We start from the raw sequence: 121,896 nt of genomic DNA on the forward strand, positions 1-121,896 counted from the left end.
AGAAGACAAATAGCATGTTCACTTTTAGTTAAGTGCTGAAGAATGAAAGGAATGACTTTTTAGTATTGGAAGATTATATATATATATATATAATCTTTTATATATATATATATAATCTTATATATATATATACATACATACATATATATATATATACACTTTCATCCTTCCCATGCATTTTTATTCTAGCTCCAGCAAAATGTATCTATCTGTATATACATATATGTATTTTTTTTCCCTACAGGAATAAGCCTTCCTATTTATGTCATAGTTGAGAGGTGTTGTTTTCTCCTGTACTTTACTGATACACAAATCCCTGCCTGCAGATCACAGAGCCCAGCAGACTAAGGAGTGACAGAGGCCATTGTGTACCAATGGCACCATAAGGAGGAGCTGCACTGTGTGGAAAAGATACCCACTCCTTTCCGTTCCCTTCCCTGATTTTGGGGCCTTGTTTCTAGAGAGTCCATTGGAAGGATTCACATAGTGGCAGAGATGTAAAATTCTACCTACATTCTTGGATATGGTGTTTTACTAAGCAGCCACCCTTACCTCCCAAAAAGTTAGAATAAAGGAGCCTGACAGGCTGAATTCTTATTGTGCCATGTTTTAAACCCTTATAAGGAGAAGAAACCATGGCATAGTTAATACATGGGATAGCTGAAGACATTACTGAATTATTGAACTGGAGTATTAACTGCAGTTAAAATATTTTTAGTCCCTAGGTTTTTATCATTGTATAGTCATGATCAGCTGTTTTGGATAAACTATTGAGAAAGGAACATAAATCTTCCCAAAATTTACAATGAGGAATATAATTCAGAATATAGCTTTTCCCTGTTCATGGAAGTGATTCAATTAATACTGTATTATGCTATTGCTGGAGTGCATAGTGACATTCAATGTTTGCCAGTAAAGATATTTTGCAGAATAGTGAAGTTTATCTGTGTAATTCCTTTTAAACCTTTGGGTTCCCTGTGGCAGTCCTTTGGGAGGATTGCAAGAAACATTGTACTATATGTTTTCTCTTTGCTGAAAATTCAAACATATTCATCAGGAGGAAAAAATAGAGAGAGAAAAAAGAGAAAGAATAACAAAGTTTTGCTACTAAGAATGGCACCCTCACTCAGGCAGATATGTTTTCCTGTAGATAGTGGAAGGAACACATACATCATCGAACAGCTATCATTATTGGCTTAGGCAGTGAAACTATGCTCATGTTCTTTTTGTAGAAGGAGATGAACTAGTCGTCATCCATAATTGAAAGCAGTGGGAATATTTGCAAATGTCTTCACAAAAGATGGCTGATAACAACAGGCCAGTAATATGCAGTACAAATCACTTTCTTTCCTTGATGACTTCCGCGGCTTCATGTTAGTTCCTTTAAGTTAAAATGGACTGACTACTCTGCTGTGTTTTTCAGCTGGCAAATGTTTGCATGTTGCACTGTGCTTAACCTTGTGTGCAAATTGTCTTACTAAACTGATCATCTGCCCAATAGGCTTGATGTGTTTGATATGCACTGTACTTAATGAGAATGAACATTTTGTTTCCACCGCACAAGCCTTGGTAGCACAAGAAAAATGTAGAGCTGTTGGGACCCACTTTTGCCCACGAAATCACAGGTGGATTTCTGGTGGATCTGGTCGTCCTTCCTGAAACAAATGGAATGTTTCCTGAAACAGAATTCAGAGCAATTCTGAGGCCACGTCTTTCAAATTCAGTATTGTAGTACCACTATTAAGGAACTTCCTTGTTTCAGGCCAGGCTGGATGGCTTGTGTAGTCACTGAAGTGAGAATAGAGCAAAGCTGTCCTTCAAGAAACTGAAGCAAGGATTTTGGTTGGGTCAATATTTTTCTAAATGCATGCAGGAAGATGTATACCTCCAATCTGTATTTAGCAGAACGGATCAAGTTAGTGTAAATAGCTAAACACCATCTTGGTCTGTTTTATTAACATGGATGGTAATTAAATTTAAGAGATTCCATCATTTTAGGTGTTTTATCCAAAACAGGTGAAAAGAGATTTCAAGTAATAATTACTGTAATTAGAAAAAAAGGGGACAGGACAGACTATTCTTTATACTATGTATGATAAGAAAACAGAGACAGCATTCAAGGAATGACTTGTTATTGAGTAGGAGACACTTGAAATTTTCAAGAAGAGATGTTTGAAAAAAAATGAAGAAAGGCAGATAAAATCATCTATTATTAACTACTGTAAGCATATGAATTTCAACGTGGAGCATGCATGCTACGGATAGTCATGGTTTATTGTTACAGAGAATTAATAACATTGTCATAATGGATAAAATCACATATCCTGGCTACCCAAGTAATAGAAAAAAACATTAGGGTTTAACAATAACATAGCAGCTTTAAAAGTAAAATTATAATAACCAAACAAACAAACAAACAAACTCACAACCATTAAGTTAAATTCTTGAGTGGTGAGCAGTGCAATTTTGGCCTGCTGCAGCAGATGAAAGAACATTCAGTTCATTGCTTATTTGTAGTAGATACATGCTTTGCATACACATCTTACTCAATTTTAGTCTTGCTGATTGAATTTATGATAGATACTAAAAAGATAACTCACCAGTTTTTGTGCACTTGATATTTTCAAGTAAACCATTTGTAAGCTGCACCAGAAATATAGCTTTCTTGGATTCCTTACCTATATGGCATAAAAGCAGAATTTTTCACTTTCTTTTAGAACAAAAAATGGAGGGGAAATGAGCATTTTCTGGTAAATTGTTTATTCAAATTAAAGTTTAATTTAATGAAAAACCTGAGAAACCCACTCTAACTTTGAAGACAGCCATGCTTGGAGTAAGGGGGTGGACTAGATGATCATCAGAGTTCCCTTTCAGATTCATTTTTCTATTATTCACTGCGCAGCTAACACAATACAATATTAAGAAACAATAATAAATTTACTAACTTCAGTATATTAATCTATAATATAGAACAATTAAAATTCTGCTGGTTTTAAAATACAATGCCTCTCTTTGCAATATTTAGAAATTATATAAGTAATCAATTGGTTGAATTGGAGAAGTAATATCATTTTACATATTTCTAAAGATGAACTCACTGTTCTCATTGACAAAATGTTTTATATCAAACCATCTAAACCTCATCCTTCAGTTTTCTGCTTTTTCTTTAGCAGACTTCAGTAGGGTTTTTTTTTTGTTGTTTGTTTGTTTGTTTACAGTTTCAGTTGCTTTCTTTCCTGAACCTTATACCTCTAATTCACACCAATTTTTAATCATTGAATTTGAAAAAAAAAAAAAATCAAATTTGATTTAATATTACAAAGGCTACTTTTCAGTATACATTATTTTTTACTACTACAAGTAAATAAATTGTGTACCTTTTCTTGTGGAACACATGAATTATACATTTCCAATTGTTTTGTTTCTTTGCGGAAAACTTTATAAAAAAAAAATTAATTCCTATATGAATATCTTGACTTCACTGCATTAAAAAGCACTGTTGGTTTAGGTAATGGAATCTGCAGCACTGAATTAAGTGTATTCCCCATAGAAATCATTTGCTTTCATTGTACTAAAGAAAATACAAAATCATCAAGCCCTTCACTGCCAAGGGTGCTTACAATCTCCAAGGACACTTTTTTATTAATAATTTTCAAAGTATGACAGATTGCAACTTCCCTTTGGCGTTCTTTAGTAAATTATACTTTTTTGTTTGTTTTTTTCAGAATATTTTCTTTGATGTTTAAACTATTTTATATCCACATTCAATTATATAACAAAGACATTCAAAGAATGTAAACACATTGGGTAAATGAATCACATGTAATCCCCATTGATGGGTGAAAAAACATATACATATTTTAATCTTTTTTTTTTTTTTTTCCTGTGCACAGCATGTGAGAACCCACGGATATATCCACAAATTAAGTATATGTATTATAGCTGACTGCTTACACAAAAATTGATGAAAAAATCAAACTCTATATCCCTTTCCATCAACTTACTTGTTAATGTATTTTAAGATATTTTTCTTTTTAATGCAAGTTTATCAGTCTGTCTATAACCTCTGCTGGATACTGAGCAACACTCAAGTGTATTTTTCCAAAATATGATATAACCTTCATAATATTGATGATGACGACTACTGCTACTACTACTATTATTATTAATATTATTATTTATTATTATGTCCAGAAAGACTGTTTTGTTTTTTTTTGGTAGCAAACAATTTGTTCTGTAGCCTTTTAATTTGAATATTCACAGAGAACAAATAATAACCATCCTAATGAGGCCAAGTAAACCTAACACAAATAAAAAGATGTAAACAGCTGAAGTCTTTCTTTTGCCTTTTGGTGAATCTGTAACTGCTATCAAGCATGTAGTGCTTCTGTTTAATTGTTTGGCTGAGAAGAAAACCGAACATCTACATGGCCTTTGAGATATGATGGTGTCTAATGTGAAGGCAAGGCCACAGCAGAAAGAAATCTCCCATTGCAGGAGTAATTTGAAAGCAATAGATGCTGTTTCAGGATACCCATATTATCTATGATTAACTCCATTAATGTTACAGTTAATTAATTCACTTTGTGGCATGCCTGTAAATATTTTAATGACTACCTGTGTGAAGTGTCCAATTTAGACATCGGTTTCTGCTGATGAAACCTAATGCACATGCTCAAACTAGACAGCAGCCAGCAGAGGAGGCTGGATATTGTGGGAGAGAAAAGCTATTACAATAGCTGATTCCCAACGTACTGGAAAACATGTGTCTATAATTTGATAGGGAGTGGAGGCCTAATGGTTAGCAGCTGTGCTCAGCAATGCCTGTTACATTTTTGAGCCTCAAGATTCTTCTCCTGATTTTAAGGCCCTCTCAAGTGCTGAACCATCCATAGAGACTCAAGTTTGGAGTGATTACTCTGTGTTGACTGTACAGAACATTAGGATATCTCTAGGATATCTGGCAGCATCTACATGGCAAGAAATACTGGCTGGTCTTGGGATATCACCTACTCCTTAAACCTTTGGTGCCCATCCTAACGAGGGCTGTCTAGAAGTCACAGTATTCCTCCAGTGTCCGCAATGTGCAGACATTAGGACCCACAACCTACTGAATTCATATTGTTCACCCTCTTCTAAAACAAGATGTCACCAGCAAGGTAGGGAAAGAAAGTTAAAAGAACCGGAGGAATCCTGATGGGCAAAGAGAACCAAGTCATATTCTAGACCATGCTACTTTGATACCAGAAAGTGAGCCAGAAATCTTATGTAAAGTTGCTGACAACCCCTGTTTCACCAAGTCATGGTAGTCATGGTTTTGCATAATGAGCAAGAAGTCAAAGGATGGCAACTACAGAACAGCTAATTTTAAGGTGTGTTTTTGTGGCATGGAAGGAAGGAGGGAAGGAGGGAAGGAAAGAGGGAGGGAGGGAGGGAGGGAGGGAAGAAGGAAGGAAGGAAGGAAGGAAGGAAGGAAGGAAGGAAGGAAGGAAGGAAGGAAGGAAGGAAGGAAGGAAGGAAGGAAGGAAGGAAGGAAGGAAGGAAGGAAGGAAGGAAGGAAGGAAGGAATGTTGATTCCCCAAGACTTGTTAAAGTCTAGCTGTCAGATTCAACTGCAGGAAACACTAGGCATCTTGCATTCTCTTAAAATTCCTAACTGATGGATGGATTTATTTATTTATTTTAAATAGCAACAAAGTGACTGAGTACATTTGAGACAGGAAAGCAAAAGCTAATGTGGCTCTGCCATTTTGCTGGTTGACATGAGAACTGAGACCCCAGAGACTTTTCTTGTGTCTGCTTCAGTGAATAAGATTTAGAAAAAAAGAAATGTAGCAAAGATGGAATCATAAATTAGACTAGGGGAAAAACTAAAAGGGAAAACAGATAAGAAATTGAGATAGAGGGAAAGGAGCAGAGATGGCAAATAATAATGTGATATCAAGTTGTTATAATAAAAAACAAAACACAAACTTATCGTGTAAAGCATATGCATAAAGGTCCTGAATTAAGTTTTCCAGTCCTATGTACTTTTTTCTTTTTCTAAATATTGATTGCTGAATTTTAAAACCCCAATGCTTGGTTTTTAATCTTTCCTTCAAATCTTTGTAGGAAGTTTACTATATATACTCAGTGTTAGCCAGCAAGTCTTAGCCAGATCCTGAATTGAATACTTCTGCAGGACTGAATGGTTGCCTGGTTTGGGTAGACTCTAGTTAAAGATTTTGATCTTTATAACTTATGTTAAGGTAATTATACAAGGAGGTGGAACAGGATAATTATAAAGATATCTGGGGAGCTGAAACACAGACTAAGCTCTCACTGACTTGTTCCATCTTTTGGCTAAGAAGAATGAAGATTTTCAATTGAATACAATGAAGTATGAATGCAAATTTCTTCTTTCGGCTTGTCATGGAAAGAAGAAATGTATTCCCTTGCACAAATGATAACATCTCAGTTTGTACAATAGTAATACCAGTAATAGAACCAAACTTTTATCATTAAAAAAATAGTTTCTTTCTCTGAAAATATCTCTCTTCTCTTTTGCATTTTGCTTTCAGCACCTGTCTATTATCCAGCCACAACGCTCAATTTCATTGACATTATCTCCTAAACTGAATCATAAATGTGGGAGAGATCTGTAACATAATAGGCAGATTGAGTGTAACTTTGAGTGATTTGAAGTGGAATTTCAGTTCCTGTCTTTGCTGACTGTTTAGTTCATTAAAAAGGAAATGCAGCTCATGTATATATGTAGATCACTCTTCTTGTGAGAGGTAGGGAGCACCAGATGTTTCCATGGCCACCTGAATACTTTCTATTTAGGACATCTCAGTCCCACACTCTCGTGAACCTGACTGTTGAGCAGGCTTAATCTGTCCCCACTATGAACTCAGATCAGTTCATATCAAATTTACTGTTTTGGTGGTAAAAAATATCTACAGCCCAATTTCACAGTATACTGGAGAGTTTATCTTTGGTTTATCCCTTGTTCATACTTAGTCCAATGATTTGTCAGGAGTGCACTCTGGAAATTTTGTAACTCAGACATCACCAAGAAAAATGACAGTTGTCTGGTTTTTGATACTCGGATACTTAAAAAAAGGAACACTATAACCCATAAACTTGTGAATACATGTTACAGAATGATTTACAGTTCTTCATGGTGTTCCTAAATGTTATGCAAAACTCTGTATGGTATTAGAAATATCTTCAAAACAAAGTTTTTCTTTATTACTTGCCATATTTAATCCAACAAACAAAAAGATGTTCTTGGAGTCATACAACATTAATCCTCCTTTAGGTTCCTTGATATATTGTCATTTGATTAGAAGATTTTTGTGAGTGAATTGTAGCTATTGAATTTTTGGCAGATGATGACTCATGTCATCAGTTTTGGGTATGGCTGGTATTTTTCCTCTCATCACTATTTCTAGCTGAAGACTACATACCTCAGTCTACATTGCTGTTGAGTTGGTGTGAGTTTCTTCAGAACATATCACAAATTCAAAACTTGCCTTGTTCATTCTGCTTTTTAGCTTTTGCTTATTGAATGTTAAAAGAACACATAAGAATTAAGTGACAGTAGAGGAAACTGGGAGGAATCAAGTTCCAATTAAGGCACAGGAGGTGTTCCGCTCAACACAGAAGATCTATATAACCTGTATCCAAAGGATGTTATGAATGCTAAATATGTAAAAGGAAGGTGAAAATGGACAAGTTCATGAAGTAGAGCTCTATTGAGGTTTATCAAATACAAAGAAACTCCAGACGGCTAAGGACATCTCAACTGAAAATGTTTGGTAGATGAGAGAGCAATCAAGGAGAACAACATATATGCTTGCTCTCTTCTTATCTTTTGTACACAACTGTTCATGGGCACTGTTGGAAAGAGGGCAATGAACTACCTGACCCTTTGGTTTACACAGTGTGGCTATTGATAGTTCCCTAGGTATCTCTAGATAATGATCAACTGTCACTTTTAATAAACAAAATTGTATGAAATTCCTAGCTGTACTTTTTGTCTTCAGGCTGATATATAAAGGAAAATATGCGTGCACAGCTTTTACCTGCTTTTAAGAAAGATGGAAGAAGCAAGGAAACCAAAACTTACTTGGACATAAAGAACAAGTGTATGACAAGATGACCAGAGAGAAACAATACCACAAAAAATGTTAGCTTTGAGTTAGATTAGGAAACTGTTGTGAAGAAATACTGCCTAATTTGTATGTACAGTTGTTTTGCCAAAGAAGGCTGCTTTGGTTAAGGAGTCAGTCCAGCTGGAGAAACAAATCTGCAGAAAAATGGCTGTGATATGGCTTGTTCTCATTGCCAGCTTGCTTTTGCCACTGTTGTCCCACTGTTCACACTAGCATACATCAGTGTTGGAGTCGAAGCTTTGACGATTCCTTAGCTGTAGGCATCTATCTTTTGACAAGTGGGTTTTAGAAAGCCATTATTTTAAATTTTACATAAGTGTACATTAACTCTCTGGCTAGTCTGACCTCTCTGTGCTTGATGAAGGCATCATTTCAACCCCTATTTATTTTTTCAGAGATAAAATGGCATGTTTCTGAATTCATATCCCCTTAATGTAGGAAGGGGAAGAGAGGGAGGAAGAGAGAGTACAATGGGATGCCCATGGCCTGTTACATGTTACAACGTACAGGTCTTCACAAAGACAAGTAACAAAATTTAAATATGCTCCAAGGCATCTCTTAACCTCCATTTGAAATACAACCTTCCTTCTCCTTTGCCTTGGGGACTACTGAGGGAAATCCAGGAGGTGGAAGGCATGTGAAAATCAAGCACGTATTTTATTTCCCCTCCCCGGCTGTGAAAGAAGACAGAAGCTTCATGCAGTTTTTATTGTTCCTCTGTGCTCAATTACAGCTCCTGTTTTCTCACACCCCAGGGACTGCCTTAGAGTCCTCTGTGATAAAGAGCCTTTAGAGCAAGTATCACCCCCTCCAGCCAAGCACTGTAAAGGAATACCCACCTCCAGAGGCTGATAGGCTGATGCTGCTTGCTCTGATGAATGGGTTTGTTGTCATGGTTAAGAAGATGAGATGGGTGAAGGACAAACACTAGGAAAATAGTTTGGCTTTTTATGTCATACTCAGATGAGAGCCCTCTCTGGGGTCAATGCCATTACATTTCAGCTATTTTTCAAAATACCCCCTTGCCTTTCTTTAAAATGGAGCATATCAAGTTTGGAATCAGACTGGCATGTGAGGAAATGCTGTTACAGTTTTTATTGCAATATTTTTACTGTTTTATATTATCTTCAAGTCCAGTGAAGACCCAGAGCTCTGCTGGCCCTTAACCCTTATATCCACAGGGGAGAATGAAGAAACTTGTTTTGAGTTGAGGAGTTGGAGCTACACCTTTATACCACTGTATGACCATTTAGCAAAGAGAACAGTCCAAATGTGCTTCACGAGCTCTGAAAAACAGCAGCTGACACTGTAATATTAAAGCAGTACCTCACAATTAAAGGAGCTTTGCTCTTACTTAGCTGGTCTGCACAAAATCTGGCTTAATGCTGACGTGTTTTGAAGCTGAGCAAGGTCTCATATATGGAGATGGAATTCTTCCTACTCAAAGCTCATAGTAGGCTTGTGGCTTCTGTTGTTACATTTGTAGACATATTGGCTCCAGGCCTGTTCACAAGGGTGGTAAAATACCCAAGGGTTTCAGCAGGATCAGACCAACTGTAAGAGCTAGAGAGCTAAAAGCAAAACAATCCACCCTCTCTCTCCCACAGAAAGAGCTTAAGCTATACCATGCAAAGTGTCAATAAAAAAGACAAAACAATGATTTGTTTTCCACATAAACATTTCATCACATCCTTTCTGAACACCAGTCATTGTGACAGTCCATGACAATATAAATGATGACATGACTGAGGTGTTCTAATACACCATTTTGCATTTCTGTAGTTGTCAAATAAATAAATAAATAAATAGATCTCCCCACAAAACCTTTAACCAAAACAAAACTCCATTATCCCACATATGCAACCAATGCTTTCTAAAAATGGCCATTCAACAAGCTAGGCTCCATACCATGACTTCAAATTAAACCATATGTTCATTTATAAAATGAAAAACTTCTGGGATGAACGAGCATTGAAAATGAGGATTATGACTTCCAAGATGATTTTCCCTAAAGGAAACCTTGGGGTAATCAGTATGCCCATCATACAACTCACTGGACACCTATGATACTGTACTGTGAATTCTGGCTTCCTCATAAAGGTCCTCTGTTTTGCAAAGAAGGGCTTAGTATGTGGACTGACAGCTTGATTTTTTACATTTTGACATTTGTTAAAAACAAGCTATGATATAATCAGTCACAGAAACTTTGTGGGCATTGTGGGGAAAATCTCTATCATTCCCAGCCTGCAGCTCACGCATTTCAGCAGAGTCCAGGCTTACCCTTCCTGTGAGATGAGACGGTGGCAAGAGGTGCTTCATGGTAAAGGAAACAAACAAAACTTCTTTCAGCTTAAAGACAACACTTTCATTATTTTTTGGCTCTTTTATAAATAGAAATAATAAAACCCATACAGAATTACAAGGAGGGTAAATCAATAAACAGGAGTTTAAACAGTACATTACTTCAAGATCCACCAAAGTTAGGGGAGGAGTATTTCTCCTTCTGTCACCTTGGTTTTAGTGGGATTCAGGGCAGGGCCAGATCCATGAAGACACCAGGGTGGTCTTGCCCTGTTTCACTGGTGAAATTACCAAATAAATATTTGGGCAGTCCTGCTTCAGTGGGGTCACTGGGTCTGCATGGTGGTAAGCCAAGCTACTCTTCTGGTTGGTGTTGCCATGGAGGCAAGCATGATGTTTGGCCAGTCTCAGGGAAGAGATTCTCTCAGACAAGGTGAACCAACAGCAAGCCCAAAGCCACAAACCAGGGACAGTTTCCTCAGTTCAGAGAAGGTCAAAGTGGACCTTCTGGGCACTGATGAGGTTTTTCTTCAATCATATTTTATCTGCATGAGTTAATCTGATTGTGCAGGTAAAAGGTGAGATGTCACTGGAAGATTGCCATGCAATGGTGGGAGTATGCATTATACGGATGTCCTGTAGAAGTGGATCCCTTTATGCTACCTTTCTCCTAGACCATCCTCTAGCCCTCTACCTAGTCCTCTTGCCCATCATATCTCCATCTTGGACCTGTTTCCTATTCCCCCTATGCGCCCCACCCCAGCAACTTGCAAAACAGAGCAAGCTCTGAGAATTAAAACTCAGCTGCCAGAGAACAAGGTAGAAGAACATTGAGGAGAGTAGCATGGAGCAAACCTGGGACGGACTTCACAGGCTGGCTGGAAGCATGGCACTGAAGCAGTGGTGTCACAGATAATGATAGCACTGCTATTTAAATTTGCCCTTACTTGATATTGCCTGCAGTTAGATTCATGACACTGCAGTGGTTTGAAGATAATGCACACCCATGATGAAGGATAGACAGAAAGCGCTCTACAGCATGAGGGAAAAGACAAACATGCTCACTTTCTGATCCACCTTGCAGTTTACAACTGTTATTCTAGGCAGTTTGAGGCCAAATTTAGCAGTGATAATAAATTCCCTTTTCATGATAACCCCTCCCCACTTCCTATCATGCTGTGATGTCCTTACAGAATATTATCCATAATGTCTTCACAAAAATAAATTGCATATATCATTGCTATATGCTACAGAAATGGAAAGGTGGTGCAAACTATACTAACCTTAATACTTTTCACTTCTAACAAGGTGCTCACTGAGATGACAAATGCTGTAGGATGTGATCAGGCTTGTAGCTCACTCTCTGTGTTTCATATGATAATGGCTGGCAGTGCTTGACTTTTTCTTGCTTAGCTGATTCTTTCTACTGTGCCGGAATTTCCCTAGCCTCAGGGGCTGCTCTGGTTTCCAACTGGCTTCTCATGACCTTGAAGGCCCATTTGTGTTGGGTTTTGTTGGAGACAGCACATCCATACCCAGTACTTCAGTGTGAGTGCTTGGGTGGCTGAAGAATTAAGACAAGAGCCTTGTAATGTATATAGATTCTTCAGCCTTCATAAAATAAATAAATAAATAAATAATAAAAAAATGGGTAAGCATGCTTCTGTACTATGAGGATAAACTTCTGAGCATTTGTGAAAAGCAGACGCTCTGCTGCTACATCCCTCAGACTACGAAGTGGAGCAGAGAACAGCAGAGGCACAGCAAGCACTTGAATGCAATCCTCCACAGGTTGTTTACTTGCTGATTGGCACTATAGAGTGGTGGTAGGAAACAGGTTTGTTTTTTCAAAAGCAGAACGTGCTGCTGCGGCAGGCCCGCCTGACCCCTCCACAGGGTGAAGTTTCCTCACCCCACATCACGTGGCTGCACAGGTTCACCCAGGACTGCAGCTGACTCACCGTCTGGGAATTTAGAGTAGGCATGGCCTTTGTAAAAAGCCGTGCTAAAAAACTCGCTGTGCAAGATAAACAGGGAAAACATGCTACTTGGCACACGTAGAGTTCAGATGTTGACCATTGTGTTCCCTGGCAGTTAATCATCACAGGCCAGCCGTGCCTTTGCAGTGGGAGGTGTGCTCCACGGCTCACTCAATGCTAAGGAAGCAGGTGCAGCAACAGCTCATTGTTATAAATGTTTTGCAAATTGGGAAAGTTGATTTATTATTATTATTATTTTTATTTTTATTTTTTTACCTCAGGTTAGCAGGGGCCGTGCTGGACAACGGGTGCAGGTGGCATGGTCAGAGGTGGGGCGGTGGGGCAAGGATGAGCATACGTGACCACCTCACCTAGTCACCTGATGTTTTTCCTTGCACCACCCACATCACCCCGGAGGCTGACCTTCCCCTTGGAGGGTAAGGCCCTCTTCTGCCTAGCATGGTCACCTGGGTCTGCCAGCTTGGGGCCACCACCATGGTGATTAGCCCTTCCTCCAATTACAGACTCACCAGCTGGGCAATGTCCTAAAAATTACCTTTAGGAGATATTCAGACAGGATATCTCACAGACAGACTTCTTGTTTCATTTCTCCTTCTCCCCTTCTACTCCTCAGTCCTTTCACATACTGAAGTTTCCCAGCCCAATAGCTAATTACAGTCAGTTTATAAGGCCCAAGCTTCTTGGTGGCTTTTCCCTTGAAGCACTGGTTGAGCGAAGGGGCTTGTCATCAGATTTTTTACCCCTTTTGGTCTTGGTTTGCAGAGGCTGAAGGTGACAATAATCTAATAACTGTTCTTTGGCCTACCTGAAATGTGCATGTTTACTTTTCATCCTAATTTCTAAGGGATAGATGGGTGTGTTATGGCTGTGTTATGTTAATTCCACCACTACTTTAGCTAATCTAGCTGGCAGAATGTTAGGGAAGTCATAGGATACTGAACTCATCACAAAAGGATAAAAGGGGATGACTGATATGTTGATTACCTACCTGCTCTGCTCCTGTTCTATGGTTGTAGGAAAGGCTTTGTTTCCCAAAGCTGCTGTTCTTGTACATCTCTACAATGGTAACATTTCAAGGAGGGGAAAAGAATGCAACAGAAGATAGCTTTTCTGCCTTTTATGGATTTTTTTTTTCTTTTATCAAAATAATTTGTTATTAAGTTTACTTTGTCCTTGCTTCCTTGCCAAGACAGTAAAATGTGTGTATGTATATATGCACACATACATATTTGTGTTAGAGGAATTTCTGGAAAATTTAATATGTGTAACTAGAGCAAAAAATCTGTATTAACTTCAAAAGCTTTGGGGGTTGGGATTGTAATAACTATATTCAGAGGGTAATTCCTTCAGCAGCTCTCCTCACAGTAAGTCAAGAAAAGTCCTTTATATAAGGCTTTAATGTCTATGGCTAATGTCACTGCCTTAGTAAATAAAAGAATAAATGGCAGAGGTGAAAGTGGTATTAAGATTAATATACAACTATGAGCTGAATATCATTGCTCAGGAATGGCTGGTAATATAACACTACATTCTCCAAAAATAAAATAAAATAAAATCATGGACAATCCTGTGGGATTTTTCTGTTATCTTTCATGGAAGATGTAGAACATTTTCTGCTGAGTTACTTGCTGTACTGAGCCAGCTACCTGTACTACCAGCTCTTTTCTGAGTACCCATCTAACTGCAGTTTCTTCAGAAACTTTTAGGTGATCCTCAGAATGAATAAGGATGACTTTTACATACCTACTTTTCTTTCAGGTCTCCTATCTGTTGAGCTAGTTCAGACAGCCTTATAAAGGACATCAAAATTAAGGCAAAAGCTCGTCACACAAAACACTAAACCTTGTTGGGAGTAACAGCTTTAGAGGTTGCAAAGTTTGTGTTAAAACCAAAGTTTCAGCACTAAAGTAAGCAAGGTGGAGGAACGAAGATTCTTAGTTCAGTTAAAATAAAGGTTTTTTTTTCTGTTTGCTTGTTTTGTTTTGTTTTGAATTAAGAAGTTTCAGGGATATAATTTCTGTAGATACAAAAAATGCTAGATGCTATAGAAAACGCAAATGCTCTCTAGGTTCATCTGTCCATTTTGAATATGGAGCCATCTAGAAAATCTGGACTTAGGCTAAGTTCCTCACTGTAAGAGGGACAGCAAAACCAGTAAGCACAGAAGCATGGAATATGGCAATACCTTTTATGGCTAAATGAGAAGCAGTAAATTTTCTGTTAGATCCAAATTCTCAGAGCTGCAAAGTGCCAGCATCTTCAGCACATTTAGCAACACTGTGGATGCTCAGGATGTGGCCCTTTGCAATCAATTCCACTTGTACCTTTTTGTGCAGACTGAAGATCATTTGCTTTGTTTTCCAGTAGTGGATTTTCCTTTTTCCAGCCTACGGAGATTGAGGTGTCTAAGTTTAGACAAACTCAAAAGTCTCAAATGGGGCTTGTTCACCGAAATGAGCTACACTAACCTTTTGTTTTCAATGCATGGCCATTTAAGCAATTGGAATTTTACTGCAAAGTGTTCCAAATTCAATTGAAAAGATGTTAGCTGGTTAGGATCACTAAAGAGGCTTTTTAAAGTAAAATTTGTTTAAAAGCAGAGAAGGCTGAAGAATCTTATCCTTCAGATTTGTCTGTAGGTGCAAATCAAAGCTTGAGGTTGGTAAGGCAGAAGCTGTGTTTATAAATGCTTATTAACCTTAAACAAGATTTCACCTGCTTCCCTGTTTATTCATTTGAGGTTCTGCAGTTTGGACTGAGGGAAGCCTGTTTTTGTAATAGAGTTCTGAAGTTCTTTCATTCTTCTTTGATAAAAATTGCACAGCCTTCTGAAGGACATTTTAATCTAATATTTTGATTAAAAAAAAAATCTGAAGAAGCTGAGCTTGTCACAGAGAAAGAAGTAGGGTGTAAATATAGATCTCATAAAGACATGGCAAATTTGGCAGATGTATATCTGTGAAAACTGGCAGAGAAAACACGTATCCAAATGTGAAAATGAAGAGATTCTTTCTCCCTAAGATTCAGGGAGGTTCAGATACAAGTTTTTAGTCTCAGTTCTTCTCTAGTTAAAATTTAATAACAAAAAGCTTATCTGGTATGCCCTATACTCTGAAAAAAAAAGAAATAAAGTCTAGATATTTTCAACTCTGTATATGCAGCATTCTGCTACTTTCACCATGAAAATAAGAAATCAGAGCTATAAATAAATAAATTAATTAAATAATTAAATAATGGACCAAGACACAACACAACCTGAAGCTATCCATAAACATTTAGGAGAGAGAATGGATCTTTAGCTGTCCTAAGCTTTTCTTTGTCTGGGGCAGTGCCCTGAGTAGAAACATGTGTCTCCACTGTGATTAGAAAGGTCCATCAGCTGGTCAGGCAATTAAAGGGAGAAGTTGTGATTGAGATGATTGATTAATGGGTCACCTTCAGTAGATCCTCCAGCAGTGGTTATTGCAGCCTGTTCCAGCAGTGTTTCTCACCCTGAGTGGGAAGGGACCCCTGACTGCCTAAGCTCTCTACTCTTCTCCTAGGAGAGAAGGTCTGTTCAAGCTATATACGTGACAGTTAGTTTAACCTTGTGCACTTGAGAGATACTCAGTTAAAATATCTAATTTCATAGCAGACCAATCTCATCTTATTCTTGGTAAACTTACCAGGATAGTCCTTGATATTCTGACTTTGGTATTCAAAATGTAAAAATCTTCTCAAATAACATCCTTAAAGCTAACTCTTCTGTAACTTGCTCTAGATAGTTTCCATCATTAAAAATATATACATACATGAAAACACACAAAAGAGTATCCCATTTTAATTTTATGAATGAATATCCTTTAAATATGGTGGCTGTGACTTGCATATGAAGTTTTTTTAAAAAACAGTCTACCCTTTAGACTGTTGTCTAAAGGGTTTACCCTTGTTCCTGCTTGTACTGCTCACTACAAAGACCGTCATTTTCAAACTACCTTCAACTGTCGTATTAGTGCTGTTACTTTGTAGATTATTTTTTTTCTATTGTGTGTGTGTGTGTGTTGGTTTGGAGTATATTAACCAAAGGCTCAAAAGAGCTATTAGTAGGAATATTTCACAGCAGCCTTCCAAAGCACAGAGCTGACAACAGGAAAAAAAAAAAATAAACAATACAAACTGACAAACCATCTACAGTTTCATTTATAAACCTCAGCAAGGAAAACAAATCTGTAAACTCAAATCAACTCCTGAGACAAAGACAGGATGTAAATTCCTGCTTGGCACATGTTTCTGATGAGCTCAATCAGATTGCTGCTAACGGAATTTCCTTCAGAAAAGATATAGGGAAGTGTGCAATTACTTAGGACACTTCAGTTTAAAGAGGTACTGACCACAAGTGTTACTGTCTACATTATGAAATATTTGCCTGGGTGCAATTCAGCATAAGTCAAAAGCTAAATTCTTAGTCAGTACTTGTTCTTCACCAGTTTTCTGACAGCCAGGTGCTCAACAAATGTAGAGTAGTCCTTTAACTTTGAAAGCATATTCAGAGACATATATTTTCTAACATCCTCCCATAAGCAGTCCAAGTTATTTGAACTGGACTATTTCCAGGTAATTCACCTCAAATGCTCCTTGAAGACTTGGAAATCTGTCCCCCAGTGAACTTAGCTGAAAAATGAGAATGGTTTGGTTCAGAAATGTCAAAATGTTTTGTCTTCATGCTTCTGACATTTTTTTCTGCTTTTTCAAATTTGGCTACAGCCATTTACCAAAGTCAGGCCAAAATATTCACTATTTTTATAACTCATTGATTTCATATGCCCTTTCCCCCTCCAAAAAGAGCATCTGCCAAAACAAAAAATAAATGCCTACTTCTAGTAATGAATAATATATTTGCAGTGGATCATGTTCTGTCTCATTATTTCTCAAAATGGGTGTGAGTCCTGAAGTAGACACTGAAGAATAGCAAAGGAGAAAGCACACATCTGTGTTGCAGAAAGTATAGTGCGACATCCATTCTGTCTGTATTACAGTCTCCTGAACATATAACGTTTGGGCTGAGAACTAATCTAGAGCTGTCTTCTGGTAGTCTTGGGCTTGGTTAGCAAGTGATTCTATTACTCCCACATTTTTAATTGTCTCTATTACAAAGCCTTCTTACCATTACCGAGATGTTTCTTTGGCTGTATGACGAAACATGATAGAGATATCCTACTAGAGGGTTGCTTCTGGAGCTCCAGGTCTCATTTATTTTCATCATGCTTTTTGCTACTCCATCTCCACAGTGCTTTGCATGGAACACTCAGCTTTTTAAAAAGTATAATACAACTACAGCTGTAGCAAAGGAAAGTGCTAAGAGCAGAGACATAAATTAAATGTTAATCACACAAAAATGATTACAATTTGATAATATACAAAATGAATCCATCTCCCTTGAAATTAAATCAAAATTATTTAAAATCTCAATGTGCAATCACAATCAAAACAACTTATAAAATGATATTTTAATTTAAATTGCTTAAATGGAATGCTTTAGTGTGTTCAACTGGCAGATATGCATAGTCCCAGTACTTGTATAATAAGCTACTTCAGTTAGATAGCAATTAACTTTTTAAATTTAGTAAGTATTACAAATTGCCAATTGCTTCTAAGAAGAAGTGTCTAGAGAGGAGATCAGGTACTTTTGGCTGAGAAAAAGAAAAATGTAATAGTTTTAACTAATACTGAAAGGTTTTCTGTATTAAAAATGTGATAAAGCTAATGGTTATAAATAGTAGTGATGGACAATTGCTCCCTATTATTTTTTATAATAGTATATAAATTCAATGTTGATTTGTGGCTAAATTTTTAGGTTTAGGCTGAGTCTGTTTTCTGCAAGGTGCTATATGAATAGAAAATCAAGTCTTTTTGATTCATAGCCCAAAAGGGAAACAAAAGCAAGTATATATAACTAAAATAATAAAAAAAAAAAAAACAAAACACCACCAACAGGAAAAAAAAAAAAAACTTAGAGAGCAGTTAGCAGTTGAACAGAGAATTTGAGAAGTAGTTTGAAAGCATTAAGAAAGTGCCATCAACTTTCAGGTGCATTTATGTTCCTAAATCCCTTTGTATCCTTTGCAGGTTGTGGCTTTGGTACTCTTTTGGACTAGGAGGTGTTGCTAATGGGAGAACAGAGAGAGACTTATGGTGGAAGATCTCACAGGCGTGATGTGAAGGGCTTTTAGAAATAACAAAGAGATTCCTGCAAACTTGAGTGAGCTCTTTCCTGACATAAAAAAAAATAAATAAAATAAATAAAAACCTACTCTTCTGTTTCTGCACTCATAGTGCCTGCAAATACATTATATGATGTGGATTTAAAACTATGTTATCCCCACTTTGAAGGACTGTCAACCTGAGTCCTGGCTGATAGCTGATAGCATGTGAAAAGGGATAATCCATCATTAAAAACCAACGCCAAGGTAACGGTTAAATGTTTATGAGTAGAAACAGAGAGTGTGTGACTGTGTAGGCTTTGTTTCTTTGCAGGTAATTACTTTCTTACGTGCTGTGACTTGTGGGCCCCCAGCAGCACTGAGATGTGAAGGCAGTTGGCTCAAATGGGTAGGCTTCCGTCTTCAGTACCTGCTCGGTTGCTGTGAGTACTGAGTTGTTATCTCCCCACCTTGTGATTAGCATTCCTGAACACACTGAAGCTGGCCTCCTGGAGAAAGTTTTATTTATCTAAATGCTCATTAATCTGATAAGCAATGGAATAGGTATTCTCACTGCATAAGAAGCAGGCATGTTCTCAGGCATAACACTGCTGAGCTGGCAAGTTGAAAGATTTTTACATATATTACCCTTTCATATATAAGGACTGGGAAAGAGTAGTTAGTTGGGGAGTTGCAATAAGCAGGCCAATATTAGAAAAGAACTAGTGTACAGAGTAAGGGGAGCAGGTAGATGCTGGAGACAGGCTGGGGGATGGCAAATGAGCAGTGAGAAAAAGGAACCAGAAGGAAAGCGGGCTGGCACACAGTCAGCAGTGCAAGCTATGCTGACAGGCAGAGCACTGTATAGGTAGGTGGCACGCAATAAGGGAAATCCATATAATGAAGGAGGGCAGATGAAAGGAGAAAAGATTCAGCCTCCAGGATTCACGTGGCTTGCCAGTAGTGGTCTGTAAAACCGTGTGAAACAACCACGGCTAAGAGTTTGTTTCAGTCCTGCAAGGAATCCCAGTAACGTAAAGTAGAATATCAGGCATGTTGTTCCCTTCTTTCTCTGTATATCTTGAATATTTATGCAAGCTCCTGAATAGAGTGCAAACAAAATACTAGATGGTTAGCATATTTTTGGAGCAAACATTTATTTTAGAAGCAGGGGACAGAGGTCATGGCTGCCCATAGAAGTCGAATAAAAGCAATGGGAAAACCTTTTTTTTTTTTTTTTTAATATATATATATATATATTTATAAATAAAGGATTATAAACAATGGGTCACAAGTCAGGTAAAGATGGGCTAAACTCACAGTTTCTTTTTTCAACGTCATCAAAGTTTCAGATGGAAAACATTAACCTGATAGAATAATGAGGAAGAAGAGATGGAAAAAAGCAAAAAGAAATAATTATCTGAGTCTATGCCATTTCAATTACGTTTATTTATTTACGTGTTTGCAAGAGAAACATGTTTCTGTTTCATTGGAAGGACAATTGGGTGATTTGTCCTATGAAAGCATAATTTAAATATTTTCAGGAAGACAGGAAATGTGTATGCCAAAAAGATGCAAATGGTTTTAATGTCTAGTGTAAGTAATTTTCTGAAAACAGTATCTGTTCTTTCTGATTTTAATACCATCTGAACATACATATAATTTCAATTACATATAAAGTCATGATCCATCTGAGTACATCATCCAAAGGGAGGCATAAAGGACGAAATTATTTACATTCAAAAAACTGTAAAGGTGGTATTCTCTGCAGTGTTGCTTCCTGAAAATTAGAAATGGATAACAGCTAACTTCACACTGACCTGAGCAAAGTGTGTGTTCAAATATCCTTTTGGTGCCCAATTTTATGGTCCAGTTGGGCTACATCCTTTAGAGAAGACAATGGAAAAACAGGTCATGCACATTAATTTTTGGTCATTCCAGAAAAAAATACTTTCTGTTTGGATCCTGATGCGACATGTTTTTTAATGAAACAGTTTTACATTATACCTGCTTTCTAGGTGTCACACTGCTTACAGTGTGTCTGAATTATTGCTAAGTACTATTCAAAGTGGTAGTGCTTCAGAAATCAAAATAGAGATGTCTTTTGTGCACTTCAAGGGCTCAGAAATGGACTTCCATTAGAAAGGATTTGGCTGCTGTGTCTTTTGGAGATACCCATTCTAATTCATACCTTCAATTCCCCCACAAAAGACAACTATTTTCAGGATGGTTTTTCTTGTGGGCTTCTTTAAGAATTTCTTTATCTGTTTTTCCTGTTTTTGTTTGTTTGTTTGTTGTTTTGTTTTTCTGTTTGTTTGTTTTGAAGTATTCTTGTAAAAAGTGATAGAAGAAAAACTGTCCAGGTAAGATAAATCTTCCCATAATGGCAGATCTACCCTGTTTTTCAAACTTTCATTGTGTGCTGCATTATATCGTGCCATCATTGATCTCACTGACAGTAGCATGGCTTCATTCTTCGTGATGACTGTAATTCAATTTCTTGGTGACAGTGTTCCTTGACAACACTTATCTTCATAGTAAGTCAAGATGGAAAGCATTTCCCATTCAACAGATCTTGTGATACTACTCTTTATCTTTACCTACAGAAAAGCTGCTGCTGGTACTGAACAGATGGAGATTTCACATTGTTTAGTGATCACTACTCCCCTAAGTGAGTCCTCAGTACCCTTTTAGCTGGTAATGGGAAGACCACAATAATAAGTGGGGAATTGCAGTAGTTTTATAAACACCCTGTGTAAACAACTGAGATGATAGGAAATGTATCCCTACTGAGGCCCTGCCTAGTGAAAGGAAACTCTCTTGCTCACACACACTCTTGCCTTCATTTTTTCGTGGTATGGAGATTCAATCAGATGATCTGTTCAGTTAAAGGTCAAAATGGAATTCCTTCCCACCCTTTCTCATTTTTCCAAGCCAAAGATTTTATTGGCTATAGTACAGTAAAAAGAGAGGAAAAAAAAAAAAAAGGCAATATATCCTGACTAGACTAGGGGTTATCCCTTTTATTTTTAAATAACTTATTTTTAAATAACCTTTCCAGCATGTTTTTCATGCTGGAAATAACTGGAAATAACTGGAAATAACCTTTCCAGTTGTTTTTAAAAAGCAGTCAAATTAATTCAGATATTTTAATTGTATCTGAATTTACACTGATTTTTGGACAAATACCGCCAGGACTGACTTAACGTTGGATAACGGTAAGGCAAATTTTGCACTGACTTACACACTTAGAATTCCACTGAAACCAATATATGTACATATCTGCAGAACACAGTTGAGTGAATCACTGCTTGCTTTGAACAAATGCACACATTTTTAATCCTTTGAAGGCTTTTCTTTCAAGGCCTCACTTAATTTCAATTTACAGCAAATCTATCCTATTTCAGTAAATTTATCATTCCACCCCAGCCTGAACGAAATGTATGGGGTCAATAGCACCAGCAGATTTAGTCTGCCTAGGTGCCAGAGGTGAAAGAGCATTAACAAAAAGTTATTCCTGATAAATCAAGCCTGCTGCTGCTCCTTCCATTTTTCTGTGAAAGGCTGAGTCTTTCAGAACTGTGTGTGCAGACTGGTAGAATCACACCTGCTATGTAAGTCACAGAATCATAGAATATCCAAGTTGGAAGGGACCCACAAGGATCATTGAGTCCAACTCCTGAGACCCCAGAGGACCATCCAAATAAATAAATAAAAATAAAAAATCAGATCACATATCTGTCCAAATGATTCTTGAATTCCAACAGGCTTGCTGCTGCGACCACTTCCCTGGGGAACTTGTTCCATCAGCCAATTGTTCACCCATCTTATTATGCTTTTATCTAACTGTATTCTGGTCATTTTTTCCAGAAGGATACTGTGAGAGACAGTATCAAAAGCTTTATTGAAATCCAGAAAGGTTACAACAGCAGCAGCAGCAGATAAGGAGAAATGAATTAATTTAATACCATCATCTTATTAATCCATTACCTGGTGGCCACTGCATTGAGGTTGATCACAATTTGCAAAAACTCACATATGGTTGCCTGAAGTCTTATTAGTAATATCTGTGCAATATATGAATGAATCCAATCTAAAGTCATATATAATAATCATAATGGGATTTGCTGGCAGGTATTATCTCCCTCTGATAAGCCAAAGAAAGATTATTTTTTCATTATTCTTTCCAACATGTAAACCATTATGAAATATAATGTGTGGCAGAAAAATAATACCTTTTTCTTGTTCTAACAATTGAAACATATAATACAATTGGTCAATCCCTTGATATTTATGAATTACACTTAACTGCAAGCAGTAGAACTAGTGTGGGGAGGTAAGTTTTTGTTTCTTTGTTTGTTTTTGTATTGTTAACTACAAGAAGTTTTATAGATAGATAAAATTTGTCTATAGGCATCAGTTATTTTACATACGCTTCTCAACAAAACTCTTTCAGATGAATCCTAAAGCATTTACTTAATGCATGGGACTGCACACTTAAGTCATAAGAACAAAGAATACATATTACTCAGCCTGAGGAAGGGTGCAAGATTCAGATCCTTGATTTTGACCAAATCATTACATACAGAATGTTCGCAAAGATGACAGATGATGAGAGCAGACTTGATGGTAGAACCAGGATGCTTTGTTGGTACTCCCAGCTGGTGGTCACAGTCCATGTTTGACCTCGAAGCCATGCAGAAGTTAGTGCATGGCTAATAAACCTCATCCAGGATGTGCTCATTTCGGCACAGTGATGCTGATGTTAATCATCAGACAGGAATGGTCAACCTGTGACTTCAGCTGCCTGTGAATCTTGAGCCCCTTGAAAGGTAGCTCCCATGACAGTGCTACATACATTTCAGGCTGGATAGCAGGAAGAGGTTCTTCCCTGAGAGGGCTGTCATGCACTAGAACAGGCTCCCCAGGGACGTAGTCACGGCACCAAGCCTGTCAGAATTTAAAAAGCACTTGGACTATGCCCTTAGTTATGTGGTCTGAATTTTTGGCTAGACCTGTGTGGTGCCAGGAATTGGACTCAATGATCCTTATGAGTGCCTTCCAACTCAGAATATTCTATGATTCTATGATTCTATACACCATTTCACCAGCAAAGGGGCTGTGCTAACACAAGGCCTCCTGGCAAATTCCAATCTCTAGGTATTAGGCATGCTCAGGACCTCTACAGGGCCTCCTTGTCACACTGCCCTGGGATCCAATTTTGGTAGAGCAGAGCAACACCTGGACGCCAATGTCACCTTTTGCCTTCCTGGTGGCAGATGCGTAGTTCATTTCTAGGGGTGCCTAGCTCTACAGGCCTCTGCTAGAGCCAGAAAGGATGCCTATTCCTGTTGACTGCATGCTTGTTTTTTTGATTCAGAAGTGCCTGGCTCTCTCCACCCTTTCTACAGGAGTTCCAGGTACAGAGCACAGATTTTTAGATGTCATATAAGGAATCACTTGGCAAAAACTCTGAGAAGCTGAGTCAGAGCCATCTACTTCATTCTGAGGTATCACTTTCATTATAGAGTCCTGGTTATCCTGATGTGGAACTGCCAGTATATTTATTTCAAACATTTTTCCATGTTATATTGTTTAATTGTATTGAGGATGACTGAACACTAGCACAGGTTTCCTAGAGAGGTGGTGGAGTTTGCCTCCCTGGAGGTACTCAGAAACTGTCCTGGGCAACCAGCTCTAGGTAACCCTGCCTGGGCAGGGGGGTTGGACCGGATGACCTCCTGAGGTCCTTTCCAATCTAAGTTATTTTGTGTTTCTCTGAATCACGTCCTTCCACAGACCCATAATTATATATGTCTTACAAAGAAAGGTAGAAAGATAGGTGACAAATAAAGGAACTAAATAAGTTTGTTTTGGGAACTGTATAATGAAAACACACCTTTTGTATAAATACTTTAAAAACATTCTAACTTCAGTATAATTCGTGAAAACAAGAGCCTTTTTGGGTACAAAGTGGGTGCAAATAAAGAGTTTTTGTTGTTGTTGTTGTTCTTTTGCTTAGGCTTGAGGTTGTTTTTTTCTTTTCTTTTTTTTTTCCCTCGCTCCATACCTGAACAATCTAAAATGTTGTTCTAATTGAAACTGTGAGTCACAAAGTTTTCCTATCACTACAAAAACAGTCAAGAACAGGTCAGATTGACCCAGTGCAATTCAGTGTTGTGAGGGGTTTTAAAAGAAAAATGTACAATTACCAGATGCCTGGAGCTTATTTTGCATTGCTAAGTCATTTTGTCTCTTTCTGTTGCTTACCGCCTGCTGCATGAGAATAACAGTATTGTTTCATGAGTACTTACATGCAAAGTGCCTTTAAAACCCCTTTAACTCTTCCTCTCAGTGACAAACCTGATATGAACATTTACCTTTTTACAAATCATAGAAGTAAGGTACCAGCCCCCCGCCTCTATTCCCACCATGTAACACTAGGATTGAGAGGGCACAGAGCTCCAGCAAAGGTTAGGAAAATAGTCGTATAATGGCCCAAGGAATCTTGCAACCTCTATTTTTCTTTGGTTACCTACCAGCAGTTGGCACCTGCCTTATGTGGCTGGCAAGGGGGTTTGGTACCATGGGGGCAGCAAGCAGGGAAATAAAAGCTTGTAGTGTGTTGCCAATAACTGCTCAAGACACTGTAGTCCAGCACCAGTAAAACTGTCCCTTGAAAGTGACTTCTACTCAGGTCTGCTTTGCTCTTATCCTTTCCTAAGACTGTGTGCTAATTGGCAGAATACAAAAACCAGGAACAAGGGGAAAAAGCAAAATATGTTTTTCCTTCCATCTCATTGCATGGAAGAATGACCCAGGTTGCACATAAGGAAAAGCCCAAGGAGGGCAGGGAAAAGTGCATGTTGGACAGCCAAGGAATGTTAAACTGCCAAGGGACAGCCTCCTCTGTGAGACATTCCTCTTTCAAACTTCCTAGTTAATAATTAACTGTTCCCTTCTGGCTGTGGCACTCTTTTTTTACCTAAGTTGGTCTGTCTTTCCTCAGGAGCAGTCATATTAATAGATGATGGAACTAGGAATGTAATATTCAGTAATTTTATGGAATATATAATTTCTCCTCCTGGCCATAGGCTGAGGTAGGACAGCTTCCAGAGGCAAATGACATGTAAAATGTCATTGATGGATTTTGTGATGAAGAGAGTAAGTGAGAATAAGCAGTCTCAGAGTAGGACCTCGCTGTGGCCCCCTTATGAACTGTGCACCAGACATGGTTTCCTGGTAGGAGGTCTTTTAATCCCCACAACGGACATTTTAAAACCTGCTATCTTAGTACTTAACTCCAGCTAGAAGGCATGAGCATATGATTTTCATTTGAAAATATTCCTTGAGACAATTGAGGGGGGAATAAATTAAAACAATATTAACTTACAGGGGCACCTCACTGAAGTCATTTTTTTAATACTGTAATATTCACGTCAATCAGTGTATCTTCTTTTCAGATTCACATAGTCCCATTAGGTAATGTGTTGTCAACAAAAAGAATATAATTTCAGCACTAAGGGCTTTTGCTGTGATTATCCAAATCCTATTAATAATGCCTAAGGAACAAGTTCATTATTTGGTTTTACTGTTGTAATATATGTGAAGGCTTGGGGCATACATTTGAAATTCCTTCATCTGTATTACCTTTTATATTACTCAAGGTACAACTAGATGAAGTAGGTAAGGCTTGATAGCAGTTTAACAATCAAGAGTCTAAATATCTACAGCATCTCCCCATTTAATTTGTCAATGTAGTATTGAATAACTGGGCATTAACAGACTAACCTTCCAATATCACTCTTTGATACTGTCCAAACAGTCACAAATTAAAACTTCAAGGAGCTGAAGTATGGTTATAACCATACAGCATACAACTATAGTTTAAAAGCATAGCACCAGCCTAAACTGCATAATTAAGGAAGAAATTCTTTGCTCAGAGGATGGTGAAGCACTGGAACAGGTTGTCCAGAGAAGTTGTGGATGCCAAGTTGGATGGGGCTCTGAGGTATCCATGCCCACAGCAGAGAGGTTGGAATTTGACATCTTTAAGGTTGCTTCCAACCCAAACATATCTATGATTCTACGAGTCTATTTCTTCTAACAAAATGAGGCTCAGAAATAACGAATGTCTACCTTATCTGTTTGTTTTGTTTTGTTTTGTTTTGTTTGTTTTTCGGTTTTTTGTCCTTCCAGTTCTGCCCATTCCTGTTTATCCCTGACTCTGATATCCTCTGTTGCACTGATGATCTCAGACAGTCACTCTCTAAGGATACCTCTGAGGAGCTGCAACAATCTCCTTCTTGTTAATTACTTTTCTGTTGATTTTTCTCTACTTTTGTTTCATTGCCATTCATAGAAAAGCTGAAGCAGAGAGGGTAAAAGGTCAAGAAAAAGGAAGCACTGCTGGGAGAGAAGATGTTACAATAGCCTGAGTGTATGGAAAAAGAAATAGAGGCAGTAGCTCATAACAGGGTCTCTGTTTCTGTGAAGTGTATATAGAGAGCTGCAGTTCAGTACTGCTATATGCACCTGGACTAATGCATACACTGTGTCTGTGTATACGTATGTATGTACATTATATATATATGTTTTCTAGCATCATTTACATTCTGACTTTTTCATTGTTTGATAGCAAAGCGCCTGATGGAGGCTAGAGGAAGAATGAAGAATTTATATTTCTTCGCATTCTGAGTCCTTGACTTGCAGCTGTTTCTGTGGAAGCTCTGTGGGAATAATGGAAGGTATTGTAGATGCAGTCGAAGAGCTCATTTTAGTTTGGTTTCCTTAAGCTGCTGTGTATGCACTGCAGAAATGTTGGGTACTTGATCTGAAGCATTAATCATAGAAAAGCTTTTTTTTTTTTTTTTTTCCTAAAATGAGAAGTATCACCTCTAGCTCAGTGAATAGTATGAAGGGGTACAGTGGGCACTGGTACATATGCCATAATTAACACCCAGCTAAGTATTTGAAATTGCTGTTACATAGCTCAGTATTGCCAATGATATAGCTGTTCAGACACAAAGCTGGAGGTTGTCAATGTTGTTCCACATCCCAGCAGCAATTCCAGGTATTAGGATCCCATTTTCAGAATGGTGTGTATAAAAATCAAAGTGCTGTGTGTCATTTATTGTGTTGTAAAAAAGAATCCATATAGAATCCATATAGAATCCTGTGCTTGAGGTAAAAGTGACATTTTAAAATTTGACATTCATAAAAATGTTTCCATCAATTAGGCTCAGAAGCTATGCCTGACATTTCTAAAAATTATTGTTAAATTCACATTGAGATCAAAGCCTTAGTCTGCACTGACTCCAGTGAAGCCAGGATTTCATTCCTTGACTTAAGCATCTTTGGCTATCTGCATCTCAAACTCAGTTGGTTGAGTTACCCTGGTAGTCACAGAACATTCTCAAGTGTTGAATCTGAAGGTTGCTCTGCCGATATAACAGTCCTGAGGTAAGTATGTATTTCTACCATCCCTAGAAAAATAGTGAGAGCCTCTGAAACCTTTGAGTGTCAATGTGGAAGTGTACTGTGTTGTCACACTAATGCTTATCCTTGCTTTGAGAATAACAGCAGGTAGGTGAAATGACTAAATATAGGGAAGTGGAAATGAACATACACATCCCTTGCACAACCTCTGAAACACTGAAAGCATTTGTTGTGGATGATGGTTATGTTGTTTCATCTAACCCTTAACCTGTCTGTATCAGTACATCTCATTTTTGCACTTTTAGTTTAACCTAGTTGCTTTAGATCTTTTCCCAATTTTTCTAACTAAAAGGACATTGCCAAGGAGCCCACAGCCCACAGCATAAGCATAATTAGAGTATTTTGATTCCTGTATTACAGTTACCAGACAGAACCCGGTAGAGTTGGATGCTGTTGACTGGATATGCTAACCAGCTTTGAAACATCCTCACTCCAGTCCTGAATAGAAAAATTGCTTTAGATGTACTGGACAATTTTCAGCTTCAAACTGTCCACTGTAGACCAGAAATCAGTTAGTTCTCATTTGCCCCTTTTGTAATATTTTCTATGGATATTTCTGGCACATAAGACGCATGTGTATGCGTCATATATATATATATATAACTGTATTACAGGGTACTTTCTCCTTGGAAACAATATTACAATACATTTTTCCCATTGAAATCTGGAATCAGCTGGAATCAATGCCGTGGTTTTAGAGGTTTCCATGTCATTCTGGCTAATTATCAGCTTAAAGGGGGCAGGGAAATGTGCAGACGAAATACCAGAGGAGCTTTCAGTCTTAGTATTTTAACAACATCTTTCTCCTTTTTCTTTTCCACATCCTTGGCTTTTCTCTCTCTTTTCTCTATCAGACTCTCCCAACTATGCCCAAAAATATGACTGGTCATCTTGGGAGTTCAGTACAGTCTCATGTTAAATTCCTGATATGATTCCACTAAGGTTTGCTTTACAGACACCATTGTTTCCCTTTTTTCTTTCCTTATTTGGCTGAGAAAAGGATTGGTATCATATCTACTTCTCAATTTTATCTCATCATATGAGCTGTCACCAGCAAGTGCCTGACAGCCTTGCAACACAGTGTCAGATTTTCTTGTAGTTCAAGGCCATGGAGAACACATTGCATCCCTCTGAACGTAGCCAAAGAACTCTCTTAATTCCAGTCTAGGGGCTTTGGAAACAACACAAATTTGCGCTTTTGTACACACACGAAAAGGTACACATTACAAAAGATGTGACTGATTTTTTTTTTCTCCCAATGACCAATTCACTTGTAAACAAGGTTTCTGTCTTTGTACCATTCTTGAACATCTGTTCCAACTTCATCAAGTAGCCTGGTGATATACTCCACAGAAATGTCTATATATTAAAAAAAAAAAAAAAAAGTACAGTTTTAATGTTGCTATTATTATGCCTTGAAATATTTGATAGAAAGTAAGAATTACATAACAGCAGTGCAAAAGGGTGAAGGCCTGCATTTTTGAGGTAGAAAAAATTATTTTAAATGAAGTAGCTTAAGTCAAATGACAGGACCTTATTGAAGAGAATAAACAGATGTATTTTAAACTACACAAATATAGTCCTGATCTATAGATATGCCCTTGTATAAAATCTTCACTTGAAGTCTAGAGTCTCTTGGGAAATTTTTACTAGGAATGAAGTAAGTGCAGTTAGTCAATCTTCAGAGAATGAGTATTTTATACTAGAAAAAAATATCTTGGGTCTTTCATGTCATTATTATGCTGTATGGTATTTTGGTATTGTACATAGTATTTTCATATTAGTGATGGTGTGATACTGCAAACCACAACTGCAGTGAGGGCAGAGTAACCCAGACAATATGTAAAATAGGAATTCTGTCTGAAGAAACTTGTTTGTGAGCTGCTGATGAAAGAGGCTTTACAGTGATACTGAGGTATTTTGACATTCAACTTTGTGACCAGGAGGTTCCTCCTAGTCCTGTATTCTTGTGTCATGCATATTAGTTAAGACTGGGACAAAGAGGGCTGAAAACAGTGAAGTACTGTATCCATTAATGTATTTCTTCCATTCCATTTCCATAATGCACTTATCCCTTTCTGCTCAGCACATACTTTCAAGAAAACAGCACAAAATAGGAGTGGGAATTATTTTTTCTCAGTACAGGTTACTATGCTTGTGCTTAAACTGACTTAAGCATATGGATGAATCATGACTTTTCCACAATGAAGCCGATGACATAATAACAAACTCTATTGTTTAATTCAGTAGCAAGAGAGAAGGGAGGAAAAACTGTTTTCTGCCCATTCCATGTAACTAAATTATTTTCTTTTGCTGCCATGTCTTTAATACCTTTTGAAGGTGTTTGCAAAGTGCCTCCAACATGCATCATTGAGGAGCAATACAGTCCTCTTTAGTAAAGCAAATACAACCTACATAAGATGGGACTGAAGCTAAAATCATCCCTTCTGATGGAGAGCAAGATAGATAACGGACACAATAGATATGATAATTACACTCATAAACAGTGCAATAACATATATCATTTCTATGTGATGTAGCAGTAAGTATTCCCCTAACAATACACAGCACTCCTCTAACAAATGTAACATTTCTTGCCCACTTTCATGTATTATTTTTTTTCTTGTCTTACATTTTAGATAGTTTTGTACCTCTTTTTCATCCAATACATCTATTTGCAATTATAGTAATCTATATTGTTATATTATTGTTATATATATATATATATGTTATTATATAAATATATATCATTTATATAGTCTTGCTGACTTTCAGACCTAACTTAAAGTACAAGTAACAATGACCCAGCCGCTTAGGATCAATAATGTAAGGTTCTGTTGAGACCAAAAGCCACTTTTCTTTAGAAAAGCAAGTGCTATTCAACTGTAAGTATTTCCCAGAGTATTTTTCATGTCCTTCTAGACAATATGAGAAGATTCCATATGAGACAGTGTACAATTTTGATCCTATACGATGAGGAAAGATGTACTGAAATGGAAGAGTAATAGATGCAGAAAAGAGCTGAAAGAATTGTAGCAATTGATAGAAAGCCTAACCTGTTTGGATGTTTTGGACTAGCGAAATGAGAGCTGAGGAAAAACCTGTGGCAGTGGCACAAAAACAAGTAAACACACACTGTCTATAAATGAATTCAGAGTTGAAACTGAAAAAAAAAAAAAAAAGGAAAAGAAAATAAAAAAGAAAAAATAATTGAACCTACAGAACAGAATATTACCCCAACCACAGGCAAAACTTGTAAATTGTATTGCTTTAAATTTGATCAGTTTATGCATGAGATCATATGATACAATTGCCCTGCTTTTCACAGAATGTATAAATCTTATTAATAGTATGACACAGTGAGAGGATTCATTTCAGAATGTGACCACAGTAAACAGAGGATCCATTTTCCTTAGTGGTCAGCTGCATTAATGCAATGACAAATTGAACTGTTACTTTACCGTCTCTAAAAAGTGACTGCATTCCATGGCCTCATCTTTTGGTTTTTCATGTCCTCTTAACTGAAATGGAGACAGTGGCATCCTTACGGATCTCCATTCTGTAAGAAAAACAGAGTATTAAAGAATCAGTTTTTCAGTCAAATGGGACTATACAGTATCATTTCCCATGTTTGAAATACAATAGCTCTGTAAATTTGTCACAATTCATTAACTTTGCAATAGAGAAAAGAAAGTATAAATTCAATGCTCCCTGTAATGTTCTTTTAATACTCACAATTATAAGTACTATAGATATACTATATGACTGATTAGGAGTCTTGAGTATAGGCCTCCAAATTGACAAAACAGAAAGCACTTGCAAAGTAAGCACTACTTAGTTCTGCTCTTTCTCTTTTTCAAAGAAGTTCCCTCAGTCCAGCTATCAGTCTTACCAGAACTGGAAGTCAAGTGCATATATATAGATATGTACAAATGTGTGTGTTGAAACAAGTACAGAGAGATATTCACATTATTAACTATTCAAATAATGCACGCATGTGTATGAATTCGACAAGATCTATTTATTGATTTGGGGGGCGGGGGGGGGGGCAGAAAATAAAAGCTTACACAAATAACAACATAGTGTCAGGAAAGCTGATTTTGCAAACACTTCTCATGGTCACTACTCATTTATTACTGAGAAAAGCAGTGCACATGCCAGTACTGCAGAACAGTCAAGAACATTGCCACCTGGTTCCCATGCTAATCCCATATTTATCTACATCTGAAGTCTTGTTCCAACTGCCAGTCTTAACTGATAATGTTATCCTGCTTTGTAAAAGCTACTGTCTCCAAAGAGAGTTTGGCTACCTATCCCTTTGTGGAAGGAGAAGGCATGAGTTGTCATTGCAAGTCAGTCAATTTAAGGGCTTGCATACAGTTGTCTTGTTAGACTCCCAGTCTGTTAGATTCTCCAGAGTAGTATGTCTTTTTTGCTAAAACATTCCAGTGCAATTGATTCTAGTCTATATTAAAACAAAATTAAATAATTAACCTCCTTTTCAGTAAACATATTTGCACTTTACACAGATTTTGTATAGGTGCTTGCAGACACAAAACTGTGGTTGCAAACCAAATCACAGATGTGGGATGCACATTACTGCCTGTTTTATAAATGGAGAAAACAAAACCCAGAGGGGCTATATTTGTGCCAGCTCTCAATTACCAACTCATTTATGAGCTCAGTCAACTTTAGGTCTTTTTTACAATCAAGGTCTGTGATCTGTTGAAGCACATTATTTCTTTTATGCTGCTTCCCTTATAACAACAACAACAAAATTGCGTAACTGTATTTTCAGTTTAAAATGAATGGACCTCCATCGTCATCGTCTTCTTCATCTTCGTCTTCTTCTTCTTCTTCTTCTTTCTTCTTTTTAAACTACCTCTTTAACACTGGTTAATCACACTCTTCTGACATAACCTGTGTTTTAAGCCCATTACCAGTAGCTACTCTGTTTATGCCATACTGAGGAAGAGAACAGAGTTTCTTTCAGATTGTAAGATCACATGAGCCAACTCTTAGACACGTTTCAGCTGTGTGAATTATGAAGTTAAAGAAGTGCCCATGTACAACATGGCACCAGCACAGTCCTGACAGATATAGACTGCTATTTTATTTTTGGAAAATCAGCCTGGGGCTATTGTAGCTGGCTTGCTGACAGACATCATGTATTGCTATTCACACAGAGAAATGTTTGCTATAAAATCAAGTACCCCAAGGGTTTGGAATTATACTTAAATTTTTAATAAGTTGTCTAAAGCCCACTTTACAGTATCCATTTAAAATTGGACTGAGCTGCTTCACTGTCACTTAATATGCACTTACCCACAGCAAACACCAGGAAGGGAAAGGGAGCAGGGCTGCAAACCTCCTCTATGAAAAGGATTTCTGCTCTCTATTTCATTCCATGCCATTTTGACTGGCCATGTGTATCTGCTCCAAATGGTCAGACTGGGTCACCAAATGAATATTCCCACCCATGCCTTCCCTCCAGCATTCAGTTTCCCTCAGTGTGATCCAGCTAGTGGTTTCCATACTGAAACCTCAATAGTATGGCTGCATTTTCTTCCTTCTCTTCTTTTTCATTTCTCCATGGATCTTTCCTGGCCTCCAAATGACATTTGCTTTGAACAGCAATTTCATCCCCCACTTCAGCAGGGCTTGCAGCACACCTCTCAAGTCTGAATGCAGTGTCATGGCCCTGGAAGGTTTCTCACTCCACAGACAAGGGGATTGTGCCTTACACCTTTTCAGCAAAAGGGAAATGAGTACGGTGTGCTTTTTATGTCTGTTCTCTGTAAATAGCTAAAGAATGGGTATGCCAAGATGGACTCGTTATGATTCCATCATTGCTGTAGGACTACTACATTCATTATCCTTGTATGCTGGCTTCCTTCATACACTTCTATCATGCTTTTGTAAAGGGGTCTGTCCTAAGCAGGTAATGTGTAGCACTTGGCCATACAGGAAGGTGCAAAACAAATCTCATCAAAGCAGAGTTCTGGCTTCTTAAAACAAATTATGCTTGTTTTTACAGGCTTCAGTCCTGCAAACAGTCTGAAGTACCCATACTTGTGGCCTTTGTCAAGAAAACACACTAGCTCTCTTCTGCTTGCTGATGCTGGTAGAAAGGAGGGAAACAACCAGGACCACCTGAGGAAATAAAAGAAGTTTAGTGATGTGGTATGTTTCCATTAAAATGCTTATGGGAACTGAGCTATTTCCCAAGCCATTCTTGTAAAAACAGGTGAAGAGGTAGATGGGAGATGGTAAGCCAGATAATCAATGGCTCTAACCAACATCTGATGTCAGTTGAAAACTGAAAAGTGGAGGTTATGGATTGCAAGGGGTTTCTGGCCATAGCTAGGTCACGGCCACAACAAGCGCCTTGGTTATGCCATTGTGGTTTCCCACAAAGGATACAAAGCCACAGGAGCTGTTTTACAATTAACAGCACCTTGTTAAAAACCCCAATAAAAACAGTGATAAGTTCTTCAAAGAGGAAGACAGTGGAGAGGTAGGTAATGAAAAATTGCACACAGCTCTTGATGCTTCTGTCTCCTGTGCAAATACACCTGTGAGAACCACAACCAGAAAAGTTTGCCACATTTTGTGTTGGTTTTGTTTGTTTGTTTGCTTTTTTTTGTTTGCTTTTTTTTTTTTTGAATAATGGCTGCTATCAAAATTGACTTCCCTAGATAGACTAACAAGCAGTTCTATTTCAACATGCTCAATCCAGCGATTACTATTCAATGTGGAACCCAAATAACTGCAATGCTAAGTATTGCTACCAAGAACACTCAGAATTTGGAGCTGAAAAGTGTACCTGTCCTGCACATATTTCTCTCTAAGGAGCCTTGTTGCAAGGTTAGTTATATGGTTATGTACAATTACATATTATCAATAGAAAGATTGATTAGTTTCATTAGTGCTCATATGAAGTCAGTTCAACAGTTCTATGATTATATTATTGCTATGATATATTATTGCTACAGCAGAAATTGTAGAATCAATAGTAGAAACATCCCAAGCTATCCTTAACTCTTTTTTCTAAGTATATAACAATGCCACATGTAATTATTTTCTTCTGTTGTATCTGTAATTTTTTTATTACCTTCATTACCCATTGTCTTTATTATGAGTCATTTCTGTGGGAATATGTTTTCTCTGGGAAAACAGACTGTGCAACTGATGATAGCATTCACCAGTCCTAAACTTCCACTTTGATGCTGCCACTTTAAGTTTAAATACTATAGAATAGAATAGAATAGAATAGAATAGAATAGAATAGAATAGAATAGAATAGAATAGAATAGAATAGAATAGAATAGAATAGAATAGAATAGAAAGAACAGAATAGAACAGAATAGTTCAGTTGGAAAAGACCTACAATGATATCAGGTCCAGCTGCCTGACCGTTTCAGGGCTAAGCAAAAGTTAAAGCATACTATAATGAGCATTATCCAAACGCCTTTTGAACATTGACAAATATGGGACACCAATCACCCCTCTAGAAAGCCTATTCCAGTGTTTGACAACCCACGTGATAAAGACATTTTTCCTAATATTTAGTCTGAACCTTCCCTGGTACAGTTTTGTGCCATTCCCTCATGTATTATCACTGATAACCAGAAAGAAGGGATCAGCACATCCTTCTCCATTTCCTTTCCTCAGGAAATTGTAGAAAGCAATTACTTAATTAACTAAAAAGCCTTCTCTAGGTCTAATATTGAGGTGAGGCTACATTTGCCAGATGTCCTGGTGCCAAAGTTGGACAGTGCTACCCTTGCTCCCTACATCTCTTTGGGTGTTTCTAGGGGTGTCACCAACCCTGCACATTTTAAAGAAAAGATTTCTAATGATCAGGGTTTACTGTATCATAAAACTTAGTCTGAAGACCAGGCCAGTCATAGAAAGCAACCCAGTAGTGTTGTTCTTTGTTTTGAATTAGAAACATGTCCTGCCAGAAGAAGATCTAAATCTTGCTGTTTGTATATTACGTGTCCATCTGTCTGTCTATCACCTATCTGTGATATTAACAAAATGAGCTTTTTAAAAAAGTGTATGATACAGAATTATTTGTAAATAGGAATATGTCAAACATTAAAGTACAATGTGACTGTGCAAGAGAAGGGGAAATATTCAAATAAAGTTTTCTAACTCTCTAATATTTAAGGCCTCTGACTCATAAATTTATCTTTTTTTTTTTTTTAAATTTAGTCTTTTATTAAGGGAAATAACAACAGTTTCTCCTCTATATGGCATTTTTCCCCTTTAGATGAGGCACCTCTGAAATACTGACTGAATTTTCTAACTTGAGTTTCTTTGTACTCTGAGAGGCAGGGTTGACTATATATGTCTGTGAAGAGAACAGCAGTGGAAAGCACCTTCATTTGTGGAGGGCTTGGAGGACAGAGAAACTGCACAAGCCCAGTGAGCAAGGAGGCATCCAGAAGCATGAAAAGCAATTATGGGCTGCAAAAGAGGACAATGGCTGGCAGCCTGGGGCAAAAGCATGTATGCATGTGAGTCACATTGTGACTCTTCGAGGGAGATTCAAAAGCACCTTTTCCTCTGAGTTATTTCCACATTGAATATTTCTTATTCTTTAGGATTCTGTAATTATTAAAATGTAACCTGGATTTTTTTTCTCTGTAGGGAAAATACATTTTTCTTAACTACATTTTTAATTAATTTATTTATTTTTTTTAACCAGGTAGAGAAAAGAAAAATCAGCTACAGGCAGAGATCAAGACTTAAAAAAAAATAAAATAAAAAAAAATAAAAGCCTCCTGAAAGGTGAATGTATCAGAAAGTCAGAAAGTGATGAGCTAGAGAAGAAAGGTATCTGAGGGGGAACATCTGGGTATTAGGAAGGGTAGCTGCAACTTACAGGACAGAAGAGATGAAAGTTTATGCTTAGGATCCTAAAGGCAATCCAACCCATTTGAAAAGTCATTACCAGATTTTCGTGATAGATTTTTAAATCTTGACTTGTTAAAACATCAGAAAACATGAGGATCAGACTTAGGAGATTTGCAAACTGCTTGAGTATTTGCTAATATGCAGTCAAGCTGTGTCTCATGACAGTGACTTCTGACTTTTCTTTGAGGCACTCAGCTATCTTGGTTTATGTCAGATTGCAGTCTCAGACAAAGCAAAAGACAGCAGAAGAGGAAAAGGTGGGTTGAAGAATGTTATGTCAAGTACTAACAGCTGACAGTAAAACATCCTGGTTTTAGCATGTGGCTGTGAAGAAGAAAGAACAAAGGTGCTGAGACAAATTGCTGCCCATCCTTTTGAAATTTGAAATGAGGAACTGAAATTCTCTCAGACAAACAATCAGACTGAGATTCCTAACTGATAGCCATAAAACTAGTGTTGTGCTAACAGGAGATCCTCAGGGCTTCTCATTATACTTGGCCAACAAACATGAGTGAAAACTTGGAGTGAATTCTGTCTCTGATGTTGATCACTTCTGCCATCAGGTATAATCTCAGAAGCTCATTAAAAAAACACATTATAGGACCCCACCCCCCTTTTGACATTATGAATTTCTCAAATCTTTGTTGTGAACAACAGGAGGTACTCTTTCTCTTGCTATACACACCACTTCCCTCATAGAAAGTAAGCATAATAAGTGCCATTGACATACAGAGTGAGCTACAGTTCCATAAGTATATTAAAAATTACTCACCTTCCCCTAGTTCTCAAGGACAGGAGTACCCTGAAAGAACAGGGACAGGAGATATTACCAGGGCTAAGGGCAGCCAGGGACTGTTTCAGTTATCGTGCAGAGAAGCATTTTGTACTCTGGGCAAGGACGAAGTCCTTTGGCTATGCAGGTGAATGTCTCTGAGAGACAAGGCTAAGTATGATGCTTTTGAAAGGGATCTCTGGAACAGAAAAAGGTGTTAAGGTGAGTAAACCTCTTTTTGACCCTTTTCAGCCTGATATTGTGCTTGGAACCACTAGATTTTAGTTGAGTAGCTCTGACTACTACCTGCATGCTGGACTTTCCAGATTTATTTTACCTTTGGTCAGAAGAGCCTGATAGTTGTGTTAGTGAACAATATCTGATATGTTGTCTCTCTCTTGCAGCTCAGGTCTCCCCAAGCACAGACTGATTGGCAGCATCATGCTGACTGGGCCTGGTCCACCACTGCAGCATGAACCTATGTCTGAAAGGAAGTACTTGTTCCATTTTCCCTGTATCTGTGGTCCACTGTGAAGCCTATGCAGAAAAAAAAAAAAAAAAAAAGAGAGAGAGAGAAAAAAGAGGGCACTTCTAGCATTTGGGAAACTACTTCATGTACAGGCTCTTTACATCTTGCAGAGCTTTCCTACAGTGAGCGTCATGGAAAAACATCAAGCATCAAGCAGCTGTACTACATGACCTACATGTACACGCTTACACCAGAGATTTCTGGTAAGTCAGACACACGAGATTCATAATTGTGAGGGCATTCATGCATTGCCTAAGGGAAAAATAAATCAAGCCTGCAAACTGATCCCTTCTATCTCACCAAATGGATTAGTTTATTGATCAGAAAGTTATTCCTCTTGCTTTGGTTATTGAATTGTATTACATCTGTTGTGTTGCTTTCCACCATTACTGCAAAACGTTAAGAGTCAGTGTGATACAATATACATGTGAGCCAAAATATTAATCAATGGCACTACATCAGACATGCAAAAAAGTCATTGATCATACAAACTAAGTGTCTGAGAGCACAAGTGTGCTTTGAATTATAGCTTAATCCAAGGAATGAATGCGTACCTAACCTAATTAGGAGTAATGTCTTCATAGAGGAGTGGACTGGGGATAACACAAACTACTGAGCCATAATACCTACTGCAAACATCACGTGCTTCTTCTTATCAAATATTGAAACTTCTTTCCTATGCTATTATCCTGGATTATTGCAGATCCAGGGAAAATGGAACAAGTATTTCCTTTCAGACATAGGTTCATGTTGAAGTCGTGGATACTGTTTTACCTCTAGTTGGCTGGCACTGCATGTAGGTTCTGTTTCTGTTTTCAACAACCCCTATACATGCATTGCCTCTGAAAGCATGCAATGCAATGAAGAAACTGAAGGCCTATGTGTAGGGGATGGAAATGTTATGGAACATGTCCTGGAGATGTGACAATCTACTGTTTGAATCTCAAGTCATTCCCACAGATAGCATCACCTCTTTTTTTTTTTTTTTTTTGACTGGTAAGGACCACCTTCTCTTAATGCACTCAAATTTACGTGAGCCAAAATGGAATTGCAGTAAAGTTGTTAGTTTAAGTATTCTGCCCAGGAGGTTGTTATTATCATCCATAATTATCAGTACTCTGTTGCACTACATATAGTATACTGTAGAGGATTGAGTCAGTAGGGGTTGGGCTTCCACCATGTAAAGACTGGCTAGAAGCTGTGAAGCTCTTATGTATTGTTAACTAGTGGCTGCTTGGACTATAATTAGAGTAAAGCAGATCTCTTGCAATTTATTAAGGAATCCCCAGTCACAATGTGCTTCACAGAATTACGTGAATGGTAGTTCAGCTAGCAGATTATATATGAGGGTGAAAGTGGAGCCAGAAGGAACAGATTAGGTAACAGAAAAACATACTAGGATTTCAGTACAGCATGAAAGAAATAATTCAGTGCTGCAGTATATTAAACTCAAAATTCAAAAGGGTGGAGTTATATATTACACAACTGTATTCAAGCCATATCTAAACTTTCTGGAATCTCCTTTTACTTTTGTTCTCATCAATCATCACCTTTACACTACTTCTCTTGTCAGCCCCTTTATCCCTCACCACTCCCCCCTTCCTCCAGACATCGCTCAAAGCTGGAAGAGCAAAGCACAACAAAGGAAGAAACTCAGCAGGCATCCGGATGAACTGGTTTCTTAAAGTGCCCCTTCCTTTTTGACCTTCTTTCTCATTCTGTAACCCTAAAATATCATTTTCTTGTGGAGTAACAGCAAGAACATACTTATGCTATGCCACAGGAAGATCCTAACTGTTCGGAAGCTCCAGAGGGCAGGCCTGCTTCAACTGTCAACGTCCTTCTTGTTCCAGACCCAAATGCCTACCTCACCCCTTTTAAATTGTTCTTCTCAAACATTTGGTGAAAACTCTGTGCTCTCAGGTATCAACTGTGTAGTTAGTTATACCTTACAAATCCATCAGACCTCAGAAAGTTTTCATGCCAGAAACCCACAGGGAGATTGCTTAGCAGACTGCACAAGCTCACTGCTTTCTTGGTGAGGACCATACTGTAGTTAATCTTTAGGCATACCAGAGCAGCATTCAGTATGCACAGCATGTTCAGCTTTGCTATTGATCCATTCAGAATTCACTGTGGAGATCACAAGACTTCATGACAAGAAAATCTTCATTCCATCATGCATGTGTTGGAAGGACAGCAGCAAGGGCCTTACTACATTGTGAGAAGTATATTGGCATACTTGGGACATGTTAAATGGGAGTAATGCACAGTGTAGGTCATGAAGAGTACATCCTAGAGCTCACCATAAATCTTGTGTGCTCCTGAAATATCCATGTTATTCCAAATTGCCCTGAGGATACCTGAGATGGTATACCAACAGTTGCTATGTGGATGGATTCTCTTTCTTTTTGTAACAAAATGGTACTTTGGTTTTGATGGGTTTCAAATGTCTTGACTCTTTTTTCTTCTTGCATTCAGTATGGAGAAAAAAAAAATCTAATACTTTGGTCTTTGAAAGCTTCCATCATTTTGAACTCAGATATATGATTTTCTTTTTTTTCCTCTCATGTGCTTTTTTTCTGCCTAGGTTTTTCCTAAATTTTCCCTTGATTTTTTGTGTATCAAAATTAAATGGATCTGAATGCCATATTTTATTTTATTTTATTTATTTTATTTTATTTTATTTTATTTTATTTTATTTTATTTTATTTTATTTTATTTTATTTTTATTATTTATTTTATTTTAAGGAAGAGAAAAAAATACATTAAACTTTGAGGAATCAGTTGCAAAGCATTGAGTTAGCTTCCCAGATCTATAACCCATCAAATAGCTGAGTGATAGCTGTGTCATGAATGGTTTTAAAATTCTGTGAAGTAACTTGATATTAATTTTGGAAGTAAAATACAATACCTTGAAGATTTCTTGCCTAAGGATATTTTTGCATTCAAAGTTGATGAACCATGCTGCGGCTTAGAGGAATCAACCTATCCTGTGTATTTTTTATGGATTCTATCTAGAAAAGTAAGTTGGACAATATGTGTACAGCAAATACATTGCTGATTGTATAAGTTTTAATAACCTGAGGTCATAACTGAAAATAAATCTTTGAGTAATTAGGATCTATAGTCAAATTAATACAACAGGCAATTAAGCCCAATTAAGAGGCTGTCTATTGGAGGAAAAATTGTGCTTTCACTTTATTCAGGTTGAAGTGTAAAGGGAAGTCTAGTTAACGGAGAAGACGCTTCAACGCTGCAGTCATCACTATAGTTCATTGATCTCCCTGAAGAAGGGCATTTGTATCTGTAGGATGGAAATGCTTGTAGGATCTAAGCAGCTATTCTCATCCTAGACCTAGTCAGATTCAATCACTTAAGCAAATATATATGCTTTTTGACTCATTTAAGAAAAAATTATAGCAATTTCAGGGCTCATAGAACCTTCCATGTGTCCTTAGTTAATTAGTATTTTACTCGATCATTGCCTGATGATTAAATCAATCCTGCTTTATCTAGACATTCTTTTTAAAAAAATTAATCCAATCCAATGAAAATGAAGTTGATTCCCACTACTAAAAGTGTCATTCCTCTTCCCTGTCTTTCCTGTGTCAAGCTTTTCATCCACCAGAACCCCCAAGTCCTCAAGACCCCCCAAGAGCAGACCCAAGCACGCTGCTCTCAATGATTTCTTTTCCCACTCTGTACTCATGTCTGGGATTGCCCCGACCCAGGTGCAGCACCTTGCATTTGGACTTGTGTAAATTAAAGAAATAAGGAAGAAAGGTTTTTGTCCTTATAATACAGGAGAAAAGTGAATAAACATTTTAAGCTCCTGCTTCATTTCTTAGTATGTGCAAGTTTTGTATGTAATTTTCTCAAACCATAGGCTGGGAGCTTAGCTAGAGTTTGCAATCCATGTGGCGTCTCTTACCACACTGCAGAATGGTCAGGATGCTTTTGATATTGCTCTTTCCAAAAGAAGCAGCTGCATGTGGTCCTGCATTTTGTTGACAGCATCTGGGCAGGGCGTTGCTTCCCTTCAGCAGGTTCCTTGCTTTCATTGGAAGTATCCCCATTTGCACTGCCTTTTGAACACCCTTTCCAGATTAAGAGCACAGTGGAGACTTCTGCCACTGAACAGCTTTGATTTTGTCAGGTTAGCTGAGACTGGCTGCAGATCACAGCTCTTTCAAAAGGCAAAAAGACAAGGTCCTTCCATGGAAGGCTGTGTAGTTCACTCTCTCTGGGAAAATGCACACAGGAACTACAACTAGTGCCCCAAAAAGTCATAGAAGAAACTCCAGATATAATAAACATATTCTTACTGGTTTCTGTCATAGCAATTACTTCAGAATCAGGACTTTTTACTGAGAAGTATTAGTGAAAAAAAATATGCATAAATGCATGGCATGCCCCAATGCCGTTTCACTAAAAAACTAAGCTGCTCTTATATTTTCTCAGAATTACCTTTACTTCTAAATTATCCATGTCCAAATTAAATGTGAGTCCTTATTTCTTAGAGGCAGTATATAATGTCTGTCTGGAAACTGTGCTTCTATTCTTTCAGGCTAGACTCATGGTATGAAGTCAATAAGCCAAAGAGCAATATCCACCCAAGTGCAGATGCTCAAACAGTCTGAAACGTAATCGACTGACATTTGGAATTATACATTAGAAGCTGAAGCAAAGCTTTTACTTTATTAGGTGTTATAGAGCCAGATATGCAGATGTGAGATAACATAGAAGCAGTGTCAAGAAAACTATTTAACCCCCAGGATCTGGCACCCAAACACACCAGAAACATTTTTTTTTTAAACAAATAAAAGAGAATTTAAAACAAGCTAGTGGATCAGTGGTTCAACACACAGTGCAGGTGTAGACTTAAACATTCTCCAGACAAGTTAATTGATTAAGGGAAGTCATTACTTATATCTCTTGAGTTTACTAATGGGAGACCTGAGGAGTTTAAAAGCATATCAGGTTTCTAAAAGACTGACTCTGGACTGCATTTCAAAGTACATCAAATGCTGCTGTACCTTGACTGGATATTTGATACATACGATGCAGCAAACAGCCAGAGCTGCATTACGGCAGCGAGGGGAGGTGGAGGAAGTGCCTTCTGGACATTGCTACATAGGGGGTCTGGCTGGGCTTTTCCTCTATGCTGCTTAAGATAATCACGCAAAGCACCCAGACAAGAGCCATCTGTGTTTAGGGTCACATCATTCCTCTTCCTTTGCATAACTACAGCCTCTCCAGTCCCTAAGCCCCATCCTGGGTGGGCTGGAGCTGTCCCAAAAGGGGGAGGCACAGCCTGTGCCTGAAACTCAAACTGCAACTACTGCCCCAGCATGAATTTGAAAGGGTGACGGTACTTCTGCAATCCTCCAGCAGACTTAGGGTGGGTGTTTTGTTTGTTTCTTTCTTTTGACAAGGAGTGATGCTAGTGGGAGAGTGTGTGGAAGAGAAAGCTTTGAATTAAAACTAGACTTGGCAACATTTGAGATGTAAATGCGTTAGAAAAACACATAGGTTGGTCTTTCAGGAAATGTAAAAGATGATGCCATGGGTATTTGCTATCTCTAATCTTTATTATAAGCATCAACACTAAATTAAAGACAAAGTTGGATGTTTCCGCTCAAGTTACTTAGCTTGAAACAGTTAACAGTGTTATTTAAATTGTCATGATTAGATGTCAGAGTCAATGCTCTTCTGAGACAATTGAAGTTGTTCACACTTCTCCAGAAAGTAATGCTCCTGACTGCCTGCTGACTCTGTCAAACAGAGTCTCTCTTCCCATTCTGAGGGTTGTTTTGGCAATCATATGGTTTAAAAATCCTCAACTTTAGAAAAATGAAAGCGTACACTTTCCAGAAACAGAAGACAACAATAAAAATCTGAACTGGTGTCTGGATTGACACACAGGAATTGGAATTGCTGTGTGTCCTGGTCAGCACACATTGGCCAGGCGTGTTTTAATCAATACTGAAATTAATTTTAAAGTTCTGCGTGTAAATATTATACAGATTTTATGAACGTACTGTATTTTCCAGTAATCTCTAACTAGCTTAGCTGTATTCTTATGCAATCACTTTGCTATCCATAAATTATTTCTCTTAGAAATAGCTACTGTCCATCTGCATCTTATATGAAATATAACTGTTATGCAGCTTGCAGGCTGTATTTGTGGCTTATTATATTGAGAATTAAGTGTATAAAGTTTCACATATCAAGGTTTCACATATCTGCTCTGATGTTATGTGCCAAAATATAATATTTATGTTCAGCAGAGATTGTGATCTAGGTGTGTTTTCAACGGGAATTCATCTCATTTGTTTAGCTGTTAATATGAAGGAACAAGGGATCAAGAAAACTCAGTCTCTGCACTGTCTGCTGGGGTGGCGTGCTCAGCTGGAGCTGCCCTGCTGTGACACTCCAGTGTGCCTTGTAGGTAAGGTTCCTGTAGCAATAGGTTCCACAGCATATTCCAGGAATTTCAGGTTTCTAACCCTGAAGGTCCTCTGGAATTTTTTGTTATGAGAGTTGTATTGGGAGTTGCTCATCTATATCATTCAATACTACATTTATTTTTAAACTTGTGTATCACAGTCATCTCTTTCTTACGGTCAAGAGAAGTTTCTTTGCAAACTTACCCTGTATGATCTCTGCCACCCTTTGTGCTTTTCAGAAACCTTCCTAGTTTTGCTTTGTTTTGTTACGGCACTGTTATTTTGCACAAGGCTGCATCACTGACTTACATTGTGTCATAATTCCTTTTTCAGAAGAGAATATTGGAAATTTACAATAATGCAACCCGCCAGCTTGACAGAGAGCTATAAATGGGACTGACGCATCTCCCAGTGTGTATATATAATTAATTAATTAACGAGGAAACTATAACGAGAATTAAAGAACATGATGAACCAGTCCTTGGTTTTCTATAGGAGCAATGGAATTTAACACTGTCTTGTATGTAATTCCTTACTCAACTCTTATCCATAAGTGTCAGAGAATTACTAACCCTTTGTCCCACCCCCAAAATACAAATGCAAGAAGAATGTGATCCACAAAAGTATATATGATTTTCTTTTAAGTGTCCAGCATTGGAATTTAACTAAGACATGGGATTGCTTTGATGGCACTGTATATCAGTAGAAAATAGATGGATTCCAAAACACTATGCTAAACCTGTAGCAGAGGGGGTAGTCAGTTAACTAAAGCATTAAAATGAGATTAAAAGAAGTTAAAAAAAATCCATCTTGTGATTGGAGTAAACATGAAATTATATAGGATGGTCGGGTTTTTCTAAATGTCACTCAGTTGTGTGTGAATGTAGCAAACCAATTAGATAAAATTAAATTTCAAGCCTGATTGACTTTTAAATATTCAATTTGAGCTCTGCATTTTGTGTTTATTGCATTGCTCAGGAAACATCTAGAAATGGCTGTTGAATCAAGGAATTAAATGAAAGTTGCATTGTCAATAGTCTAGCTGGGGTTTCTTAGAGAGCATTATGGCAGTTCAGTTTTATTTAGCACCATTAAGTGCTGAATATCCACAGAAAACAGAGCTATAAGTCTGGAAAAGGACAGACTGGCTGCTGGAGTGCTTTGGCATTTATATCTGGATAGCACTGCCAGATAACGAGAAGTTTGATACTATGGAAATCATAACTATGAAATATATAACAATAGTAACCCATGAAGACGGAATATATATCATGAAATATTGGAGGATAATTCAAATCTGCACGGCAATCTGCTTTTCATTTCAAGTGTTGAGCCTATGTAAGCCATAACTTATCCAGGTATTACTCACGTGGGAAATAACTACAGATTTAGTACAGGCACTGGAAAAAAGAAGAATCCACACAGGAAGAACACCAAGGATGTAATGCTCTTTTTCTTCCCACCTCCACTGTCTGTGAAGAAGAAAAGGACTTATTGTAGAAAAACGTGCTCACTATGTGTAGAGTGAGTGAAAATCCCATTGCAGCTGTCAAGGGAAATGTCTGCTGGAGAGAAAAATCCCGATAGCAAGGAGAAAGCTACCTCTTTTTACCACTTTAAGAAAGAACGATTGGCATGTGATTGGCCCCAGATCCCCCCTCCCCAAACAATCTTAATGCTCTTTTACCACCCTAATATGAAACAGAATGGTGTTCCACCAAGTGCTTCATTATGGCCGGCATCAACTTGGTCTTCTTTCCTCTGAGTCAGAGTCATTACTGCCTTTTATGATATATTTAATGCTCTGGGAAATAGGCTTTGGACCAGAGAGAGAAGAGAGGATCTGTCTCAGTACTGGAAGGTTGAGTCAATATGTCATATGAATATTATTTTTTCATGCTTTTATGACAACCCTGCTCTCTGTCAAAAGGTCAGAGTTTCCCATTATCCTGTTCCTGTGTTATCAAAGCCATGGTAAGAAAATGTCTCACTGAAAAGCTACTGATAGCTTTTTTTTTTCCTTCCCCCCCCCCCCCCCCACTAATAAAACAGAGCACCTACAGGCAACAAAAAGTGAAAAAAACAGTAGAGCCATTTCATTCTTTTAATTTCCATTTTTCTGCTGTAGTAACCTTTATACCAGCATCTTTTCTATTCTCCCAAGGCAATCACTTTTCTTATTAAAAGCAAAATATACAAATGGTGAATGAAACTATTGCAATGTTACTTCCACAAAATATTTTTTTATCTCTTCCTTTGGTCACCAAATCCAGAAATATTAGCAACTGGAAGATGCTGTAGAAAGGGATCTGTACCTACTCAGAAGGAGCAGCAATCTGTCATTCAACAGATATTTTTATTTTCTTTGATCCTACTGGTAAAATCTAAGCAGTTTCATTAACAGAACCAAGTACAAAAGAAGTGCCTGTGTTTCAATATTACATCATAGAGAACCAGCCCTCTCAAAAACACCACCTAGGGTAGTTCCTGCTAGAAAACAAGATAAAAAAGATCACTTTGACACAGAAGCCAAACCCAGCCAAGCCTTTGGAACATTCCCAGAGCTCAGAATTAAATGTGTCTTTGAAACAACCCATTCTAGAAAATGATATACAAATGAGTATAGCGTGCATCCAGCTTTGCTTTGGCAAGTGTCCTGGGCCATGATTTCCTGTGTCGAGGATCCCACCCTCAGACAGGAATAGCCAGATATTCAAATACAGGGTGAGGAGCAGCTGACAGTGTAGCTGTTCTGAACAAGGCATCTGGGTTTGTCATGTCTCTAACCAGATTGTGCTGAGATGTTGTGAAAAAGGAAAAAATAATCATAAGGCAAGCAGTGAAGTCTTGCCTACAGAATACACGAAACAGTCCTTCTTACTCTCAGCTCTGCAACACCCTTGGCTGAGAGCTGTGCTTCTTCGGGAAAGGTGTGGGTCAACTGAGCAGAACGCAAATTAAGTGGTAGTCTAGAAAACATGATGTGTGAAGAAAAGTTGAGCAAGTTGGAGTTATGCAGTGTAAAAATTGGAGGAATAGCATGAAAATAGCCTCTAAACAGGTAAAAGGCTGCTGCAAAGAGTGGGAAAGGCAGGCGTACAAGAAGCAAGATTAAATTACAGCAAGAAAAACTCAGCAAAGAGGTTAAAATATAGCAGTAGAGCCACTGGGCTATTTTGCCCTCGGGCAATTGCAAAGTTGCCAGCACTGGAGAACTTTAAGGACACATCAGACAAACACTGATCAAGAATAAAACAGATTTTTCAGCCCTTCCTTAGGACTGTGATGTACTACATGGCCTAGGATGCAACAAAATTCTCTGGCAAGTATTAGTGATGTAGTCTCTGGCCAGTTGCAACCCATACACATAGTGCACCATCCAAATTACTTCTGTTGAGAACATCTGCATGGCTTGCATGAAAGAGGTTTGTGCCAGGTGACCATCCTAGGGGCAAGGAATGCATGAAGCAATGACGCCTCCACCTCTGGTACCTGCTACTGGCACTTGGAAGTTGTTTCAGGGGCTACTTCCATGCAGAGACAGTTGAGTGGATTCTCCACTGTTTCACTAAGAGTCAGTGTTGTAGAACATGACTTCCCCGTCTCTGCACTATCCTCTGTAAGGATTTGGGGCTCTACTGTGTACTAGATGGATGGCAAGGCAGTTGTACTGGTGTTCAGCAACCTCTCAGTTAAACAGCATGCAAGGGAGTACAATCGGGAATTGTAATGGGTGAAAACAGGGCTTTTCATGATGCATACATCCCAAGGTGTGCCAGGTCATCCAAATCATATGCCTGCCATACAGCATCAGGGCTTCTTCTTCCCCTGAGACACCTATACAGCAGGCAATACATGAAGCCAGAAAAATTTCATGCCACTGTCAGCTAATACACAGGAGGATGTAATGCTGCAGAATAGCAGAAGAAAGGTGGTGCATGCTTGACTGACACGGGCAGTCTGACATTTGATAACTGAGTTTTACACAGGATTTTTCTCTTAAAGATAGGAAGTGCTTTACAAACATTCATTAAGCTTCATGATACTTCTAACATCACCTCCTTTTTACAATTGCAGAAGATAAAACTCTATGGTTCAGCTTCAGTCCTGGCACTAACAAGGGGTGACATGGTATTGGCTGGACACTGACGGTCACTGGTTGGCATTTTTCACTACTTTGCCTTCAACATGATGTCCTGAGCAGGTCTGGATGGCTCCACTGTGATATGAGTCCTGCTGTTCAAGCACTGTCACCATTCCCACCTGGCTGGCTGGCATGCAGATGCTTGAGGTACGGCAAGCAGTGCTTTTGCTACATTATCAGCTGCAAAGCCTTCCCCTGTGCTGCACTTGCTCAGTTATTATGGAAACAGGCAGGATGGAAACCCTGTCAGAAAGGCATAACTTCCAGAGTCCCATCTCCAGACAACCACAATCTGCATTTATGCACTCCCTCTTCCATCTATCCCTCTCGCATGTTCTCACAAGCCTGTGGAGTTGAAATAAAAAATACTCTGTGTCTACCGAATTAACCCAAGTCTCCTTCTTAGGTATAACTAAACACAGATGTATCATAAGCTAGGGCAAGCCTCAGACCTGTATGAGTAACTGTTGTACAACGGCAGCGAAGAGAAGCAAGTCCAGAATTAGCAATTTTTCTGTGGTCCCAATTTGGTTGTTTGCCACTGAGACATTATTTTTGCCTCTTCTCCTTGTTGTTGGCTTTTGTTTGTTTGTTTGTCTTCATGAAGACCAGCTGAAATGATTACAGGAATATTTTCCTTTCATTTGTGAGGTGTCATTGGATTCCTGAGGCAGCCAAGGACTTTGTTTCATTTTTAAGGCTTTCAAGGCTTATGTCTCCACTTGGTGAATGCTGCACCTCAGAAAATCTCCCCTTTAAACTCTCTAATGTGCCAGCTGGAGTAGCTGAGCCCAGTGCAAGCATAGGTCTGACTGTGGCTGCAGTTGTCCCTGCCCCCTGGCTGAGATGGTTGCAACAGCAAACTTCTGCCCAACGGCTAAAGAAAGCCTGTGCTCCTTTCCTTGCAGAAAGTATCCAGTAGTGACACTTCCAAAGTAGGATATACTTGCCAGGCATTAAGGGCTTTATCAGAGGTCAAGCAGCAGGAGCAGTCTTTGAGAAATGATTATGCTTCCTTTGAATCACTGGTGGCTGGAAGACCAATGTTGTGGGGGCCCTGCCAAACACCCTCCCCAGCTGTAAATGTCTGTAAATGCAGGGCTTTTCTTGGCAGGGAGCAACGGAGCAGCATGCAGGAGCCAGCAGTTCAGAAGAAGTTCTCATTTCCCTTTCTTCCTTCTGCCTGAGTGATGTGGCTGACTGCACCCCTACCCCCATCCTCAGTTTTTAAACTGGATGTGCAATGTGTGCTGCACCTAGGATGAAATCCAATGTGGAAAGAAACTGGGCTCGTGGAAGCTGATGAGTCGCAGTTGTATGCCTGCAGAAGTCTGTTTTCCCCATGAGGCAGCGGGATGGGTGTCAGCAATGCAAAGCTGGTGAAAATCAGCAGTGCTTCACACGAGTGATGCTTTGGGATCAGGGAAAAAGCAGCTGTGAATGATTCAAAGCCATGAAAACTTTCAGCAGTTAAAAAAACCCTGCATTTTCAGAGGGAAACCTCTCCACTATGGAAAGAGCGCCTAAGTTTTTTTAAGGTATTTGTGTGCTAAGTCAGCTCAGCCAGTGGTCTGTAGTTGGTTTCAGCAGGCCCTCTCAAACCTCCTACCCTTCCTTGCTTGTTTGTAAGTAACAATGGATATGGAGGACTCAACACAGACTCGGGAAGGAGTTTAAGTTCCTTAGTGATTTCCACAAAAACTGGGAAACTCATCACAGAAGAGGTTAGGAGAGAAAACATACATCTTTCTAGTTATCTGTAGACAGGTAACTAGAAATCCCATCCTCATTATACATTGTAACATATTGGCCTCATTTTGCAGGGGAAAACTGCCCATTGCCTGTGGGCAGAATGAGAGGACTTGTCTGTGTATACATTACTTACTTGAAAATACAAGTTACACGACAATTCTACATGCCAGCAGTTAGAGTTACTTACATGAAACTGCAGTGTGAGCAAGTCCTGAGAGGTAAAAAACACTGAGGAGGAAAATACAGGAAAATACAACTTAACATTATCACAAGTGATTTTTCCCTTCCTTACTGGGAAATGTTGGGGTAATCCCTAAGACTATTGCTCAGAACTGTCATGCATAAATTTAGCAACAAATTCAATCCAATAGCCAACATTTATTTTTAGAAGTGATTGTTTAAATTTAATTGCGGCTCTATTTTCAAACTAGAGTTTTACACTAAACAGGTTTTATTGAGTCAGACTTAGCCTGCAAGTTGAATTTTTTCAGGACGTTTCTGCAGAATCTAAAAACAATCAAAGTATTTCTCCACAGTTTATTTTTTCCAACAGAAGTGTGCATTTATTTTTAAATACAAACAGTTCCATACAGTGTTATCCTCCCAACCTACTGGCAAAAGAGAACTGGGAAAATAACAAAATGTAGAGAACCAGTAGAAAGACTGAAAGTGTTCTTCCCAAGCTATAAGAAATGTAGATAATAAGTAAGGAATGCACTTGCATGGATCAGATATTAGCTGACTTGGGCATAGGAAGTAGCAGCCCCAAAACAAGCTTCACTGATGCCATCAGCACGATTTTCTCTGTTTCAAGAACCCAAGACTTCATCTCCGGATTCTCATCTCAGCATGGCTGGTCACTGGGTATAATCTTCTGCCTTTGGGCATAGTCTTCCACTTCTTTTGGGCTCTGTCTCCTTTCTTCCATCCTTCCACCCAGGCCAAAGATTGCAAAGTACTACGGGTTTGCTCAGAGCCTGCTACAATGAAAGAAATTTGGGGTGACACTGAGAACAGCTATCATGCTCCTGCTATTATAAAATGCCAGATAAATAATGCAATATTTCATTTTAATCACAGTTCATCTCATATCTAAAGAAATTTTAAATGGGACGGAACTTTTAAAATGAAGAATGTGCTGTGAGGAAGTCTGATTTAATTTTGTAATATGAATACTAACCAGAACAACTCTAAATCACCAATGTCTATACAGTTATTATGGAAGAAAAAAGATTAAAAAGAAAAAAAAAAAAAAGAAAAGAGGAATCATTTAAGAGAGTAATTTTATAAGGCACAAAAGCAACATGAGAGCAGAATTTGCACAGCAGCTTGTAGCACCCAGTGTAGGATTTCTGCATTTCCAACTTGCAATATTCCACAGTCCTTTAATGTAAGGTATGAATTGTTGTAACCTTACAGTATAAACCTGCCTCTCTGTTTTTATTCTGCATGCTAATGGTGTCATATTAATGTCATTGATATTTCACCTTGACAGTTGTTTCACAATAGCAGCAAACCCACAACATAGTGACTCTTGCTACATAGATATTTCCAGGAAATATATTTTACACCCTGGGAAATATGCTTTTACTCCTGAATGATTGTGAATACTTTTTTAAAAAACAAACAAACAAACAAACAAACTATAGAGAAACTGAAGCCTTTGTCACTTTTTTTTTTTTTTAATAGAAGTAAAACTTCAGCAGTTTGAACTTCTGTCTTGAGTTCTATTTCAATAAAGGAATAAATGCTCAGTAACTTTTCATAGACGCAGTGTGTCTAAAACATTAAATACATAAGACAGCCTCTTTTTTTTCAAACTACACAAAGCCTTGCTCTCTCTTTAGACATCTCAAAGCAGATGTTTGCTTATGAGCTCCATTTGGTGTTGCCTGTAGGACTGGTTTCCCTCCCGCTTCTTATTTTCCCTGTTTTCCTCCCTCTCTCCCTCCCCTTCCTGACTTCCAGCCTCTGTGCTTATTAGCAAGCAATATGTAATCAGTCCAATGCTGATTTTCTTTCCAGTTTCACTCCCTCTCCTCTTTGTCTTTCCATTTCACTTTTTCTCTGTGAAGTGTTTGCAATATTTACTTTGTTGTCAATTGGAGCATCTGCAGAATCCTTGGAATAACAGTGACACGCAGTCTGGCCCAGCAGGGAATATAGAGGGTTACACAGCTGATGGAAGAATCAAAAATTGCTTTGGATACAAGCCAATGACACACTGAAAGGAAACGTAGGTGTCCAGAAATCTAACCTAGAAACAGGTGGGTTACAGGAGATGGGCCTCCTTTCTGGTTTTAAGCCTATTAAGTGTTGGGGTGCCGCTATTGCTTGTGTGGCTGGGAAGTTGCTGGTATTATTTTGTGTTGCACTAAATAAAGTTCAACATCTCCCTGCTCAGATTTTATGAGGCAAGGCTGCTCCGAGGACAGCAGGCTCAATGAGGCGTGATGGTAGGACAAGAGGACCCACTGTGGCAAAAGACTCTCAGGCTGGGAAATATTCTGTTAGAGAAAAGGGAGAGGTTGGGAGAGGGCAGAGAGGGGAGAGTGGGGCAGAGAAGCGGAAAGGGACAAAGCTGGCTGGTGGGTATTCACGGCATCCTAAACCCCTCAATGGGGTATTGTCCCCGGGTAGAGGTTATACTGACGGAGGGGGCCAGGGGCTGCTTCTCTTGGAGGTGGCCAGCTGGTAGGTAGCCTGGGGGGCCTACAGTGGCCCCGGAGGCTAAATAAATGTGTCTTCCCCAAAATCAACGTGGCGCTGGCTGTGTTTATTCAGGAACCAGCGACCAGCTGTCAGGAGCCTGTGAATGAAGAGAGATTTTTTAATGATGGTGCTTTCAACCATAATGATCAGTTTGTGTTGTTTTCCATTTTCAAAGCTGTTTTTTGTAAGGAAAAAGGCTGAAACCTTTCTTTAATGAAACACGAAGCCCAAGACTCTTCTTTGCATGTGGGCCTCTCTCCACCCCGAACTGGAGAAGCCATTATCATAGTCCATAAAGGCTCTGCTAATACTCCACAGAATCTTTCAAGTGCTCATTTATGCCTTTATTATTTTTTTTCAGTCTAGCTTCAGCAAATGATCTGGGGGGAGCATTTCTGGTCTGGACTTTAGGAGAGACTGAAGGAGGAAGGGAGATTGCTTCAGATCAAGGGAAATGGTAAAGCTTTTATGTAGCTCTAAGCACATGAATATGCTCACTGAAGTCACTGGCAATACAATATAAATGCCAGGGCCTTCTTCTCTCTTCCCAGCTCAGTCATTCCAAGGTGTGAGTACCACACTTCCCCCCCCCCCCCCCCCTTAAAATAGGGTGAGCAGTAATTGCCTCCTTTTCACAGGATTATACATCTTAAAATAAAATATAACATTATTATTATTATTATTATTATTAAAAGCTGGGTAACATTACTATCCATAGCTCAGCAGTAAGTTCAAGGACTTCAGAGAAGGGTCAGAAAGAGAAAAAAGTAAACTGAATATTAAAAAAACAAACAAACAAACAAACATGAAAAACATATTTGAAATAAATAAAGATAATTTTGAAGCGGGTGTCCTGACTGCAAGCATCAATTCCAGAATTTATAGTAGGTTTGACAACATGGGACTTCAGCAGAACACCATTGAAACTGAGGAAAGGACACCCATTGACTTCAACCACTGTTAGACAACACCAGCAGAGCCTGTTCCACCAAGATAACCAATCACTGGTATATAACAGATAAATGCCTGATATGAGATGCACAAAATCAGAGGCATTTCCAAACCAGGGGCAGGCTGAGGCAAATCGGTCCATGCCCTTATTGGTAGTAGATCCCCAAGTTTAGATCTAAGAGCTTAACAGTTAGTCCTGCAGCACCTCAGCACCTTGCTCCTGATAGGTGTTAAGCACTTCAGCATTACATTCCGTAAAAGGACCTGGGATGACTCAAAATAAGACCTGAAAGAGCTGAGCAAAAAGAAACCTAAAAGAGATACCAAAAAGGGCAGGAAGAACACTGAACAGGACAAGAATGTGACTTCCAGTTGGAGAGACTGGTTAGAAGGGTCAGCTCCTGTTGTGTGAAACAGGAGAGCTCAGGCAGACAGCACAGAGTCACAGTCACTGTGCATCTGATAGCTGGTTTCATCCGATGGCCCCCAGTCAGAAAGAAAAACAAAACAAAAACAACAACAAAAACAAACACATTCATCTGAGTAGTGGACATCCTTTCTCATTTACAAGAACTGTTATCACTTTTCATCATGGCCAGATTATGGTGATCTGCTGGTCTCACTTCCGTAAATGAAGACTAATTAAACACTTGCTGAGGCAGAATGGTTTTGATAGGGATGTTCACATGCTTAAAATTTGCTATCCGTTATTAGGTTGGTGAATCACAGTTGCATACAAAATGAACTGAGACAAAAGTTGCATCTGGCTGTCATCCCACTTCCCTGTCTATGGCCCTAGTACAAATTCTGCACAGCTTAAGACTGCTTGATTTTATGACTACATTAAGATTGACTGAATTTAACAAAGCCTTATATATGCACATAGTATCACGAGTATTTTGTGCTCCAGTCGCACTTTCTTTTCTTCCACATTAAGTCTCTAATCACATTTCCCCTATCGTGCTGGTACATCATAGAAAACTGTCATGTTATACAAGAGAATTGAGGTTACTGGTTTTACACTACGAAAACTTTTCCACGGTTACAGCTGTATTGGCTTAAGTGACTGTTCTCCTTATTTCCTTTTTTGGTTTTGCTGTTTCTGTTGAGAAAAAAAAATGGAATGTAGAAATGTGAAACATGAGATGAACTTTTCTCTGGATGATCAAAGAATACGAAATGTCACACCAAGAGACAGCAAAAAGAAAATCAGCTGTTGAGCTCAGACAAAAAGAAGGAGCATCTGATCAATTAGATGGGAAGATAGAACCCAAGACTGATGACCACTTATTATTTTTCCATATAAAATGTTTGTATACAGGATAATTCTTTAAATTTAAGAACATGGAGCAGAAGTAGCTCTTGGAAAGACATTTTTTCCTGACACCAGTGCCCCTAGATGAGAGACTGCAACATGCTGAAATAAATTAATCTGGGCCACACTGCTGCTGCTCAGCAAGCTATGAGGATGTGACAGGGAAAGTGAGGGAGAGGATGAGGGGGTGCACAGGAGAATGGAGCAACTGGGGCCTGGCTGGGGAGCTCAGCCCTCTTCCCACCTCAGCATCAACAGCTGGAAACTAAATATCCCAAGCACAGACTGACTGCCTGAGCTTGCTTTTCTCTTGTGTAGAAAACACATAGGGCATGGTCTGTCCTACAGAAATTAGAGATTCAGAAGACCAATTAAGTCATTCAATTTGACTCCCTGAGGCCAATTCCAGGACTGCTCTCTCTTCTAGATACTCTGTTGTGGGCTTTTCTTTTATTCAGTGTAATTTTAAAAGTCCCAAGTGACAGTGCTTTCATTATTTCCCTAGGGAGACTACTCCACAGTCAAATATATTTCACTGTCAAGAAGTTTTTTTCTTGTAATTCCTCTTAAAATTTTATTCCTAATTGCATTTCATTTACCCAGACTTATATGTATTATGCCATGCTAAATGACTATTAGTTACACTAAAAATTAATCTCTATTTCCCATATGTTAATAGAATGTTACAATATCCTGTCTTTGTCATTATTTAGACAGACTGAGTTTTATGGTGACTTTTTTTAAGCTTATGGCCCTTCCTGAATTACATTGATCCCCTGTGGGCACCTTTCCTGTACACAGTATATCTGCTGCAGTGATGCAATATTCCAGATGATAGTTCTTACACAACCTTGATGCATACAGTATTTCCCCTGCCTCTGCAACACATTGACTGTTGGGGGTGTTTTTTGTTTATCACGTCAGCTTGAATGTGAAATGGACTAGTAATTTCAGTGCTCATGCTCACCAGCGAGTCTCTGCCATTAGCACCATGCCCCAGCCCTTCTACTGCTTTTTGGAATTATATTTTCTACTGTTCATTAGATGACATATTTCATAATTCAGTCTAATTTTCTTTTCTATTTTCAGGTTTCTAAAGGATCATAATGCATACTATTTTTTCTGTCTTTAATTCTCCTTCAGATTTGTAACTTGCAATCGTACCAAATATTTTTCATGGATAGGGGCTTTCTCTACATCCAGCAGTGTTGTGCAGGATATTAACAATTCACTGCTTAATTATTTGTCATTATTCTTTACCTATTGTCTTTTATAATTTTTGATATACACTGCATTTTTCTGCTTAAGAATATCTCAATTATGTTTTAAAAAAATATTTCAGGAAACGCATTATAGAGCACTAAAACAAATTCATATCTATCCAAAGAAAGCAATAAAGTTTCTCTAGTAAAACTGATTTTTCTGTTTTCCTTCCCTTCCCTTCCTTTTTTTTTTCTTTTTTTTTTTTTAACAGCTGCAAAGTATTTGGAAAGATCTTTGATTTTTTAAAAGGTAAATGTTATGTTTAGCTTTCCACTAAAGATTTTTGTACCTTCTCCCATCCCATAATTTTTCAAAAGTAGTTGTCCTTTATGTAGTAGCATTATTAGGTAATTATCTTAATTTGCTAAGGTATATTGTCATCAGAACTTGAAGACTTGTTGAGAATTGTGTTTTTATAGACTTTTCCTATCTTACTTCATATAAAATGTTTTTGTTTTTTTTTGTTGTTGTTTTTTCTTCTGCTAATTTAACAAAGTTCACTCACTTCATAGAAAATGTTTTGTTGCTTTTGTTTTTTCTTCTGCTAGTTTAAAAAAGTTCACCCCTGCATTCATGCACATGGACAGTGCTGATATTGTGAACATTACAAGAAAAAGCATGTGAATAACACCAGTAGATGCCTGAATTGTCCTGATTTTTTGCATAAAAAAAGGCATTGATATGTTGCTATTTAAGTCCACATGAAAAAAAAAAAAAAGTCACAAAAGTAAATAAATTCTAACAAAACTCTGCTTTGGCAAATGTCTTTCTGTATGGGGCATTCAAAATCTCATAATCCTCATCACTGACAATAGACTGTGTTAATATGGATGGCTTTACCTTTTATAAATGCCACCCAAATTATCAACATTGATTTGAATGTGACATAATTTTCTTGCAAATGCTGTTAAGTTTTTATGCTCTTGGTGAGCAGCTCTGCTTTGATTATTAGACATAGTAAGTCTTCTTTTAAGCAAGGAACCTCAGATATTTGCCTTGACTCCTATGTGCAGGTTGCAAAACTAGATATAAAATAGATAATTTAACTTGTTTGTGTTAATGATCTGACGTGTCTTCCTGAAGTTAGCTATTTAAGCACAACACTTGAGTTACAGCTATATAATCATCGATATCTTTAATGACACATTGGGGGTGATGCTGTCAAACAGGATAAGTATGCTCCTGATCTTTCAAAGTCTTTCAAAGGGATCACACAGCCCCTGTTATAAAGCACCCTTCATTCATCACTAAATTCCACTAAACCTTCTCACTTTGACATCTCTTCTTATCAGACAAACTGCCTGCTCTTTAAAAAGTTTGCAACTCACCTGTGGTTTCCTGGAAGACAAATATTTCTGTCTCCTAACTGATAACTTCTAAAGGGTCACTATGATAGATCCCCACATGATACCCCCAGAAGAGGTGAAGGCTGAATCTGCAAAGGAACTAAAGTGCCTCAAAGGTTTAATATTAGGTGATAACGTAGAGGTGTATGGGACTTCTTCATGTATACAGAATGTATACATACAGAATCCAGATGTCTCTTGCTCTAGGCAGCAGCTGAGAGAGCAAGCTGAGGATCCATATTTTAATTCAGTCACTTAAATTTCACTTTAGGTAGCTAAGTTCTTTTATGGCTGTGGCTCTGGTTGACTAATTACACAAGACAGAGGAAGGAAGTATTACCCTCGTTTTACAAATGAGGAATTCAAGTACAGAGAGATTAAATGTTTTGCCTAAGGAAATGTATGAAACTTGAGGCAGAATCAGGAAGGCCCGCTGGAGCTGTGCTTCAGATCAAGATCTCCTTAGCCTCTGATCCCTGTGTCTTAACAAAAAAGCCCTTCTTCTCCACTTCTCTCAGCTATGTCAGCTCACAAATGCTGCTGAACTGGACGTTTTTGAGACTGTAACTGTTTACTTCCTACTTTCCCTATGCACTTTCCGGTGAAGTGATTAATCCTTCTCTTTTACATAGGTTTTTGTACCATGACAATCCCCCCACCCCCCGTTCGCCAGTGCCATCCAGAAAAGCACCTAGCAACACAGCTCACATTTGTCACTGGCTGTTTGTATCCTCACTTTCCCTCCAGAGAAGGACTGTTGTTTTCGTATGATTTTTGAAAACACACATTTTGCCAGGTATTTGTGTTAGAGGAGACAGGCAAAGGTGAAAGCACATCCTGCACTGCCTGCTGTGGCCATGAGGTTAGTGAAGGCCTGTGGTTTCCCAGTGGGTTTGTTCCAGGCAGGGCTGACTCAAGCCTTCACAGAGTACATGTAACATCTAATTTTGCTCTGCTGGGGAAGTGGCGTCAGAGCCAGGCTGCTCCTGCTACGGGAAGGGAAGGCAAGAGAAGCAGAGATGGGAAGCTGACCAAGGCAGGCCACAGAGGGCTGGCATGGCTTGCCCTGCCGCTGCCAGGCGAGGGCAAGGAGAGAACAACCACTGCTGGTTTTGGCCTCACCCCTCTGGCATTAACTCATTTCCCATGGGTCTGGTACGGGGGGAACAGGCAGCGTGGCCACGGTCGGTTTGCTGCCGATAGAAACCTGCCTCCCTGGGCAAAGGCCAGGTTTGCTCTCCTCCCAGCCACACTGGCTCCAGCCTCTGCCTGGCCTCACAGTATCCCAGAGGCAAGCTTCCTCCCCACTGGAGACAGCTCCTTGGAGAAAGAAGATAAGTCATTGCCCACTGCCTTCAGCACCGAGATGCCAGCAGACTACTGAGGGCCTGTGTTAGGGACCATCCGGCCGAGACCTTGGGTTGGATTTAAAATCACCAAAGCAGCCAGGGCAGAGAGCTGAGGTGAAGGCCTGATATGCTTGAGGTCACCTGTGCTGCTAAGGAGATACGCTGTAGTGTTTGCTGCTGGTTCTTGTTTCCAAGGTGTATCACATTGCTGCTGCCCAGCCAAGAAACAAGGAAGACATAAATGACTGAGGGTAGGTCACCACCTGCCAGATGGCAGGCTCTCCCAGTCAAGCTGAGATGAAAGAAAATATTACTGACAGGAACTGGTGTCTGCAGAGCAGTGGAAAAGCTGACAAGCATGCTGGTCACTTTCCATGTGTCAGGAGCAGAGGCACTGCCGTCACCGAGGAAGAACACAGGGTGTCTGCCACTGCACTGGGCACAGGTTGGGCCTGATGGGGAGGTGCGCCCCAGGGCTCCTGCCAAACACTCGCTGGAAGACTTGATGGCAGAATGTCTGCAGGTGAATGAACCTCAGCAGCAGCCATAGCCTTGTAGGATTTACAGGCTCACCAGGGAATCCAGGATCCACTGGACCCAGGTGGCTCCTCTGGTTTTTAGGTGACAAAGTCCAGAAAACATATTTAGGTAGGGCTGAGAATCCAGACTCTTGGGCAAACCACCATGTGTAGTTCCTTACAAGCCCACTGACCATTCAACCAAAGTTTGGTCAAACTTGGTTTCCTTTCATAGGACATCTCAGGTTTAGTTAAAGGGTGATTTCTAATTAAATACAACTTTATTTTTAAATTGTCCATCCATCTCTGTCTTGACAGGACCACTTCTATGAAGCCAGCTTAAGCAGCCCTGAAGCTGGCTTTTGCTATCTTCTTTGTAAATACTGAGCTACAAGACTGGGTGCCAGCTGGCCAGAAATGAGGTCTACAAGGTAGATTTCCTCATCACTGAACTAACAGATGGCCAGAGAGAGGAGGGCCCTCTGTTCACATATCACATTGGCAGCTGCAGTCAGGAGTGGCACCAGCTGTTGAGCATTTTCTTTCACAGGCTGAGGAAGGGCAGAGGCCACTTCTCAGGGTTCAGGTTGCAGCGCTTTGAGAGTGTCTGTTACTTCCTCATCTCCTGATGAGACGAACTAAAGTACTGGATTCAGGGAATATAGAATCATAGAGTATCCCGAGTTGGAAGGGACCCATAAGGATCATCAAGTCCAACTCCTGGCACCGCACAGGTCTGGGCAAAAGTTTAGACCATGTGACTAAGTGCACAGTCCAATCTCTTCTTAAATTCAGACAGGCTTGGTGCAGTGACTACTTCACTGGGGAGCCTGTTCCAGTGTGCGACCACCCTCTCGGTGAAGAACCTCTTCCCGATGTCCAGCCTAAACTTCCCGTGCCTCAGCTTAACACTGTTCCCACGGGTCTTGTCACTGGTGATAATGGAGAATAGGTCACCTGCCTCTCCACTCCCCCTCGCGAGGAAGTTGTAGACTGCGATGAGGTCCCCCCTCAGCCTCCTCTTCTCCAGGCTGAACAGGCCCAGTGACCTCAGCCACTCCTCATATGTCTTCCCCTCTAGGCCCTTCACCATCTTCGTCACCCTCCTCCTCCTCTGGACACTCTCCAACGGTTTAATGTCCTTTTCGTACTGTGGTTCCCAGAACTGCACACAGTACTCGAGGTGAGGCCGCACCAGCGCAGAGTAGAGAGGGACAATCACTTCCCTCGACCGACTAGCGATGCTGTGCTTGATGCATCCCAGGATACGGTTGGCCCTCCTGGCTGCCAGGGCACACTGCTGGCTCATATTCAACTTGCTGTAAACCACAACCCCCAGATCCCTCTCTGCGGGGCTGCTCTCCAGCATCTCGTTGCCCAGTCTGTACGTATAGCCAGGGTTGACCCGTCCCAGGTGCAGGACCCGGCACTTGCTTTTGTTAAACTTCATGTGGTTGGTGATTGCCCAGCTCTCCAATCAGTCCAGATCTCTCTGCAAGGCCTTTCCATCCTCATCTGAGTCCACAACTCCTCCAAGTTTGGTGTCGTCAGCAAATTTGCTCAGAACACCTTCTAGTCCTACATCCAAATCATTTACAAAAACATTGAAGAGGACTGGTCCTAAAATGGAGCCTTGAGGGACCCCACTAGTGACCATCCACCAGACAGATGTGGCCCCATTTACCACAACCCTTTGAGCCCTGCCCGTCAGCCAATTGCTCACCCATCGTATGATGTTTTTGTTTAGCTCTATGCTGGACATTTTGTCCAGTAGGATCCTATGGGAAACCATGTCAAAAGTCCAAAAAGATCACATCAGCTGGTTTCCCTTGATCGACTAGATGAGTGATCTTATCATAAAAGGAAATCAAATTTGTTAGGCAGGACCTACCCCTCATGAACCCATGTTGGCTGGGACCAATGGCTGCATTGTCCCCAAGGTGCGCTTCAATAACTTCAAGGATCATCTTCTCCATAATTTTACCAGGCACTGACGTGAGACTGACAGGCCTGTAATTGCTAGGGTCTTCTTTCTTACCCTTCTTGAAAACTGGGACAACATTTGCCAGCTTCCAGTCCAATGGGACCTCTCCAGATTCCCAAGATCGTTGAAAAATAATGGAGAGAAGTCCCGCGATGACGTCAGCCAGCTCTTTAAGCACCCTGAGAGGGAGCCCATCTGGACCCATGGCTTGTATGGATCCAGGTGGAGCAGCAATTCCCGCACACGTTCAGGGTCGGTTGGGAGTTTGTCATTCCCACCATCATGGTCCTCCAGCTCAGGGTACCCTGGGTCCTGAAGCCCATCATCAGTGTTGAAGACAGAGGCGAAGAAGGCATTAAACGTCTCTGCTTTGCCTATGTCATTGTCTGTGAGGAGACCCTCCCCATCTAGCAGCAGACCTCCGTTTTCTTTGGTTCTCCTTTTTCTGATCACATATCTAAAAAAAAACTTTTTTATTGTCTCTCACAGACATGGCCAGCTTCAACTCTAGTTGGGCTGTGGCCACACGAATTTTCTCCCTACAAACAGGAACAGCATCCCTGTATTCCTTCCTCGTCTCCTGACCCTCCTTCCAGCAGCCGTACACTTTCTTTTTCGCCTAAGCTCCTGTAGAAGATCCCTGGTCAGCCAGGCCAGCCTTCTGCCCCGCTTGCCTGACTTCCAATATTTTGGAATCGCCTGATCTTGTGCTTTTAGGAGGCACTGCTTAAAGATTGACCAGCACTGATGGACGCCTATGCCTTCAAAAGCAGCTTCCCAGGGGACCTTGCTGACTAGTTCCCTGAGCAGCCTGAAGTCTGCTTTCCCCATACCCAGGGCTGAAGTTTTGGTGACAGTTTTCCTTCTGTCACCATAAAGTCTAAACTCAACCACTTCATGGTCACTATGACCGAGACGGCCGCCAATTGCCACGTCTCCCACAAGACCCTCTCTGTTCTCCAGCAACAGATCTAGGAGGGCACCTTTCCTAGTTGGGTCTCTTAGCACCTGCTCCAAGAAGTTATCATCTAGGTGCTTTATGAATCTCCTGGACTTGCTCGTGTCAGCCGTGTGGTGATCTCAGTTGACGTCTGGCAAGTTGAAATCCCTCATTAGGACAAGGGGAGTTGATCTCGAGGCATCTCTTAGCTCTGCAAAGAATAATTCATCGGCGTTGTCATCCTGGCCGGGTGGTCTGTAATAGACTCCCACGACGACATCCCCTTTATTTGTTCATCCCTTAATCCTTACCCAGAGGCTCTCAACTCTGCCATCGCCAACTTGAAATTCCACACAGTCCAGCCCATGCTTCACATACATCGCCACCCCGCCACCTTGCCTACCCTGCCTGTTCCTCTTGAAGAGCCTGTAACCATCTATTGCAACACACCAGCCACAGGACTCATCCCAACAGGTTTCACTTACGCCGATGATGTCGTAGCTGTGGGACTGGGCCAAGACTTCTAGCTCATCCATTTTATTCCTCATACTGTGTGTGTTTGTGTAGAAGCACTTCAAATGCGCCGCCCTACACGCAGCACCTTGTGTAGCCGACCGAAAGGCCTCACTAGCACACAGTCCCTCTGATTCTAGTGCACCATCCCTTAGCTCATCAACAGCGTGCCTGGTTTTATCCCCTTCCCCCTTCAACTCTAGTTTAAAGCCCTATCTATCAGCCCTGCCAATTCCTGAGCAAAAATCCTCACCCCTCTCTGAGAGAGGCGCATCCCATCTGGTGCCAGCAGGCCCAGTGTCGCGTAGACCTTCCTGTGATTGAAAAACCCGAAATTCTGCCAGTTGCACCAGTCCTGAAGCCACGTGTTAATGTGATGAGTCTGTTTGTCAGCATCGATCCCCCTATCGGAAGGACAGAGGTAAACACAACCTTTGCCCCTGATCCTTTAAGTAGTTGCCCCAAAGCCCTAAAGTCCCTTTTGATCGCTCTTGGACTTCTCATTGCTATCTCGTCATTACCAGCCTTAAAGACCAGTAGCGGGTAATAGTCGGTGGGCCGTACCAGGTGCTTGACTTTCTTAGCTAAGTCTCTCACTCGAGCCCCAGGGAGGCAACAGACTTCCCTGTGGGTTGGGTCCGGTCAGCATATTGGGCCCTCTGTCCCTTTCAAAAGGGAGTCCTCCATGACAATAACCCTTATTTCTTTTTTGACAGTTGATGTAGCAATGTGGGTGATAGGTTGCCTTGCCTTAGGCATCCTCTCCAACTGGGACGGGCTTTCGTCTACTTCGTTGTTCTGACTGTCGTGTTCTAGACCCTCATACCTGTTATATAAGGGAAGATGGGAAGGTGAGGTGGGCAGGGACAGGGCTTGCCTACCACCCCGAACAGGAACCTGCCTCCATTCCCCCCCTTGGCCTAGGTCTCCTACTGCCTGGCGGGATGAGTGAACTTTTGTCTTCTGCGTAGCAGGAGACATTTGTGCTATGACAGGCTCGTGAGTCTGTCTCAGATAGGATAGAGTACACCTCCACCAGTCAATTTCCCTCTCTGGCTCCCTGATGCTCCTGAGCCTGCTCACCTCCTCCCGAATCTCCAGTACCTGCCTGAGCAGCTCTTCAATCTGGGCACACCTCCCACAGGCATACCCCTCGCTGCTGCTATCGGATACCAGCAGAAGACTCGGGCACATCCTGCAGCCCAAGACCTGGATGGCTGCGTGTTTCCCCGAGCCCTCCGTCTGAGTGGCCACATCAGTGACTGTTGCTGGGGAAGCCGCAAGAGATGCAGAAGCCACGGTTTTCTGCCTGGTTGATACCATGGCCAGGTTCCTCGCAGGCAGGTTACAAGTACCAAAAGGAAAGACCGCTGCAAAAGAGCCGTGAGGGGCCCTGCCTGCTCGCCCTGCCTGCGCGCACTGCCGCGCTAACTGCCGCGCCCCGCTTTTCTAACGCGTCGTGGCCCGGTCGCCCGCGCTCCCGGTCGCCCGCGCTCCCTAGGGGCTGCTTTTGAACGGCCGGGTAGGGGGCGCTGCTGGCTCCTCCTACGCCTTGTCCGCCTCCCTCGCGAAGGCTGCCGGGCCCTGGCGGTTCCCTCGGCTGCTTCGAGTGGCCTCGATGCCGAAAAAAAAGCGCTGCCTGTCTCGATCCTCCGCTCCGCTGCAGAGCGCGTCTGCCCCGGAGCCGATCGCCTCGGCAACTGGGTGGGCTGCTTGTTGGTAGCCCCCCTTGTCGGTGGGAAGAAGAAGGTTTACACCATTTGGAAAGTCCTTTGAATATGCATGATCTCTTTTGGCAAAGTAGAACTGTCCCCTTGGTTTTGTCTAGCATTCAGCTTGATTAAATGCCACGGTCATCCAAGTCTGATGAAGTATTTTCTCAGGGTGTACTGCAAACTGGGGAAGGATTCAAAATTTTATTAGAGGCTGACAAGGAGTCTCTCTTGGATGTCTAGGCTTATTCTTTCACATCCAAGATAATATTTTCCTTCCTGCCCTCCTGGTTCTCTTCTTGAAATGTGAATTCTGACAGCCCTTCAAGGTAAACATGGCAGATGTGTGCAATGCCGAGATACATGGGTAACAAAGGTGACCCTAAATTTTCCTTACTGTTTTACTTCTATATAGGAACTGATGTTTTCCAAATGCCTGTAACCAAGTCAAAAATGGTAACACGCATAGGTCTAACTTATTCCACAATTCAAACAGGTCAAATAAAGCTAGGCAGACTGCTTTTGTCTGAACTGAAGCAAAGGTCTGCAGTATTAATGCTGTGATATAATACTTTCTTTCTGCTTGTTAGGAAAATAGAATGCCAGCATTTCTGCCACAGATAAATCTGTGCAGGTGTTCTTCCTAATATGAATTCCATCAAAGCTTTGTACGGAAAATGTGCTGTCTTGATGACATGATTTTGAAAAAAGAAATGTTTTCAGAGGCAGCACTTTTTTAATTAAAAGAAGTCCACATGACAAACTTGTCCATTGTTCCCCCAGTCGAACACTCAAGCTGGTGCTTGAAGGATTCAGTAGGTGATAATGAGCCTGAACTTGATCCCACTCTAACCAGCAGTGAGCCTGATGCTGACATAAGCTGTATGTCAGGAATGCTTCTGTAGACCGTCATTGTGAAGTAATGGGCTCCTTAGAAGGCTGTGACTCTGGGGAGACACTGTGGCAAGGGCACTTTTATGTGGAAAACCCATTATTCTTAGAGAAGGAAAATAGATAATTAAAAAAAAAAAAAAGGACATAGTTAATTTTTCATTTCTTCTTTCACTATCATAATTTGCAAAATGTAACTAAATTCTAACCTGGAGAGTCCTGGAAGATCCTAATGATTCAGAAACTGGCAGATCTGTTAGCATTGCAGAAATCTATACTATAGGCACTTGCTTCTCCTCTCCTCTTTATTCCTGTCACCTCTGCCATTGGAATCAGATACTCTCCAAATTGAAAACAGGTATCTGATCCAGAAGAGTGCATTTCCCATTAAATGCAATGAATCCTGATGCAGCCTGATTGGATACAAATGAACTGCAGAAAAGGAAAGAAAATGGCCAGTTTGCAATGTAGGTGCAGTCTCTTAATTTGTCTAACTGAAGATCCAGGGAAAAAAAGGCCAATCAACTGCTATTACTGCAAACACTCAACAAACCTAAATACCTTCCTGTCTCTCCATCATTAGGTGTTAGGAATCTTACAGAATCAGTTCTTTACTGGAACTATTGATTTAATAAGGACTGGCAACTGTTTAGAACTGATTTTTTTTGTTTGTTTTCCTTTTGAAGAACATTTCTGCCCTGTATTGCAGGCTTGACCCAGTTACCACTGACAGTGGTAAGTCATCTTTAGCTGTGCTGAAAACAAGAGATATGCTTGTGCCCAAGAGAGATATATGTGAGTTGAATCAGTCCCCATGAGTGGGAAAGCAGGCCATGGAAAATCTATTGCTTTAATTGCCTTCTAAAAGATTGACATGGTCTAATTTGCTTATGGTTAAACACCATCATTTATGAAGAACAGGATGATTACCTTGCACATTCAGCACCAATTACAAACACACACACACATCTCCCCCAGTATTCTTTTTCTTAATTCTGTTTGAAACAACAGCAGCAATCTCCATCCCTCAGAACATCCCTGTGCTTTAATATATGTATTATTGCTTCATATATATATATATATATATGTATATATATATAAAAGTTAAACCAATTCTTGGACAAATATCTATTTCTTTCGACATATACATTCCATATTTCAATATGGACCTATTCCATATTTCAAAATGCAGCACTAAACCTCTGGCCATCACAGCAATTTACTATTTCTTAGTAGTTGGAATATTTCACATCCCTGTTAAATATCCCTGTGCCCTTTGTTAAGTTTGCTGTCTATTAAATTGCATGTTTAGCTTTGGAGCTTATGTTGCTGCACCCCTGCTGCTTTAGCTCCTTATCTCCATAGGATTTGCTGTAGCACACACAGTCAGTGGATGAATTTCCACATATTTGCAGTGTGGAGCCTTGACTTTTACTGCTTGCATGTAAATGAAAAAAAAAAAAAAAAAGTTATTTCCTTTCATGATCAGCAATTCATCATCACTAAAGCACTGGGAGGAAAATAATTATCAACTTCCCATTTTAGGTTATATCTTCAAAGCAAACCTTTGATTTGAATGCCAAACTCTGAATGCTGGGAAAAAGGGAGGGAATGGGAAGGGGCATTAGGGGAAGGAAGCAGGAGGGACTGGACCATCACCTTGTGGTGGTGACAGCACCCACCATCACAAAGAGAAAAACAGCTTGTTATGGTACCAGAGCAGCCACTGGTTTGTCTCTTGCCTTGTTTATGCTTATTCAGGAATTAAGGGTGCCATTGCAGAAGCCCATATGCAAGGCCATTCTTACAGTCAAAATTTACTCCAATTCTTGTGGAAACAATCTGTCTCTAGGATATGGAATAGTCACCTAATAATTAAGTGAAAATGCCTACATTTTCATAGATTGTTGGAAGACTGAATGTTGTACTCTCTTGCTTGCTTTTTTTCACTCAAAGCACTTAAATTCAGCATCCATTCATGGAGGTACATGTTTCTGACAAATTACAATTAAAACCATAGATAAGCCTGTGTCATAAACAGCCCATTTTATTGCTACATGTTTTTACAGTAAGGTAGAGAATTTAATTCCCTGCAGAGCTTGTTGAAAGGCTTTAAGTGCCTGCCTGAACCCAGATCCATCTTTTGGGAACCTGTTTTTCTGCTTGTAATAGAGCAGTCCCTCTTGAGCTCCTTCTTCCCTTCCCCCTGCCCCCTTCTTTTTTTCCTTTCTCACTCTCTCTTTCTCTTTTAAAATTTTATTATGCCATATCTAGCACAGTCAAAGGATATTTGCAGAACCGATACCCTGGTACCTTAGCACTGCATTGATTATGGTTGGAAATAATTGCAGGAAGCAACTCATAATTCCTACCCCTTGTCCTTTATGCAGTGTAAGCACTTTTTTTTTTTTTTTTGGCTGAATGAAAAGAGGATGTTCTGTATACAAGCTATTTCCAGGCCTTGAAAATGTTCTATATAGGCACCTTTGAGGACTTTCTTTGGCCTATTTTTGTGTCACTCTCCTACAACTATCATATATCAAAAGCCATGTTATTCCTTCATTCAAGTCCATTGTACTACAGAAAATGCTGCTTAATCCATTTCCTCTGAAGGGGGGAAGTGGGCTGTTGATTTTTCAGATGTGCACACTATTCTCACGCATTAGGGTATTCAGTGAAAATTCCTGTTGAAATACCATTAATATACATGCACTGGAAACACCTCCGCAGAATTCTCCTAGGCTTTTAAGGAGAGCAGGGAGAGCTTGACTCCAACGAGCATTTTGTCATGAGTTTCCGTCAGAGCGCGGCTCAGCGCCAGGTTACATCTTGCCTCATTGTTTATTTCACAGTAAACAGATATGCCTAGCGAGACACTGGCAATATTTAAACTTTAAAACGCAGGCCGCCCCAAACCTCAGGCTGCCTGTTAGGCCCCTCGCTCATTCCCGCACCGTGCCATCTCTGGCCGAGCAGCGCCTCGTGCTTTCCTCTCTCCGCAGAATGTTGGTTTTGGCAGCAGGGAGGTCGGGGTAATCCAGGGGCCAGGCTGCGGTTCCTGCCCGGCTGTATGGCCGGCAGTGCCGTGTTTGCAGCCCACTGCTGCTGCGCTCCGCCGAGGGAGAGCTGGCTCCATGGGCCCCTGGCTCCCTTCCACCTGCCGCCGCTGCCGCTGGGATGCAGAGAAAAGCAAGAGCTCCCCCTGCACGCTGTCGTGCCACCCGTCCCCGCCTCTCCGGCCCCTCCCGACACCCGTTTTTTAATTTTTGAACAGGAAGCACTGCATATGTACGGGCGATGACAAGCCTGAACTGGTGTCAATAGGGCCAAGAAGTATGTATCTGCCATCCGCAAACAGGAGGAAAAGAAGGAAGAATTACTGTTTTGCTAGGGCCATTTAGAATTAGTGGGGTCATTAAAAGCTTTTATTCAAATAAATAAATTCATAAAATTGCCTTGAACTCAATAGTGCAGGATGTCTAATCAATAGTAATTCATTTTCAGAATTGCCGTCTGTTACACAAGCCAGGAATTGCAAGCGGTAAATCATGACAAACACTGCATGCACAGACAGGATCCATTATATCACAGCAGGGGTCACGCTGGAATCACTTCATCTGTTTTTAAGGTTTGAAAGCCCAGGATGCAGCGGATTTTCAAACAGGCCCATCTGTGTGACATTTCTGGCCGCAGATCTCTAGTTTCCCCACCGACAGTGGTAACTAAATCTCTGTGATGTACTCCATGCCATGGGATGGATTATTTGCATTAGCAGTAATCTTCTGGTGACTCTGCAGGTGTCTGTAGCTGGCAGAACGAATTGCGAGGCTGCGCCTAAGCAACTTTGCTACTGAACATGATTGAAGTTTGAAAATGATTTTCAATAGATAGCTGAACTTTGGGGTCTGTAGCCTCTTCCCTGTGCTATAATCACTGCTTAACTTCATACACAAAAGAGGTAAGGCTGGAGTAAGGCCACTGTTTCTACAGTTTCTCACTGAGCTTTCTAACAAAAACAGAAATGAAAAATGAAAACCCAAAGGCACTCCATTGCAGGTTTGCTATTGCCTGCTACTCACCTAAATGGAATTTTCTGACAGTAAATTCCAAGTCATTTAAAGTTCTGGTTTTAATTCTGTCCACAGATGATTGTGAGAAATTCACTTCTGTAGTCTGGAGACATTCCACCTGGAAAAAATTAGCTGTGGAAAATGATATTTCCATCTGTTAAAAAAGAGGAGGGAGTGGAGGGGGCAGGGCAGGGCAGGGCGGGGAATAAATGATGGTCTATGTAGATTAGGGCAAAAAACAGGAACTGAAGTTAGCCTTGTGTATTCATACTCAGACATAAATAAATATAAAGTACATTGGGAAATCGTGCTAAGCCTCTGCTAGCTCTGTCTTCCTTTTTTTTTTTTTTAAAAAAAAAAGTTATGTATTTATTTTTAACCTGCCCTCATCTTTTAAAGCCATAGTCAACTGCCCAAATGTAGATGAGACAGAAGCTTATGCTCATCCTTCTTTGTGACAATTTCAACCTATGTCCCAGGTAGCAGGGTCTATCTTTCTCCCTTTCTGTAAAGAAGTGAAGGGCCAGACCAGACTAGGGTTTGTGGATCTATTCACAGAGAAAGGTTAAATAGTCTGGTTAGCCATGATGTTGAACTAGTGTCTGGTTACATTTCCTTTAGCAGCGGCTTCCACGGGAAAATTACAAGACCACAAATTTCTGCTTAGTATTTTAATTGTCTACATGAAAACACATTGTTGGGATCTACAGTGAGTTTTGTAATCAGCATATGTAGCTTTGTACTGAAAGACCAAAGTAACAGCGAGTCTAGTTCAAGCAAGACCATTTAACACAAAGTTATGTTCTGCTAATTCCAGTCAAGGGACATGGCTCTGCTTTCAAACCTTTGTGTACAGAACACAAATAATTTTTAAAAGTTATTTGGCTGCAGTGTCCCCTCATTTATTTTTTATTTTTTACTTTTTTTTTTTTTTTGTTAAATAAGACATAAGGTACAGCCAATACTGCTTATTACCTCTCTCTAAGTGTGGGATTACTGGCAGCTGACATAGAGTCTTTTGCCTTCCTTCATCCCCATGTGCAGTAGCAGATGAGACAAGTGCTTGTGTCTCCTCATAATATATTTCTGTCCCCTTCAGTCAGGACTGTATTTGCTGTGGCCTCTTTTTCCTTTTTGGACCAATGTTTCAATTATTCTTTATCCTTCTTGTATCACAGAATCACAGAATGGCCGAGGTTGGAAGGGACCTCTGAAGATCATCTAGTCCAACCCCCTGTCCAGCAGGATCACCTAGAGCACATTGTGTAGGATGGCATCCAGGCAGGTTTTGAATATCTCCAGAGAAGGAGACTCCACAGCCTCTGTGGGCAACCTGTTCCAGTGCTCTGTCGCCCTCACAGTAAAGAAATGCCCCCTCATATTCAGCCGGAACCTCCTGTGCTTCAGATTGTGCCCGTTGCCTCTCGTCCTGTCGCTGGGCACAACTGAAAAGAGACTGGCTCCACCCTCTCAATACGCTCCCCTCAGGTATTTATACACATTGATGAGGTCTCCCCTCAGTCTTCTCTTTTCCAGGCTAAACAGGCCCAGTTCTCTCAGCCTGTCCTCATACGACAGGTGTTCCAGTCCTCTCATCATCTTCGTAGCCCTCCTCTGGACTCACTCCAGTAGTTCATATCCCTCTGGTACTGGGAAGCCCAGAACTGGAGACAGTACTCCAGGTGTGGCCTCACCAGGGCTGAGTAGAGGAGGAGGATCACCTCCCTTGACCTGCTGGCAACACTTCCAAATGCAGCCCAGGATACCGTTGGCCTTCTTGGCCACACGGGCACATTGCTGACTCGTGGTCAGCCTGCTGTCCACCAGGACTCCCAGGTCCCTCTCTGCAGAGCTGCACTCCAGCAGGTCAGCCCCCAAACTGTAATGGTGCTTGGGGTTATTCCTCCCTAGGTGCAGGACCCTGCACTTCCCCTTGTTGAACTTCAAGAGGTTCCTCTCGGCCCAGCGCTCCAGCCTGCCAAGGTCCCTCTGAATGGCAGCACAGCTCTCTAGGGTATCAGCCACTCCTCACAGCTTTGTGTCATCAGCAGACTTGCTGAGGGTGCACTCTGTTCCATCGAAGAACTTTGCACAAGTTCTTTTGCTATGGTTTTCTTGTGTTTTATGTCATGTTCTATTTACTGGCTCATGTTTTTCAGCTCTAAAGTACCAATTAATGAAGCTAGAAAAAAATACTTGGATCTACCTAAGCCTATCTCTAAGTTTACCCATTTAAAAGCTTCATGGAGGACGGTGAGGCAGCACAGATGAAATATGACCTTGCTGAAGTGTGCACAGAGCATGATATCACCTGTAGTGTAACTTTGGCAGACATGGACTCATACTGTAGTCTTTTCTCCAGAAAAAACTTCTACTAAATTTACTAACTTTCCTGACAGAGGATTGAACTTCATGCCTCTAAAAGCATACCACAAACAATTTTGCTTTGCACTTACGTGAAGGAAGTGTAACTGCACTCCATTAACACTCATCAAATCAGACTCACAACAAGTAGGTATGCAGACATTAATTTCTCTGCCTGTGCCTGCCTATTCAGGAAAGCTTCTCTCATTCAGGAAGGATGCTGAAAACTCCTCTCGGATTTAAGCACATCTTTGGCCCTTACAGATGTGGAAACTAATGCACAAGAGGAAATCCTGACCCACAGAAGCTCTTTTAATACGCCACTTCTAGTTTAAAAGACAATAAATGCAGCTTAATGTATGAGCCCGGGTTTGTAATAACCTTGTGCTATTGAGATGAGAATTTGTCCTATCCAGGCATCCTCTGGACTTGCATGAAGCACACGTTCAGGAATTTAGTGGTTTAGCTGCTTTTTGCTCTTAGCTGTACCCATTTCGTATGATCTAACAGTTCAACATTTTTGCCTAATATCAGATTTCAGAAAGAACTTGCAACTCTTCCCAACCAACTGAGAAATTAAACTCCAGTGTAGGATTTTCCAACTGCTGGATAGGACTTTCCCATGGGACATACTTTAGCAAGGCCTGTGCCGAAGCATGTATCAGTCTGCAAAATGGGAGCTCTTCCTCTGAAGTGTTAGGGTTGTTCTAGTGCCTTGCCAAATCAGGGTGTTATTCCTCATTTTGGAGCTGTAAGGGGACAGAAAAGAAATGAGTTTAACAAAACTATGATCACAGCAATCAGGGGAAGATGTGTGCCATCAAGGAGGAAGGAAGGAATAAAGAAGCAGAAAAGGGGGAGAAAAGGGAGAAAGGGAACCAGAGAGACAAGCATGGATACTACAAATACTGAAGCTCAGCTGGCTTTCAAGTGGGACATAAGGACATAACAAGAACAGTATCTCTTTGGCCCAAGTTACTGAAGAAAGACCATAGAATCAGAATCATAGAATCATACTGATTTCAAAGGGACCCACAAGGACCACTGAGTCCAAATCCTGGCTCCACACAGGACCACACAAAAATCACACCATATTTCTGAGAGTGTTGTCCAAATGTCTCTTGAACTTTGGCAGGCTTGGTGCCATAAGTGCTGCCCTGGGCAGCCTGTTCCAGTGCCCATCCACCCTCTCAGTGAAGAACCTTTTCCTAATATCCAACCTTAACCTCCCCTATTGCAGCTCCATGCTGTCCCCTCAGGTCCTGTCATTGTCACCAGAGAGAAGGGTTACACACCTGCCCCTCCACCCCAACTTGGGAGGAATCTGGAGGCTGTCATGAGGTCTCCCCTCAGTCTCCTTTTCTCTAGGCTGAACAAACGAAGGGACTTCAGCTGCTCCTCCAGACCTTTCACATCTACATACATCTTTCTCTCTAGACCCTTCACCATCTTTGTAGCTCTCCTTTGGACACCCTCCAACAGTTTTATGCCCTTCCTATACTGTCGTACCCAAAACTATATGCAGTACTTGAGGTGAGGCCACCTCAGCACAAATTAGAGTGAGACAATCCCTTCCCTTGACCAGCTAGCAATGTTGTGCCCAATGCACTCAAGGACATGGTTGTGACTCTAAGTTTTTGCATCATCAGAGCATCATTAGGTGTTCCCCAATGATTTAGGTAGAAGTATTTTGTCTCTCACTTCTCCTACAGTACCATTGTCCTGAGCCTTGTAGCAAACACCAAACAGGCTATACCACAGATAAAATGCATGAAATAGTAGTTTCACTTGTCTAACCCTGCACTGTAACCAAAGAACTAGGAGAGGATTGATTCACTTAATACTGCACTGATGAAATTACTGTATCAGACAGGGTAAATAAACCAAACAAATCTAAACCATTGTCATTATTTCTACTATAGCCAGACTAATGCCCTGGACATAAATACCTCTACACATTAACAAAACATGAGTAGCCATGTGAACTTAATGGTCCCAAACTACTTGGACTTACAAAGACTTCATTTCCTGGAGTGCCATAAATACAAAGCTAGCTATGTTTTGAGTAGGAATGAGCAATAGCCCATGAACACCATGGTGTCTCAAGATATTTGGTGATTTACAAAGCTGATTGCTAGCAGAAGATAAAATATTTTTTTCTCATGTAAAGAGAGGAAATGAATCAATTTGGAAGCTAGCAGTGCTCAGAATATCCAGTTCAGTAATCTGAGGTGGAAGGAGATCTAGACATGCTAAGTAAATCTCAACCTGGAAAGCTTTCAGAGAACCACTGTCTGTTACTTTGGAAACAGCAGGGCATTTTTGATGATAATAATAGCTGGGCATTCATTGTAATAGAACTATTGCCACATTGCTATAACATCCAGCAGTAATATAGCCACATGTTTTACTGGATCCTGAAATTATTGTCAGATTTTTCAGCACACTTGTAATTGGGTCATGATGATGAAAACACTTCTTTATATGAGGGTTCATTATGGCTGGCATAAAATCAAATATTTAGTTATCTGTCTTCCATTATATACTGAAACATATGATATTTATGATGTAATGAAATATTCAGGCTCAGTGCTGAGATACTTATATCTCAGCCTCAGAATTCAGTCAGCTCCTGAAAATGTACTTTGCATACACAAAATGTATATTTCATATAAAAAGATGTGCACTGAAATATTAATAACATTTCCCTGAACTCTCTATATTGTATTCTGCACGATATGACATATTTAAATACAATCATTACATCTTGAGCTTTACCAGCTTTCACCAAAATGCCCTGTTTCATTCAGCTTACCCATGCCATCCATGGTCTGTCATTCTGATTTCAGCCCATCCCAGGTATTCTGCACCTTCACTGGTTGCCCAAACATATGTGTTGATCTCTAACAAAAGGCTCTGAAATACAGTGTTCATCCTGCTTCTGTCTCTGAAAACTACTTTTCCCACCATACATAAAAAAAACAACACAAACAAAAAAAGCAACCAACACATTGTATTAGTCAACAATGAAAGCATATCAAACCAAGATAAAATGTTCAAATAGCTCTTAGCCCTCTTAGCCACCCCATTATGTTTGAATGACAATAATCCTACTTCTAATTTATGCAAAAAAGTCATTATTTTATTGAATAAAAAGAGAAGTAGCTCTTTTGTATGTGAAAGCACCATTATATAAAGTCTTTGTTTATTGAGAAAAGAGATAAATCTTACATATCTAAAAATCATTATACAGTTAGGTGATTTAATATGGGAGAAATAAATAAAAATGAGGCAGGAACCATACAGTCCTATTATATGGTATCTGAACATACACATTTAATTTAAATTTTTTTTCTTTGTTATGAACTAGGTCTCCATGAGTTGACGCCATGATAGGTTTTCAATGAGTGCTTATTTTTCAAGGAAGTTCCTTTTCTTTTTTTTTTTTTTTTTTCCTTCCCTGCAATTGCTGTCATTACGGTGCTGATGCAGAAGATGCTATTAAATAACTTAGAAAAATTGTTTTACTCTCTTTCCAAAACAATTCAGGACACTGTTTCAACATCAGTAAAATGTATTCCCCTCAGTCACTTCTCATTATGTTAGTTGAGTCATGGACAATTACAGTTTTGTCCTAGCGTTTTCTGATTTGCCCACAAAATGTTTGACCGAGATGTCCAGAAGTAGTTATTGACCCTAGCTACTCATCAGGAGGCAATTTAGTAGGATCTAATTTGGACACACAATCTAACCACCAGTCCTCTTTGTAACTTAGTTTAGTTGTCTAATTATCTTGGTTATTTTTAAAACTGCTGACTTTCCGGTATTATTATTTCTTTAGTTTCATCTGCTTGGCTCTGTTTATAGAATGAAGCAAAAGGCTTTGTCTTTTCTTGGGCACTCTGAAATCTATAAATTTATTTCAGTTATGAAGGAAATGTCCTGGTGAGCTCTTTGTGCAACAGTAACAAATAATTACCTCCAATTTGTTCTTATTTATGGCAATTTTTAATTCTTAAAGTATTACCAATACTCTGAGGTGAAAAACAGCAAGACTCTGAAAGGTTGTCAAGTATCCTGCAATATCTTTCACTGGAAGAGAAAAAGGAGGTAGAGGTAGAATGACAACTGACCATTAAATGCTATCACTCCACTACATACAAGCTTTGTTAAACAATAAAGTAAGCCAGCTATGTTGCATATTTATTTGCCTCTGTGTTACTTGTATATTGAATGATTTGGCAGACATTTCATAATTGGGTACACAGTAGCTCGCAGAATACAATACACCAAATATGTGGCACCTATATAAGTAATTCAGTATGTTCTGCTACTTTTTATGTGAAGTATATGTTTTTATTAGGTAATGTACTTTTTTTTTTTTTAGTGTACAGTGTATCAGTTTTGCCTTATGATTTTTCCACTCTAGCAGTTTCCAGATTTTATTATATCATACATATGCTTCAGTACACAGTGTAAAGAGCTTACTAAATATTGAGATCCTTATGGAAACCAGATGTATTTTATGATGACCTCATATGGTTGTGTGTAGGATCTTGAACTACGGGCCTTCAATGGTTGCTAAGACGTGGTGTCACGGTCAGGCATGATACTAATTGCACGCTGTGAAGTTATGCCTTAGTAAAATGGAATGAGTCTTGGTCAGCTGAATGCTTTTTATCAATTCCCCAAGACTCCTAACATTTTTATGCATCTACTGTCTTTGAAAAGATCAAGTGTGCTGATGACATCCACCAAAACTCAGATTAGGTTATCTGCTAAAGAAATCCCTCTCAGATGGAGCCTGGCCAAGGCTGTACAACCCAAGCTGCTACACTTTTTATCTTATTCTATCTAACAGGCCAACATACAATTAACAGATTCTACCCATTGGGAATTTTAAGACTCACTGTGTATCTTCTTAGCTGCGCTATTTACAGGGCTTGCAACATGTCAGCATGTTTGCACCTCATCATTTTATGCAGGACTAGCCTCACACCATGGCACCCGTACAGGCAGATCTAACAATGTGCCCATGGCATTGCTGGATTGGAGCAGGGGCTAATCTCTGAAGTTTTTACAGCTCACCATTGGAATATTTTCCTTCCTAAAACATTTTACTCACTGCATGCAAGAAAAGGACTGTGTCTACTGGAAGGAAAATTACTTTTCATTGATTCTTCCCCCAGCAAGTAACTAGCATGGGGGATGTATCATCTTTTAAAAGCATGCTTGTATCATCTTTCAAAAGCAAATGATACCAATCCCTGTTCTCCTAAATTCTGCTGTTACATTAATTAACTATGATAAATAAAACATTAAAGTGCAGTTGTGTAACTCCCTGAGCAAATGTGCAAAAAAGAGAGTTACTGTCAGTCTGTGATAACAGAAGTGCTCTAAGGTACTCAGAGACTAATGATTCTATTTATGAGACCAAGTGCAATATTTCTGACTCCATCCACAATCCTCAAGCAAAGAAATTCTGAAAGCTAGTGCAGTATGCATTAAACCACCACTCTTTGTTACTTTATTCTTTTCATGACTTTATTAAAAATGCACTTCTGGTTGAATGTAACAACATATATATGTCACAAGGGTCTCAGTTATCAAAGATGAGCAATCAACAGAACAGCTGAAAGACATAGTCTCATTCTCTCATTCAAATACAAGAGCATATTTGCCCATTTCATGTGGCTTTAGGTCAGTGTATATGCATTCACATAAAGCTCCCCTTGTGCCAACAAGATAAGAGCTCTGACCCTGGAGTGTTTTGGAAGAGAGGAACAGGAAAGACTAAGACAGGTTGCACTACCTTCTCTCCTGGCTCACTTTGGAATATTTTCCCTGCTTTGCCCCATTAGAGAGATTCATCTCCTTCTCTTCTCAGTCTAAAGTTAATGTCCTTCCTGCTGGCGTGAAAAAGGTGGTGTCCGTGCAGCTGTGGCACTTTGTCAGCCTTACGTCACTTGCCCATATCTTTTGTGTGGAAAGTTCTCTGCCTTTATTGAAGGACAGGTTCTCCACTTGTATGTGGTTAGTGCTAAGGGTCAAAATCTAGTCAGTTATGCTCAAGCGTATGATGGGTTATCCATTCTTAGTTCAGTGACATAGAGATACTACCAAAGTTAAAGGCCCAACTCAAATTTTCTACAATAATTCACAGAATTAACATTGATTATATATATATATATATAATTTTTTTTTTGAGGGTGCAAGGAATGGGGCTTGCCTCTCAGTGGACTGAATTAGAGAAAACAGTCTTGTCTGGATAATTTCTGATTTATGTGTATGTCCTTACAAAACAGATATCACTATTGCTGTTACCCTTACGTTGCACATTTTTCTGTATTCTGCTCTATTGTAAATGGCCTAAGAATTGAAAGGACACTTTTTTTTTTTTTTTTTCTTAAGGTGAGTTATGTTTTAATATTAACATCGTTAGTAGAGGACAAAGTGGTAAGCTGCAGACCTAAGTTACCCTCTGGGGAATTGACTACTTGCCTTTTTGCTTTGGTAAAAATCTGTGCACTCTTCTAACTGAAGGTTACATTAACATTACACAGAGAAAGTCAATTAATTTAACAAATTATCAATTTGTGGAGTTTCTTGAACATGCAGTAACATGCACACAAAGCAGCTCTTTGTGATCCCACAGCTGTCCTGTCCTCAGTGCACAGCTTCATTAATCATGTGCTCTGCATGTTATTGTCTAAATTGCAGTGCTATTTGAGACAGGGAAAACATTGGAAAAGAAATGTTGCTTACCCTTTGCACACCAGTATAGATTACAAATAAGCAGAGGGTTTAAAAAGACTATCAAGCCAGTGCTGTGAAGGTTTCATTTTTTTCTTAAAACTGCTGGGGTTTTCCCAAAGAAAAAATCTTTTATATTGGTTTATGTATTTCTAGATTAAAATTGAGTATACCTCGTACTACATATCCAGTTCATGAAAGAAAAACTGAAATCTGATATTGTTACACTCCAAGAACACAAAAGCAAAGGACTATTCCTATGACTGGGTTATGCTTCCAGAAATCTAAAAAAATGCTACTAAAGTCTGATTCTGTATCAATGATGCCATACAACATGATCTATACTCCTCGTGCCATATTGATGTGGGTATTGGACCCATCCGTAAATGGGGAATGAAATTTAGCCGGTTCAGAAGTACTACTTTACATGGATCTTTAATATATCTGTATTTAAATGGCCACTGTTCACTTCTAGCTGGGGTCTCCATATTCTCATATTACATAAACATAAAAAACAGCTATCTATATAAAAAATACTTTGTGAGCTATACTTTGAGAGAGTTTTAGTAATTTGATACGAAGTGTGAGGAACCTGTTGGCATAATCCAAGGATATCAGTTGCCTGAAGCAAGGACCTTCTCTGCAGCACCAAGCAAGATGTCTGCATTTAAATAAAGGAGAAATGATGGCTTAAAATGCTTCCCTTCCAGCTACATCCCTAGTACTCATCAGTCACTTGACCTGAATACTTTGAAATGGACTGCTCTCTAATATATCCTGTCATAAATTCTTCATAGGGTCTATTTTAATTCACATATTCCGTGATTCACGTATTCCATGCTTTTTTTTCTTTGCCTAGTTATCTGTAACCATGATGCTGGGCACAAATAAGATAAACATAGGAAGGACCATGCTATTACCCATAAGAGGGTGAAAAGCAGGTTACAGTTTGAATGGCAAGTAAAATACAGAGACCTGAAGGGCAAAGTTCAGCAAAGCGTGTATCTCTTCAACTTGGTGATTTTTATCTGAACACAACAAGCTGGCACGGCCACAGCGCCCGACTACGAGTTACAGGGGGATTTCGGGCCCTGGCCTTGCCAGGGGCGGCCCGGGACAGCAGCACGACCAGGCCGCACACGCCGGCTCTCCCGAGAGAGGGTGACGGGAGTGGGCACTGCCAGGGCCATGGCGACTACGCCCCCGCCCTCTGCCCAGGAACAGCCTACGGGAGGGCAGTGAGGGGCCAGCCGTGCCTGCCAACCGGCGTGCAGCTGGTGTGGGAGGGCGAGGGCTTCTGCTCCAGGTATTGGCAGTCTGTGAGATACCGTGGTGTCCATTAGGCAGAGAGGTCACTTCGAAATGGCTGTGGCGACCCAGACGCAGGGCCTGCCAAACGACGCCGCTGCTGGGGGGAGGGCAGCAGGGAGACTGCCTGTTCTTAGGGGGAAGGTCTGCTCACCGTGGTGGTTGAGCTCAAGGAGGAGGTGGAGAAACTAAGGAACATCAGGGCTTGTGAGCAGGAGATCTCTTGGTGGAATAACTCCCTGGTGTGCCAGGGTACCTGGGTGATGCACGCCAGAGGTGGTGGAGCCCCTGCCCTATTGTTGGGCAGAGGGAGGCGACCAAAAAGAGGAGGAGGGTTGGAAGGGTGTCGCAGGAAACTCCTATTGCTTCCCCAGGTGCCCCGCCCCCCCCCAATAGGTTTGAGGCACTGGATCTTGAAGGAGAGGAAGGCGAGGATGTGGTGGAAGGCCTGCCTATGAGGTCATGTAGGAAGAGGCAGTCAACACCATGCCTCAAGACTGCCTCTGAAAAGAAAAAAAAAATAAGAAAGAAAAGAAAAAGGAAGGAAGGAAGGAAGGCAGGAAGGAAGGAAGGAAGGAAGGAAGGAAGGAAGGATAAAAAATACAAAAAGAAAGAAGAAAGAGAAAGAAAGAAAAGAGAGAAAGAGAAAGAAAAAGAGAAAGAAAGAAAAGAAAAAGAAAGAATAAAAAATACAAAAAGAAAGACAAAAAAAATAAAATAAAGAAAAAAGAAAAAGAATAGGAAAAAAGATTAAAAAAAAGAAAAAGAAAAAAGAAAGGAGAAAGAAAGAAAAAAGAAAGGAAAAAAAAAGAAATAGAAAAAAGAAAAGAAAAAAATAAAGAGAAAAGAAAAAAAAGAAAAAAGAAGAAGAAAAGAAAAGAAAAGAAAAGAAAAGAAAAGAAAAGAAAAGAAAAGAAAAGAAAAGAAAAGAAAAGAAAAGAAAAGAAAAGAAAAGAAAAGAAAAGAAAAGAAAAGAAAAGAGAAAAGAAAAGAAAAGAAAAGAAAAGAAAAGAAAAGAAAAGAAAAGAAAAGAAAAGAAAAGAAAAGAAAAGAAAAGAAAAGAAGAAAAAAAGAAAAAGAAAAAGAAAGAAAAAGAAAAAGAAAAAGAAAAAGAAAAAGAAAAAAAAGAAAAAGAAAAAGAAAAAGAAAAAGAAAAAGAAAAAGAAAAAGAAAAAGAAAAAGAAAAAGAAAAAGAAAAAGAAAAAGAAAAAGAAAAAGAAAAAGAAAAAGAAAAAAAGAAAAAGAAAAAGAAAAAGAAAGAGAAAGAGAAAAGAAAGGGAAAAAGAGAAAAAACCCTGGTTAGCATGGGGGATTTCAACTATCCTGATATTTGCTGGAAGGTCTACTCAGCCAGACATCCGCAGTCCAGGAGGTTCCTCCAGTGCATTGATGATAACTTCCTGATGCAAATGGTGGATGAGCCAACTAAGAGGGAAGTGCTGCTGGATCTAGTCCTCACTAACAAGGAGGGGCTGGTTGAAGCGGTGAAGGCTGAGGGTAGCCTTGGCTGCTGTGACCATGAGATGGTGGAGTTCAGGATCTCATGTGACAGGAACAAAATACCAAGCAGAATCGCAACCGTGGACTTCAGTAGGGCCAACTTTGGCCTTTTCAAGCAATTGCTAGGGAAAATCCTATGGGATAGGGTACTTGAAGGTAAAGGGGCCCGAGATAGTTGGTTAGCATTCAAGGACTGCTAACATCCCAACAGATAGGAAGTCAAGAAAGAGAGTTAAGAGACCTGCATGGTTAATCAGGGAACTGCTGGGCAAATTCAAGTGGAAGAGGAGAGTCTACAGATCATGGAAGAAGGGGCTGGCCACTTGGAAGGAATATAAGACTGTTGTCAAAGAACTAGGAAAGCTAAGGCCTCATTAGAATTAAACTTTGCAGGAGGAGTCAAGGGCAACAGAAAGGGCTTCTTCAAATATGTTGCAGATAAAACTAACACTAGAGGCAGTGTAGGCCCACTGATGAATGAGGTGGGTGCCTTGGTGACAGAAGATAAAGAGAAGGTAGAGTTACTCAATGCCTTTTTTGTCTCAGTCTGTAATGTCAGGGGCTGTCCTGAGGAGCCCCATACACTTGAGGCCCCAGTGGAAGTTGGAATAAAGGAGGAGTTTGCCTCGGTGGATGAGGACTGGGTTAAGGACTGATTAAGCAAACCGGACATCCATAAATCCGTAGGTCCTGATGGGATGCACCTGTGGGTGCTGAGGGAGCTAGTGGAAGTCATTGCTAGGCCACTTTCCATCATCTTTGGTAAGTCGTGGGGAATGGGAGAGGTGCCTGAAGACCGGAGGAAATCAAATGGTCTTCAAAAAGGGCAAGAAGGAGGACTCAGGTAACTATGGACTGGTCAGCCTCACCTCCATCCCTGGTAAGGTGATGGAACAACTTATCCTTGGCATTGTCTCTAGTCATATCAAGGATAAGAGGGTCATTAGGGGCAGTCATCGTGGCTTCACCAAGTGGAAGTCGTGCTTGACCAACCTGATAGCCTTTTATGAAGACATAACCAAGTGGATAGATGATGGTAAAGCAGTGGACGTGGTCTATCTTGATTTCAAGCCTTTGACGCCATCTCCCACAGCATCCTGTCAGTTAAACTGAGGAAGTGCAGTCTGGACAATCAGGTAGTGAGGTGGACTGTGAACTGGCTGAAGCGAAGAAGCCAGAGAGTTGTGGTCAATGGGACCTGCTTGATCCTGGGGTATATTAGAAGGGGAGTGGTTAGTAGGTCGAGAGAGGTTCTCCTCCCCCTCTACTCTGCCCTGGTGAGACCGCATCTGGAATATTGCATCCAATTCTGGGCCCCTCAGTTCCAGACGGAACTGCTTCAGAGAGTCCAGTGCAGAGCCATGAGGGTGTCAGGACGATGGAGCCAGGCTCTTCTCGGTGACATCCAATGATAGGACAAGGGGCAATAGGTGTAAGCTGGGGGTGTTCAGCCTGAAGAAGAGAAGGCTCTGTGGAGACCTCATTGCAGATTTTTTTTTTTTCTTCACAGAAACAGTTGTTCATACAAAGCTTTTTATATGATCTTGTATGGAATTTTAGAAGTCTCCATAAAGGAGATAAAATTGATATTTAACTATAAGGAGACAAAACTGATATTTAACTATAAGAGAAAGTAAGTTTGTTTACAGTTATTTTTCTTAATATATTGCTTCCTTTTTCTCTGTTATTTTTTCAGCACAATGATAGTTTCATGTCACTTACTTTAGAAATGCTATGAAATAAATAATGAATATGAAATGTGTATTTTTTTGCAGAATGCAGTGTCTCCACAGATTACTTGCCAAAATACCTAAATAAAAAATACACTTGTAAAGGGAATGCCATGTTTTTCCCTTTTATTTTAACACAGTAGAAAGTAAGAATGGCTTTTCATACACAGAATTTCACAAAAATGTTTTCATTCCTTAGCTCACAAACCAAATGAAATCCTCTAAAAACTGTATTAAAGTTTCTTTAACTTTTAACAATTATTTTGATGACTTCTATTTGTTTGTATCCCTAAGTTACTTTTCAGCTGTCACATTAGCCACTTGGAATACAGGAAATGCATTTCCACGTATCTCAAGCCTCATATATGTGCAGACAAGACACAACAAGCCAACCAGGAACATTAAACACCTTTTCAACACAGCACCATGGCCACCTTGAATTTATGCATCTTTTCCTATGGATGGAAAGGAGTATAGGCTAAACTGTTACAAAGGTACAACTTAAGGAAAAAAAAAAAAAAAAAAGAAAGCTTACATCAAAACCTTTAGTGCTTTAAGTAAATGGGTACCCATTAAGTATAATGTTTCTGAACTAAATCCTACAGGGAAGAAAATGTTAGGCAATGCTTTGCAATTTGCCAGATGTTCCCAGATTGTTTTTCTCTTTCCATCACAGTCAAGTTAATCATTTTCAATAGGCCACCCTGCAATGAAAAGTAAAAGTAACTTCCTTAGACAGCTGCTTTGAGTAAAGTGTTTGCTTTCAAGGAATATTGTACAGAAAGGGGATACTAGAGAGTAATAACAGAAAAAAATCAGGGAGAGAGAATGTGTTTGCTCCCCCTCACCTCCCCCTTAGTGTTTTCCCATTGCCCCCCCCCCCCCCCCCCCCCAAAACAAAAGATAAAATCCTTTGTTAAAATGGGGGTGGGAGGGTGGGAGTGGGGAGTGGAAAGGGGGCTGAACTAAAATCTATCAATGAAATCAATGATATTAGAAAGCCAATTTAAGCTACTGTGAAATAGTGTCACCTCATCTCCCTTTACAGCAGTTAATAATTCTCTGAGTAGGGATACTGTCTAAAACAGTCTTTAACATTGAAATAATGACTCAGAATGATAGGAGGTGTTCAGAAACAGGATACAAAAAGAATGGAGAAGAAAGCACAGTTAGAGTGGCTTAGCTCAGATTACAAGAACAGATCCAGGTCAGCTTGCTAACTGACTTCTTTTAAATTTTTAAATAATTATATTCATTATCCTCCAACTGCTTGAAAAAATATTCCATGGCCACAGATTACACATGGAGAGATTTGAGAGATGTCAGCTGGCAAACACATTTCTTTTTGGGAAAACCCCCACATACATCAAAATAAAAAATGCAGACATAATTCTAGTGTTGAAAGCCTCCTCAGTTTTTATTGCATAATTATTGTTTTTAAAGAATAAGATTTTAAAAGACCCCTTGCCAAAAATATGATTTTATGGTAAAATAATGGGTTTTAAATTAGGCTTACGGAGTCCTCAGTATAACTAAGAATTTTAATGTTCGCTATCGTCTATATTTCTAATGTCTCAGACATCTGCTATATCTTTGGAAAGCTGTCACTATTATAAGGTTTTTATTACTTTATCTACTGAATACACTTTTAAGATCATAGATGTTATGTTGTATTCTGACTTACAAATGTTGAAGAATGTTTGGTACATATATAGTGATTGCCATACATATACAAACATATGCATACATATATCTGGAGAGACATACAAGGCATACATAAATACACATAAACATATATACTCATTGGGGGGTGGCATTAACTGTTGGGTATATTCGATTCAATGACATCTCTGAATTTAATTATAGTCTTTTCTGTAGACAGATTTGAATATGACTCCATGACCGCAAGTAAAAAAAAGGAATATTTTTGTTAATGCAGAGAATGTACTATAGTACAAAATGCATCGAGCTATACCATGCAGCTATGAAGTAATGAATAAGTAAGACACGAAGCACAGAGAATCTAGAGGTTTCAGTGTCTACTGCTGGATGATAATTTTGTTTATTTTTATATTAAATGCATATGTTTTTATGTTATCTATGAGACATAGATATGCACATAGTTCTTGAAATCAAGATGCATACAAAGTTCCAAATAGCTTTTGAATTATAGGAAGACTGGATATGTGAGCTTCATGGCTCAAGCACAGCTCTAATAAGAAAGATAAGTGTGAGTGATTAGTATCCTTGTTTTCCTACAGTCTACTTGGCTGGGCTTTTTTGCTTTTGCTTACAGCTCTTGTGCTTCCCTGTTTAAGCTCTTGCTCCCCCCATACCTGTTGTGTTAATGAAGACATTGCAAAACTGAGGAGCAAGCTCAGGCCTCCAGACCCTTCTGTTCCTTTCAGTGTAATGCCATGCTCACTTTGACAAAAGCAAGCAGCAACAAAACCCATTTTACCCACAGCCAGGCAAAGCATTGCAAGATGACCATGGGCTCAGCAATGCACATCCCTTATATTAATGCACACCAAAACATATCTACAGCAACACATGTGGGCCTATATTGAGGCAATCAAATCCAGCAGATTGAATCAGCCTTGGGGCAGGGGCTGGCCAACTTTTGCTGCAGCTAGCAAGGTGGCTGCCTTACCTCCAAATAAGCCTGGAGGCAGCTACCAAAGGATGCAGCACAGTACCTTCGGAGAACATCAGGGACAAGTCTTAGAAGACGTAATCAGGTTTCAGCCCTTGACACTTGCTTTGGGTTTGCTCCATTTGAATTGCCCAGGTTTTTAGTTTTTAATTCAAATAAAATGTGACCTCTTTGTGTGTATGTATAGGAACTTTTTGGTCTTTTTTGGGGAACTGATGATAGATGGTCTGAGCACATCCCCCTATGTCTGCCACAGCTGAATGGGTTTTCAGTCTTTCTGTACTTGGAAACACTGGAAGATGTTTCCAATAGGAATGACTACACCCCTATTCATTACTTTTTGCAGATCTCTTAGAAGGGGTGCATGAACAAGCATTTGAAAACAACTGTGCTTTATCCTTTTTCTCACATAGACACCATGATTTACTTATAACCTGTCAGAGACTCTGAGCTGCCTGCCTCAGTAAATCAGCGGCAGTCACCTTAGCTTTCTCCCGGAGGGTTCAGGTTGAGGTGCATGCAGGTTGGGATGATTCATGGAAATTTTGACAGCCCCCTTAAGGATCTCTTTATGACTTGACAAATGCACAGATGTGCCAGGTTTTTTTTTTTTTTTTTTTTTTTTTTAGATGAATGCTACTTGGATTCTTGCTGCTGAGAGATTATGCTTTGATATAAATGTCCAGTCTGTAAAAAATGTGCAATTTTCAGGATATATTAAAAAATGTAGCTCTTGCTCAAGACCACTGTTGTTTTTTTTTTGTTTGTTTGTTTGGTTTTGCCTACTTAATTTTATAAGTAACATATGGACTAAAGCCTAATGTTCCTTAAGCTGATGTGGGAACAGACCAGACATTTATAAATCTAGTACAGAAACACGTTTTCTCATGTTTGGTTTAATCTGATTGCAATTATATTGTTTTGGGAGAAGAATAGTAGGAAAGATTCCTTACCACCTGGGAGGAGGGGCTAAGATCTGAGAGGCTCTGAAAATGCAAAGTAGAAACCTTCTCATTTGGCAAAGATCTGCTGGTGCATTTTACTCCAAACAAGCACCCCTGATTCGCAGTTGTTCCCTCATCCCCACCCAAGTGTTTCGTGTCCATGCGTGCACACAGCATGTTCCTAGTGTATCCCTCAGGCCAGGAGCTGCTGAAAAGGAACAAACGAGAATCAGGACACATCTATGGGCTGTGTAGGGGGAGACTTTGGCACAGACATTGGTGAAAACCCTAATACATTGTTGTCAGTCACAGTGTCTAATTTTAACCCAAATTCCTCTGGAGAGTAGCAGGATGGGCCACTCTGCCCTGCACCTTCTCTCTCCCTTTGCATTCTAGTTTCCCTGGAAGGATGTGCAGGTAAGGTGTGTCCCAGACAGCATCTTGGTTTGGCACATCTTGGAGAGGCTGGGGAGTAGCCCCATAGGAAGGGATATGTGTGTTCTGGTCAACAGAAAGCTGAATATGAGCCAGCAGTATGCCCCAGCAGCCAAAACAGCCAACCATATCCTGGGCTGCACCAGGCATAGTATTGCTACCTGGTAGAGGGAAGGGATTGTCCCACTGTACACAGCAGGGGTGTGGCCTCACCTCAAATACTGCATACAGGTGTGGGTGCCACAGTATAGGAAGCACATAAAACTCTTGGAGGGTGTCCAAAGGAGAGCTACAAAGATGGTGAATGATCTAGAAGGCAAGACATATGAGGAACAGCTGAAGTCACTTGGTTTGTTCAGCCTCAAGAAGAGGAGACAGGGGAGGCCTCATGGCGGCCTGCAACTCCCTCACAAGGGAGAGTAGAGGGGTAGGCGCTGAGCTCTGCTCTCTGGGGACCAGTGATAGGCCCCGAGGGAACGGCATGGAGCTGGGACAGGGGAGGGTCAGGCTGGCTTTTAGGGAAAGGTTCTTCACTGAGAGGGTGGTTGGGCACTGGGACAGGCTGTCCAGGGCAGTGGTCACAGCACCGAGCCCGCCAGAGTTCAAGAAACATTTGGACAAACTCTCAGACACATGGTCTGATTTTTTGGGGCGGTTGTGTGTGGAGCCAGGATTTGGACTTGATGATCCTTGTGGGTCCCTTCCAGCTTAGAATATTCTATGATTCTATGATTCTGCGATGCTAATCCACACCCACAGGTCAGTGTAGACACAGACTCTGTTTCTTTTCAGGAAGAGCAAATCAAGTGAGTGAAGAAAAAGAAGGAAAAAGAAGAGCTAAGGATATCGATTTGCTAAAGATCGGCATTACTTAGAGCCTGTGCCAGGATAATAGAACTGCAGGACATGTCCATACATAAGGATCAGCTATTCACAGGCCTCCTTGAGAGGTATAGATTTAATGGCAGCTGTATCTCATTCTAAAACTGGCTTATGCTACGAGATACAGTATGTACAGTAAAAATAGCACTCTCCACACAGCAGGTTTCTATTATAGGATTAACCAATTGTGCCCACATTGTAAAAACCTGCTAACTAGCAAAGGCAAATCTCCTCAAAGCAACAAGGCAGTGAAAGAAAGTCGCAAATGAAAGACTAATGACTTAAAAGGAAAATCCTAACCTGAATATACATCAGAAGATATTGCTTAAAAAGCTATGGCAGAAAACTGTGTAAATTATTCACCTAAACCTGATTAACAAAACTCGTATTTCTTGTTCCGATATGTTCTATGCTTCTGCATCTCTTAATGCCTATAAGATTATAAAATAGCAGGGGGAAAGGTTGCATGTAAAGTGTGTTTATTTATGAATTCCCTTTTTAATGGTTCTCCAGCTCAACCAGAAGAGGCGTGGATGATTCTGACTGAAGTGGAAAGGTTATATTAACAACATTATACAGTCCCCTGCCAGTCCCTTCAGTGACTAGAGTTTTATGCAGCCCATTTAGAGTAGATAACTCTGAAATAAATTAGTTTTGTTCACTTCCAGAGTGGACCAGGTCATTCACTTAATTAAACTTCAGTAAGTATAAAAAAAAATGAGCATTACTTTCAGTTCAAATGTCAAATGTCTTATTTTAGCATGTGGTACCAGGCAGATCGCCAGCTTTATACAGAAGGAGAAATTCAGCAGTATGTTACAATGAAGCACTCTCCTGTCTCCAAAGTCAAAACTTACTTTCCCCTAAGTATTTTTTCTTGCCCTTTCTTATTTCTAGGATCTTGACATAAAGTCATCAGCATTCACACTGTAAGATTAGATTTAATGTGTTTCTAAAGCCTCCGATTAACCTTTCAGAAAATCTGACATTTCCTGGTTCACAAGACAACTAAGTCTTATTCTATCAGGGTAGACAGTCTCTTCTCAAATCACTTGCATGTGTCAATAATGACTCTTTTCTTCCCCCATGAGCCAGAGGAGAGTGGGGCCCCTGCTTCCTTGACCAAGGGGGCTTGCTTTCTTGACTGCTTGTGCACAGCAGAAAAGCAGAAATGGGGAGATGATGTTAGGCAGCTTCACAGTCAAAAACTTCTGAAGATAGCTTCTAATTCAGCCATAGGTGTATTGAGTAGTAGATGATTCTTTACTAAGGTAATGACAGAAAGTTAGTCTTCCAGGATATGTATGAACCTAAGAAAAAGCTGCTACTATTCTTGAGTTTCCATTCCTGCTGAGCCAGCACCTGTTTGCACTTTTCCTTCATTCTGGGCAAGCAAAGAATCTCACTTAACATGTAATAAAACATTGCTTTGTTTCCCCTGTAAGCCAAACACGTTGGCGCCATTGGGTGTGTGCCTGGTTTATGGCCTAAGGATTTTAAGGATTAGGCCTTTTTTATGTACACAATAATCTAGATGACTCTTTTCCTTATTCTCTCCCACCCCCCCTTTTTTTTTTTTTTTTTTTTCCAGACTCAGGTCAAAAGAGCAAGTCCCTTAGGTCTACTTTTAAGTTCATATTTGTGAAAGTGTCATATGCTCATAGATCTATTTGATTTCCATAAGATCTTAGGGCCATTTTGTACTCTTAAGACATTAATTTATTTTGTAGAATTAGAAATCACTCACTTTTAAATATTTGAACAACCTGTTCTGTCCTGAAACTATGAAAATAAAGCACTTACAACAAATAAGATATCATAAAAGATCTTGGCTGAGTCCATGTGCATCCATATAGAGCAATACATGACTTGACAATGGAGTCTCCCTTGTATTGTACTCTTGAGGACAGAAAAAAAAAAAAAAAAAAAAAAGGCTTGTCTTTTTGTGATTGATTTTATCTTTCCTTCCCACAACCCAAGATGGCTCTCAGAAACATAAACGTCTATGATTTTTCCCACACTCATGAAGGACAAGACATACCATCAGGAATTCAAATACCACAAGGGCTGATGCAAAGTAATATCCTTCATACTTGCTCGGAGGTCACACACTGCTTTTTGTGCAACTCGTATGCTGGTTATTGGAAAGAAGAATTGCTTCATTCTGTCCCCTGTGTCAACTCTAACTAAAAGAATTGAGAGGAAGTACTATATGCTCTGTCATATATATATCTATATATCAATAAAGAACTCTATATGAACATAGATATGCACTGATATATAACTATATCTATCAGTATTTATATCTATAGTGATATCAAAGTAACTTCACATTTATAGATACTTAGACATATGTTCATATCAATATAGATATGTATATATGTTGATATCTACATAGTCTTACCTTGAAATTGGTATCAGTATCAACCTGTATTGATAGACATCAATATTTATTGATACAGATATTTATTGAAAAGATGCAGATTCATTTATTGATGAGTATTGATCTTGTTGATCTGCATATCAATATCAACTGGCATCAACACCTACTGACCTGATATCTAGTATTACCTATCAATATTGGTATCTATTGATAGGTATTGATGTTACTGACAAGAGTTGGTGTCAACATCTATTAAAAAACTTTTGACAATAAGGAAGGGATGTCATCCAAAGGGACCTGGACAAGCTTGAGAAGTGGGCCCCCATGAGTCATGACGTTCAGTAAGTCAGCGTGCAAGGTGCTGCACCTGGGTTGGGGCAATTCCAGACATGAGTACAGACTGGGAGAAGAACTCACTGAGAGCAGCCCTGCACAGAAGGACTTCTCTGTTCTAGTGGATGAAAAGCTCAACATGAGCCAGCAGTGCACACTTGCAGTCCCGAAGGCAAACTGCATCCTGGGCTGCACCAGCAGAGAAGACAGGAGGTCGCGGGAGGTGATTGTCCCTCTCTGCTCTGCCCTTGTGAGGCTCCACTTGGAGTACTATATCCAGGTCTGGAGATCCCAGCACAAGAAAAAAGTTGAGTTGTTAGAGTGGGTCCAGAGGAGGGCCCCAGAGTTGATCAGAGGGCTCGAGCACCTCTCCTATAAAGAAAGGCTGAGAGAACTGGGACTGTTCAGCCTGCAGAAGAGAAGGCTCTGGGGAGACCTCATTGCAGCTTTTCAGTACTTACAGAGGGCTCATAAAAAAGATGGAGAACAACTTTTTGCTTGGGCAGATAATGATAGGAGAAGCGGGAATGGTTTTAAACTAAAAGAGGGAACATTTAGATTAGAGGTTAGGAGGAAATTCTTCACTCAGAGAGTGGTGAGGCACTGGCACAGGTTGCCCAGAGAGGCTGTGGATGCCCCATCCCCTGGGTGTGTTCAAGACCAGGTTGGATGATGCCCTGAGCAACCTGATCTAGTGGGTGGCATCCCTGCCCATGGCAGGGGGGTTGTAACTGGATGATCTTAAAGGTCCATTCCAGCGCAAGATGTTCTATGATTCTATGATAATTTATGTTTAACAGACCTCTTGACAGGTATGTATATTGATTGATATGAAAAGGCCTTACAATACTTACTGGTTTCAATACTTTTTGATAATGAAGGCATCAATACTTGTTAATCCTGATGCCAATTAATATCAATAGGAATTTATACTAGTTTATAATCAATACTGCCATGACCATAATCAATGTCATTTGATATCGATAGGCATTAATACTAATCCATTTCAAAAATTATCATTATGCATCAAAGCCTTTCAATATCAATGCATATCAATATCAATATGCAGGGATACCTTGTCATTATCAATAAGCATCAAAAGGCTTTTTATCTATCATTATTGACAGGCATTGCTATCAATCAGTATGGATACTTATTGACAACTATTGATATAGACATTGACACATATTTATATCAAGACCTATTGTTATCAGTGTGCAAAGAAACAATTGATATCAGTATGAATACCGATACCAATACTCTGAATATCAATATGCATCAGTAGGCATCTACATCTTTCGCTGACACCTATTTTCATCAATATGTATCAGCATGCACTGATATTTATCAATATCAAAAGGGAGCAATACTTATTGATACTGATAGCTATCTATATCTATAAGCGTCAGTAGGTGTCTAATACCTATCAGTTTTGATATCATTTTTGATATCAATAAGGATCAATGTCTGATATTGATACTTTTTTATATTGATAGCCATCAATAGTTAACACTTCCTATAGATTTTCACATCAACTGGTAATGGTATCAATATGTATTATTACCTATCCATATCAATAGGCATTTTTAGGTATCCATACCTATTGGTTTCAATACTGAGTTCAATATCTATTGGCATCACCTGTCAATATCAATATTTTATCAATTTTTATATCTATCAATACCACAAGACATACATATCTGCTAAAAGACATTCTTTAATGGCAGTGGAGTTGTTCATAGCATTGTAAAACATCCTGTTTTCAGTGTTAAAGCAGACATAGTGGCGGTGGTTCCTAATGCCTCAAGGCTTAGTAATAGACGTCATCATGTAGGTCATGCAATGCAACTCCTTAGAAAACTGCAGAGAACCTAAGTCCTGATACTTAGAAATCGAATGGAGAATTTTTACCTAGGGACCACGAGAGAAGTGGAAATTAGACCATATCACATTTTTGAGACACTAGCACGTAACATAGGAAGGTATCAAGAGATCTCTGAGAAGCAGACCTATAACATTGCAAACATGGGCGCATTTCTAATCAGTTGACCATTTTGAGCCATTAACTTAAACCACAAGGGCATGGTAATGCTAAAGGTTTACACAACATTTGAAGAACACATGGGTTATGGCATGTTGCATGCTCCCCACCCTCACACCCCTTCACTATTTCAGATGAAAAACACTAACACAGAAATAAGTAATTTACATCAAGATGCTGAGATGTTATCTCCTATTGTAACAGAATCACACACACACACACACACACAAAAGTAAAATTTTTTAGTTGATATTCTTAATATAAAGAAAAATGTCTCTATAAACAGTGAACAAATTACTACAGTTTCAGGCCTGAATAAGTAGATTAGGGAACTCCTTAAATCTATAAAGTACAAGATATGCCTTTATGTATCCCATACTGACTCATATGTTCAATCAATTTATCTGATGTAGTGAAACATCACGTTAAGTGTTCCTTCTGAGTACTTCTGTCTGAAATTAAAGGTTGTTTTGCTCTAGGATCAAACAACACCTGTCATCAATGCCACGATGATAAGTAATGATACAACAAGGAGGCCAGGTAACGGTCTCACTTGTCAACAAAGACAACTTTTGTGGAAAATGTTGATAATGTGATAGTGCGTTGAAATAAAATGACTTGATGGTCTGGTTCATACAGAGAGGAATAAATTATTGATACAGGCTACATTTCTAAGACATCTTAATGTAAAGATTTATGTGGCAAATGCCTCTATGGAGGTAACTCATGCATGAGTAGCATATATTTTCATTATTGATTCGCTAAAAGGATAATATTGCTACTGCAAATGCAGGAAAAATGTCTCAATGGGTTAAATTCCATTTTATGTTGCTCCAAAGAAAGCAGCAAAAGTACGCTGGGGATTTTCTTAGCCCACTAATCCAGCCCATCAGATGTACTCTAGTCTAGCTGGTGGTTTAACTTTTCCAAAAATATATGAGGCTAACATGTTGTGAGCTGCTCTCAAGAAGAGAATAATAAGCATAAAAGAACATAGTCCAAACAACTTAAACCTTAACAACCATTGCTGCGAAAATTGTCTAGATGTGAATATACCCTGCTATTAACTGTTACATATTATGTCAGAGTTCCCCTCCACAAAAGTACCAGACAGAATGTAATATACGGTTTTTGAGAACACCTCCACATTTTTCAACCCATACAGAATCTGAACGATGTTTATATAGTTTCAGAAGAAGACTTCCCCAACACATTGGATGGACTTTAAGGTAAATTGAGGTTGAGATTTCTGAAAAATTCTCAAAGAAATTATAGTGCTCCAGGAGGAACAGAGCAAGGCCAACACAGAGTATACAAAAACCCCACCCTGGAGTACACATAGCACAGCTAGAAAGGAATCTCAACTGCATAGTTGATTGCATTTCAGAGCATGAAAATTTTCAGCCTTTGAGATCTTTGGCATCTGAAATTTTAATGCTGGGCCCACTCTGATTTAAATAGAGTACAATAATCCAAGCTGGAGTAAGACATACAGAGCATTCAGCTTGCAAAGTGAACAGACATGAAGGAAACAAGTGCTATCATATATAAACTATATTTAGGTTGCTAATTGCCAAGTCATCTCTAAATATGTGATTTAGAAATCTATGCTATATAATCACATCTGAAATTATGTTCAGTATGAAGTAATTATTAACTGCTCATTAACAAATAAAATAAATTATTATTTTGAACAAGTGCTTAGCTATCTAATTTAATCTATCTAGATTTCTAGACTGTTCTCATCATTCTAATAATATATTAGAACACATTGAAAGTGTTAAGTAAACTTTTAAGGAATTTATCTTTCAATGTACATATGCCAATAGATTTTCTTTGGAGGGTCCACCTCACAGGGTTCTGTTACGGTGGCCAAGAAAAGTAGACCTATATTCAGAAGTTTTGTATTTGCTATACAGATGTACAACACATCTAAGATGTCCAAAAACAGTAATACAGGTGCCAAAAGAGTTCTGATTGTTTAATTATTGTGCTGTTCTCCAAGAATTTCCATACAGAAGGAACTAGCTGTTTCTCCTCTGCAAATTTCAGGATAAATGGGCTGCTTAGTTTACAAGCCCATTCTTATTGCTGTTTAAGTGTGCAGTTTTGCTATCATAACTAATATTATCATCATTCACCTTCATCACCTACCATCATCACATTCTCTGATTACATCTAGTAGACTCAGTAGCTTCTGTGTTGAGACATTCAGTGCAACCATAGCCTGTTCTGATATCAGAATGAATCCAGGGTTTGCATCAGCACCCCATGACTAGGCTACTGCAGGAGGTAACCTGTGAGGAGGGTTCATGGGTTCCCCACCAGATCCCGTGTCAACAGCCAAGGGGCAGAACCTCAAGCATTCACAGTGCACTAACCTCTTGGTCTAGATGAAACCTTCCTCTTTGGAGGTGGAAGGCAATGGGATATAATTTTTCCCTCATATTCTCCTGAAGCAAGGGCCACAGGGGATGCAATCTTCCTAGAGCTAAGATTCATTAATAGCAACATCTCCTAAGAAACTCTGCCAATATCACTAAAACTGCAGAGGCAGAACTGTCTAGGTGATCCATATTTTTTTACAAGGAAGTGAACACAGATTAGTAAATAAATTCACTTTTTCTAGATAAGTGATTTCAGACCACAGCATGAAGTTTGGCAGACGAATGCTTTCAGGAATTTAAGCTACTTAAAAAAAAAAAAAAAAGTTTCTCCAATCTTGGATTTTCACAGGATTTTTGGTAATTTTGTTATTAGAGAAATAAATATATATATATAATAAAAAATATTTTTTTTTTATTACCTTGGGTAACTGGAAAGTGCTTTACCCTTTACAAAGAAGAAATGAATAAAGGTGAGAAGATGCTATAGGGCAAAAAGATGTTATTGAAGGAAGTAAACAGTATGCTGGCCTATCAAGGGGGATCTCAGCAGACCCTCTAGACATTCTGCTGTGCTGTGGCAGGCTCAGGGGGAAATTTGCCCTTTCTATTTCTATTCTATTTCTGCACAGAAATCTCCTTAAGTTATATTATATATAAACAGATATGCACATTTCATACACTCCCTTTTCTAAAAAAAAAATAAAAAATACTTCCTTGCAAACAACCAATACATAGTGGAATGGCAAATTAAACTATAAAGACTCTTAGGTCTAGATTAATTCTATCTAATTTTAGGCACATAAATGAGGCGTGCAGCCTAGGCACAATATCACCCTAGGTAGCCTGTGTTGTCAAGACAGAGACACAGGACACTTCCAGAGGGCACTGAAGTATTAAGTGGTTTGAATTCATCCTCAGAAAGTGCCTATCTGGGTCAAATAGGGCAGTAGAAGGCAAGTAGACCAACTGTACTCTGAACTTGGTACCTTAGCTAAGTGCCTGGAGTTAGGTGTGTTTTATCTTAGCAGGGAGATAAAAAGGGACTAGTGAATGCAAAGTAAAAAGAAACAAATCAAATTTTACTTTCTAGACACTAAAGGTCAGTTCAAAGCCACAGAGAGCAATAAACAAAATTCAAAATTTAAAAGGCTGAAAAAATCATCGATAGCATCCTTTAAGCTAAAACATTTAAAATACGGGTGTCTGAGGAATTCAGTTCTTGTTTCCTTGCTTCCCTGCTTTGTGTGACATGCTTAAAAGGACACATGGTTATTAAAAAAAATATCTTTTTTTCTGTATTGGCTGGATAATTGAAGCTACTAGTAGTGGAATCAGAATTTTGCTCTCTATCTTAAAATAAATAAATAAATAAATGCAAATGTTTGTGTTTTATGGGAATCACCTTTTTCATGATGGAAAGCTCACTGAAAGTGATGGCAGTTGTTCAAGTTAAGCCCTAATATTCTATGTATTTCCATAGATTTTTATTTAATTATGTTCCTTTTTAATGTCTGTTATTAAAGAAAATAAGTAATACCTTTCAAACACAACTGGAGTACTGGCAAGGGACAGGGGTTCTCTGTAGCATTCATTTTTAATAAGTCTTTTCTCTCTTAAGCTTTGACCTTACATTTATAAGATAAAAATACATTTGAGACAAGGAGTCTCCCTGAGTTATTAATAACTTACTTAATTATTCTTCTTTCCTTAGCGCTAATATTTTAGAAGGCATTTAGAGGAATTATGTGAGCATACTGTGCAGTACTCAGAGCATGCATACCTCTGTTGTATCTGCCTATTTCCCTTGATTCACCGACACATTCTAAATGCAATTTCCAAATGCTAACAATGTCATTCATTTTGCACTATAGAGATGTAAACATTGTGCACTATCCTCTGGGGCTGGCAGTGACAGAACCTAGTCAGGGTCACATTTCCAAAGCAAAACTTCAACATGGCAGATCTCCATTCCCTCTCCATCTCCCCTGGTCCAATGGTGCACACTCCTATTTGGGATGTTCTTTGGAGGCATACAGCACATGCAATGTGCACATTACTGGAGCAGCATCACGTCTGCCCAAAGCAGCTGCCAAACAGGAGCTCTTTGCCTGTGAGTGCAGCCCTGACCCCAAATGTCAGCTCTTCCTCCAGAGGACTTCTGGTCTGGGGTTGAACAAGGAAGCAGTGGTGCCAGTTCTGAACTCCAAAGCAGACAGCAATTCTGGGATCCAGGGGGAGGTTGTCTCAGTGGAGCCCACATTTAATGGCATATTCATGTGCTGCCTAGGATTTTAAAAGCCAGCTTTGTTGAATGGGGCCAAACCCTTTCCATCACAGACATAGGTGCAAGTCAGATTCCTACAGAGGGTGGCAGTGAAATAAAAACTCTTCTGGCTACTGCTGTGGCAAGCAGATAAAATAACTGTTTGATATTTGCATTTAGCATGAGAAAGTAATGGGGAGTGCAGAAAAACAAAACCAGCGTTGGATGGTTAGTCATTTCCTTGAAAAGACGCATGCATAGGAACTCATGCTGGAATTGTTTGCAATAATGCCAACAGTAATAGCCGTCCCTTTAAAAGGTCCCCTAATACTTGTTCTAACTATTAAACTCCTTTAGCTACAGCCCAGTATAGTTCCATTACACTCAGCCTTCTAAATCCATTGAAGTATGTCAGAGGAATACAGATGTGATTCAAAATGCCATGAACGTAATCTGTGGGGTGCTCAGGAAAAGCATCGTAAATATTGAAATCCGTTTCTGAGAGTGCACAAAGCTTTTCCTTGTATCTAGAAAAACAGATACATAGTTATTGCAGAAGATCACTCAGATCAGCAAGGAAGGGTATCACTAGGATAAAGCTGAGAATAACATTCTTGAAATCAACTAATTCAGTCCAATAGAAAGAGTAACTAAATTGGTTCAGACTAAAGTTGGCCTGAAAATTCTTTTTTTTTTTTTTTTTTAAACCTCAGGTTTTCCTTACTGTTGTTCAGGATAAATATCACCGAGTCACCTAATGAAGCTTAGATGCAAATTATCAAAAGAATATACAGCAATTAGTAAAAATTGGAAATTCTGATTCATTCTGTGTTTGATAAGAAGTCATAATTTAAGAAAAACAAACAAAATAAAACAAAACAAAAAAGCAGTAATTTCCACTAAATTACTTGGAGACATTAAGCACCACATGACAGAGATTATTCACATGACACATATTATTCATTGACACCAGAGAGTGCCGGTCTCCCTAGTAAGAAATAGCCTCTGTATGGATACATCCAAGCAAAGGGGAACCTGAGGCATGCCAAGATGACATGACATAACATAGGAAAACAAACAAACAAAAAACAAACCACCACCACCACTACCACCACCAAAAACAACAAAAGGTTGGGAAACAGAAGCTGATCAACTCAAGCTTTCCAAATTCCAGTCTGGTGCCCTAAATCACAAGATCATCTGTTCTCAGTGCTGTGGCTATACTCAAGGGCTGAATCCTGCCACTTGTATTTGGACAGAGACCCCTCAGTAGAATCAGCATTTGATACAGTTGCCCAGGCCATGGGGTGGGGAGGCAAGGCTCACAGTCAAAAACAGCATCAAATATACAGCTGATGAAGAGAGTCTACACTTCTGGGACTCACAAGTTGAATTGTCCGTTCTCTTCTTTGAGCTGACCTTTCTGCCTATGACAGCACATGACATGTTAGATATATGTTAGGCATATCCCTATATTACTGGACTATAACACTGGTTCTCTGCTAGCCACAGAGCAGGAAGGCTCTGAAATAAGGACAACCCCTTCAGTCTAAAAGAGTAGCAGCTGGAATACTCACCGAGTTGTATGCATCCAGCTTTATTCAAACCCTTCTTCCCTCTCTACCTGTGGGACAAGTACACAATGGAAAACAGGTAATTGTGGTCTGAGTTGCTTATCAGTATCCCACTCAGGGAAGATCCAGGCACTAGAAACAACCTGCATCATTTTGTCACTATAGAATGTTTCTCCCTAACTATGCTTTCTTGTTCAGATATCTGCCTTCCATTGTGGGGAGAGGACTGTATTTTCAGTTATCAGTAATTTAGTTTGTGTTCCAGACAAGTTCAGCCCTTGTTTGTTGCTCTCTTTCTCTCTTACTGAAGTCTCAATCCTACTAGGGACAGAAATTAAACTATCAAATCTTCCTTCAGGACCCTGGGCTGAGCATGAGTGATGGTCCTGCAAGAAAAGAATAGCAGTAATATCTTACGCATCCTCTTCAGACAAAAAAAAAAAAAAAGGTTTTCCTGGAATAAAGAGCCTGCTGGAAAAGAATGTAATGAAAATGTGGTATTTACAAGTTTTGTATGTTAAAAATATCACCTGTAAAAAAAAAAAAAAAATTAAAAATTAAAAATTATAGGGAATATTTCCCCCCCCCCCCCCCAAATGTTAGGTTTGTCACTTTTGTTGGAATAAATTTAAATGAACCTCCACTTTTCCTGGTGTTTCACCCCTAGGTAAATAATGTGTTTTCTGAATGACCCTAAAAGCCATTACCATTTTTCTTGATTCTCTCTTCTTGATGGAGAGCAGCAATTTCAGCTTTTCTTCTGCTGGTTTTCTGTCTACTGTACTAAAATTGATGTGTGCATGCAGTTGGTAGCCTCTCTCCTCTGAGGCTGCTTCACCTTTCAGTTGTTAACTTGCCTGTTGTTTTTTAAAATTGTATATTTAAACATTTACATTGCAGTGGTTTTCTGGAGACCTTGGTCCTGAGATCCAGAAAAGCCAGACTGGGAAGGCTGCCCAAAGGAAGATAACATGGTTTCTTCTTCCAAGGGCCTGAGTAACATCTAGTTTCATTTCTTTCACTAAAGGGGACCTTGTATATTCCTAAGCTGCTCAACCTCTGGCAGGATCAAGCTCATATATAATACGTTGTCTCTGCTGTACAAGTTCAAGGCTGGCAATCTCTTACTTCATTGAAACTTGAGCCCAAGAGATGCAAGAAGCTACCAGTGGAGAGGCTTCTAATTTGTATCCCACTCCCAACACACCTCAGAAAAATCAGGCCAACAGTGCAGAGGAGTTTGACACTTGAAAATGATACCTGGGCACAGAGATTTATTTTTTTAGGGTCGTTTTGTGAGACCAAAAGAGTTTGCAATAGGTGTAGGCCAAGAAGTGAGGCTGTGTCTGCTCAAGTTTTGATTGCAGAGAGTATGGTCTTGGATAAAAACCACACGAGGATTTCAGAATCTGGCTCTTTGTGGGGTGTTTAGGGGAGACTGGTTGTCAGCAATTGGGTCAAGCCAACTACTTCTGTCTACTAAAAATAAAAGCATTATTCTCAAACCCACAGCAGTGCCTGCTCCTGATGACTGCTGCAGTCACTGATTGAAAACAGAATTAGGCAAAGCCTTTTTTGGTCCCTGCTTCTAATTTAACTTCCCAGCCTTGTTATTTCTGGCTGTAAACATTTTTATTTTTTGTTCTGAGAGACAGTTCAAAGTTTTCAGCTGATTGTGCCTAAGTAAGTTTCTAGCCAGGAGCCTGTACTGCCTCTTGAACTTGCGAGTAATTGGTCCAGCCAGGGATTTTTTTCATAATTGAGGAACACTGGAGGAAATGCTCTGTAGGCATTTTAGGGGTAATCATGGGCTAACCTGTCCCAGGATATTTAATCTGTTAAATTGTATTTAATATTTATACCATGATAGTATCCAGGGGCCCCAGCAAGAACCCCAGTGAAACAGAAACTGTAGAAATGCAGATGTTTACATGGTCTCTTTCCCAAAAGCAAACAATCTATAAGCAGCCTATAAAATACACATTTAAATAAAACACAATGAACTTGGTAAAACCATTGCTGTAGTCAATAATCTTATTTGCTTGTATTAAGCTTACTTTATTCCTTTGTCTCACCAGCAGTACACAGTTTGTGTCCAATCAGCTAGCACAGAAATGGATGTTTCTGTGCAAAACTCACAGGAAATCTTGCAAGATCACTTTTTGCTATACTTTTGGATAGCTGCAGTTATTCACTGTTAAAATGATTAGTACTTTAAATGAATGAGATCACCTACTGAATAAAAGCACAGCCAAGCCACACTTATAACATGATCTCATGCAGGCTTGGCTTCAAGAATGCCCCCGTGAGAGTTTTCTACAATTGTTCATCCAATTGTTGTATGTAACCTCTGTTCAGAAAGGAAATGTGGCTGACAAAATCAACTGAAAAAGAGCCCACTGGTGCCAAGAAAAATATTAAAATGTGTTTGTGCCTGGGTATTTTAATATATATTCTTTTCTCATCACCAAAAATGAACCTACTCATTTTAAACAAATATACATAACACTAATTTTCATATACAAGCACCATTCATTTATTTCAGAGGGGGCTCATGAGAATGGGCTTTAAATAAGCTGCTCATGAGCATCTCCATGCCCTAGATCCAAATATAGCACATTTTCTCTCCTTATGACACCCATATAGTGCAGCACTGTCTGTACAGCTCCACCACCAACAGAGTTTTTGTCTCATCTACAAGGCAAGAAACCACTATCAGTCCTATTTTACCAATAGGCATGGAGGCACTAGGAGAAGAAAACATCCAACTCTTGAAGAGTATTTTGGTTCTAAAGAAGGCAGATAATTCCTTGACAAGTTTTCAGAATTCTTAAAACCCATGTGAAAAGTCCCACATCTGCATAGATGTTCAAAAATCCAGCAAGCTTTAAGGGACTTGTTGACACTCAGGGAGGTAGGTTGCAGCAGAGACTGAAACCAGTCACCAGATCCCCAGACTAGCCTCATAGTCACGAGCTCATCTTTCTTGCCATTTCTCTGCTGTGGAGGTCACGAGGAACTCAGACATTACACAATATTGACTTTCTGTCTCTTTGAAGAAGAACTTTGATCCTTGCAGTCGGACATTTTCTACCCCAGACAGCTCATTGCATTACGCTGTCCCACTGCCAGCTCTGTGCAGAGGCTAAAGAGAAACTTCTTTGCACAAGACAGTGAAACATGAAGATGTGGTTAGAGTGGGAAAGCAAAAGCGGTAAGATAAAAATAAAAAAAATAAAGAAAAGAAGAAAAGAAAAAGAAAAGGAAAGGGAAAGAAAATAGAAATAAAAGGGAAAGAAAATGGAAAGGGAAGGGAAATAAAAGGGAAAGGGGAGGGGAGGGGAGGGGAGGGGAGGGGAGGGGAGGGGAGGGGAGGGGAAGGGAGGGGAGGGGAGGGGAGGGGAGGGGAGGGGAGGGGAGGGGAGGGGAGGGGAGGGGAGGGGAGGGGAGGGGAGGGAAGGGAAGGGAAGGGAAGGGAAGGGAAGGGAAGGGAAGGGAAGGGAAGGGAAGGGAAGGGAAGGGAAGGGAAGGGAAGGGAAGGGAAGGGAAGGGAAGGGAAGGGAAGGGAAGGGAAGGGAAGGGAAGGGAAGGGAAGGGAAGGGAAGGGAAGGGAAGGGAAGGGAAGGGAAGGGAAGGGAAGGGAAGGGAAGGGAAGGGAAGGGAAGGGAAGGGAAGGGAAGGGAAGGGAAGGGAAGGGAAGGGAAGGGAAGGGAAGGGAAGGGAAGGGAAGGGAAGGGAAGGGAAGGGAAGGGAAGGGAAAAAAATATGGGGAAAAGGGAAAAATAAGGGGAAGGGGAAGGGCCACCAGTTCTGTGACATAGGTTTTCAAAACTTCTCTGTAAGAATTAAATAGATGGCATGTATTATATATATTATATTACTAGGAGTTAGCCCTGCAAAGTTACGTTACAGTTTTTGAGTACCTTTATCCAGGACTGAAGGCAGACATGATGTGACTGCCAGTATGTTAAATATTTCATTTAGTAATGGATTTTTAGCAAGCCTATTAAATTATCTTTTATTGTATGAGCCACAGATCACATTGACAAACTAGTATGAACAGTCAGTGGTGGTATGAGCTACCAGCTTGTTCACACAAAATACCATCCAATGATACTGTACCTCTCAAGCATACAAATGAGGTTTTCATTCTGCTCAACAGTTTTCTAGGCAAAGATAGTCTCTCCACACCCTCTCAAATGCAGATTTTCAGGATATAACACTCTCTCCCAAACTGCTTCTTGTTTTTTTGACAGTTTCACTGGCTTTTTGAAGATCTTTGTCCTTATGTGGTAAGTTTGTTTTTGGCAGATAATGTAAACCAAGCATTCCCAGGCTTTTTCAATGTTTCTGCCATACAGAAGTTACCTGATAACTACCTGCAGCATCTGACACACAAAACCAAAGAACAATGTGAAGACACTGGTACAAAACAGTGACAGAAGAGGACTACCACAGACATATTTGTTTGCCAGGCACAGTCCTGGCATAGGTGGCAGAAGGGTAAACATGCAGGTTGTACTTACCTGAGCAGGGAAATCTCATAGCAGAGGCAATGAATGGGTCTGGGTGTTTTTTATTCCCTACCAGATGGTATGAAAGGAACTTCTTGTATGCAATTTCAGTGGGTGAGAGAGAGAGAGAGAGAGAGACTGAATTTAACTTAATTTGAGCAGGACTGCCATTTCCAGTTCTCTTTTCCTCTCTGGAAAGGCTGTGCCTGATTCTCAACCAATGTAACTTGGCACAGTCCCACCAAAACCAATGAAGTGCATGGGCACAGGGGAAAGAAGACAGTTTGGCCAAGGACCCTTGAGAAATCTCTGCTTTTAAGTGCTACCACAGGCTGACATCCATGCAAAGAAAACAGGATGTCCAATTTTAAATCACTAAACAAGCCACATCCTGTAAACTGCGTTCTACTCAGCTGACCCAGGAGGTAAAACATGCTGGGACACTACCTCATCCTTGGTAGTGCTGGTTTGTTTAAAGTCACAGTTGAAAATCCCCCCCTGAATGGAGTTTTATTCTATCCCAGATGGGTAGGAAGGGGATGAAGGAGGGAGGGAAGGTGGGGTCGGTCATCCTAGCACAGGCTAGAGCAGCTCAGAGGTTTGTGGTTAGAGTGGCTTCTACCTTTCAATGAACCCAGACTCCAGGGCTGTCCTTCTAGGGAAAAAAAAAAAAAAGGATTTAAGAAGATCGTCAAGACTTGCTAGCTCTAAGCTGTTTAAAGAGGCAGTTTGTTGGTCTTTCACTATTTCTTTGCTCTTCCTTCATGGACCATGTGCTGTCAAGAGGCTTTTAAAATCCATCCAGATTGTCTGAGCCAACCCCAGCTAATCAATACACAGAAACTATTTGGAGCAAGATGCACCGAGCAAGCCAGACCATTCCCTTAGTCAAAATTTTATTGCAACACTGCAAACACAGGCTTAATTCTTTACTTGCTTGCAGGAATAGCGGCATATGTTAAAGGCTAACCTTGTACACTAGCTCAGGCTGAAAGCTGTCCATCTGGTAATGAGGAGGCTGGCAGAAATACTTAGTTGATGACTGACCGCCACTGTCCCCATCAATGAAGGGACTGCTCTGCTGGAAATGATGGCAGAACAACCCAGCACAGACTCATGACATCTCCTCCCTGAAGCACACAGGCAAAGTAGAATAGGGAGCATGCAGAAACGGGTTGAATTTTGCTGAGGAAAGACTCATATTTGGCTACAGGCAACCCAGGTGCTCAGACCAGATGTCAGTCACCAAAACCAAACAGAGAGCATTACCTGTAAGTAGACTTTCACTGTGGATTTATGTGGGCCATGTAAAGAAGGCCTAGTGCAAAGTCCTACTGCTGGATTAGTCTTACACGAGGGTGGGTTTCAGCAGATTGACTGCTGGTTCATCATGATGCATTACTCTGTATACTGCTCTATCAATTAATTCGTGGCAGACTGTGGGAGAACTTGCTTGCTCTTCCTAAGCCCTTGTGTGCACGTGTTGTCAGCTTGCCAGAACAGTAAATTAAACTTCTGGTGGAAAGACACAGATCCTACTCTGGAAGATGAACTCTTCCAGCTGTTAATGCAAGTCAGGTTTTGGGATAGGGAGCACATGGGAAAAAAAAAAAAAAGAGGCAGATATAGGGTATGAGACTTGGTGGAAGGAATTTTGGCAGAGGGTTTTGCCCTGACAAGCAGCAGGGTGCCTTGCTAAGGAGGTCACGCAGGCTGCATGCAGGCCTGAAGTCATGGAGACAGCTGATGAGAGCTTAGGTTTTGCCAGACAACATTATTGTAGTACACACACTGATGAAAACTCATTAGAGGTGACTGGAAAAATAACTTTCTGGAGAATTCCCCTCTGGAGTAGTGCCTTATCCATCCTATTCCCATGTGCAGACACATGGGCAGGGATTTCTCTTGCTATGAATGATGCCACCAGGTACCTGCTGCTGTAACATATTCTAGAGTGTCTACCACAGAGTACCTCACGAACACCTTAGCTCCCTAGGTGCTCTGGCATTCCCCAAAACCACATTCTGCAGAGCTTTTCCTGATAAAAGCAAACAGTCCTGCCTATAAGGTTCTTATGCACATATTCCCCCGGAACAGAAACTTAATCTTTTCTATGTTAAGGCCCAAAGTAGCAACAATTCTCATGGAACTGCACTAGATAACAGAAGTGCCCTGTGTAGAAGCACTTTAGCATAGTCCAGAGATGTGCCCCAAATGCTATCAGATAGCATTAATATGATGAGTTTGTATATTACTTCCCTCAGCTTTTAGATGCACACCATCAAAAGCATCCTAGCATGCATTAGGTATTGCATCACCAACAGGTTGAGGGAGGTCATCCTTTACCTCTCCTCAGCCCTGGTGAGACACACCTGGAGTGCTAGGACTTGTTCTGGGCTCACCAGTACAAGAGAGACATGGACATACTGGAGTAGATCCAGCAACAACAACAACAAACCAAAGATAATGAAGGAACTGGAGCATCTGACATCTGACATAGACGAGAGGCTGAGGGAGCTGAAACTCTTCAGCCTGTAGAAGAGAAGGTACAAAAGGGAATTTTATCAAAATATATAAATACCTAAGGGAAGGGGTAGACTAAAGAAGATGATGTTTGATGATGTGTGAAGGACATTAAACTGTTGGAGAGTGTCCAGAGGAGGGTTATGAAGATGGTGAAGGGCCTAGAGGGGAAGACATATGAGGAGCGGCTGAGGTCACTTGACCTGTTCAGCCTGGAGAAGAGGAGGCTGAGGGGAGACCTCATCGCAGTCTACAACTTCCTCGCGAGGGGGAGTGGAGAGGCAGGTGACCTATTCTCCATTATCACCAGTGACAGGACCCGTGGGAACAGTGTTAAGCTGAGGCACGGGAAGTTTAGGCTGGACATCGGGAAGAGGTTCTTCACCGAGAGGGTGGTCGCACACTGGAACAGGCTCCCCAGTGAAGTAGTCACTGCACCAAGCCTGTCTGAATTTAAGAAGAGATTGGACTGTGCACTTAGTCACATGGTCTAAACTTTTGCCCAGACCTGTGCGGTGCCAGGAGTTGGACTTGATGATCCTTATGGGTCCCTTCCAACTCGGGATATTCTTTGATTCTATGATTCTGTGTTTCCAGTGACAGGACAAGAGGCAATATTCCATTAACCATAATGACATTAAATGTTACAATTAAATATAAGAAAAAGGCTTTTTTTTTTTTTTTTTTTTTTTACTGTGAAGATGGTCAAACACTGAAAGACGTCTCTTAGACATGTGGAGTCTCAATCCTTGGAGATTCAAAGCTCAGCTGGACACAGTCCTGAGCAACCTGTGTGCAGCAGAGTCAGACCTGGTGATCTCCAGAGCTCTCTTCCTTTCTCAGCTGTTCTGTAATATGTTGTCCTTTGAATCAAGGACAGCTATGCTAAGCCAACTTGTCTGTGCACTAGACACTTAGACTACAGATAAAACTTCATAAGTGCACTTTTTTTTTTCTTTTCTCACCTCTCCATATAAGCACTTGAAGTGGGAGTCAAAGAAAGAGTCTTGTACTTGGATGTTACTGAGATACATAATACCTAGGCTATCATTACAAACTGTCCTTCAATGCATATTTTATATCCATTGATGTTACTGAACCTGTACTAAGTAAAAAGACACAGTTTCAGACTATTTCCAGTTGCAGGCCAGAGGCAGGATGTCCAAGACTAAATCTGTCTGAAAAGTAATTTCCTTCTGATGTAAAAGACATTCTCTTTCTAATTCTCCCTCCTGCAAATACCATTCCTTTCTTATTCACAAAATGAGTCCAAATGAATGAGTGTCTAATGTGTCCCAAGATACATATCCACTTCTACCCGTTATGGAAAGCTTTATGCAAGTCTGTAGAAAATAAGTGGCTCCTTAACTGGGTGTTTTCTAGAAACAAAATAAATGCTAAGTCTCAGAAATGCCTCAATACTTTCTTTGGAGGGAAATAAATAAATAAATAAATAAATAAATAAATAAAATCCATGTCTATATCATCTCAGCTGAAACTCTGCATAAGACCCTGCTAAAGTAAAGGATGATCTCTCTCCTTGTTCCTTTCCTATACCTTCAATTCTGCTCTCAGCAAAGTGCCGCAGGTTATTTCTCCAGAGAAATTGTTGCTGATTTTATTGTATTGTATTGTATTGTATTGTATTATTTTATTTTATTTTATTTTATTTTATTTTATTTTATTTTATTTTTGTGATTTGGCAAAGAAGATGGGTGGACAGAGACAGAGAAATTAATAAATATTCTCAGTAAAATCCCTGTTCCTCAAAAGTGGTGTCTTAGTTGATATTTTAGTTATGGGTGCCTGGACACTTAGATAAAGGAATCAGGGAAACACGTCTCTTTATTCCTTCTCTGGTCCCACAGATGGATGGTCTGGCCCAAAGCATCCTACTGGGGGTTTGTCAGCCAGACTGCATCAACAGAGGAGCCTGTACCTGGCCCTGTAATACTTTCAGGTTGGCTTAAGCTCATCCCAGCATTTTCTGGAAAAATGCCTCTCCTTCAGCCATGTTGCTCTGCAAGCTACCGGCATCAGGCTCAAGTAAGGCCAAGGGGTGGCACCATGGTCTAGAAAAGCAGACAAAGCTGAAGAATGCTGTCCTAATCATCAACTGTCCACTCTTTATGAGCCCAGGGTGCCCTCCTTGCTTTAGAAACCATTACTTACATGGGCCTCTGACAGGAGAAATGTTCCCACTGTGCAATGAAATCTGGAGTGCCAAAACACTCCAACCCTCCCTTAGGGCTGCAAGTTGCAGTATTCAAAGCATCTGCACTTGCCTTTGTGCAGGCAGCAAAGAAGGAAGATACAAATGCAAATGAGGATGTCTTCTTTGACAAAGAAGACTAACTGCACCCAATGTCTGATTTTTACAAGTGGTTATTAGCATTTTTTGTGCACTTCCAAATGCAGAATAGTCGTTATTCACATAAATGAATGACAATAAGGTTTACCGTTTATTATTATATCATTCATTTCTAATACAAAGTATGGAATATAGGATACAGGGAAATATTATGGGAAACATGGCAAGATTACCAGAAAAGAAGATGAGCATTTCTCAGATAGGAATATAGAATGGCAACCATAATGAATTCAAAAAGCCCCAGGTAGTGCACAAACAACAATAAAATGCTCTGAAAGTAATAAATCCACTATGTTATTAGTACAAGAACAATGGTGTAAATGGTTTCAAGACCCATTTGGCTTGGAGCATTTCCTTCTGTGTCAGTGGTTTGAATAAGAGGTAGGCAAATACTGCAGAAGATTTTGTGCAAATGTTTGTTTAATGTTTCTAATGAATTCACTTAGCTTGTGTTTATTTTCCACCAATATTGTAGTACAGTGACTCCCAGTCTGCTTCATATTTTCATATTATAGAAAGTCTGATGCCATAAAGGGGGTGAATGGATCAGTCCCAGGCCATACACCCCTGTTGCAGTGAATGTGCTTTGTGGCAAGAAACTCCATGAAGATTATTCTTTTTAAACAAATATTGGTAACTGGTCAAAGAAATCCAGTTCTGTATTTGTTCACATGAGAATTTGTACCATATGCTTTGAATCTAGGCATGGCACTTATTCTGTCCAGGAACTAGCTTGTACATCAAGTCATCACTAAGCTAGGGAATTAGAATTTTAAGCTCAGATATTCAGAAAAAGAATATGATTCAATTCACAGATATCTGTTCTGACTGTAAATAATTTCAAATAAATGTAAGAACACTGATATTTTCACAAACCATTAGTAATAAGAAAAAGATGCAAAATACAGCTGAGGCGCTACGCTATCTACACATTATATTATATTTTAAGTTATTTCTTTTGATATGCTTTATTCAAAGAGCATTCCTAATTATTTCTTTCCCCTCTACTCTGCCCTGGTCAGGCCTCACCTGGAGTACTGTGTCTAGTTCCGGGCTCCGCAGTACAAAAAAGACAGGGGTCTCCTGGAAAGAGTCCAGTGGAGGGCCACAAAGATGATACGGGGCCTGGAGCATCTTCCCTATGGAGAAAGGCTGAGAGACCTGGGTCTGTTCAGCCTTGAGAAAAGAAGACTGAGGGGGGATCTTATCAATATTTATAAATACCTGAGGTGTGGGAGACAGGGGGATTTGGCCAACCTCTTTTCAGCGGTTTGTGGGACAGGACGAGGGGCAATGGCCACAAAATGGAGCACAGGAAGTTCCGCGCCAACATGCAAAAGGACTTCTTCATGGTGAGGGTGACGGAGCACTGGGACAGGCTGCCCAGGGAGGTTGTGGAGTCTCCTTCTCTGGAGATATTCAAGGCCCGTCTGGACGCCTACCTGGGCAACCTGCTCTAGGGAACTTGCTTTGGCAGGGGTGTCAGACCCGAAGATCTCTAGAGGTCCCTTCCAACCCCACAATTCACAATTCTGTGACTCTGTGATTCTAATATGCAGTGCCTAATGGCTTTTTATTAGTGTATGTGGAAAGAGTTCAGCTCAGCTCCTACAGGCATAGTCTAAAACAAAAAACAAACAAACAAAAAAAACCCACACTGCAAACACAATCTGCACTTCCTGGCAATATAGCCAGAAGCCACATAGAGGCAACAAATCTTACTTAAATATTTACTCCCCCATTTCAGTCGACTAAAATAACACACTGTTGAAAAATCATCAGTGTTTAGTATGGCTTGGGAAGGAAAGGAACATTGGTAACAGTGTTCTTGCAGAGTGGCAATACACCTCCTTCAAATATGCATGTTGTTCATAAAGGCTACTGACAGGCTGTGATGTCATAAATACATCCCTCTTCCTGAGGCAGGATCATCCAATTCAGTTTTAGGTTTAGCAATGTCCAAACTCATTACCCAGCTTCATCCCACCACCTGTCTCATGGATTCTTGCCCAACTAATTTCCTTTTGGAATCTCAGCTTTTCACTGCTCAGTGTGGATAAGTTGTCACTAGGAGGGGGATATTTCCATGGCTGGAAAGAAAATGGTAGTGAAGCTCCTGTTAAAATAAATCTTGCTGAAGCCAATGGTACTGGAAAATGAACGACTAATGTCTGACCTACTATGTTGGCCAAGATCCTGGTAAAAGAACTATGGGAATATGCAGAAAGCAATAACCTAGATGATAATTTCAATCAGGATTTTGGATTTGCAAAGAGTAATAAAACTCACCCTTCCCACAATCACTTTCAATCTGTTTACCACAATAGCTAAAGAAAGCCTTTTTTTTTCTTTTTTCTGGTGTTTTCTGGTGTTATTTGTAGCATAAGCATATATTTTAAAAGACCACCAGTTCCTGCTAAAATATTGATTTCTCAAAACTGTATAAATATAGAAATCCATCTCCCAGTTTACAAAAAAAATAACTACATCAACTTCCCAAGCTGCAAGAACATTTTCACAGTCTAATAACAGATGTGATGATTGCCAAGTCAAGATAGCTCAGTGTATTTGGAGACTAATGATTAACAAATGACAATATAAGCAACTAAATTCTCTATCTGTATCATAATTAATACACTTACCACTCCTTACAGAAAAATCCCATGTCCTGAAAATTATCTCCACCAGAAAATTTCGTGGAGCTTACTTCATTCTAAATTAAATCTATGTACAAATAAGATATAGATACAAAGCAGTATGTTTTTGCTGATGCACAACACTATGGAACTGATATATGCTCTGACATGTATACGTGTTTATAACTAGGAACATGCACACACACATATATACATGCATAAAAGCAACATTTAAAAATATCAGGTTGCAAAATTTGGTAAATGACAGGTTCAAATGAATTTTGAAAACGCCAGATGTAAGCTTTTCTGCCAGGTAGGCAAGTGAAGCACCAGATGATGATAACACTTCAGAAATTCTATTCTCTGGGAGGCAAATATATGTGTATATATATGTATCATTTTTATTTGAAAAAAAAAGAAAAAGGTTACATCTTGAATGAAAAATGCTGCATTTGCTTCCCCTAAGGGCTGTGGAGGGAAGCATGTTACAGAATCACTGACCCTTCCAACCAGCCTTTCCCTCTTCTGGCTCCCACCCATTCCTACACAGCTGGTAGAGTCTGTCCCTCCCACACACTCTCACTCCTGCTCTGTCATTGTCTTAGTAATGGTTTTCCCAATCCCTGCCTTCTCATCCCTGCTCCAGTCCTCTGCGACTTGGCCAGGACCCCCGTCTGCATCTCAGTCCCATGGTCCTTGCTCATCAGGTTGCTTTTCCTTCCTTTTCCCCTTCCTTTCCAGCACTATTTCCCAATCCCTTTCAGACCATATAATTTTCATTCCCAGCTCTACTCTTCTCCCTCTGAAACTTTATGGTGTTTTCTGCACTTTCCTTTCCCCACTTTGTCTCTGTGTACTTTTCCTACTTCATAGTCCAAGACTCTCTCAGATCTTCTGCATCTCCTGTCAGTTACTTGTCCCTTAGCTAATGGCTTCAGTTGCCATCTCTTGTCCCAGGAGACGTACATCCCACAGATCCAAATCCTAGATGTTCTTCCTTGCTGGACCTTTCCTTCACCCACTTCTGCTTCCCAGCTTCTGTCCACTCCAGTATCCAGCATTACAGTCACAAGAAGGATCCCAGCCACCCACAACTGCCCTTGGACTATAATTACTGTGGTTGGAAAATTCAGAAGATTTATTTTGCAGTAAGTATTCAGAAAAAGCTGTTTTGATTTTATTCACTGACAAAATTTATCTAATTTCCAATTTATATAATTTCTAAAGACATTGGGAGATGTAGGATGGCTTTACATGGAGGCGTGAAAAGGCAGATGAGCTCAAAACCTTGCTCCATACTATAATAATTGTTAAAGGAACAGTTGCTAATAGTCTCATGGGCAAAGCAGGCAACACAATAGGTTTTACCCTAGCCTTGTTCTGGGAAACGCCTGAACTTATTGTTTTTAGAACAATAATAATAACAAGAAGTGATAATAATAGCCTTTTGGAGCCACTGAACATAGAGAATTTCAGCCCACAAAGTGTAAATTTGACAAAGTTACAAAAAAAAAAAACAAAACTGTTTTGCCATGTGGAGTGTTTGGCTTACGAGCTTGGACAATGATTATTGTGTGTTTGTGAGTATGGTGGGTTTTTTTTTGCATTCCTTTTTCACACTTTGCTCGACTTGTTTTACCTCATGCTCCTTATTGTTACGTGTCACAGTACTATTGGCATGACAGTAGTATGATTAAAAGCTCTTCAGAATTCAATCTTGTTGCCAAGCTCACTGTAATTCAGCCTGTGGGACACTGTCCTGGCCCCTGCAGAATCGCTAAAAATATGCCACTGCTTCCTTATACAGTTTTTGTTCAGGGGCTCAAATACAGCAGGAACCAGACAGTTCACTGGCATTCAGGAACATGCTCTGAGGTACTGAGACTGAGGTCTCTTTTTTTTGTGTGATAATTAGCTTTGTACTGGTATTCTTCATGAGTCCCTCTTGGTACCTGGAGCTTTCTTTGGAGAATACATGCACTCATAGCCTGTAAAACTACAGATTATGTTTCCTTTGCTCTGCCAAGAAAAGCTAGTTACCCACTTCTCCACAAAGATAATAAAGTTGTAATTATAATGACTGATACAGAGAACTGTTCAGATCTGAAGTGAATCCTACAGATTTTTGATGGGAAGAGTCAATGAGAATTTTGTCTAGACATGCTGTTTGATTGAGATCAATGATCAGTTACAACTGAGGCTCAATTCTACCATCTCAGTTATAACTACCAGCAGTCAGACCTGGCAGCAATCATGCATTCCTTTGCAACAATATAACTGTATAATAAACTGTACTATAAAATAATGATATTTTGGATTACACAAGCAGCTGGACTACAATTCATAGCCGGAACTGAATAAAGTAATATGCATTTAATTTAGAGCAAATTTGGCATTTCAAAGTATACAAAGACCTTAGCTTTAGAGAAGTAGCAGACATCTTGTTCTAGTACCACTTCTTTTTCTCCTAAAGGAAGCATTTCCAGGGTGCTGAAGAGTCTGTCATAACAACTTTATCAAATGTTCCTAAGAGACTTTGCAGCCAAAGTCTTGGTGAAAAAGCAATGGGGCTGATACTTATTCACCACAGGTGAGACCTTCCTGCAGGCAATTCCTTATATTTTCCACATATCTATTTCTTCACAAACAAAGGCCAAATAATGTCCTGAAGCTCTCCTTGTAGACAGAATTGATTAGTTCTATGCTTGGCAGATGTGGCTACATGGATTGTTTTGCCTTTGCATTTTATTTTATATTTTTTGATACATGGAAATTTTAGGCATTAGAAATATTTTTGGCTAGGCTCAACTGAAATATTAATTATGTTAAGGAATTCATTAGTTCACTTTTAAAGTTATTTTTATTTTTCATCTGGGATGCTACAGGATAATGAACTTAATAAAGCATGGTTAAATACCGATAATTTTAGAAGGTCATTGTCAAGAAGCCAAATCGTTTAAATGATAAAGCCAGCTCCTCCTGGGAGACGTCTGCCTACATCAGTCATATGTAACAAGCACAGCAACAGGATCATTGTGGAAAAAGCAAAACCCAAATCCATTTACTCCTGCTTGGATTAAACATTTCTGGTGCAAAGTCAATGGAGCCAGCTACTCCTCCAACCACCTCAGTGCAGTGTCTTTGATAGGTGAGGAATGAAGCTATACCATGGGCACAGCTGCTTTGATGAGACCAAAGCAGCTGCAGCTTCAGAGCTGGGGGAACCACCAGGGAGCAGATCTGTCCCATAATTATGTAAGTCCTGGGAAGGATAGCAAAAGTGGCAAGAGTAAAATATCCTATAGACAGAGAGAGAGCAACACACTTTATAACATTGGCTAGGCATTGGCAAGAAGCCATGCTGTCATACCACACGGGAACTCTCACGGACAAGGTGGGATGACGATTCTGTGCCTATAGCCCTTTCTTCCTGGCAGCAGACACGTATCTGTTATATGCAGAGGAATTTTTAAAGCAGCAGTTGTAAATAGGATTAAATAGGTGTTCAACTCTGATGTACTTAGAAAGGACTTTGCAAGGTATAATAGTATAAAGTTAGCAGGGCAGCAGTGCTAAGGGATGGAAAGAAATAAGAAAAATACCATGCAGCTCTGTAGGTCGTCTTTGCACCTAAGTTTAAAAGAAATTATTTTGAAAGCCAGTGCCTGACAATGAAAATGAAATAAGAAATAAAAATTGCTTATTCTGTGTGATATTCATGGATATGCAACTAAAGACCCAGCATTTCCACTTTCTTGTAGAGCTTCAGATATTTCAACAGTGATGTAGATATACCATGTGCTTTCATCTGTGCTTTTCTATTGTATTTCAACTTCATTAGAAACTGAGTTATGCTCAAATCGTATTTAAAGCAATGGAAATATGTCTAGACAGGACTTGACTAAATGGATTTACTCAATGGGACTTTCAGATAGTGAAGCAGCACTTTCTGAGCTCCCACAAAGAAGCAGGAAGGGTATTTTTGTTGGGTATTTTCTATTTCAATAAGCACACAATAGTCAGAATATCTTTGCAAGTGAATACTAAGGTTGGTCAGAAAACATGTTTGTTTTGTTTTTTCCTCCCTCCTTGTGAAGGAAATTTTGATATGGAATTGAAATTTTTACTCTTGTCTACATATTTATATTCTTTGCCAGAAAAAAAAAATAATCTTTTTATTTTCAGACAATTGGATGAACTTTTGAAAACAGCTCTGAATTGTTTGATTGCCTGCTTGGATACTGTATAGCTTTTCAAAATATCTGAGCTAAGTTTGTAATGAACATGTGAGAATCTTGTTCTGTGTCACAGAAAACTTCCTGTCTTCTTCACCGATGTGAAAGGTTTAATATCTTTGTCAGGATAGAGGCTTTCAAGCTCTCTTTAACAATGATAATGATAGATACATATATATGAAATATGCACAGTGTGATTGAAAGAGTTGCATAAGTGTAAAAGTTTTGATAAAGTTATCAAGAAAAATTAGATTTTTGTACATGAAAAAAATCTGAGAAACTTTATATAAAGCACAGACACAGAGAGAAAATGATACAAATTGAAGAATAGATTTGGAGGAGAATGGATAGTCTTAGGAAGACTAACAACTTATTTGAAAAAGCAGAGCTTGTCTTTATTTTACCTACTTCTCTAAAGCAAAGTTCACAGGATAAGGTTTCCACTGAGTTTATCTGAAACTGTACCTTTGAAAGGATGTCAAGCACCGTGTACAGCACACTATACTTGAACATGGTAGAGTATGTTTCTGTCATGCATGTTCCATCCACATGCTGTGGATAGGGAAAAGCAAAGCCAGAGAAGACACTGCTGAAATACCCCTGGAAGTAAAAATGCTTTGGAGCTTTCTGCTGGCATTCCAGGAGGGATTTCTGTCCTACAAATGAGGGTTCAGAATTCTGGGTGATAGATTCTTCTGTCACTTTTTTGACCTCAGCAAGAAGCACAGGTCTACAGGCCTTAGCATACTTCATGCAGGCAGCTGTGTGATTGTTTCCATTATTAAAATACTGCTTCAGACCAAGTCTCCACACCTCCGATGAGTAATTCCACGGATTCATTTAGCATCTGCCCTTGACTTTCTTTCCCCCTGCTACTCCAAGTTGTACAAGTTGTGCTAAATCTTGTTAAATCCCTTCTCTCTTTGTTATCCTTAATTATATAGTTGTCAATCTCAAAGCACACAAAAGAGGGAAATTTGAAAACATTCTAGGATTTTTATTATACTGTTGAATGAACTGTTATTTTTCCTATTGCACAGGAGAGACAGCTTTAAATGAACTTTTCGCAGACAAAAAAAAGTGGGTGAGTCTTTAACAAGAAAGAAAAGAATTGGCAGGTGTATAATTATGTAGTATTTCAAGTCATTAAATAGAGCTCAGATGTATGTACATGACTAGAACCTATTTAATTCTGAGCAGATCTTTGATTACTGCTTCTACTTTTGTTACCTTCCTTCCTTACTGTCAGCCTTCATCCCCTCCCCAACCTGGTTAAAAATAACAACAATAAAATAATTCAAGACCCTTATTATGCTAACTTTATGGGAAGAATTGGAACATCACGGCTTTACTTTACAAGCTAATGCAGCACATACGCTGGGCTGAAAAAAAAAAAGGAACTGCTGCTTCAAGGTGTCCATCAGAAACTCTGAGGCCTCTGCCAGAACTATAACATCACCAAACACAGGCAAACAGAGCCTTTCTTTGAGCAGTTACCCACTGCTAACCGCATATCTCTGGACACTCGCACTGGAATTTAGCGCTCTGCCACATGACTGAGTTATAACTCAGTTATAGCAGCTTAACAAGCTTTGGCCTGTCAACAGACCTGACAAAATTGTCCAACCCATGCTGTTCATCTGCCATGTTGCAAGGTAAAATACATTAGCTCAAGTCATTGTGAAGTATGTATAGAGCCTATTACAAGAGCTCAGCTGACAAATGGTAACTGTTTATTCCATAGTAGCTTGAGACTTTTGCTCCAATTAATCAAGGGGAAAGCAACTGTCAGGTATGCAACAACAAAACACAGAGAGGAATTGCCTTCTGTTGCTGTTGATGAAGAAGGAGACAACTGAAGAAAAAAAAAAAAAAGAAAAAAAAAAAGAAAAAAAAAAAAGAAATCTCATTTAGCCTGTTCTGCTGAAATCAGAGCTGCGCAGTATCGGCTGACTTGGTGGGTTGGATACTATCATGAAGAACAGAGTCTGACACAGAAAGACCACATGGATAGGAATGAACACAGCAGAACCACAAAGCCAGTCATGCCATCAGATCAGCCTCACTGCTCAGTATGCAAAGACAAAACAACAAGTGGTACATAGCTTTGAAAAGTACAGGAAAGTACTGGGAAAGTAGAGGAAGACAGAGGGACACTAATGGAGCCCTAAGGCATCTGTTCTGGAGAAACCAGTAAAATGAAACGCTATTTCTAATATTTGTGTTAGTATTTCCAGCATCTAAGATCTAGCCCATTCAGATACAAAACACTAATAAGAACATATTTCCTAAGTCCAGATAGGAAAACCTCAACACTAACAGCTTTCATCCTTGTAGATGCAGGTTTTCATTGTATGAATGCTGTTGATATGAAGCACCTTAACATATAATACATTTATGTGTACTGTGCTTTAGACACCCTGGAGTTACAGCACTTCATGTTGTATTAACAAAATGTGTAGAAGGAACATGCAAATGAAAACCTTAACATGTAGTTGCGCTCTCTCTCTCTTTCTTTCTCAGCTGGAGGACATAATGGAAGATGTTGGCCAGTGTACCTGCAGCCCTTTCCCTCAGACTCACCTGCATGTGTGAAAGGAACTGAAGGTGTTCTCAAAGTTGATAAAAAGAAAAAGATCTCAAGAAAAGGAAAAGTTTGCAAAGTCCTCAAAAGTCCAGGCCCTTGTTTAGCAAGATATTTCATGTGATGATTTGGGTCTTCCTTAAGCAAATCTCTTTTCTATGTCTGCAACAGAATTTTAAACTGCATCGCAGCTTTCAGAAGGATAAACTGCTTTCTGACAGCTGCTAATTTCTTCCACAAGGAACCCCTTGAATGTCCATTCTTAAGATTTTGATTTGCTGCCATTAAAAAGTACTGAGCAACATGTGTCTGTTGTGGGATAGGTGGTCTGTTTAAAACCATTTCCAGTCTGTTTGTAAATAAAGCATAATTTTTGTGAAGGAGCTGTCATCCATAAATCTTGCACTGAGTCTTTCCAGATTATAAGAATATACTTCTGAGAAATTAAGGACAAAGATAACTTAGAAGAAATATATACAGCTCTACAAGTGACTCGGATGAGACAGAACCAGAGCCCAGAAGCAGGCAGCAGTGGTGGCAGGTTGTACTTTGCATCTCTGTCTCAAAAAGACCACAACTTCCCAATATTTATCCCACTTTTCCAGCTATTTTGGCGTTTTTCAAGCAGGGAATAACTGACATATTACTCTTCCTGACCCAAGTGCCTAACCTGAATATTGGCCCTGGTGTTTTTCCAGTTATAAGTTGATAATAGCAACTTACCCACTGCTTTCTGTTTGCAAGGCTATCTTCAGTCACTGTTTTCTGGAACTATGGATTCTCAACTTACCTCTGTAAGGCTCTTTCAAGCTTGGCACAAAGCCTATCCTCCAGGAGTCCCCAGGCACTCCCCCAAACACTGCTACTTAAACAACATTAAATCTCCTTTCTCCCTTTCCAGGAGGCTGTAGTCTCTATACTAGCAGTTGCATTCATCCACAGTACATCCCTTCTCAAATGACATCCAGACAAACTTGGAACATGATCCTGAGCCATTCTGTATGTGCCTTTGCTATGTCAGAATTAAGAGCCTCACTGTCTCTTACAGCTCACTCAAATCCTGTGATGAGACAAACAAACCAGTTAACCAAGTGTGTCACCAGGTACTTTTGTACAGCTGCTTAGAGTTTCACAGGATCATTCACAAAGTGTATATAAACAAAGAGTTTAGATGAGGTCTACTTGATCCCACCTGGGTATTTTTGTGAGGCACTATTTTTTGCATTTAGTTTTTATTTCAGCTGGCAGCTTTCAAGCCAGAAACTGCTCTAGGGTCCTTGCTCTGCTCAGCTGCCTGAATTAATATAGACATATGTATAAGTATATAGATAGATAGTATAGAGTACTACAGTGTGTATATACATACAGCGTATATACATACTACGTGCATATATCGTGTTTCCTTACAATTTACTTGTAACAGACACTTTTTTTTTTTTTTGTGGTAAGAAAGGGGAATATCTGAGTATTTAACCACATGTGTGCTGCCCGCTTCACCCAGTTATTGCTAATAATCTCTCCGTACATAATGACATATTACCTGGAAAAAACATAGCAAACAGACTTGGGAAAAGAACAGTGAGTAGCCCACTCATCTATATGGGAAATAAAAGCTACGCCTACAAAATCATAATGAGTGTATGGATGCATTGTCAAAAGACAGGAAAAAAAATACATCAGATTTATGCAGTTCTACATCATCCTTGTGGAAAATACTGAACTAATTGAGCATGAGCTTCTAAAAATAAAATTGAGCAAATCCCACCAGTATTATTACAGACAGACTCCAACTTCTGCAAAGAAACTGCTGGCTTCTTAGTCCCCCATATTTCATCATCTTTCTTCCAGCTTGCACTGATGCCTCCTGTACCATAGCACAGCTGCCAGTTGTCTCAATGTATGCAAATGAAACAATGTACTCAAGCTTACAGTATTCTTCACAGGGGGCTGCTGTTTGGCTGAGAATGGCCGTGTCCCTTGACCGCTATTGGCACAGTGGTCAGAAAGCTTTGCAAATTTGCCAACAGCCATATCTAGTAATTTTCATTCAGATAACACCCCAAGCTACCAAAACCATACTTGTACCTGAAACCTGCCTGATGTCTTATTTCACATTTGCAATGCAGATGGGGCTACAATATTGGAAACTCATCTTGCTTAAGGTAACGTTATTATTTAGCTGTAGTTTGCCATGGAAATAAAGAGGCTTATTCTTATATTACCTGCAGAGGTAGAACTAAGGCACAAATATTTGACATGACCAAGCAAGGACCAACATGTAGACATGACATGACATGACAAAGCTGAATGTAGAATGAAGGTACTTGTACTTTATATACTAAGCCATGCTATCTAAGGAAGTTAAACTTTCTACTTTCTCTCTAAACCTTTTCCCACTTCTTGTTGATTCCACAGAGGAATATGGCATAAGTACGTGTTGACTATACTTTACTTATTCTCACTAATTCCTATCATAGCTCTGCCAAAATAGTTTCATTTGTGTGAAAACCAGGCAAAGTAGCAGAGAAACTTTTGGGAAAACTTAAATAGTCTTACTGCCCACATTAGAAAGTCATCTTCAGTTTATAGATTTACTCATGCCCTTCTGAAAAATGGATTTGTTTGCTTATACGGAACACATTAGGCTGAATATTAATAGACTTACAACATTAGGCATGCAAAAAATAGCTTCAAAATTAGATTTACCAATAAATACTTGGAGAACAAGAAGAGGGTTTAGGTGATACGCTGTCCTGGTAGACATCAGTCACATTTCTATCCACAGATGAAGGGCAATGAAAGTCTCTATCAAATGCATTGATTTGAATGGGCTTTGTTAAAGTTACCATCTATAATGATATTCAAAAAGAGCCTTTAAACAATCTCTTCTGAAATTCTGTGGCACAGCTGGAGAAGGAACAGCTCTAGAACCCTTTTGCCCCTCTTGAGATCTCTCCTCATGTGATAGGCCAAACCTAGGAACATTGGAAGCCATGACCAATTAGTTTCACCTTAATACACCTTGAAAAAGAAAAGACAAAGCAACAGTGTAGTGTTTGCTTTCAAGTGCTGCTTTCCACATTCTCCAGACTGTTTTACCACTGCCTTCGGAATGACAAGTTTCAACTTCAGGGCCATAAACAAGTTATTTGGTATGTTACTGTGCTCATTAAGTAGGCCGTGTGCTGCCGCTTTTGCACAGGTC

The 121,896-nt window shown here is 39.8% G+C and overlaps 2 long non-coding RNA genes across 2 annotated transcripts; one reads left to right on the forward strand and one right to left on the reverse strand.

Moving 5' to 3' along the window:
• Positions 1–50,812: 50,812 nt before the first annotated feature.
• On the reverse strand, positions 50,813–110,320 carry LOC310895694. Its single transcript, XR_014580871.1, has 3 exons — positions 104,355–110,320; positions 73,273–73,388; positions 50,813–51,691 (listed from the first exon to the last, which is right to left on the reverse strand). It is a non-coding gene; the product is annotated as an uncharacterized lncRNA (long non-coding RNA).
• A 1,681-nt stretch (positions 110,321–112,001) lies between these two features.
• LOC310895693 lies at positions 112,002–120,506 on the forward strand. Its single transcript, XR_014580870.1, has 3 exons — positions 112,002–112,579; positions 112,830–113,020; positions 118,631–120,506. It is a non-coding gene; the product is annotated as an uncharacterized lncRNA (long non-coding RNA).
• The last annotated feature ends 1,390 nt before the right edge of the window (positions 120,507–121,896 follow it).

This window comes from Anser anser, assembly GCF_964211835.1.
Source record: "Anser anser genome assembly, chromosome: 2".
Taxonomy (NCBI): Eukaryota; Metazoa; Chordata; class Aves; order Anseriformes; family Anatidae; genus Anser; species Anser anser.